General features: G+C 44.1%; 3 protein-coding genes and 2 long non-coding RNA genes across 8 annotated transcripts in view; 1 reads left to right on the top strand and 4 right to left on the bottom strand.

Annotated features, from left to right (window-relative positions):
• The window catches only part of LOC307115634 (Golgi apparatus membrane protein TVP23 homolog B), a 21,711-nt gene extending 5,038 nt beyond the window's left edge, over nucleotides 1-16,673 (bottom strand). The window contains exons 1-6 of one of the 4 annotated variants that reach the window (XM_079798931.1): nucleotides 14,059-16,136; nucleotides 13,918-13,965; nucleotides 13,383-13,465; nucleotides 12,226-12,370; nucleotides 6,718-6,807; nucleotides 5,449-5,580 (exon numbers count right to left, since the gene is read on the bottom strand). In XM_079798931.1, the coding sequence (XP_079655057.1) occupies nucleotides 5,449-5,580; nucleotides 6,718-6,807; nucleotides 12,226-12,370; nucleotides 13,383-13,465; nucleotides 13,918-13,965; nucleotides 14,059-14,073 (513 nt within the window). In that variant the 5' untranslated portion in view covers nucleotides 14,074-16,136. Of the gene's footprint in view, nucleotides 1-5,448; nucleotides 5,581-6,717; nucleotides 6,808-12,225; nucleotides 12,371-13,382; nucleotides 13,466-13,917; nucleotides 13,966-14,058; nucleotides 16,137-16,161; nucleotides 16,484-16,516 lie in introns of those variants that run through there. The other 3 variants (XM_079798934.1, XM_079798932.1, XM_079798933.1) reach the window with 3 other exon arrangements.
• A 2,797-nt stretch (nucleotides 16,674-19,470) lies between these two features.
• On the bottom strand, nucleotides 19,471-65,273 carry FBXW10B (F-box and WD repeat domain containing 10B; the record flags this gene model as incomplete). Its single annotated transcript, XM_079799107.1, has 14 exons — nucleotides 19,471-20,276; nucleotides 22,988-23,149; nucleotides 25,594-25,859; nucleotides 28,973-29,131; nucleotides 42,565-42,707; nucleotides 43,620-43,768; nucleotides 49,142-49,263; nucleotides 53,194-53,394; nucleotides 54,965-55,074; nucleotides 58,417-58,539; nucleotides 59,313-59,440; nucleotides 59,539-59,739; nucleotides 62,621-62,797; nucleotides 64,769-65,273. The coding sequence occupies 14 exons, from the start codon at nucleotides 65,271-65,273 to the stop codon at nucleotides 19,471-19,473; spliced, it is 3,252 nt and encodes a 1,083-aa protein (XP_079655233.1).
• Nucleotides 65,274-72,016: 6,743 nt separating this feature from the next.
• Nucleotides 72,017-85,992, top strand: LOC307115007. The gene is made up of 4 exons (XR_013815060.1): nucleotides 72,017-73,037; nucleotides 80,668-80,824; nucleotides 82,551-83,891; nucleotides 85,604-85,992. It is a non-coding gene; the product is annotated as an uncharacterized lncRNA (long non-coding RNA).
• Nucleotides 85,993-86,138: 146 nt separating this feature from the next.
• TRIM16 (tripartite motif containing 16) lies at nucleotides 86,139-108,776 on the bottom strand. The gene is made up of 6 exons (XM_079797949.1): nucleotides 108,206-108,776; nucleotides 102,450-102,545; nucleotides 98,822-99,055; nucleotides 96,411-96,576; nucleotides 95,848-95,943; nucleotides 86,139-88,999 (listed from the first exon to the last, which is right to left on the bottom strand). The coding sequence occupies exons 1-6, from the start codon at nucleotides 108,689-108,691 to the stop codon at nucleotides 88,416-88,418; spliced, it is 1,662 nt and encodes a 553-aa protein (XP_079654075.1). The 5' UTR covers nucleotides 108,692-108,776; the 3' UTR covers nucleotides 86,139-88,415.
• Nucleotides 96,589-98,800, bottom strand: LOC307115008. The gene is made up of 3 exons (XR_013815061.1): nucleotides 98,601-98,800; nucleotides 98,511-98,570; nucleotides 96,589-98,480 (listed from the first exon to the last, which is right to left on the bottom strand). It is a non-coding gene; the product is annotated as an uncharacterized lncRNA (long non-coding RNA).
• Nucleotides 108,777-144,179: the final 35,403 nt, after the last annotated feature.

Consider the following 144,179-nt stretch of genomic DNA (forward strand, 5'->3'; position numbering starts at 1 on the left):
AGGGCAAACCAGCTGGCCCCCACCCATGCACCAGGTCTCTATCCTATCTAATAAAAGAGTAATATGCAGATTGACCATCACTCCAACACACAATATGGCTGCCCCCAAGTGGTCAAAGATCCTGCCCCATGTGGACACAAGATGGCCACCACAAGATGGCCAGCAGGGGAGGGCAGTTGGGAGGGACCAGGCCTGCAAGGGAGGGCAGTTGGGGGCAATCAAGCCTGCAGGGGAGGGCAGTTAGGGGTGACCAGGCCAGCAGAGGAGGGAAGTTGGGGGTGACGGGGCCTGCAGGGAAGGGCAGTTGGGTGGGACCCAGGCCTGCAGGGGAGAACAGTTGGGGGGGACCAGGCCTGCAGGGGAGGCCAGTTAGGGGCAAACAGGCTGGCAGGGGAGCAGTTAAGCATCAATCAGGCTGGCAGGGGAGTGGTTAGGGGGTGATCAGGCTGGCAGGCAGAAGCGGTTAGGGGCAATCAGAAAGGCTGGCAGGCAAGCAGTTGGGAGCCAGCAGTCCTGGATTGTGAGAGGGATGTCCGACTGCCCGTTTAGGCCCGATCCCACCAGGATCAGGCCTAAACGGGCAGTCAGACATCCCTCGAGGGGTCCCAGATTGGAGAGAGTGCAGGCTGGCCTGAGGGACACCCCCCACCCCTTCCCCCCGTGCACGAATTTCATGCACCGGGCCTCTGGTGGTTTTATAAATAAACTAGAGGCCCGGTGCACAAAATTCAACCAAAGGGCTCAGCCCTCCCAGCCTGTCGCAGCCTCAGCGGCCCTTGACACCCCAGCTGACCCTCACAGACCCTCACAGCCTCAGCCAGCCCTCGCAGCCCCAGCTTCATCAGGAAGGTTGTTCTGCTGTTTGACCTGAGAGTATTATCCTAGCCAAGTAGCCATCCTATCTAATAAAGAGGTAATATGCAAACTGACCATCACTCCAATACACAAGATGGCCACCCCCATGTGGATACAAGATTGTCGCCACAAGATGGCCGGCAGGGGAGGGCAGTTGTGGGCAATCAGGCCAGCAAGGGAGGGCAGTTGGGAGGGACCAGGCCTGCAAGGGAGGGCAGTTGGGGGCGATCAAGCCTGCAGGGGAGGGCAGTTGGGGGTGACCGGGCTGTAAGAGGGCAGTTGGGGATGACCAGGCCTGCAGGGGAGGGCAGTTGGGGGGAACCCAGGCCTGCAGAGGAGGGCAGTTGGGGGCAACCAGGCCTGCAGGGGAGGGCAGTTGGGAGGAACCAGGCCTGCAGGGGAGGGCAGTTGGGGGTGACCAGGTCAGCAAGGGAGGGCAGTTAGGGGTGACCAGGCCGGCAGGGGAGGGCAGTTAGGGGTGACCAACCAGCAGGAGAAGGCAATTAGGGGCAACCAGCCTGGCAGGGGAGGGCAGTTAGGGGTGACCAGGCTGGACAGGGGGGGAAGTTTGGGGTAACCGGGCCAGCAGGGGAGGGCAGTTGGGGGCGGCCAGGCCTGCAGGGGAGGGCAGTTAGGGTCAACCAGGCCTGCAGGGGAGGGCAGTTAGGGTCAACCAGGCCTGCAGGGGAGGGCAGTTGGGGAGGCCCAGCCCTGCAGGGAAGGGCAGCTGGGGGGGACCAGGCCTGCTGGGAAGGGCTGTTAGGGGTGACCAGGCCGGCAGGGGAGGGCAGTTAGGGGCAATCAGGCCAGCAGGGGAGCAGTTAGGCGTCAATCAGGCTGGCAGGGGAGTGGTTAGGGGGTGATCAGGCTGGCAGGCAGAAGCGGTTAGGGGCAATCAAGCAGGCAGGCAGGCGAGCGGTTGGGAGCCAGCAGTCCTGAATTGTGAGGGATGTCCGACTGCCCGTTTAGGCCCGATCCCACCAGGATCGGGCCTAAATGGGCAGTCGGACATCCCTCGAAGGGTCCCAGATTGGAGAGGGTTCAGGCTGGATTGAGGACACAGCCCCTGCACCCCCCCCCCCTGTGCACGAATTTCATGCACCAGGTCTCTAGTTCAAGAATAAAATCAATAGGCTCATATCCTTAAACATGACAGAGCCAAAGGAAAACAACGCCTACAACTTGTTTTTTAAATCACCCAACAATGAAATTTAGCCAACCATCCAGGAGATAAGAGGAATAACTGAAATAAAAAGATTGAATTCATGTATTTTAAAATACTGAAGATCAAAGACTGAACAACTGGTCAGAAATGTCATTCAAAAGGTAATTATTATGAACCTTGACAATAAAAATAATACTGGAACAAACAAAACAGGTGATAGAAAGGGAAGAAACAAAGGAGGGAATTTAGGAGAATTCCATTTCTTTTCTAAACAAAGTCAATAAACAGGTTTAAAGGTATTACTTAAAATAAATAAAATAAGATTATGTAGTAAAGTTTTTGGGAAGTCCAATGTTACACACAGAGTTTTGACAGCATTCATGGGTCAACTGTATATTCAACAAAAATCCAGAGATGGAAGCAGGGAGGAAAGGTAGGAGAAACCATGAGAGTTAACTCTACCATCTCCATAGCAGGAAATCAACATATATTAAATGCATTTCCTAATTCATGAAAGAAGGTATGATACAAACATGTAATAAACATAAAAACTAGAAAAACTAAGTAGACAATAAACCTTCCAACTTGAAAAAGGGAAAGTATTTATGTATACATGCAAAAAAAAAGAGAACCTATATAGCAAAACAGAGACAAGAAAATATAAAAAAATAGGGAAAAACATACCGTATTTTCCGGCGTATAAGACCACTGGGCATATAGAAGATTTTCCTGGGTTAAAAAGTCGTCTTATACACCGGAAAATATGGTAATTAAAAAGCAAATATATCTGATATCAATAATCAAGTGAGACAAACTTTACTATTAAAAGAACAAGACTCATAGTTTGGGTGAAACAACAGATTACATTTTCCAAAGATAGCAACAGTATCTCCTGTTCCACATGCTCTCAGACCCTACTTTAACATGAGATCCCCCCACCCCATCAAGGTGTGAAGCCTAATTCCCACCACCTTGAACAGGTATAGGTAGCAAAGTGATGCTGTGACTTCTGAGGGTAGGTTGTTATTATGGGCTGAATTGTGTCCCTCAAAAGTTCATATGTTGAAATCCTAATCCCAGTACCCACGAATCTATCTATCTATCTATCTATCTATCTATCTATCTATCTATCTATCTATCAATCATCTATACTAGTTGCCCGGTGCACAAAATTTGTTCATGGGGGAGGGGAGGTGTCCCTCAGCCCAGCCTGCACCCGCTCCAATCTGGGACCCTTCAGGGGATGTCCAACTGCCAGTTTAGAGGCCTAAACTGGCAGTCAGACATCCCTCTCGCAATCCGGGACTGCTGGCTCCTAACCGCTCACTTGCCTGCCTTCCTGATCACCCCTAACCACTCTGCATGCCGGCCTGCTTGCCCCCAACTGCCCCCCCAGCCGGACTTCTCGCCAACTGCCCCCACCCTGCCGGCCTGCTCACCCCCAAATGCCCCCCTGCCGGCCTGATCATCCCCCAACTGCCCTCCCTGCCAGCCTGCTCGCCCCCAACTGCCCCCGCCTCTGCTGGCCTGCTCGCCCCCAAATGGCCTCCCCCCGCCAGACTGCTCTCCCCCAACTGCCCCCCCGCCAGCCTGATCACCCCCAACTGCCCTCCCCTCCTGGCCTGATCGCCCCTAACCACCTCTGCCTCTGCCCCGCCACCATGGTTTTGTCCAGAAGGACATCTGAAAGGTCCCCAGGTCTAATTAGAATATTACCCTTTTATTAGTATAGATAGAGGCCTGGTGCACGGGTGGGGGCCGGCTGGTCTGCCCTGAAGGGGGTCCCAGATCAGGGTGTGGGTCTCCTTGGGGGGCGGAGCCAGCCTGGGCAAGGGGCATGGGGCAGTTTGCAGGCTGGCCACTCCCCCATCGGGGTACGGGTCCCCGCTGGGGGGTGTGACTGGCCTGGGCGAGGGGCTGAGGGCTGTTTGGGGGTCATTTGCAGGCCGACCAAGCCCCAGGCTTTGTCCGGAAGGTCTCCGAGTCTAATTAGCATATTACTCTTTTATTAGTATAGATATATACTAGAGGCCTGGTACATGAAATTTGTGCACTGGGGGGGGGGGGTGTCCCTCAGCCCAGCCTGCACCCTCTCCAATCTGGGACCCCTTCGGGGGTGTCTGACTGCCGGTTTCGGGCCTAAACCGGCAGTCGGTCATCCCTCTCACAATCCGGGACTGCTAGCTCCCAACTGCTCGCCTGCTTACCTGCCTGATCACGCCTAACCACTCCCCTGCCAGCCTGATCGACACCTAACTGCTCCCCTGCAGGCCCAATTGTCCTCAACTGCCCTCCCCTGCCAGCCTGGTCGGCTCCAACTGTCCTCCCCTGCTGGCCTGATCGCCACACTGCCCGCCCCTGCTGGTCATCTTGTGGTGGCCATCTTGTGCAAGGGCGTGACAGTCAATTTGCATATTATCGCTCTATTATATAGAATATCTACCTATACTAATAAAAGGGTAATATGCTAATTAGACCGGGAGACCTTCTGGAGTCCTGCTGGACAAAGCCATGGTGGCGGGGCCAAGGCAGAGGCGGTTAGGGGCAATCAGGCTAGGACAGGAGAGCAATTGGGGGTGATCAGGCCAGCAGGGGGCAGTTGGGGGCGATCAGGCCAGCGGGGGGTGGGGGGGGAGCAGTTGGAGGCGAGCAGTGGGGCAGTTGGGGGCAATCATGCCAGTGGGGGTGGCAGTTGGGGGCGAGGAGGCCTGAGCAAACTCGTACAGTTGTAAAAGGTAATTCAGATTGTGAGCTGAAACACTCTTAATTGGAGCTTGACCCTCCAAGTAAGCAATCTAATTGCCATGGGGCCAACAGGCTATGAGGAAGCCCAAGCCACTTGTTCAGGCCATGTGGGAGGCTGTAGGCCTCATGAAGAGGAGATGCCACTCCAGCTCCCAGCCACTCCAGCTACTGTCTGACTGCAACTAAAGAAGCCAGAACTTCCAGACAAGCCCTTCCCAAGCTCATAAACCAGAGAAACCGAGAGAGATCATGAAATGACTGTTGATGTTTTAAGCCACTAAATTTTGGGAAGATTTACTAAATAAGCTATAGCCAAAACAGGTTAGCAACCAATATTTTAAAAAAAGACCACTCTAGTTCCAAACTAAACTAAACATGTTTGTCTGGAGTTTACTGAATATCCTCATCCCACAAGTTAACAATGTGATAAATACAGTAATGTCTGTACCAGGTGGGTTAAATTAAAATTCTGCCAGACACCCGGAGAACTGGTGAAATGGGGTCTTTACTAGGACTCTGCTCGTCAATACTTAAAAAGGAGAGTTGGAAAATCAAACTTGGGAAATTCAGGATCAAGCTGCCCATTCAAGATGGGACCCTGATGTTAACATAAATGGCTGATTACTATGATTACCCATCAGACATCTTAATGGATTATTGAATAGCTATACACTGATACTTACCAACCACTTCAGTCTGAAGGAGAAGAGAGAGCTGAAGGCAAATATCACCCAAAGCACTGGACAGGCAATAAGTCCTAACCAAAAGATTCTTGATTCAGCCTCGGAAACAGTTTTATTCTCTTGAGGGGATGCCTACACAAGAACATGAATTTAATAACCAATGTTTTGTGATATTTATCAGTAAATCTGTTTAACATTTTTTATGAAAAACACCTTATCCTCAAATTCAAATAAATACAGACAACCAAAGTCCTAAGTTAGAACCATCACCCTCCTCCCCCAACCAAAAAACAAAACAAAACAAAACAGTTAGTAGGTCTACCACTATTGTAACTTTAGGAACTGGTTTTAATACACTTGTTTTAAATCAAGAATTTTCAGGACAGAGTAGAGAGTTTGTTTAAGAATGATCTCTGATAGACTTCTATTCAATTCTTCTTGCATTTATAATGTTTATTCATAAGGAAGCTTTAAATGATACCTTCTTAGGTGAGGATCAATGATATCAAGATAATAGTCATCCTAAAAAGTCAAGTCAGGGTCCATAGAAAAAAATGGAATTGAGGGATTCTGGACAATGACCACAATATCTCAGCAGAACCCAGGAATTTAAAAGGGTGGTGGGTTGTTTATAAGGTAGATTTTATAATGTAAAGGAATATGGGCTAAGCATATGCTGCTTTCTGAGAAGTACTTGTCAAGGCCCTTCCAAGCAGAAGGCAAGCAATTTCATTGGTACTATCTCCAAGAATTTTGTCCTCTGCCTCCCAAACAACGTTCATTATAGACAAGCAGGCCAACCCAAAACAGACCAGGGTCCCCTAGGGCTGCTGAAGGGCCAACTTAAAGATGACACTGCGCTGATCAATTCAGATTTTCTATCCAGTCGAAAACCTTCTTTCTTTTTCCTGCCCACGAATGGGAAAGGACCATTGGAGCAAGGACAGAACAAGCTATTAGCAGCAGTGATTCCAGGCCAAGCAACATAAGGAAAGAGACCCTTTGTCATCAGCTCCTAACAGGCAGCTTAGCACACTGTATAAACTCTAACCCAAAGTCCACCCCCCGAGGATTCCTTCCTGTACCATTTACAGTCTGAACTACTCAGAAAAATATAATTAGTTTTAGAAGGCCATCTGATTTAGCATTGACATGACAAATGATTTGGATAGTACTTTTAATCTTGAACACTTCATCCATAAACACTCAAATGTAAACTACACATAATTCATTGAATGATACTAAAAATTGGGGGAGGGAGGAGTTTACCTTCCTGGACTCAAACACCCAATGGCTTTTTCCATCTTCATCAATATGATTCCACCAACGCAGGCCAACCATTAGTCTACCTGTGACATTCTGGTAAAGATTAATATATACAACATATTTTAAAAGCATTATTTAAAGATCTACCATAAGGTCATTATTTCAGTGTAATATTTTACAAACAAAATAGCATTAGCTTTACCTCCATAATGTTCAGTTAAAGATCATTACACACCAGGCCTGGACGAAAGATTAAACAAACGGCAATGGCAGGACCAGCAAGGGTGGAGGAGACAGGGTAAGCATATCCATAAATACCTCCTTTTCCCTCATGAATTATTGTCCTTTCTCCAGTTCAGTAATTTGTTCCTAAACCCTTTGCTCTTTAGCTACTGTGACCTATTTTTCCTATATATTCTGACTGCAGCTACATATCCTATCCTATCCGATCTAATAAAAGAGTAATATGCAAATTAACTATCACTCTGCTACACCCACAAGCCACAACCATCAGCCAATCAGGAGCGAGTATGCAAATTAACCCCCAACCAAGATGGCTGCCGCCATAGAGTGAGCAGGAGGCTTGGGTTTTCCCAGCAATGGAGGAAGCCAAGCTTTCCACACACCCTGGCGGGCCCAGGCCTCCACTCAAGGCTACAAAGTTTCAATTATAGAAGATAAATAAATCCCTACAAAAATGGCAGCAGCCACTGAGCTGGAGAGAGCAGGAGGCTTGAGTTGCCCCCGGCAATGGAGGAAGCCAAGCTTTCTGCACACCCTGGTGGACCCAGGCCTCCACTCAAGGCTACAAAGTTTCAATTATAGAAGATAAATAAATCCCAGATACCAGGGCCTCTGCTTGGGTCGCCGGGGGGCGTGGCCAGCCTGCAAACCACCACAGGCCCCACACCCCAAGGGAACCCCCACCCTGATCCGGGACACCCTTCAGGGCAAACCAGCTGGCCCCCACCCATGCACCAGGCCTCTATCCTATCTAATAAAAGAGTAATATGCAAATTGGCTGTCACTCCAACACACAAGATGGCTGTACCTATGTGGTCAAATATCCTGCCCCCATGTGGACACAAGATGGCCACCACAAGATGGCCAGCAGGGGAGGGCAGTTGGGAGGGACCAGGCCTGCAAGGGAGGGCAGTTGGGGGCAATCAAGCCTGTAGGGGAGGACAGTTAGGGGTGACCAGGCTGGCAGAGGAGGGAAGTTGGGGGCAACTGGGCCTGCAGGGAAGGGCAGTTGGGGGCGACCAGGCCTGCAGGGGAGAGCAGCTGGGGGGGACCAGGCCTGCAGGGGAGGGCAGTTAGGGGCAAACAGGCTGGCAGGAGAGCAGTTAGGCATCAATCAGGCTGGCAGGGGAGTGGTTAGGGGGTGATCAGGCTGGCAGGCAGAAATGGTTAGGGGCAATCAGGAAGGCAGGCAGGCGAGCAGTTGGGAGCCAGAAGTCCTGGATTGTGAGAGGGATGTCCGACTGCCCGTTTAGTCGGACATCCCTCTAGGGGTCCCAGATTGGAGAGGGTGCAGGCTGGGCTGAGGGCCACCCCCCCGCCCGCCCCCCAATGCACAAATTTCATTTACCGCGCCTCTAGTATTTTATAACTATATAACTCTTAAATTGGTTATTATGGATTGAATGTTTACATCCCCCCAAAATTTATATGCTGGCACTCTACCCATATCATGGATTTTAGGAGGTGATTAGGATTAGATTAGGTCATTAGGGTAGAGCCCTCATAGATGGGATTAGTGCCCTTATAAGAATCAAGAGAGAGCTTTTGACCTCTTCTCTGCCCTCTACCATGTGAGGGTACAAGGAGAGATCAGCAGTCTGGAATCCCAAAGAGGGTCCTCAGCCGAAGTCAATGACACTGGCACCCTGACCTTAGATTTCCAGCCTCCAGACCTTGGGAAATAAATCCCTATCTTTTCTATGGCATTCTTTTATAGCTGCTCAAACTAAGACAATGGTTGCAAGCACTGAACTTCACTCAGTACTTCAAATGTACTAAGTTCTTTTCCTCTTATGAACATAACTAATTATTTTGATAGCTTTCCTAATGCTTATTATTCAACAAATATTTATTAAGCATGTAATAAAATTGGGATAACAGACACATTTTCTGTCCTCCTGGAGCTTCAAGTGTTTGTGGGGAAGAGAGGCAGCCAACCAATGGGTGTAACTTCCATTACCAAATGTGGTAAGTACTGAGAGGGAGAGGTGTGGGGTGCCTTAAGAGTCTAACAGGGAAATATTATCTCATCAGGAATCAGAAAATGACTCTCAACATTTGGAATGAAATTTAAAGAATAAGTATAAATCAATAATACAGATTTTTAATTAGTGGCATCCACTAACAGACTCAGAGGTTCTGTGGACTTAGATGGGAAAAATTATCTTTATTTTCACTATCTCCTGGCTAAATTTAATTTACCTTTAAATTATGAATATAGACAATTAACCACAGTACTGGTGGTTTTGCCACAATAAAAACCACAGAATAGTATTTAAAAGCACTATTCATAGCTTCATGGGACTGGAAAAGGAACCCATGGCACAAAAACAATTAGGAATCCCTGTGTTAAGGTAATATGCAGATGAGAACAACATTCTAGGTAGAAAAGCAGACAGTTCTGTTTTCTTTTTAAGCCAAGATATTTTTTAAATTGTCTCTTTTTAAAATTCCAGTTTTGACAACCATTTTTTATTAATTTCTAGTTTTGTTGCACTGGGATAGAAAATGTAGCTGCTCTGAGCACTTTATTTGGATTTCCTTCATAGTGATATTTGATTAATTTTATAAATATTGCACAGGAACTAACTCTTGTTATTAAATTACTAGAGGCCAAGCGCACAAAATTGTGCGCGGGTAGGGTCCCTAGACCTAGCCTGCAATCAGGGCCATCTTCCACCTGCTCTCCAGTCCCGCCCTGCTGCCGCCCAACCCATTCCCCGTGGTTCCCCATTGGCCACCCAGCAATCGGAGCCTGCGGGCTAGGGGGAGGGACCAAGAGGTGGTCAATGCACCTCATAGCGACTGGTTGATCAGTCGTTCTGGTCGTTCTGCCGTTATGGTCGCTGGCTTTTTATTATATAGGATCCTTGCAAGTAAAAAGTTACAAATACCACTATTAAACTGATCTCGTTATTTCATTCAGGTCCTTTCGACCTTACTTATATTCAGCTTTTGTTGCTTTGATTGGTCAAAGCTGTGGCTTGTCAGACTCCTATTATCACAATAATGTTCCTTCCATTTTCTCCGAGTTTCTAAGTTTTTCACTAAACAGTTTGATGTAATGTTATTCTGTGAATGAGCCTTACTGTGATTCATAAAATGATTTTTCTTCCATTGAATGCTATCTTACTCTCATTTCTATTTTGTCTAATAATAATAATGCCATATTTCTTTTTGAATTGGTCTGATGTTATCATTGCATTTTATACTTTTTTCTAATGTCATGATTTTAGTTAGAACTTTTTGGTTGGACTTTTGATTTTTGGCCCAATCTTAGAATTCTTATCTTTAAAAGGTGAGTTTAATCAAATTACATTTACTGTTAGTACTAATTTGCTAGTACTTCCACCACCATGTACTATGCCTTGTGACATTTAAGCTTCCTTGGCATGTGCTTTCTTTCCCTTGCTTTATAAACTGTGTTTTAGTTGCTCCTACCTTTGCCAATGCTGTGAAAGATATACAACCTATTTTACATTTTACTAATAGTTACCACTAAAGTTTTAAAACCATTTAAATTTTTTACTCCATCAGAGTATGGAATAAAGCAAAAGCACCATATAGACTATAACATTTAAAATTTTTAAATAAATGTTTTATTGTTTTAATGATTATAATCTCTTCTTTTGACAACTGTACTGAGATTTATAATAATTATGATAACATCTCTGTTCTAACTAGGTTTGGAACCCTGCCTACCTCCTTTCCCAAGTTCATTCAATAATTTCCCCATCTTGACTTTTTAATTACGCTTCATATAGCAATTGTTTGGATATCTGTAAGTAATTTTGCCAGATAAAGGGTAACATTTTTTAATCCCTCATTAAAAACAAACAAACAAAAAACCCCAAGTTATCAAAAAATATACTTTTGGGGCACATTTTTTAAAACCCTAAACGCAGAAGGTTTTAATTATAAGAATTTGGAAATTATCAGAAAGAAGTGACTGAAGGCCATGTTCCATCTGGCTAAACAGAAATTACATGAACAACAAAAGGGAACAAAATTGTTACCAAGATATAGCAAATACTTTAGAGCATAAAGCAACAGAAGAAATTCAAAGAAAAGCAAGCCAGAGAAGACTGTACAAAAGAAAAGCTTAAATAAAACAGACTTCTGTATTCTTCATTCTCAGCATTTTGTGGCCTATGGAAACTGGCCACCACCAAACCAACCACTGCCGGTATCTGTAAAATCAGAAGGTCTAAAAACTGCTGCGTTGGTGGCGGTGAACAGACTTGTCACATCTTACTCGTCTTTGAATCAATATATGTCTCTGAAATTCCAAAATTAGCTTTTGCTTTTTTCCCCTTCCATCCCAATCATTTTACTATGAAAATTCCAAGCACACAGAAGAGTAGTTTTACAGTTAACACCTATATACCTATCACCTAGAGCAGGCATCCTCAAACTTCGGCCCGCGGGCCACATGCGGGTGTTTTTGCCGTTTTGTATTTTTACTTCAAAATAAGATATGTGCAGTGTGCATAGGAATTTGTTCATAGTTTTTTTTTTTAAACTATAGTCCGACCCTCCAACGGTCTGAGGGACAGTGAACTGGCCCCCTGTTTAAAAAGTTTGAGGACCCCTGACCTAGGGTATACAGTTTCTATTTTAAAAGTTACTTTATCACATGTCCACCTACCTATGTATCTATCCATCATCTCTCTACTCATCACTGCCTTTGAGTTTGAAACCATTTCTTATATTCCTTTCTATCCCCTACAACTTCAGCACTACTGACATTTTGGGCTAGATAATTCTTTGTTTTGGGGAACTATCCAATCTGTGCATTTAAGATGTTTAGCAGTCGCTGGCCCCTACCCACTAGATGCAAAGAGCACTCTTCCCCCACCTATTGTGATAACCAAAAATGTCATCAGTCATTGAGACATACATGCCCTGCAGGGCAAAACGGGTCCTGGTTGAGAAATACTGCACTAGAGCCTTCACAGATGGTGGTACTCCTTAAGTATTTGTGAATAAACTATCCTGAGGTCTTACCTAGACAGCCAGAAGTGACCCAGAAGCAAAACAGGTGAAATGGATTAGAAGCAGTATGTAGTGACATTTATTAGATTTTAAAGCTGATGTAGGCTGACACAAGGCACAGATACACCTGGCACTTTAACACAGAAGAGGCCCAAGGTAACAAAAAGATAAATTAATGCCTACCCAAAATGCTAAGTTTCATTTTTTGTACTGTTTATACACCATTCAATCTCATCATATAAAATGGTTTCAAAATAAAACATTCAAACCTACCTTGACTGCCCAAAAATCACATGACAATAACAAGATAATCGTCACCATACAGGCAATAAAGCTGCTGCTGAACAATTCACAGAGAAGATAGACTACAATTGCACTGACTCGAAAGAATAAATGGAAAAATGATGCCACTGGATGTCTGAAAACCAAAACATAACAAAAGAAATGTGATTACATTTTAGACAGTTACTGCAGATGTAGATGAAAAATGCTTCAGCCATAGCATAATCATGCTGTTTGGTCAAAATAAAAGATGATTTGAGGAAGAAGCAAATCACCAACCTCTCTTTTTTCTTAAGTCCCATTATTTGACTAAGCCCTGTTGTACAACAGCAAATACACTATGTAAACAGGACTTTAACAACTCATTGAATACTTCAGGCATGAAGACAAAGTAACCATCAGGAAGTGTTTTTAACAGCTTTATTGAGATATAGTCCATATACCTTACAATTCACCTATTGGAAGTATATAATTCAATGTTTTTCTTTTAAATATATTCATAGATTGTACAACCATCACCATAATTTCAGAACATTTTCATTACCCCAAAGGAAACCTTTACCCATGGGCACTCACCCCCATTTACACCAACCCCATCACTTCTCCAGCCCTAGGCAACCATTAATGTACCTTTGTAAAGATTTGCCTATTCTGGACATTTCATATAAATGAAATTGTACGATATATGGTCTTTTGTGACTGCCAACTTTCACTTTGTTTTCAAAGTTTAGGTAGAACCTGATTCCATTAAGTGAATTTCTTTAGAGAGAACTAAATTTGGAATAGAAATGTTTGGCTTGATATTTTCATGTTAGTTTATATAAAAGATGCAATTCTGAAATTTGTACAATAAATCAAAATATCATAATGCATCTACAGAAACTACTAGTATTTAAAGGAAAACATAGTAGTGGTCATATAATTGGATTTGCAGATTTAAAAACAGTGTTGAGTAAAATTCCATGTCAGTTATGCACAATGAGAATCTGAAATGTCCCCATTTTTGTCTAAGACTAAAGATCACACTAGTGAGATACAGTATTCACAAGAACATCACAACCACTCTGCTTGAATCACATCAGCCGTCACCAGTTCACAGGCAGAACAGTACTGGACACTAACACAACTCGTAAACGTTATTTTCATACCTGATTTTGGATTTTTGGGGTCGATTAGTTGTTTCCTCTTCTGCATCAAACAGTGCAACATCTTCACTGTCATCATTACTGTCCTAATAAGAAAATTAAATACCCATGAAGCAAAACGAATTCAGCATGTACATGCTGACTACATACAAGGCAAGCATGCTAGTCAAAATGGAAAACAAGGTTAAGGCATGGTCAAAGCCATCTGGATTCAGAACTTAGGAAAGGGCATGTGCAGCCCCTTCACTCCCATCCGAATCGACTGGCAAAACCCCCATTACATTTTAGACAGTTACTGCGGATGGAGATGAAAACTGCTTCAGCCAGAGCATAGTCATGTAGTTTGTAGTAAAAAGTTATTAGAAAATGTAGCTGCTCTGAGCAATTTATTTGGATTTCCTTCGAAGTGAGATTGAAGCAAGGACAGAAAAAGCCCCCCCGCCCCCCCACTCCACCCCATCAAGGTAGTGTGTGTGTGGGGGAGGGGGGGGGCTTGTTTTGCTGTCTCCATCCAAGTATCTGCTGTCTCCATCCGTACCCAAGCTGCTGAGCCTGTGAGAAAGCCACCAGGGTGCAGACGATGGTCCTGCGTTGGGAGAAAGGAGTCTTTTTGGCTCCTCCTTCACAGAATCATCTGACTTGCATTGTTTCCCTGACCCCTTCTCATAACTCTTTTTACCCAAAGCAAAACCATCTGTGCTCTGAATCACTTCTCTTCCTGCCTCCTCGGGGGCTTGTTCCATTAATTTTCTCTTTATTTACACTTTCTTGTATCTTCAAAGCTTTCTATTAGATCTTTCCAATCAGCATGGAAACTTCTTCAGAAGTCCTTTACAGAGTGAAAAGATATTTTAAAAACCTTGATCCTGAATCTCTCCTTCCATCTTCCACTTTCCAAAGGGTTCCTTCCTTTCACAACTTTAGGCTTCTAAGAGTGGTTCACATTTCAACCCACTGCAATTCACCTTCAGCCTCAACCACAATAAATCTGCTCTTTATACCTTTCCTAGTGCCAGCCACTCATCCATCGGCCTCCCTGCTTCTAGTTCCAGTGGCATGCTCAGCTCTACTCCAGCCTCTCATTATCTACTGAGTAATCCTCCCAACATGAAAATCATACCGTGTCACTCCCCTGCCCAAATTGTCTATGGAGCCCCTACATGTATGGAATAAAACTTAACTCCCTCACACATAGCTTAGATCTCATGATCTGATCCCCCCTACTTAACTTCTGCACCCCCTCCCGCTAGACAATACAGCAATAGTTACTACATGTTCTGAAAACACAGGTTCTCTCCCTTCCTTCTGCCTTTCATGTTTACCCAGAAAGCTCTTCCCTTTCCCATCTCCTACGAAGCTCACCATTAGGCAAACATCAAATCATCTTTCAAATTTCTGCTCAAATACTGATTTAACAGAGAAACTTTCCCCAGGCATACCATTTCCGGTTCCCATAGCACTGGAACAAATCTCCATTTGAACCATTATCTCAGGATATTCTTATGCAAGTGTACCCCTCCCTCCCTCCAAACTGTAAGCTACTGGGGGGCAAGGTCTGTCCCTGCACTGCAGTGAGTCCTAGTGTCTAGGAGAGCACGAGGCCAGGCAATACAATCCAACACAAAGGAGGCGATCGCCTATAAAGCATGGCGGACTGATCAGGGCCAGGAAAAATACAAGTGCAAGTGAGAGCACAGGTCAGAGGATCTGGAGAAGCTTCCGGGAGGAGTTTACCAGCGGGGCCTCGACAGAACAAGAGGGCCTCCTGCTCAATCCAGTCCCTTAACCAGGAATATGTTCAAAGGTCTAGAAGTAAGAATACACAAAGTATGCACAGGGAACGGCAGAGCCCTCAGAGTAAGAGAAAGGTGGAAGAAGTGAAGGAGGAACTAAAGCTAGAAAAGTAAAATGGACTCAGGTCAGAGACCAGTTGTTCTCAACCTTGGGTACAGGCTGGAATCAGCTGGGTCCCACCCTGAGGTTCAGGCGTAATTGGTCTGGGGTGTAGTGTGGGCATCTGGATTTTTGAAAACTCTCTAGATGGTAATAAGTGTGCAGCCAAGAGTATGATGCTATGGAATTACTGTCCTAATAAGAACATTAAATACCCATGAAGCCTTCAGCTCTTGATCCAAACAGTCCAATCTCCACCCAGCAGCCAAGGTGACTTTTTCACATGAGGTCTTATCATTCCCCTACTGACAACCCACAGCACTGTGGCTGGAAAACAGACTCCTAGGCTGACATATCACAACCTGGGCCCTGCTCACCTCTAAGCCCTGGCCCAGGCCATGCCCTCCATTAACTGTGGTGGGACCAATAATGCCTCCTCTTACTCCACCAAAGAAGTCCACGTTGTAATCCCTGGATAGTGTGGATATGTAAATTTGCTTGGGAAAAAATATTTGGCAGAAGTGATTAAATGAATGGTCTTGAGATGGGGAGATCATCCAGGTGGCCCCAATGATGCCATTACAATGGTCCTTGAAAGAGAAGCCCAGGAGGGTCAGAGCCAGGGAAGGTGATGAGACAATGAAAGGAGAGGTCACATGACGGAAAGTGGCCACGGCGTTACCCACAGGTCACCAGTGACCTCACTGAAGGCTGTTTCAGGGCCTAGAACAGTGCCTGGGCCGGGGTAATGCCTCCAATAAGAGAAAGCACACCTGTGATCACCCAGTGAAAGTGCACCTCACAGAACTCTCTTTTAAAGAACGGATTACTAAATTATTCATAGTAATCTCTGACTGGAAACTTGTGGGCTGTAATGAAATCCACCAACCACCACCAATTCTGGTTTAGCTGGGCAGCGCTCCCCTCGGGGTCAGGCCGAGCCGCCCGCATTCAGAGCTGAGACTGCAGCCCGGCTCCGACCCGTTCCTGCAGCCGCTCCGCACGCAGCGCCCGCGCCTGTCCGGGGTGCGCGTCCTCGCCGAGCCGCTCTCGCTCGGCACCAGCGGCGCCCCCGAAGCCGCCGCGGCCTGGACAGCGGCCCGCGCCCGCCCCCGCCGCTCCTCCTCCGGCTCGGGCAGCCACCGGGGCGCGGACGCCAAAGCCCGGGACGCTCCGCTCGCGCCCCACCCTCTCCAGGCCGAGGTCGGGCACAGCCGCCCTCCGCTGCCGCGGCAGCCCCTCACCTGATGCAACATGGCGGCCCAGCGCAGCCCACTTCCGGGAGCCACGTCAGCGCCGACCGCTGGGCGGGGACTGGAACTCACGCGACTCGGTCACCAAAGGCCTGGAGGAGCCGAAGAGCAGGCCCCAGCCCGTCCCCACTTCCGCTTTTCAGCGCCTCGCGGGAGGAGCCAGTACGGGGACCGGCGTGGGGGCGGGGCGTGGCGATCGTGGGGGCGTGGCGATCGTGGGGCGGGGCGAGCGTGAGGGCGGGAACGGAGCAAGGGAGTGGGCGGGGCGACCCTGGGGCGGGGCGAGCTGGAGACCCGAGAGTGCGTGGCGGAGGGTCGCGAGAAGCGGGCTGGGGCGGGGCGACCAGGGATGGGTGGGGCTGGGGCGGCTCGGGGGCGGAGCGACCAGGGACTGGGAGGCTCGGGGGCGGGGCAGCCAGGGACGTGGCACGCTGCGCGGGCGGGGGCTAGGTTTGCCGCGTGGAACTATTATTCCTACCAGCGTTGATGTCCGAAGGCGAGCGTATCCTATTTGTACCTTAAATTTTAGAAGCAATTGGAAAAAATGGATGTGCTCCTGCGAAGGGGTAAAAAGTTATTAAGAAGAACAAAGCTGGAGGACTCCACTAAGTAGTGGAGGGTTCAATTGTGAGAGGAAAATACACCCGGAAAGAGTAAGGAACAGAGAGGCTGAGCGCTGGCCCCGGAGTCTGAGCTTCTGGGTTGGAGCTGCTCCAAAGCCCCCCACCTCCGCTCCTCTGCTCACTAGTTATCCAGCCTCTGTACCTTTTTCTTTGTAAAGTGGGGATGACAATGGTAGCATACAGATAAGTACCTCGTAAGCAGAAGATGGTATTCGTATTCCTGTTGTAAGTTCAGCTGCCAATGGTGTGGTCTTGCCCATATGAAGGCTCTGAAACTCGGGGATCGTAAATCATCTTTGGCACTGATCATAACAGCATCCTACCCGGCTGGCCTACAGGTCAAGCTGCTGTTGAAGGCTTGTGGAATAATGTGTATTCGCACATTTTCTTAATTGAGAGAATTCTTTCTAATAAAATCACTATTTTTACATGGCTATTTGACAGTGCTCCTTTAAACCGAATACAATAGTATTCCTGCACTTGAAAGTGAAAAGTTGAGGCAGTGAACAGGTTACCTGTGCATCTAGACAGCCCATGCCATGCAGGTTGTGGGGGGTTATGGGTTGGGGTTTTTGTTGTTTTTGTTTTGCATTCTATTTGAACTCATTACCATCTGTATAGGAAAATCTCAATTCAGTTTATATCCTGTGTAGGAAAAAAAATAGTTCTTCCCTACTGTGTTTCTATCCTGTGTGTCTTCTTTACTACTCATATAAAACACTTCATTTCTTGTCACCAAATATGTCGAGGTTTTTCTCCACATCAAGCAATTCTCTGCAGCACCAGCTAGGTGTCCTACAATTTAATTAAATGTTGACACTATCTACTTGGAGACATCATCAGCTCACACAGGTTAAGGGCTCAGTCCTACAAGACTCTCTCTCTCTCTCTCTCTCTCTCTCTCTCTTTCTCTCTCTCTCTCTCTCTCTCACACACACACACACACACACATTCAGATGCCAGTCACAAGCCCAGGTTCTCACCTGGCTTCTGACCAACCAGCTATAGATCAGAGGTTGCAAGGATCCCTCTCCTTGGGTTCAATTAACTTGCAAGAGCAGCTAACAAAACTCAGGGAAGCACTTACAGTTACCAGTTTATTCAAGGATACAAAACAAACAAACAAACAAAAAAACACCCAGAGCCAGATAGAGACACATAGGGCAAGGTCTGCAAGGGTCCGAGCTCAGGAGCTTCTGTGGAGCTGGGTGTGTCGCCTCCCAGGATGTGGATGTGTTCACCAACCGGGAAGCTCTCCAAACCCCCTGCTACTGGGTTTTTTATGGAGCTTCCTCATGCAGGCATGTCTAATAATTAACTCCATTTCCAGCCTCTCGTTCCAAACCTCATGGCTTATTTTTTCTGGTGACAAGAGCCCATCCAGGAGCCCACCCAGTCACATCATTAGAACACTAAGTGCTGATATCACTTAGGAATTAAAAGGTTTTCAAGATCTCTGTGCCAGGAAGGGGGTCAAAGACAAATATTAGAACAAAAGATATTCCTAGTATTCTTATTGCTTGGGAAATTACAAGGGTTTCAGGAGCTGTGCCAGGAACGAGGGGCAGAGGCCAATATATACTTTCTGTTATCTGACAGCATCCTATGGCCATGCTGAGCCGCTGAGTAGGAGCAGTCCCCTTTGGATGGGGCTTGAACTCTCCAGTGGTGGACTGCACTCTTCTAAATTGCCTGCCTGGACCCTGATACTGTCAGCGGCAGGGAGATCTCCACAGCTCCGTCTGTTGCTGGTGGGAGTGAGCTTCTTGTGATTTCCCGAGAAAAGGAATTTTCTGAGACTTGCACGGGAGGATGAGATAGTGTAGAAAGCTTTATTTCTGTGGAATTAAACCCCTGTGTTTCCAAGTTCCCATGTCCCCTTGTCCCGCCGAGGAAGCCGTGTAGCTGTGGCTTCAGCAGAGCTGGAATCAGAGCCATTGTCCAGAGTTTTCGCTCCACATTGGAGCAGTGTCCAGTCCAGCATCAGGCTAGCTTAGCTTGTGTTCCCATCACTAGTCTATCAGTCCACTGCGTGTGGGGTCCGCAGTGGACTGATAGACATGGCTATGGAGGAAACATGGACAAATGCAAGGAAGCAGGAACAAGAGAGACCCACGAGCCAAGAGAGTGAGTTCCTGGGGATTATGTATTCCCAGATTTTCACAGGCTTGCATTGACCCCACTTATTTCTGTTCCCAGGTTTGCTGGACAGCAAGCACCCTCCCCATGTCATTCCAACTTCACTAAAATAAAATAAGCCAAACACCAGTGTCTACTTTGCTTCCTTTTTATTGCAAGACATTGTAATCTCACAAGGCTGGTTCAGATAAATACGTTTGGACCAAGTTCAGGGGCTGCGGTTTTCCCTTGCTTCATGAAGTTATCTATGGGCAGGCCTTTGATCTTCCTGATCCATGCAGCTTTTCTGGCCTTTTCTGGGTTGGCCACTCCAGTGGGCTTTGTGGCCTGATATTCTTTCAGCTTGGCTTCCTCGTACTCTTTCTCCTCCCTCACAGTCAACAGCATGAAGTCGCTGTTCATTCTAAATGGATCGAGGGCCATGCAGTAGCAAGGCCGTTCTTTCCTGACAGGCTGGGTTGTCTTGCCTACTTGTGGAGCCAGCATGCGGTTTGCCTTAATGACATGCTTGCTGGTTAAGGGTCTGAAGCTGCGTACTGCCTTGTCAATGGAACTGGCGACTGGGTCTTCAACTAAGCTGGAGCGGATAATCATGGGCTGGGGTATGGTAGAACGGACTTGGGAATGGTGCAAAGAGTTCTTCAAGTTGGGTTGCAGTTTCTGGATTTCAAGGGAAATATTGGTTTCTTTCACATCTACTGAAGGGTGGATGACTCTCAAACTGTCAACTGCATGTTGTAATGATTTTCCTTGGAAATTAAGGACCTTCCTTGGGTGTGAAATTGAAGGTTCCCAAACATCAATGACTTGGGACTGGGCCCTATGCGGATAGGCATACTCCCCTGAATGATGGGCTTGCTGCAGGGCATTAACTGTCAGGAGGAACCGGTCGGGCGACATAGAGATTTTCCAGGACTTTTTCTTTGAGTGTTTGGGCAGGTATCCAGAAGTTTCCAGGTGTCCCTTTTTTTGTACTTTCTCTATATCATCTAGTTTTTTTTAAAAAGAAAGAAAAAGAAAAAGAAAAGAAATCAGTGTCACATGAAAAGCATTAAGTATTTAAGCATGAAAATTAAATCCATTCTAACTGGGATGCAAACTGACATATTTGTTGCCCAATGGACATGTCATCCATCATGTGGGCAAAAATCCCCCATGATACCAGAAATTACAACATATTCAACACGACAAGTCTTTAACAAATATGCTAGTACTTTTGTGTACGTGTGCATTAACCTCTAGATATGCATATTTTGGAGGGAACATATGTAATCCCAATGCTCCACACATATTTTGAAATGTCATACCTCATTTATAATCCACACAAAATAGGCCTTATAAATTCATAGTAACATACCTGTTTTGAAAGAAAAATTGAATGACAAAATTGGATTCCCATCTTATTAATCAAATTTGACTCCAAATGATCTTGGGACATTTTCTAAAGTCAAAGCTACCTTCACCCCTGGGAAATGCTAAATATCACAGCATGACCGAAAGGCAGCTCCTGAATAGGAGTTCCTGAAATGTTTTGCACAACAGCAGCAGAACCAAAAGCTGCTGACAAGAACCAGAGATTCATCTTGTCACACTAGATCAGTGGTCGGCAAACTCATTAGTCAACAGAGCCAAATATCAATAGTACAACGATTGAAATTTCTTTTGAGAGCTGAAAAACGACTTCTGCGCATTAGCCACGAAGTTTCAATCGCACTGTACGTGTGTGCCTGCACGTGGTATTTTGTGGAAGAGCCACACTCAAGGGGCCAAAGAGCCGCATGTGGCTCACGAGCCACAGTTTGCAGACCACTGCACTAGATCATGGTCAAGACCAAGGTGCCTAAGATCTGAGTTAAGAATGTCTTCACAGGTGAGCAAATCTATTATATCTCAGTTGGGCCTTTCGACCCCTACAATACCTCATGGATACACTGTAAGTAGTATTCCCATTTTAAGAAAGGAATAACTCAGTCATGAAAAATGGAAGTCATTTGGTTAGTCTGATCCAGCAAGTAAAAGTCTGTACCACCAACTATAGCAATCTATAACTAGCAAATAAAATGTGACCATGTGCTAAGCATATAATCTTCCTTTGACCGTATGGCTTTATCCCAAGATGTTTGTGTATGGACATACTAGGATGGAATAAAACTTCATATTTCTCCCTTTCACTTTGTGAATTAAGTAATACTCTATGAAAACATATAAAACAAAATAAAATTAAGATGTCAAAATCTTCCCCACTCTTGCAATCCCAGAACAAACCATTCCACACCTATGTGTGTACATGTGTGACAAACCACACAATATTTTATCCTCTTATAAAAATTGTGATAACTCTTTGTTCATTGACTTGTCTTTTTTATATAATAATATATTGTTGATTTCTTTCCAAGTCAATATATATAGATCCTCATGATACAATTTTATCTGTTGTGTAATATTGCATAATATATTTTTTTCATTATTAGTCATTGCCCACTGATGAACATTTAGTTTGTTAGTGATCATTCTTGAAGAAATGCAAAGACCATTTTTTCTTATAATCTGAGCAAGTGCAAAACGATAGATAGCCCTAGCCGGTTTGCCTCTGTGGGTAGAGGGTAGGCCTGCCGACGAAAGGGTCCCAAGTTCTGTTCTGGTCAAGGGCATGTACGTCGGTTACAGGCTCAATCCCTGGCTCCAGTCAAGGCATGTTTGGGTGGCAACCAATCTATGTGTTGCTCTCACATTGATGTTTCTCTCTCTCTCTCTCCCCCCCCTCCCTTCTACTCTCTCTAGTAATCAATAGAAAAATATCCCCAGGTGAGGATTAACAAACAAACAAACAAACAAAAAAGAGAGAGGAAATGCTAGATTGTTGGCATGGGTGCAGTGGGAGTCCTCATGCATTCTTGGTTGGATGGTAAATTGATACACCATCTTTAAGGACCACCATGACAGTATCTTTCTGGTTTTTAAATGCAGTTATCCTTTGGCTCACCAAAGCCTCTCCTAGGATTTTGCACTACAGGTATATATCTACATGGGTACACAGACATAGGTACATACAAAGATGCCCACTGTTAGTAGAACCATTCTAAAACTTAATTGTTTTCCCCTCACCTTGAAACTAGTCTCTACAGGGAGTTTGATTCAAAGAGGCACTGTTGTATTAACCAAACTATTTGAAAGGCATTGAAGTTCCTCAAAAACAACAAAGGGACATACTATTTGTGGCTATCCAGTATTTCTTCTTAAAAGCCCTTTCCCCATCTCTCGCTTATCTCCTTATCTCATATACATAGCACTTGTCCCCAAATCTATCTCCTTCCTCATGAAATCCCCTACAACACCCTCTGAAATCAGCCACAACTTCTCCTTTCTTCTGTTCCCCATTGCTCAGACTGATAACATAACCCTCCGAGAACTGAGGAGGCTGAATGGCAGGGAAGGGAGTCAGACTATGAGCCCAAAATTAGCTCTTACAAAGGTTCTCTCTCCGTGGCCTCAAGCTCTTAAGACAATTAAGTAAAACCAATCATTCTTAGGAAAGCCAGGCATTTTATCCATTCTGAAGTCTCAGATAAGCAACGTTAATGATCTGCTGAACAACTAGACTGAGCAAAGGGAGAGAGAGAGAGAGAGAGAGAGAGAGAGAGAGAGCGAGCGAGAGAGTGAGAGAGAGAGTTGGAGTATGCCACTGAGACTAAAGCATCACTGTTCATCTTACCTCCTGGAAGGGATTTTGCTTCCAGACTCTCCTGCCCACCATCCAAGCTAATAACTTCCTTAGAAACAGCACTCACTCTCATTTTGCTGTCTCCATCTCTTCGGGGCGATTTTAGCTTAACTTGACTTTGAGGCCCCTCTAACGACCCTGCTAAATTAAGATTGATGAAAAAACCATAGTAAGTACATAATTCAATTAAGCCTGAATAATGGGGGCATAGCTGATAATTTGATTGGTTTTCACCCAAACCATCATCTTATTGTTTGTCATATGAACCTAGGTAGTTACCAGGAGCCTAAGGATTGATCAACCCACCTACTGATTATTAAGTTCTAAGCATTATCTGAAACTCTCCGTCCTCTTTCCTAGCTGACCATTTGCAGTGCTACATTCTGAGAGGTGATCTAGTGATCTATGGGTCCAACTTCACACACCAAATATAGGTTAATAAAAGGAGTCTGCCTACTCTAGTCCCCCACCCCCCCCACACAATTTATTCATTGTATGTCTTATAAATGGCATGAGCCTTGCCACTCCACTGCACACTTACACACACACACACACACACACACACACACAAAGAGGTACCTGCTTCATAACTAATATTTTCCAAGTATGCATGTTCTCAATCAAGGGTAGAGATAATAGATTCTGCAAAGAAGATTTTTCTTCTGCTTTATAATAATACTAGAGGCCTAGTGCACGAAATTCTTGCATGGGGGGGTGTCCTCAGCCCAGCCTGCACCCTCTCCAATCTGGGACCCCTTGAGGGATATCCAACTGCCCATTTAGGCCTGTTTAGGCCCGTTTATGCTGCTGGCTCTCAACCGCTCACCTGCCTGCCTGCCTGCCTGATTGCCCCTAACCGCTTCTGCCTGCCGAACTGATCACCCCCTAACCACTCCCCTGCCAGCCTGATTGACACCTAAATGCTCCCCTGCTGGCCCGATTGCCCCTAACTGCCCTCCCTTGCTGGCTTGGTTGCCCCTAACTGTCCTCCCCTGCAGGCCTGGTTGCCTCAAGTGCCCTCCCCTGCTGGCCCAGTTACCCGTAACTGACCTCCCTTGCCAGCCTGGTCACCCCCAACTGCCCTCCCCTGCAGGCCTGGTTGCCCCTAACTGTCCTCCCCTGCAGGCCTTGTTGACTCCAACTGTCCTCCCCTGTAGGCATCATCCCCCCAACTTCCCTCCCCTGAAGGCCTGGTCCCCCCAACTGCCCTCCCCTGAAGGCCTGGTCCCCCCAACTGCCCTCTCCTGCAGGCCTGGGTTCCCCTGCAACTGTCTTCCCCTGCAGGCCTGATCACCCCCAACTGCCCTCCCTTGCAGGCCTGGTCCCTCCGAACTGCCCTCCCCTGCTGGCCTGATCACCTACAAATGCCCTCCCCTGCTGGCCATCTTGTGTCCACATGGAGGTGGCCATCTTGTGTGTTGGAGTGATGGTCAATTTGCATATTACCTCTTTATTATATAGGACTAGAGGCCTGGTGCACAAAATTTGTGCACTGGAAGGGTGGTCTCTCAGTCTAGCCTATGCCCTGTCACAGTCCAGGAGCCCTTAAGGGATGTCTGACTGATGGCTTAGGCCCACTCCTGCCATTGCTGCTGCACATGCCAGCCGTGAGCCTGGCTTCTGGCGCACTGACCACCAGGGGGAAGCTCCTGCATTGAGCATCTGTCCCCTGGTGGTCATTGTGCATCATAGCAACTGGTCATTCCACCATTCGGTCAATTTTGCATATTAGCCTTTTATTATATAGGACTAGAGGCCCTGTGCACAAAATTCAGGCATTGGGGGGGTCCCTCATCCCGGCCTGCACCCTCTCCAATCCAGGACCCCTCCAGGGATGTCCGACTGCCCTGCAGAATTGGGCCTAAATCAGCAGTTGAACATCCCTCTCACAATTCGGGACTGCTGGCTCCTAACCGCTCACCTGCCTGCCTGCCTGATCACCCCTAACCTCTCTGCCTGCCTGACTGATGCCCCTAACTGCTCCCCTGCCTGCCTGATTGCCCCTAACTGCCTCTTCCTGCCTTATCGCCCCTAACCTCTTTGCCTGCCTGCCTGATCGCCCCTAACCACCTCTGCCTGCCTGCCTGATTGCCCCTAACAGCTCTCCCCTGCCAGCATAATTGCCCCTAACCACCTCTGCCTTGGCCCCCGCCACCATGGCTTTGTCCAGAAGGATGTCCGGAAGGATGTCCAGAAGACGTCCAGTCTAATTAGCATATTACCCTTTTATTAGTATAGATTTTGTCCTAAGAAAATAATTATGTACCATATGTTTGGCTAGGGGGTGTGGAGGGAGGATGTTGGTTGCTTGCTTTTTGTTTTAATGACAAGTATTAAGGGCTAATGTTAGCTACTGTACAAAGATTCTAATAATCTGAAAACTTAGGCCTTGAAAATCAGGAAGTTCCCTTGAGCTGGCTAACAAATTGGTGAATCAAAGAAAATTGCTCCCACCTTCCTTAAAGGTGGGATTTATATCATCAGAAAACCACTGGACAAAATATCCCACGAAGAAACTAGTCCTGGAAGCCTGGGACCTGCTCCAGTGGGTACCACTCTGATGGCCTGGGGGTCAGTTCTCTTACCTGTTGGTGTCCTGGCTCCCTTCAGGAGAATGCGGGACCTGTTAGGTTTACTTAACAGGGACTCTTGGGCCACCAGGTATTTACTGGATATGGAGCTCCCCAGGTTGGGAATCGGGGTGCTAGTCTTGGAGACGACTTCCAGGAGGTTTTCTTCCCTGTCCTCTTTATCCTTGTTCTTTCTTTGTTTGGCCCGTTCCAGGAAGTACTGCCACTTGATATGCTCAAACTGGAATGTGAGGATATTGCTCTCTGTGTTGATAACCATCCTGGAACGAAAACAAGATTGCCCAGAAAAGGAGCATGAAGGCCACCATGCCCTGCCTCCAGATCTGCATGCCAACTGCTGTCCTGTCCAATTCTCGGCCAAGGAAAATTCCCCAGGAAATTACTGTGCCAGTAGGGGGTGTAGGTTGTTGAATAGTCTAGGATAGCAGGCCATACAGCAGGGCTCATGGGCTCTGTAGCTATTTTGTTGGTGTTGTTGTTGTTGTTATTGTTAATTAAATTTGAATAGGGCACATATGTGTGTTTTTTAAATACATTGACTTTTTTTTAAACATTTTATTTTATTTTATACTAGAGGCTCATGCATGAAATTTGTGCACAGGGGTGTGTGTCCCTCAGCCCAGCCTGCACCCTCTCCAATCTGGAACCCCTCAAGGGATGTCCAACTGCCGGTTTGGGATTGGGCCTAAATGGGCAGTTGGACATCCCTCTCACAATCTAAGACTGCTGGCTCCCAACTGCTTGCCTGTCTGCCTTCCTGATTGCCCCTAACTGCTTCTGCCTGCCAGCCTGATCACCCCCTAACCACTCCCCTGACAGCCTGATTGATGCCTATCTGCTCCCTTGCCAGCCTGTTTGTCCCCAACTGCCCTCCCTTGCAGGCCTAGTTCCTCCCATCTGCCCTTCCCTGCTGGCCTGATCACCCACAACTGCTCTCCCTTGCAGACCTGGTCACTCCCAACTTCCCTCCCCTGCTGGCCATCTTGTGGCAGCCATCTTGTGTCCACATGGGCTCAGTCATCTTTGTCCACATGGGGGCAGCCATCTTGTGTGTTGGAGTGATGGTCAAGTTTCATATTATTCTTTTATTAGATAGGAGGATTAGATAGGATAGAGGCCTGGTGCATGGGTGGGGGCCGGCTTGTTTGCCCTGAAGGGTGTCCCGGATCAGGGTGGGGGTTCCCTTGGGGCAAGGGGCGGCCTGAGCAAGGGGCCTGTGGTGGTTTGCAGGCCGGCCACGCCCACCGGCAATCCAAGTGGAGGCCCTTGTATCTGGGATTTATTTATCTTCTATAATTGAAACTTTGTAGCCTTGAGCAGAGCCAAGCCTCCTGCTTGCTCCCTGGCTGCAGCCATTTTTGTTGGGATTTATTTATCTTCTATAATTGAAACTTTGTAGCCTTAAGCAGAGGCCAAGGCAGGCCAGGGCTGCAGAAACTTGGCTTCCTCCATTGCTGGGAGCAACTCAAGCCTCCTGCTCTCTCCAGCTCCGTGGCTGGCGCCATTTTTGTTGGTATTTATTTATCTTCTATAATTGAAACTTTGTAGCCTTAAGCGGTGGCCAAGGCAGGCCAGGGCAGGTGGAAAGGTTTACTTCCTCCATTGCCAGGGAAACCCAAGCCTCCTACTCTCTCTGTGGCTGCAGCCATCTTGGTTAGGTTAATTTTCATCCTCTCTCCTAATTGACTGGTGGGCGTGGCTTGTGGGTATAGCAGAGGTACGGTCAATTTGCATATTACTCTTTTATTAGATAGGATTTCATTGAGTTTTTACAGAGAGGAAAGGAGAGGGATAGAGAGTTAGAAACATTGATGAGAGAGAAACATCAATCAGCTGCCTCCTGCACACTCCCTACCGGGTATGTGCCCAAAACTAAGGTACATGCCCTTAACCAGAATCGAACTTGGGATCCTTGAGTCCACAGGCCAACACTCTATCCACTGAGCCAAACAGGTTAGGGCCAAGGGCACATATGTTCTAATTACTTTGCTTTTGGAATTAAAATACTTTTAAAAGAATTTCCATTCTTGGAGTGAGTGCCAAGCACCTTGGATGCTTGAGGCAGAAGTCTTAGGTACTTTGTATGAATGTTAGGTCCTGAAATTCACCCTTGTTTTAAGCTCGGCATCCAAATGCCATGTTTCTATTGCTGTGATGGGGATGTAGAAAACTCTTTAATGGGAGAGGTTCCCACCTCAATGATCCTCCAGCCCACCCCCTTTCACTCCATCACTCCAAGGTCTCCGAGCATGCTCTACTTTAGACTGAACATGTAGGATGTTTTAAACCAGGATAGTTTTCATCTTCTCTAATCCCCACTTTAATGACCTGGTGGGAAAGGAGTTCCAAACCAAGCCCCCTCCCACCCCCAAGAACTGCCTCCCACCTGCCCATGGCTTCTGTTATTCTCAGAGCAAGCCACTTTCTCTGCTCTACCTGGACCTCCTCTCACCATAAACAAGAAACAGAGACACTGTGCGAAGGTTCCTTTCTGCTCCAAAGGCTGCAATTTTAAGATTGTAACGTTTGTGTAAATTCTGTAAGAGAGTGACTTGTTTTGGTTGAAAACACGAATAAAATTTGGGGAATCCTTCCAATTAGAAATCTCTTTCAGACTTATTTTTTACTCAAGCCAAAAGGAAATAGTCTCTCTTCAGATGTCAGGGATGAGAAAAATTCAGGGGTGATTTAAAAAAATATATATTATTACCTCCTGACTGAACAGTGTTTATTTATTGAGACTTATTACCAGTCCTCCCTCTTTAAGATGAGAAATGGTGAAGTTTCATTAAAGAGAAGGCAAATGATTCATGGAGATTAACTTGATGTCTAAAGTGAGTCTGTGGTAGAATTTTTAACAACTGAATTCTACGTGGGTATATTTCACATAATAGCACCCTGAACATGGCATATATCAAGCACAGTACTATATACAATTAGTCTAGTCCCAGTTCTGGTTTCTGTAAATTCACTTGTTCAGCACTGTCCCAGGGGACATGGGACCCTTTGCCCCTGCCTTTCCCTGCTTCCCCCACATTTGAGCATCTGAAGTGAGGCTGCAGAGACAGTTGGTGGAGCTCTGGGACAGTGAGTGCAGGCTCAGGGAGCAAGCAGGGGCTGCCCATGTCAGAGCTGTGGTCCCTGCAGCTAAGCCATGCTGCACTCACTGCATGAGTTGCCCAGACGTCCAGGACAAATCAAGAGTGATGTGAACCTTGACTGCTAAGTTTGGTGCAAAGTCCACTTAGTCTCCCATGAGACCATCGATTCTCCTCCAGGCGAAGCCCAGCTTTACTGCCAGAAAGTCCAGGGCTGGTGTCCCAGAGGAGGCAAAATCATCCAAACAGAATTGTTCATAGCTCGGACCACCCACCTGTTGCTGTCAATAAAGAAGGATAGCACGGGATCACCTCTGCCATTGGCTTTCATCACCTTCAGACAGTTCCCATTGAGGAAGTTGTAAATGCGGATCTTGCCATCTGCACAGGCACTGATGACCCGGAGGAAGAGCAGGGCCACGTGGAGAACCTCCCTGGAAGGGGACAGAGCAATAGGCAGGGTCTGTCTTCTGGTAAGCTGCTGGGGACTTTTGTGGTTCAGGGTATTTTGTGAGGAGTTAGTGGTTGTAACTCTCCCTGAAGTGATGTTTGGCATCATTTCATAATTATGGATGTAAATCATGGGCCCTCAAGACATGGCTCTACTCATTCCTTCCATTCTGAGATGATTTTTCCTGCAATTTGGTCACAGTGCCACAAGATAGCAAAGTGCAAACGCCTATGTCAAATTTTTGTGGGGTCTGTTTTATAGATGATCATACTTTTATAATTTGATTCCTAGCTATTGACTTCTACAAAAGTCCTGCCAAGAATTATTTAATTTTTTTTAAATTTTAATCCTCATTCCAGGATATGTTTTCATTGATTTTGAGAGATAGAAAGAGGGGAGGGACATGGATCATCGATTGGCTGCCTCCCATACAGCCCTGACCAGGGATCGAACTGATAACTTTTTGGTGCACTGGATGACATTCCAACCAATTGAGCCACCTGGCCAGACTGAATTATTTAACATTCTGATTCCTTTTCAAATAGTATCTATATACATAAAAGGCTAATATGCTAAGTGTCCAACCGTCTGACCAGTTGCTATGACGTGCACTGACCACCAGGGGGCATACACTCAACGCAGGAGCTGCCGTGATGCACACTGGCCGGCACCACAGACCTGGTGCCAACAAACCAACACTCGGCTTCCCCAAAGTGGGACACAGGAGCTGCCACCACCCCGGAGTGACACCCCACCAAATCGCAGCCAATGCTGCCAAGACCCCATGGCACAAAATGCGGCCCACAGCCCAGCCCAGCCCCAAAATAGTGGCTGTGGGTGCTGGGTAATGACATTGCAATGCCATGTAGCAACACCTGGCTTCCTCTCCCTAGCGACAACCAGCCTCCTTGCAGTTTCTTCATCCCAGGAACATGACTTGCTTTATAGCCAGGTGCAAACATTTCACACTTTAACCAAATGTCTGTGAAGCGTTTTCCCGTGCCTCATCTCATTTGATCCTCACAGAAGTCCTGGAGTAGGTAGATAGAAGACTCGGTAGAATCCTATTTTCTTTTCATTAGCTGGGAAAATGAAGATTTAGAAAGCTTATAAACTTGACCTGACTGAAAAGAAGTAAGAAATGGTGGACCTTGAAAATGACTTCAGGTTTTCTCACTGCACAGAATATCATCAAACACTGCTGCAGTTAAATATTTTACCCTTTGTTCTCCCTGCGTGATCTACAATAATAATCTGCTTCATGTTGATATTTACTGCTGTATTGCTGACAATTACCTAAAAGAGAAGTTGGGATGCTTCACGCTTCACTGGGCTGGAAAAAGTTTAGCTAAATCAGAAAGCAGGTCTAATTAAGCAAGTTTGATATATATATATATATATATATATATATATATATATATATATATATGGCCTGGTGCATGAAATTTGTGCACTGGCAGGGGGGGCGTCCCTCAGTCCAGCCTGCATCCCTCAGGGGATGTCTGACTGCCAGCTCCTAACTGCTCGCTTGCCTGCCTGGCTGATCGCCCCTAACTGCCTCTGCTTGCTGGCCTGGTCACCTAATAACTGGTCCCCTGCTGGCCTGGTTTCCCCCTAACTGCCCCCTGCTGGCCTGGTTGCCCCCTAACTGCCCCCCTGCCAGCCTGGTCGCCCCTTAACTGTCCAGAAGGATGTCGGACATCCAGAAGATGTCTTGTTGACCCGGTCTAATTAGCATATTACCCTTTTATTAGTATAGATAAAAGGCTAAGTTGACGCGTGCATGCATGATACATATAAAGCTCTCGCGGGTGCCAACTGCACGTGTGTATTTTGATCTGTCATTGTTGATTATGAATGTGGTTGACACTTCTATTATAGAGAAAGGGCAAATAGTGATATTAAAATATTTCTTCTAATTAATTTCTTTTCAATGTGCACAAATTCATGCACTGGGCCACTAGTTATTAGATAAAGAAAGGAAAAGAGCAAGCAAAGATGCTCATTTTTATATGAAGCAAAAATCTGGTATTTGAGCAGTTTCTTTTGGGTCTTAAATTGGTAGCTTTCATTTTTCCAGTTAAACATCCTGAAGGAAAACTGTACCCACGTACGAGGTTTATCAGTTCCTTTTTGTGATGACCAGTAAGAAAAGAGACAGGAGCAGGAGATGACTTATATAGATGCCTCCAACAAATCCTCCCTACAATAGCTGGTCCAAGTGGGACTCCAGATATGTGTAGTAATCAGTTCTGAGAGGTGTAATTAACACATTCCTGTTAATGATTCTGAACAGTTGAATTTGATGCCACCAATTTGTTTGATTTTATATGCAAAGCAAGTCCACCCATCCCTGCCATCTCTACCCATCTAAGTCCACCCATGGCTTAGCTCTTAAAACTATCTCTTATCCTCACCCCCCACCCCTGCACGCACTCGCGTGCGCGCGCGCACGTGCGCGCACACACACACACACACACACACACACCTAGGTATATGACGGATTCTTTTGGATACAACCTATGTCTATTCATCTTTTCATGCCCTATATTGGGCCTAGCCCATAGCAGGCCCTCAATAAATATTTGTTGAAAAAGTGGGTGTCAGCTTGTGTTTGAGTATGATTATTGCTACAGTGTGTTTAAAAAATGACATCATACCATTTAGCATGGACCTTGGTCACATCCAAGGGCCAGATTAAGACTTTTCAAAGCCCCAACCACTAGCAAAATAGAAATAACAAAGAACTTGAAAGGCAGGAGCATGTTAGCATATTCAGAGAGCAGCAAAGAGGCCAATGTGGCTTGAATTCTACCTCATGTGATAGATGATAAAAGGATGGGTGGGGATAGATAGATATAGATATAGATAGATAGATAGATAGATAGATAGATAGATAGATAGATAGAATAAGTATAAGAAAGTCCAACAAAGTTCTAGGTTTTTTTTCAACATGGAAATATAGTGACTTTATTGGTGCCCTTAGTCCACCTGTCAGGGAGTCCAGCACTAGGAAAGATGCCTGGTGGTAGAAGTGTTTAGCTCTTTCTATATCTCTTTTGATCTTGCTGAGCTGGGCCTGCACTTTACATAGGTTTCTGTGACATTTGGTAGTTCAGTCTGTACCAGTACAGCCTACTACTAAAAAGCATAGCTTTGGGATCAGAAAACCTGGGATCAAAACCTGATTCTACCCCTTACTGGCTGTGTAACCCTGAGAACGACCTCTCAGTATTCAGTTTACTTCTATGAAGAAGGGATAGTGATTTCTGCCTCAGAAACGCCCCAGGCCAGCGGTAGCCATGAAAATAACAGCCCACATTCCTGGTACTGGAGGAAACAGAACAGCCCTCATACACAATGAATTATTTGGCCTACCTTGTGGTTTCCTGGAAACTAACTGAAAACATTTGTCTTTATTTCATCTTACTAGGAACTCACCCAGTGCTAAGGCTGCTGCCTGAGGGAATTTATTGAAAACATTTATAAGCCAGAGTTTTCATCACTGCTTCCCAGGGCAATATATGTCTGTCGGGGCAAACAATTAATTAATCAAAAAGCTTTGGAGAAAAATCTGGGGGATAAAATACATGGGACTTTAAAAAGTTCATACATATTCCTGGGGCTGTGCTCAGACTTGGGAAAGAACTGAAAAAGGCCGAAGCGCTCACTCTGGGCTGACCATGATGTTCTATACAAATGGGAAGTAAGAGCAAAGGTAGAGTTTTAACATGCGAGGCTGAGTGTTGAAGGCTTCCATCAGTAGGCACACAGGGTACCTTGGCAAAGAATTGGAGATATTTTCTTTTCAGGTGTTCAAGTAAATCTCTTTCTAGTCACTAGTATACCACCAAGACAATAAAGCAGAGACTTCAGTGGCCAAACAAGACAAAGAATACAGATACACTAAACAAACAAGCAAAAATACAACAAGCAACAATAAAAACAAACCCCAGAGATGGGAAAGATTTGACTTCCAGAGTTTTCATATTAAAATACTCAAATTGGAAAAAGAGGGAATACTTCCCAACTCATTTTACAAGGCCAACTTTACCCTGATACCAAAACCAGGAAGGACAACACAAAAAAAGGAAATTACGGGCCTATATCTCTGCTTAACATAGATGTAAAAATCCTAAACAAAATACTAGCAAATTGAATATAAAAGTACATTAAAAGAATAATACATCATGATCAAATAGGAATACACCGATGGTTTATTAGCCACAAAGCAATCAAGATGATACACTGATTTAGCAAAATAAAAGATAAAAATCATATGATCATAGCAATAGAAGCAAAGAGAGCATTTTACAAGATATGACATCCATTTGATTAAAACACTCAATAACATGGATATAGAAGGAAAGTACCTCAACATAATAAAGGCCATATATGACATACCCTCAGCTGATATCATACCAAATGGTGAAAAACTGAAAACTTACTCTAAGGTTAGGAACAAGACAAGGATGCCCACTCTCGCTGTTATTATTCAATATAGTACTGGAAGTCCTAGCAATCAGGCAAGAAAAATAAATCAAAGGCATCCAAACTGGGAAAAAAGAAGTAAAACTGTCACTGTGTGCAGAAGACATGATTCTATATATATAGAAAACCCTAAAGATGTCACAAAAACAACTATTCAAAATAATAAAGAAATACAGTAAAGTTGCAGGGTACAAAATCTATATATAAAAATCTGTTGCATTCTTATGTGAAAGCAATGAAATATGAGAAATGAAGAAAACAATCTCATTTACAGTCCCCATAAAAAGAATCTACCTAGGAATAAATTTAACAAAAGAGGTGAAGGACTTGTACACTGAAAACTACAAAACATTGTTGAAAGAAACATAAGGAAATGGGAAAGATATTCCATGATCATGGATTAGAGAATTAATATTGTTAAAATGGCCATATTATCTAAAGCAGTATATAGATTGAATGCAATCCCTGTCAAAATCCCAACAGCGCCCTAACTGGTTTGGCTCAGTGGATAGAGCATTGGCTCTAGGACTGAAGGCTCCCAGGTTTAATTCCGGTCAAGGGCATGTACCTCAGTTGCAGGCTCTTGGCCCTGGTTGGCGGCATGTGGGAGGCAACCAATCGATGTGTCTCTCTCACATCAGTGTTTCTGTCTCTCCCTCTCTCTTTGACTCTCTCTCTCTAAAAAAAAATAAAAAAATATTTATTTAGAGAGAGTCAAAAAAAATATTTATTTAGAGAGAGTCAAAGAGAGAGGGAGAGACAGAAACACTGATGTGAGAGAAACACATCGATTGGTTGCCTCCCACATGCCGCCAACCAGGGCCAAGAGCCTGCAACTGAGGTACATGCCCTTGACCGGAATTAAACCTGGGAGCCTTCAGTCCTAGAGCCAATGCTCTATCCACTGAGCCAAAGCAGTTAGGGCGCTGTTGGGATTTTGACAGGGATTGCATTCAATCTATATACTGCTTTAGATAATATGGCCATTTTAACACATATATATATCCTTATATATAACATATATATATATCCTTATATATAACATAATATGGCCATTTTAACATATATATATATATATATATATATATATATATATATATATATATATCTTTGAGGGAGGATTAAAAAGAAAAAAATCCCAACAGCATTTCTCACAGAAATAGAACATAAACAAAATCCTCAAATTTGTATGGAACCACAAAAGACCCAAAATAACCAAAGCAATCCCAAAGTGGGGGAGAGGGGGAGTGTAGGGATGGGAGAACAAAGCCAGAGGTATCATACTCCCTGAATTCAAACTATAAAACAAACCTACAGAAATCAAAACAGCATGGCACTGGCAGCAAAACAGACACATAGACCAATGGAACAGAATTGAGAGCCCAGAGATAAACTCACACATATATGGGCAACTAATTTTCAACAAAAGAGCCAAAAACATACAATGAAGAAAGGGAAGTCTTTTCAATAAATGGTGTTGGGAAAACTGCAAAGTCACATGCAAAGAAATGAAACTAGACTGCGCTCTGACACCATACACAAAATTTAACTCAAAGTGAATTACAAACTTGAATATAACAACTGAAACAATAAGATAAGTAGAAAAAAAAAACCCATAGGCACTAAACTTATGAACCTTGGTCTCAGAGGGGTCTTTGTAAACTTCTCTCCAAAGGTAAGGGAAGTAAAAGCAAAAATAAATGAATGGAAGTACATCAAATAAAAAAGCTTCTTCACAGCTGAAGAAACCATCAACAAAACAAAAGGGCAACCAACTGAATGGGAAAAGATATTTGCAAATGACACATCCACTAAGGGGCTAATATCCAAAATGTATAAATAACTCATACAACTCAGCAAGAAAAAAAACAAACAAAAAATAATCCCATTTTTAAAAAATGGGCAGAGAACTGCAATTGATAGTTTTCCAAAGAAGACATACAAATGGCCAATGGATACATGGAAAAATGCTCAACATCTAGTTATACTGAAAATTCAAATTAATACCACAATGAGATATCACCTCACATTCATTAGAATGGCAATCCTACCTAGTAAAATAGTAATATGCAAATTGACCGCACCTTCGTCACACCCAAGCCACGCCCACCAGCCAAAGCCATGCCCACCCGCCAATCAGGGAGAGTATGCAAATTACCCAACAAAGTTGGCGGTTAATTTGCATACGCTGAGGGATGGAGGAGTGAAGACTGAAGACAACTTAGAAGGAAGGGGGAGGAAAAGTGGAAAGCAAGGTGGCTGCCAGAGGGAAAGCCCGGTTGGGGGGTGCGGGGCAGGGCGGGGTGGGGCGGATTGGAGCAGAGTGGGGTGGGCGGCAGTGGCGTGTGGGTGCAGGCGCGGAGGCCGCAACGGCAGCGGCAGCGGCAGTGCACGCGGCCACAGCGGCCACTTGCAGGATTCTTCCTGCAAATGGGCTACTAGTTATCAATAAGACAAGAAATAGCGAATATTGGAGAGGATATGGAGAAAAGGGAACCCTCATACATTGCTGGTGGGATGTAAATTGGTGCAGCCACTATGGAAAATAGTGTGGAGGTTTCTCAAAAACTGAGAGTGGAGCTACCATGTGACCCAGAAATGCCTCTTCTGGGTATTGAAAATATTTATTCATAAAGATAGATGTACCTTGCCCTGACTGGTTTGGCTCAGTGGATAGAGCGTCGGCCTGCGGACTGAAGGGTCCAAGGTTAGATTCCGGTCAAGGGCATGTACCTTGGTTGTGGGCACATCCCCAGTAGGAGGTGTGCAGGAGGAAGCTGATCGATGTTTCTATCTCTCTATCTCTCTCCCTTCCTCTCTGTAAAAAATCAATAAAATATATTTTTAAAAAAGATAGATGTACCTCTATTCTCATTACAGCATTATTTACAACAGCCAAGACATGGAAACTACTCAATTTTTGTTTGATTGAATGAAGAAGACATGATACATCCTCTCTAATAAAAGAAAAACATGCAAATTGACCGTACCTTTGCTACACCCACAAGCCACACCCACCAGCCAATCAGGGTGTGTATGCAAATTAACCCAACCAAGATGGAGGTTAATTTGCATATCCAGGTGCAGAGTGAAGACTGAAGACAGCATAGAAGGAAGCCAAGCTCTGCAGAAGGGAGTGAAGCTGCAGAGAAGGAAGCAGGCGGGGCAGGGGAGAAGGGAGGGAAGCAGGCAGGGCAGTGGAGACCACAGCAGGAAGCCCTATTGCAGGAATCTTCCTGCAACGGGCCTCTAGTATTTATATAATGTTATTAACCAATGTTAGCCCTATACATTTAATAAAAAATAAAATATTCAAGTTGTCCAGTGTTCAACAAAAATTATCTATAATAATAAAAGCATAATATGCTAATTAGACCAGATGTCCTTCTGGACGACCTTCCAGGTGAAGCCGGGGCTGCAAGGGAAGCCTGGGTTCCAGGTGCCAGCGGGAAGCCGATGCTGGAAGCAGGGGGAAGGAAGGCCTACTGTTGCACAAATTTCATGCATCAGGCCTCTAGTATAAACATAAAAATACTAGAAAGTATAGTCCATATATAATGAAAAAAGTAATCAGTAGAAATTGTCCCCAGGAAACCCAGTGGTTTGACTTACTAAACAAAGATTGTAAATCATCTATTTTAAATATGTTCAAATAGCTAATGGTAAACATGTTCAAAACTAAAGAAAATCATTAGAACAGTGTATCACCAAATAGAGAATATCAATAGAGTTAGAAATTATAAAAGGAGCCAAATTGAAATTTTGGAGTTGCAAATGACAATAACTGAAATGAAAATTCACTAGAGGGGTTCAACAGCAGAATGAAGCAGGCAGAAGAAGCAAAATACTTGAAGAGAGGTCAATTGAGATTATCCAGTCTGAAAAACAGAAAAAAGAAAATGAACAAAGCCTCGGAAGCCTTTGTGACATCATCAAACCTCAGCATTTGCAAAACAGGAGCCCCAGAAAGAGAGAAGGGGTAGAAAGTATATTTGAAGAAATAATGGCTCAAAATTTTACAAATATGGTGAAAAAATAATCTACACATCTAAGAAGCTCAGCAAGCTTTAAATAAAATAAACTCAAAGAGATCTATATCTAAACATATCATAATCAACTGTAAAAAGCCGAAGACAAAGAGAGCATGGGAAGCAGCAAGGACAAGCAGCTCATTATATGAAAAGGATCCTTAATTACATTAAATTGTTTCTCATCAGAAACAATGGAGGCCAGAAGAATGAAGTAACATATTCAAAGTGCTGAAACAAAAATGAATAACTATAAACTAAGAATTACAGCCCTGGCTGGTTTGGCTCAGTGGATAGAGCGTTGGCCTGCGGACTCAAGGGTCCCGGGTTCGATTTCGGTCAAGGGCATGTACCTCGGTTGCGGCACATCCCCAGTGGGGGTGTGCAGGAGGCAGCTGATCGATGATTCTCTCTCATCGATGTTTCTAACTCTCTATTCCTCTCTCTTCCTCTCTGTAAAAAAATCAATAAAATATATTTAAAAATAAAAATTAAAAAATAAGCTAAGAATTACATATCCACAAAAACCATCCTAAAAAATCGATAAATTAAGATATTCCCAAATAAACAAAAACTGAGAGTTTGTCACTAGTAGACCTACCTTATATAAAATGCTACATAGAGTCCTTTGGGTTGAAATGAAAGGACACTAAGTAGCAATTCAAATGCACATGAAGAAATAAAGAGCATCAGTAAAGGTAACTATCTAGGTACTAGTATATATAAGAAAACAATATAAAGGTATCTTTTGTTTATAACTCTTTTTTCTATTTCATTTAAAGATAACCACTGATGGATACACAGGACATAAAGCAATTTCTGATAATAAGAGTATAAAGGAGAGGACAGGAGCACACTTTTTGCATACTATTGAAATTAGGTTAATATTAATGTGAATTAGATTATTATAAAGTAAGATGTTAATTATAATCCCCAGGACAAATACTAAGAAGATACATCGAAATAGATAGGGGAAAAAAAGACAAGGGAATTAAAATAACATACTAGGAAATATCCTTTTAAGACCAAAGAAGGCGATAATAGAAAAGCTGAGGAATAAAAAATACATAAGACAAATAGTAAAATGGTAAAATAAGTTATTTTTATATTAAATGTAAAGGGATTAAGCTCTTCAAATAAAAGACAGAGATTGGAAGAAAAGATTAAAAACAGCATGATTCAATTGTATGCTGTCTACAAGAGACTCCTGTTAGAATAAAAATCACAGTGAGGTTAAATGGAAAAGAATGAAAAAAGATAATCCATATGAAACAAGAGCTGAAGTGGCTACCCTAATATCATGCAAAATAGACTTGCAAACAAAATTGTTAATAGAGTAAAAAAGGACATTATATAATGACAAAAGTGTGAATTCATGAAGAAGATGTAACAATTATAAGTGCATATTTACCTAACTACAGTATTCCAAAATACATGAGGCAAAACTCACATAACTAAAGGGAGAAATAGACAACTCAACAATCATAGATGAAGACTTCAATACCACACTTTAAATAATGGCTAGATCAACTAGACTGAAGATAAGCAAGGAAAAAGATCTGAAAAACATTAGGAACCAACTAGACCTAACAGACATATACAAAACATTCCAACAAATACCAGCAGAGTGCACATGAACCTCAAGAGCATATGGAACTTTCTCTAGGATAGGCCTTACGTTAGGTCAAGTAACACATCACAATAGGTTTTGAAAGATTAAATCATATTAAGTTCTTTGACTATAATAAATTAACTTAGAAATGAATAACAGAAGGAAACATGGAAAATTTGCTCATAGGGAAATACATAGCAGTAGATGCCTACATTTCTCTAATCAATAACTTAACTTTCACCTTTAAAAAACTAGAAAAAGAAGGTCAAACTAAATGTGAACCACAGAGAAGGAAAATAAAGCTTGAAGCAGAAATCAATGAATTAGAGAATTGAAAAATCAATGAAACCGAAAGTTGATTCCTTGAAAAGATGAAAAAACCTTTGGCTAGACAACTGACAATTATTTACTTAGACTGACCAAGAAACTAAGAGAGAAAACTGAAATCACTAAAATCAGAAATGAAGCAGAGGACATTCCTATTGACTGATGGAAATGTTCTCTAATTAGATAGCAGTGATGGTTGTACAACATTACGAATATACTAAAAACCACTGAATTGTACACTATGACTTCTATGTTATACAAATTCTATCTTTATTTAAAAATTTAAAAATGTATTATTATAAAACATTAAAGAATAAAGGATGTGTGATTTTTATGATACTACAGAGTACAAAACTTTTCTAGGGATTATCATTTCTATCTCTCCTACTTTGTATCCTCTAATTTTATTTCTCTTATCCCTTGTCTCCCACACTATATATACATAATCTTAATTTTGGCAGAAAAAAATGTTAGGTCAAGAAGACAGATAGCAACTATGTCTGTTTTTACACCTCTGTCATATTCAAAAGATGGATATCAGTCCAATCATGACAACTCTCCAGAAAGGCAATCTATCAAATTAGTCCTTATTAAAAATCAATTAAGAATATTTATTGAGCACTTATCAGTACGTATACACAAGAGATGAGTAGGAGGAGGAGCCCCATAAACAAGAGCATTGACCATGTCCGTCATCTGTCTATAGATTCACTGTAATTATGCAAGGTATCAAGAACCAATGTGAATGGTATGTTGGGGCTCCCATTCAATGGGAGTGATAATGGTTTAAGAATGTCTCATAGCTGAGGTTGGAGTGGGAGGCTCATGGATTGGTGGAATAGTGACTAAACTACTGGGTTTTCTGGGAACAAATTATTTTCCAATACTTAAACTAAATCCTACCGAATTGTGGTTGGGAGGTTTTAAAAACATATAGTTACAAATTTCAGATGACATAATAAGGTTTGACTCCGTCCTTGGGGTCCAGGTTTGACATGCTAGGAGAGTTGCTGTCAGTCACCTAAGGGTTGGATAAATCACCGGACACAGGCCCTTCCCAGCACCCACTCATCAAGAATGCAGTCACACACCACAGACAGAGGATACCTATCTATATAAAAGGCTAATGTGCTAAGTGTTCTTCCCTCTGTCTGACCGGTCGCTCTGATGCACACTGACCACCAGGGGGCAGATGCTCAATGCAGGAGCTGCTGGCTGCAATGACTTGGCAGCAGTGGTTCTCAGTGACGCACCCTGAACCAGAGAGGTGGGAGCACGATTTCTCATGGGGCCGTGCGATTCCACCTTCAGCCGTGGGTTATGTTGTTGCTGGGGCACTGTCGGCCCCGAATCTGGTTTACTGCACACTTGTGTTTGCATTCCACACCCTGTACGACAACAACTTTGCAGAGTGCCCTCTCGCACTCTGGGACCCCTCAGGGGATGTCGGAGAGCCGGTTTCGGCCTGAACCCCACAGGCCAGGCCGAGGGACCCCACCTTCCGGAAGGACCTCCCCCTCACTCCACAGATGCCTTTCAAGCCATGGCACTACCCCAGGTGTGGCCAGCCAGGGAGGGATGGTGGGAGGTTGGCTCCATGGCAGGTCTGGCCCATCTTGCCCAGTCCCACCCACCAGCCACCTTCTAATTAATTTCCTTTCAATGTGTACGAATCCGTGCACCGAGTCACTAGTACACATATATACCCAAATCCCCTTCTACCTGCTATGAAGCCAGTGTGCCTGCCAAGTTCTTTGGAGGGTATAAGGAAATTTAGGGACATATTTTACTAAATAGCTATCCCCTGATAGATCCCCCTGGAAGTTCCATTTACTCTTTTAATCAATTGGGATAGCATTCATTCCCTGGGGTTGTTTATATTGCACTCAGAGGAAAAATAATTATTCACATAGTACTGGAGTGGCACAGAACAGCCTGTAAAACCTTTGTCCATGGCAAACCCATTAAGTGATCACAATACCCTTTCCAAATAAGCCCCAATGTGACCTCAGACTACTTCTCAAATGGCTCTAAGCAGCCACCACCACTAAATTGGGATTGGAATTGTAAAATGAAATCCATTTCTGTCCTGGAATAAAATTGAGCCCACAGACTTTAAGTAAGCTCCTTCTCTAAGCCCTCAGTTAGTATTTTCAATTACAGTTGACATTCAGTGTTATATTAGTTTTAGGGGTACAGCATAGTGATTAGACATTTATATAATTTAAGAAGTGATCCTCCAATAAGTCTAGTATCCACCTGGCATCATACAGTTATTACAGTATTATTGACTATATTCCCTATACTGTAACTTATATCCCCCCCCCCCCCCACAATGACTATTTTGTAACTATCAATTGCAGTTATCACTCCTTTTACATTTTTCACTCAGCTTGCTATTCACACACATCTGGCAACCATCAGTTTCTATCAGTCTGTTTCTGTTTTGTTTGTTCATTTATATTGCTCTTTAGATTCCACATATAAGTTAAGCATATCAAACAGAAGGCCCTCAATTATTTTTAAACCTTTCCACTTGGAACACTTCAAGCTTTTGTGAACACAAGCTTCCTGGGGTAAACACCAATTCCAAACATAATAAGTTTACTGGAATTGGCATTATTTGGGACAGTTCTGCCAAAATCCAGACATTTAGTAGGTAACAGATATCAGTATTCATGTGTGTCATACGTATAACATTTCAAACATTTCTCTAAATCCACATCTAGTATTGTTGTTTCTTAAGAGAAACAAGTGAGGGTGGTAGAGGGACTGGCCAAACAGAGTGGGCGGTAGGTAATAGGTAAAGGAGGAAGAAAAAGAAATGGTTGAGGAGCAAAGGGGACAAAAGGTCAGTAGACAGCAGAAGGGACTGATCTGCCAAAAATCAAGGTCGAGGCTATGACAGGAAAAGGAGAGAGCACTACATGCTTCAGACAGGGCTTTCCCGGCACATACTTGGGATGCTTGTAGGCCATGAGGCATCGCTCATACTTTCCCACCATGCTCCAGGCCATGACTAGGCCATCAACACTTCCCGAGAGGAGATGCCACTGGTCAAAGCACAGGCACTTCACAGCTCCCTCATGGCCGCTGAGAATCTGCAAGAAAAGTTGCTCCTGTTTTCAGCCAATCCTCAACTCAAAGTGTGACTCCTCCAAGGGCCAAAGCTGGAAGCTTCTTTAGGTAAATTACAAAGCCACTCTCCACCAATCTCTGAGTACTACTCACTTGGTCTTTAGCTAGCCAACTTTACTTTTGCTCTAAGGAGGCTCCCTCTCTCCAGAGCTCCCTCCCCAGTGAAGGGCGAATGGATCAGGGAGAAGACTGCTGTTGGGTCTGTGGCTGAGGCAGGCCCATCTCTTTGGAGTACCAGAGAGGGCCGGGATCATTGTCCTCTTCTGCCAGAAGGAGAAGGGCCAGGTGTCCCATCCCCAGCTCCTTACCAGGACCCAGTGGGCACCTGGGGCATCCTTGTGCCTGCAAATGCTGGTTAGACCACAGTGACAACAAGATTAGTGGTAAAAAACTGTGACCCTGTGCTCCTGGCATAAATGATATCTCACCACCACCCACGAGGGCCAGGGGGTTTCAAATCCAGCAAGAACATTTTATGTATTTGAACATTCAGGCACTTTCAATATACAGCCAATGTTCTCATCAGAGAGTAAGGGGAAAAACCATTGGGATTTTGTTCCTTCCCTTACCCATGCCAGAATCAGGGTAGAATATTCTCTATTGCTGTAAAAATATCCTGAGCCCATCCATAATGTCTAATCAGAATGCAGCCTTCCTATACCACCCCCATGACAACATGGGTCACATGGGCCCTGACCCTCCACCAACAGTCAATGGCCCATTTTTTTTGGAGGGGGGCTTCCCCTTCAGTTCTTTAGGACTGCCCTTCTGGTGACTGTAACTCAATTGCTCCCAGGTTGTCTAGGAGCGACCATCAGTCTCCTCCAATCCATCACCGCCAGTGCCCCATTCCCTCCACAGCCTACTGCCCCCACCTTTACCACCTGAGCCAGGACAATGTGCCACACTTTCACTATTCCTCGCTCACAACTGCTCACGATGTAGGTGTCATTGATCCTGGTGGCCAAGATGGGGTCTTTGTGTTTAAACGTCTTCAGGCACTTCCCCGTGTCTACATCCCACTCTGAAAGGGAGGAGAGAGAAAGGTGAGGTCAGACAGAGGGATGAAAGCAGGTTACAGGTTTGTTCAACACCCCATCACAGAAGCTAAGACTAGTGGAGCCCATCAAGTCAGACCCCAAAAGATCTTAGTCTGGCCCAGAACCCCCACAGTTTCACCAACAGCTCCATGTACCTTCAACACAGAGCTCCCTAATCATGGGCCCTTGGGAGATCCAGCAATGCCTAAATCGTGACTCTAACTGAGGAACTTAGCCTTGGGGTGCAAGTGCTGGACAGCTCATCTCCAATGATACTTCTCAAGCCTAAAAAATTCTTGCATGGAGATGTTGGAAAAAATCATGGCACGTGTTTCGTGGCATCATCTTTCGAGATGCTATGCTCCTGACTGACACCTTCCATCCCCAAAAGAAAAGAAAGCTGTCTATTTCCATTTACATTTTTTAATATTTCTGAATCTGATTTGGATTGTACTAATTGAGAGGTTATCACAGCTTGGGGCAGGTTTAGTGCTGCTTCTACATAGATGGTGCTAGAGCTTCTACATAGATGGTGCCCAGTGTACTGTAAGATGGATGGATATGAAAATAAATGGGGGAGTGGGAGAACAGAGCTTAAAGGTAAAAATTGAAAGTGTGCACCATGAATTCAGGGATAAGACTGTTACAGTCAGCTTCATCAGCCCTAAAGTACCTCCCCGGCAGCAGAATGAATGACCTAAGACAAAATGACCACAGCTAATATTTATATAGCACTGCCAACAAGCCCAGCATCATTCAAATTGCTTGATATGTATTAACTCATCTTCACAAGACAAATACTATTATTATTTCCCACTGTACAGAGGGGGAAACTGAGGCATAGAGAGGTTCAGTAACCTGAATCACACAGGCGATTAGCATATTACGCTGGGATTAGAACCCCGGGAGTCTGGATCCAGAGGTTATGCTCTTAACCATGTATACCAGATTAACTTTAAGTATGTTTTTCTTATTTTACATACATACTGGCTCTTTTATTAAATTAGATGTGTGAAACTTGAAATGTTAATTAAAATATTCTTGGGAAGGGGCCCTGATTTAAATAATTTAAAACATGGGGAGTTACCTTTCAGGCCTCCAATTGTCTCTTTCTCCTGGGTCTTGGAGACCCAGGCAGGTTCGAAGAGCCCAGGGGCTGCTGGCAGGGCCAGGCTTAGGGTAAGAGAGATATTTTGATAGTTTTTGCATCATGTGTATTAGTTTTGACTTTTCAATGCTGCATTAAAATATGTAATTTGATTATGAGGTTTTATTGGTGCTCCCTCAAGTTTTATACCTGAGTTAAAGGCCTTAACTCCCTTTGCCCTAGTTCGGCTCTGCCTGTGGTCTCACAGGATTCTCTCAAGCGTAAGGCCTTGTCTACCCTTGCATCTTCAGATCCTCACCCTTTCATCCTTTCTGCTCTACTTCTTAAAGCAATCATGGCAACAAGACACATTCAGATCAAGGAGAGCAAAAAGGTAGGGAGTATCTTAAGCAGGTCTGAGTGTTTTCGTTTTGTCACCACTCTTTCTCCCTTTTCCACATCTTTTTCCTCCACCTCCCCCTAATGTGCTGTGGTTTTTGGGTCCCTTGCTTTTCTTCTTGCCACTTTTTCCTCTGGATTTGCAGGGAACTTCTCACCCATACCTAGAGCTTCCATCTTTCATTATCATTGCTAACCACCAAGACAACATACCTGGAGCTCCAGACTGGTGTAGTCACACCTGCATCTTCCTACTGCAATTCTCACCTGGGTAACTTTGGGAATTTCATACTCAATGTATTAGCTTTCGATTGCTGCTGTAACAAGTTCCCACAAGGTAGATGCTAAAAGCAACACACACTTACTATTTTACAGAAATCTGACATGACTTCAAAAGGCTAAGATCAAAGTGTCAGTAGGGTAGTGTTCCTTTATGGAGACAATGAGGGAGGGGATCCACTTCCTTGCCTTTTCCACCTTCTAGAGTCTCCTACATTCCTTGGCTCATGCCTCCCTTCTTTTATCTGCAAGCCAGCAACATTGCATCTCTCTGGCCATTCTTCCTTTTAGTCACATCTCCTTTTGATCACAGACAAGAAAGTTTGTTTTTAAGGATCCATGTGATTACCCATGGCCCCACATTGAAAACCAAGGATAATTTCTCCATTTTAAAGTCCTTAAATTAATTACATCTGCAAAGTCCCTTTGGCCATACAAAGTTACAGAGTCATAGATTTCGGGAATTAAGACATGAATATCTTTGGTTGGCCATTATTCTGCCCACCTCACTCAACATGTCCAAAATTGAAGCCATTACTGCCTCCTCCATTCCTCACCCTTCCCTATTGTTGCCAGGAGATTGGGTAGGTTGCAATTCCTTGTCACTAGTGGAGGTGGGGTTCTTACAATATCTTTAGTAAGGAATTTTCTAAGACTCACATAGGAGAAAGGATGGTTTTTATTGTCATGGAATTATATTTCTTGGGTTGCACAGTCCCATGTCTCTTAATCCAGACCTGGAAAATACGTAGCTGGGCCTCCAGCAGAACCCAAAGCAGGTTCAGTGTCCAGAGTTTTCATTCCATGATGGAGCTGGGTCTGATATAGTATTAAGCTACCATTAGTCCATTAGTCCATTGTGTGGGTCCCACATGACTGTGGGCCACATGAGTGAATTCCAGGGAGTGTGTCCCCAGCCACAGTAGTTCCAGAGCGCAAGAGCCAAAAGAGAGAACTCCCTTGGTTCTGGAGTTAAGTGTCTCAGATTTCACACCCTTCTGTTCACTGACTTGCTCCCAGTTGTGACTGACAGGTAAGCATCTTCCCAAATCATTCAGACCTTACTGGGCATGCACCTATTGTCCAGTCCCTTCAACCCATTGATCTGTGGGAACAGACTTGGAGAATGTTAAACTGTAGCTTTCTGGCAAAGCTGTATAAATAGCATGCCTATATTATTTAGTCTCCCCTTTATTACATTTCTGTTAATTAATAACCAGACTATTATAATGGTATCACTACTATTCCCCTGTAGTTCCTATTTACATCAATGGCATTTCTATATCCCCAGTGTCCTGAGTTTAAAAGTCTGGCCTCATCATTTGTGCTTCTGTCTTTCTCACTTTTCATATCCAATTGGTGGTAAAGCCCTGCCAATTCCCCCTCTGTAAATATCCTTTCAGGGAGTCTATGCCATTTAATGTAAACTCGCACTGCCGGAAAACAATCATTGTCACTAATAGAGAAATGTGAAAAGGGAATCAGAAGGCTGGTCAACCTTAATTGCTCTGAATGGTCGGAGCTAATCACTCATTGTTTAGTTGAGACATTGGTAGTTAAAGCAGCCTCCACCTGTTAGTCATATGTAAATTCTTGCTGATTGTCTATTATTGGAATTTCCTGCCTAAAGGATATGGGTGTATCTCATAACCTTAATAAAAGGGATAGCAAGGCCAGAGCAGTGGTAGTCCTCCCCTTAGAGGTGGACTCCTGCCTAGCCCCCAATATTCCCAAATTAATACTTTTCTAGTCTCTTTCATTTGTGTGCGGCCTTCTTCAGAACCTGAACCCTGAACCGGAACCCTGAACCACTCGGGATGTGAAAGGGGCTCCAACATCTCACCTTCTGAGTTTCTTTACTTGCCTGCTCTCCAATAATATAAAAACACCACAGTCTCTAAACTGAGTAGTGTCTCACTTTGTCCCCTATCTCCACACGGTCACTGCCCTCCAGATCCTTCTTCCACACCATCACTAGAGTTATCTTTCTCAAAAGCACATCTACACTAATAAAAGAAACATGCAAATAGACCATCACTCCACTACACACACCAGCCAATCAGGAGGGAATATGCAAATTAGAAGGACAAAGATGGCGGCTGCCCAGCTGCTCCAGGTGCAGAGTGGCTGGGTGGGGCAGGATGCCTGCTATGAGAGGGAGGGCGGGGGGCGAAGGGGCACTCTGGCGCAGCGAAGAGGAAAACTTCAGACTTTGGAGTCTGCAGTGAAGACCAAGACACCAGACTCCAGCTGGAGTCTGCAGCAAAGATGGCATACTCTGGCTGGAGTCTTCAACAAAGATGAAGACGGCAGACTCCAGCTGGAGCAAAGGCCTGGGTCCCAGGTGCTGGAGGAAAACCAGTGCTGGAAGCCAAGGGAAGGAAGGCCTATTGCACGAATCTCTTTGTGCAATGGGCCTCTAGTTTGATCATGTCAGTCCTCAGCTTAAGATGCATTTATACTAGTCCAATAGGATAAGGTTCAGTTTCCTTCCATGATGCAGAAGGCCCTTGATAATCTGGCCATAAACAAATTATCTTCAACATCACACCCAGCCATACCAGCAAGGGGAAATTCCCTGAACACATCATTTTATTCAACCTTCTATGGATTTGCCTGTGCTGTTCCTTCTCCTTGGAACGTCCTCCACTCTCTCTCAGGAACTAAATAGCATCCTGTCTGTGCTGTTTTCCCTCCTGCTCTTAGTTCCATGGTCCCACAGAACTCTGCATGTCGGTTTGGGGCGTATAATTTAGAGTCAGACACTACCACTCAGCAGCTTTAATTTAGGGGAAATTGTTTTTCTCTCTGAGTTTGGATCTCTCATCTGTATCTACCTCATAGGGTTCTTATGGGGGTTAAATAAGATAATATATATAAAGCACCTAATAGTCAAAAACTTAGTACTCAGTAAGTGGCTGTTGTTATTAGTCACATATTATATTCCCCCTCATATATTTATATATCTATTTTCATTAGGAAATGATAAGCCTCTGGAGGAAATAAAAAGCTGTATTGAAAGAGCCATATCATACTCATTTTATTTCCTTAACTAGAGGCCTGGTTCACAAAAATTTGTGCACTCAGGGGGTCCCTCAGCCCGGCCTGTGCCTTCTCACAGTTCGGGAGCCCTTGGGGGATGTCCACCTAAGCCACAGTTGGACATCCTTAGTGCTGCCAAGGAGGCGGGAGAGGCTCCCACCACCACCGCTGCACTCGCAGCCTTTAGCCCAGCTTGTGGCTGAGTGGAGCTCCCCCTGTGGAAGCTCCACTGACCACCAGGGGGCAGTTCCTGCATTGAGCATCTGCCCCCTGGTGGTCAGTGTGTGTCATAGCAACAGGTCATTTCTTGTTGTTCTGCTGTTAGGGTCAATTTGCATATTACCCTTTTATTATATAGGATAGCTCACACAGTGTCTAGCATATTGTACATATTCAACCAACAATTGTCAAAGAAATGGTTCAATAGGTATATAGATGGGTGGGTGGATAAAAAAATAAGTGGATGCCTGTAGAAATAAGCAAAATATGTATTTTGGCAACCTATGGATTTGGGGAAACTTCTTAGAAAGTTAAGGGCATTTCTTCTCACCTTTCACCTGGCAATCTTTTGCTCCAGACACGAGCCTTTTCTTATATAAATCAATGCAAGTGATTGTCCCCTGGTGGCCATTGAAGATTCGTATGCAAGTCCCACTTTTCAGATCCCAGTATCTGCAGGAATTAGGCCAAAAAAATGTTTTTCAGATTTTCTTAGGACCCAAGGGCTTTGTAGATCAAAAAGTAGTTGTAAGGCAGAAAAGTTTCCTGGTCAAGTTCAAGGCCTGGAATTTAATCTCAGTTATAGTACCTAGTAGGTGTAACTTTGGGAAAGCTACTTCATTTCTGTGTAGGCTTCATTTCTTGATTGATGAAATGGAAGTGATAATATTAATAGTTACCACATAGGACTTTTGTGAATAATTAAATACACAAATGCAGTGATTGTCAACCCAGAGGGATTTCCACCCTCAGGGAATATTTGACAATGCTTGAAAATAGTTTTGGTTGTCACAAGCGGGGATGGAGGTGCTACTGGTATTTAGTGTATAGAGTTCAAGGATGCTGTTAAACCTTCTACAATGCACAGGAGTGTCTCCACAGAAAGAATTCTCCAGCCCTAAATGTCAATAGTGCTGAAGTTGAGAAATCCCGTGTTAAGGCATGTAACATGAGAATAGTAACCAACGTGTAGAAAATGCTTGATAACTGTTAGTTGGTAATAGGTGGGAGGGTCCCTGGAATGACCACCAGGCCAAAATTCATGGCACTGATTCAATGATAGAGCTGATCTTCTAACTGTCCTATGGCCTTACCTGTTTGTCAGAGCCAACTACGCACCTACGGTGTGTTTAATGATGTCCCAGGAGTCTAAAAAAGCATGCTTTGAATTTCGGTTTCTAGCAACTTGGCCAACCATGTATACAGGTTGTGTTTCTAAATTTATATATAAAATATATTTGATAAACACTTGTTGAATAATAGAAATAGAAAAATTACCACAGCCATGTAGATCCAAAATATTTTATGCATATTTCTGAAGCATATCTAATGGATATGTGGAAACATGTATGTGTCACACTGCTTTTTAATAAACAGGCTTGCCTGAGGTCTCTTAACTACCATTGTTACAGATTTCCACTTCAGCCAGATTATTTCTGTGGCAGGGCACAGGGTAATGCTTAGTTAGTAGACTCTGGAGCCAGGATGCCTGAGGTCCAAGCCAGATCCATCACTTACTAGTGGTGTGATCTTGGATAATTTAATAAACCACCCTCTACCTCAGTTTCCTCATCTGTAAACTGGGGATAATAATGGCACTTGCCTTATACAGTTATTATTAGATTTGCCATAATATATGATTAATGATAAAATATAATAATTATTCTTAATAAGACATTCTTTGAATGTGAAGATTTTCTTCTAATATTCCCAAGTGTCCTATGGCCTTACCTATTTGTCAGAGCCTGCTATGTACCCACAGTGTGTTTAACCATGTCCCAGTAGTCTAAAAAAACACGTTTTGAATTTCCTTCTCTAGCAACATGGCCGACCATGTGTCCAGGTTGCTTTTCTAAATACATAGAGAATATGTATTTGATAAACACTTGTTGAATAGAAATAGAAAATAAATTATTTGATTTTGTAAACTTATAAATATACTTGCTATAAATGTACTCCCTTCAAAAAGGAGATCAAGATAGGATGCCTGTTCTTACTACTACTGTCTAACTGGAAGGCCCATGCACAGTCAGGATGAAAGAAGAAAAAGAGAATACTACAATTATTGGAAAAAAAGATAAAATATTGTCATTATTTCCAGTTGATAAGGTCATCTACATAGACAAACCAAATCAACACACATACTTTTAAAATTAATAAGAAACATTAGCAAAGTTGCTGGATACAAAATTAAACTAGAAAATTTTTTATCATTTCTCCATACCAATAATAATCAATTTAAAAGATAAATGAAAATAAAATACTATTTACAATAGCAACATTATAAAGTTCTTAGTTATGAAATAAAAAGCTTCTGCATAGCAAAATGAAAAGGGAGCCCACTGTATGGGAGAATATATTTGCTAATGATACATCTGATAGGGGGTTCATTTCCAAAATATATAATCAACATATATAACTCGACAACAGAAAGACAGACAATCTAATTAAAACATGGGCAAAGGACCTGAATAGATACTTCTCTAAAGAGGACATAAAGATGGTCAATAAACATATAAAAAATGCTCACTAATCATCAGAGAGATGCAAATTAAAACTACAGTGAGGTATCAAATCACACCTACCAGTAAGGTTACTATCAATAAATCAACTAACTATTGCTGGCAAGGATGTGGGGAAAAGGGAACCCTAGTACACTGCTGGTAGGAATGCAGATTGGTGCAGCCACTGTGGAGAGCAGTATGGAGTTTCCTCAAAAAATTAAAAATGGAACTGCGGTATGACCCAGAGGTCCCATTTCTGGGAATATATCCCAAGAGATCTAAAACACCAATCAGAAAGAATATATGCACCCCTAGGTTCATTGCAGCATTAACAATAGCTAAGATTTGGAAATACCCCAAGTGCCCATCTGTAGATGAGTGGATAAAAAAGCCATAGTACATTTACACCATGGAATACTATGTAGCTACAAAAAGAAGGTACTCTTACTCTTTGTGACAGCATGGATGGACCTAGAGATTACGTCAAGTGAAATAAGCCAGTCAGAGAAAAACAAATATCACATGATTTCACTTATATGTGGAACCTAATGAACAAAATGAACTTGCAAACAGAAGGCATGGCTACATGGGACAGACTGACAGATATCAGAGGAGAGTGGGGTGGGGGGTATTGGAAGAGATCAACCAAAGAACATATATGAATATATGCATAGCCCATAGACACAGACAATAGTGTGAGGAATACCTGAGGTGGCGTGGCAGCTGGGGAGATGGGTGCAAAGTGGGGGGAAATGGAGTACACCTGCAATACTGTTAAAAATAAAGATAGATTCATGCACTACAGTTAACAATACTGTACAATATATTCAAAGTTACTAAGAGAGATCTTAAAAGTTCTCATCATAACAACAAAAAAACTGTAACTATGTGTGGTGATGGGTTTTGTTTATGCCTAAAACAGAAATGTTATATGAGAATTATACCCCAATAAAATTTTTTTCTGAAAACTCATATATACAGGCACCAGGGGACAAATCCAAGAACACCTATGGCAGCACTCCTTGAAAGAATAGAAAACCTAGAAACAATCAAAATATCCATTAACAACAGAATAAATAAATGAGTTAAGATATATTCATCCAATAAAACACTATATCTCAGTAAAAATACGTTAATTACTGCTGCCTACATCATATAGATGAATCTCAAAATCATAGTTCAGTGCAAGAAATCAAATATGGATGAATTTTTAAAACAGTTTCATTTATGTTAAGTTAAAAAATGGACCAAAATAATAAATATATTTGGAGATATATAACTAGGTTGTAAAAGTATAAATAAACCAATAAAAAATACAAGGGAATAATTAGTATAAAATTTAGAATAACATTACCTCTGGTTGGGAAGAAGAAAGAATCAATAAGGGAAAGGCACATAATAGGATTTGGAGACTGACAATGTTTTATTTCTTGGCCTGAGTAATGAGTACAATGGTCCTTCTTATAATTCTTTAAAAATAAATGTATATATACATTTCAAACACTATTTTACTTCCATATCCTATTTCATACCCACAAAAAATACTTTCCCCTGAAGGAATCTATGAAAAGAAATATAAATTGGGCCTTCATCTAGGAATGCTAAAAAGATACTTTCTGATTCACAGTCTTCAACTAGAAAATACTAGTAGATCTAATCATTGTTATAAGCCTATCTCATCCAAAGTTTAAGCAATATACAAGTTTTTGGTTTTTACTTTGCCAAAAAAGCAAAATGCTGAGGGCTATTCTAGAAATTAGTATTATTTAGGATAACGTTTCAATAACAACAAAAAGGAAAAAGTATATGTACTTCTTTGTTCCACAAACTGGACTTAGGCCCTGGGTTGGTGAGAACCACAACTCGTTGGCCCACTCACCTGATACTCAGGTCATAGCTCCCGCTCAGGAGAAAGTTTTCCGCCTCGCACACGAAGAGGGCACGAACACTTCCAGTGTGGCCTCGGAATTGGACGGGGATCTCCTTTGCTTGTAAGACGTCCAGAAGCTGGATCTTCCGATTGGATGACACAGCTACCACATCTCCCCCAGAATAGTGGATGACTCTATTTCTGTCCCACCTGGGTTGCCAGGAAAAAGGATGATCCATGAAAAGAGAGTTAGTGTCTGGCCTGGAACTCACTAGCACGGTGGTTTCACCTGCAAGTATATGAAAAATCAAGGCCTTCCAACAAGGACAGTAGCCGAGATAAAGGCCTAGTATTAATGGGCCCTGATACATCACTACCTCATAGCATAACAGAAAATCCATTTTGGGTAAATTTAAAACCTAAAGACAAAGGGCAAAAACTACAAAAAAATCTGCTAATTAATGTATGATAAATCCCCAAGAGAGAGAATAGGAGAATAGAGTATGCAGTATTTCCCAAACTTAAAATGGGAAACCTCAGAGGAACACAGATGGGAAGCCCTATACCCACTGCATATACCACTATTTCTTTTTTTTAAATTTTTCTTAACCAATATCCAAGTCCTGAGCTAATAGGAGCCATGGGGAATGCAAAAATGAGTAAGATATGGACCTTGACTTCAATGAGCTTGTAGTCTGATAAAACAAGGTGAGTTGAATTAATTTTTCAGTCATAATATTATTAGCAAATAGATAAAATATGATCAGGATGACCAAATAATTTATTATCCGAACATTTTTTATTGTGAAAGGGGACACTATTATTAATTACTCCAGGATCACAGAGTAAAGTGGGATTGCTTCAGTAGAAAGGGATGTATGGTCACTCTAAATATGAGAAGCAATTTTGTCCTCATTGCATTTGTCATACCTTGAGTCCAACCAGGCACCATCTTTTCTAAAGAGTACCTATCACCATACCACTCATAAAAAGTCAACTTTGCCTGTCTCCTATGTGCTCTGTCTTTCCCTTAAGGACTGGTCAATATGCAATTTGTTAGTATGACTCACAGCCAAAAATAAAATAGATATGGCCTTCACAAAACCTTGTGAAAGAAGAGTGAAATCCTAGGCCTAAAGTATGGTAGAAAGTTGATTATTAAAGGGTCTTCTTACAGCATATCCAAATGATGTCATACTATGTAGTTATCGTAAATACTATTTTCATATTTAACATGGAAAGATACCCACAGTATTTTGCTGGAGTGGGTTACAGAAATATGTATAGCATAACCCACTTCTATTTAAAATATATATTTATGCATGCAAAAACAATTCTAGAATAGGCACCAATATTAATGGTGGTTATCTCTAGAAGACAAGATTATAAGAGATCTTTGCTTTTCTCTATACATTTTCTTGCATTTGGTGGATTCCTTCCCCCCGCCCCCCCCCCCCCCCCCCCACACACACATACTAAGCATATTTTACTTCTGATATTAGAATAAAACAATAAAAATCTTTCAAAAAGGAAAGATTTTATGCACATAAATTGTGCATAAGTTTGTTGGTCAGTATACCCAAAATTTATAAGGGGAAAAATTCCCCCACTCACTGCTGATAATAGTGCAAAAAATCAAGCACCTATTCTCATGTTAATTTAGAGCTTGAGGTGAGGAAGGATTGCCTTTCCAAGTGAACAAGGGTCATGGGAATCCTAAGATGCCAGTGTGGGCAATTCAAGGATCTCTGAAGACCTAGATTCAGACCCTAGTACCTACGTGTCAGAAAGAATATGGATGTTGTATGTCCCACAGAAGACATTTCTCTCCTCCATCTGGATCTGCTGGGTTTCCTGGTTCTGGTATGCCGTCCACAAGTTGTTTTCATTCTAACAAGAGAACACTTGGAGTTAAAGTACAGTGTCAACTTTACCCCTGTAACCCCTAGAGCAGGCATCCTCAAACTACGGCCCGTGGGCCACATGCGGGTGTTTTTGCCGTTTTGTTTTTTTACTTCAAAATAAGATATGTGCAGTGTGCATAGGAATTTGTTCATAGTTTTTTTTTTTTAAACTATAGTCTGGCCCTCCAACGGTCTGAGGGACAGTGAACTGGCCCCCTGTTTAAAAAGTGTGAGGACCTCTGCCCTGGAGTCTCCCCCGGCAAGGACACAAGGGCCCTGTTCAGGCTGTGGCTGTTGCTATGTGGTCATGGGGAAGGGCCAAGGAGCAGGCAGAAAGGTAATCTGTAAGTTAGAAAATAATGAGTCCAAGGTCCTAATTCTTCCCCCATTTCTTTGTGTTTCATATGCATTTTGATTCCATGAACTTTCAATATTGCTGATGTTCAACATTTAAAAAAGTGAGCTCACAAAGGGTATACTCACAGATAAAGGCACATGTCCCTTTTGACCAGCCATTTCATGCAAGTAGGGTTTCACATTTACATTACATATACTTGACAGTACAAAGTATATTCATGGGAACTGCAATATGTGAAATTACTGTTACGCACTCTATGCATTCGCGCTTCAAAGTTTTCATACATCTACAACCTTAATTTCTCCTTACAGCTGCCTCGCAAAGTACATCTTTCACCCTACAAAGTGTTCTCATCATTTTACAGATGAGGTATCTGAGCCTCAGAGAGGAGAAATCAATATATCAAATCTCAGCAGAGGTGCTTGCTTTCCCTTTCCCTCCCTCCTTCTCTCCCTCCCTCCCTCCCTCCCTCCTTCTTTTCTTCCCTCCTCCTCCTTTCTTCCCTATTTTTTCTCTCCCTCCCTTAATTAAATACTTTCTGAGCAGCTATAGCCTGCCAGGCATGCTGAATTCTCGCACAGATGACTCAACTGCACTCCTAGTTCCATTCTTCTTCCCAGCCATACTCTTCCCTCTCCAAAAGCAGAAAATAATACACGACCAGGCAACCAAAACACAGGGTGAGTTTGTCATGAAAGCAAGAAGACCAAACCATCATAATTGCATCTGGCAGACCTTCTAGGAACATCGCTTCCTAAGTCTCCTTCCAAACCTTAGGCATCTTCATGCCTGTAGACTCTTCCTCAGGATGGCTGCTTTCCTCAGCTTACTCTCCTTTTTTTTTTTTTTTAATATATTTTATTGCTTTTTTTACAGAGAGGAAGGGAGAGGGATAGAGAGTTAGAAACATTGATGAGAGAGAAACATGGATCACCTCCTATTGGGGATGTGCCTGCAACCAAGGTACATGCCCTTGACCAGAATCAAACCTGGGACCTTTCAGTCTACAGGCTGAAGCTCTATCCCCTGAGCCAAACCGGTTAGGGCAGCTTACTCTCCTTCTTAATCTTAACCAAGTAGTGATATCCACCTATAAGTCTCTCCCCAGAAGAATCTATCAAGCTACCTGCCCTCCAGAGGGCCAGCCCAGAGTCCAAGCAGCTCTGTTATCTGCCTTGAATTAAATGAGGTTTCCCTGGCTTCTCACAGTTATGCTGGAATTCCTTGGCTCTTGCTCAACAATTAAGTTTGGAGAGCTTAGAATCTACATGGTAGAGTCATTGGGAGGAATAAGACCTGAGTTCAAATTCCAGCTCTGCCACTGACCAGCTATGGGAGCTTGGGCAAGTTTTCCAGCAACATGGCCTTCATTTCCACATCTAGAAACTGGGAGCAATGCTATATACCTGGCCTAAGATGAATATCAAGTACATAATGTGTACAAAGCCCTAGGCACCATACCTGGCACACTGTTTGAGCTCAGTATCTATTGCAATCAGCACCCCTCAGCAGCACTCAACCTCCACCTTTTCCTAGCAGACCCCTTAACTGTTTTGTCTCACTGCTTCACATGTCCTCATCTGGCCTCACATTGTCTCTCTGTTCCTAAATTATACATTTCTAAAATATTAAACCCTGTCTGGGTGGTTCTTTTTTGTCAGGCACTTATAGCTCTTTCACCTAAGGAAGAAGCATGTTCGTTTCATTAAACCTAACAGAGCAACAGGCTTGGGAAGAGCAGGTCAGCATTTCACTTGTATTTGTCTCTGTTATTCTGCTGGTTAGGATCCCAAAACTCTCTGTGCCACAGTCTCTTTATCTATAGAATGAGTGAATGGACCAACTCAAAGATTTAAAAAATTGCAAGTCAAATGAGTTAAAAAAGTGTATTTACCTTAGCCCATATTTTTTTAAATGCTTTTAATTAGTTGCCAGCATTTAAAAAAGCAAAGAATGTCACATGATAATTTAGGTTTCTAACTTCTCTCGAAAGTTCAGGTGGTCTAGGAGGTTGAGCTTCACAGTCTCCCATGGCAACAATTAGCTCTAGCTGACTAGCAACAGGCCCCTTCAGAGGGGAAGTGAACCCTCTGTTCACTATTCTTTACTACTTATACCACCACCTCCCTCATTCATGGGACCTGGCTGGCCTCTACAAACATATGAACTAGATGGTCTCTCTGGACACTTCTATTTCTCAAATTATCATTTATAATGCAGTTTTCTTATGGGAAGCTACAGTCTGACCACCCCTCATTAAATATTCTTTTAGGACCCATTGAATAGTTTCAGAATAGAAGGCCCTCGAGCAAAGAGGAGGAAGCAGTAATCTAATGGTTCTAGGAATGAACCATGCCTGGATAGGCAGAACATAGAGCTCAGGGTCTTCCATCTGCTCTTCATTATTGCCTAAGATTTGGTAGGGAGATGAATGGTTAAGTAACTCTCCCCTTCCATCCTAGAATCAGAATGAACTTGGACATGAAAGGTCAGAAAGTTTAATTCATTCTGGACCCTGGACATTCTGGACTGGCCATCCTGTTCTCATTCCAGAGCCACAGACTCCTGCAGCCTCTAGATGCATGGACAGATGGGCGTGGAGGAAAATCCCAGCTATCACTGGCATTGCTCCTGGCTCTGAACTCTGCACCAGATGACTTGGTGCTGGGGACATAGCAATGAGATTTGAAGTAAGGACAAACCTTGAGACGACAACCAAATCAATCCATTTGTTTAACACATGAGGGATTTCAGGCTTAAAGAAAGGAAGTAACTTAAGCTGAAGGACACATGGCACAGAATTCTGGTCTTCCGTAGGGAATATCACTTTCAATATCCTATATCCATATGCTATATCCTATATCCTCCCATTTCCTATACCCTATGTAAGGACTGAGCCTGGACTTCAGCCTTCATTGGCCAATAAGAGATGATTTTCACAGTTATTTGCCCCGTGCCATCAGAACCCACCTTTGTTCTCAGTTTCCATTTCTGATTTTTCACACGTATGCGCTTTATGTCATCTGTCGTTTTAGGAACTGGGACGAAAAGCTTGCAGGCATAGGTGGGATCTATTCCCTTCGTGTAGGAACCCTGGGGGGAAAACAGAAAATGGCTACTCTTGGTTCCTCTCTCCGAGAGGAGGGAAAATCTAGTGCTTGGCAAGATCCGAAACAGGGGTGAGCTCTGACTCAGGGCGGCCTGAGCCTGGCCAGTTAGGCAATAGTGTGTGCAGACTGGCTTAAGGAGGATAATACTAAAGATCTGGAACAAGACCAGAAAGAGATGGTCAGCCATCCCCAGTTTTCCAGAGGACGACCTGCCTCACCATGCCTGCTTCTTCTCCTCTTCTCTCATCTGTCTGCTGGGAAAAATCCTAGCTCCCAAGAATCCTTGATTTGAATTAGGTTTCAGGTAAGAAACAGAAGTAAAAATGCCAGAGAAAATTGCATTTTAACCTACAAATAGACTTTGTGGCCTTGTAGACATCTGTGTACTGTGTCAGGCTGACCTAGAAACATACACATGACTTCCTGATTGCCTAAGCCACAGTGCAGCTCTCGGGGCCGGGGATCAGGAGTTGGGGTAGGGGTGGGAGGTGATTCCCTGCTTCACATGATTTCCCAAGGCTCTGCCTTTCTCTTCCTGATAGGTTTCTACATGTTGTCCCTGCTCAACACACTCACAATGGTATAGATTAATGGGGAGTCCACACAGAAAGAAAGTGACTGTTGAAGCCTGTGAAGCAGCAAAATGGAGCGGGAGGCCATACAAAGGGTCTGCTGAGTGGGCTGAAAGGCTCCTGTCAGCCAGCCTCCACAAGGAAGTGAGGCCAGTCTGCAGACCGCCCCTCCCGACAGGAGTACCTGCAGTAAGGCGATCTGGTTGTGAATAAACGCATGTATGGAGTAGTCCTTCTTGACTTTCTTTGCCAGTACAGCCCAGTGCTGGCTCACAGAGGCACATCTGATCAGGGTGTTTTTATCGAGCATACCTGCGGGGGGTGGGGGGGGAGATAGATAAACCTGGTACCCTTTAAACTGGATTGCAAAGGGAAGACTCTTGAGAAATCCCCAATACATCCCAGCATACTTAGAATATACTTGGAGAGATGGATGGGCAGTTGACGGATGAAGTCCCGGTATTTGCAGGCTCCAAAAGACAAGTCTCTGACAACATCCAGGTCAACCAACAGATTGGAGGGGATGTACCCTGCCTTGAGCGTGTGTGCTTTTCTGGAAGATAGACTATTCATCTCGGAAATGCACTGGAGCGAACTCTTCCATTGTCCCTCTAGAACCAAGCCAGAGAAAGGAACATGGTTTGTCTCTGTGCAACTCCAGGCCAGAATGCATCAGAGTCTGCCCTTAGGCTACTGGAGTTTTGTCATTTCTTCTGCAAAAATGAAATTAGAAGCTCCCTAACCAAATATGCAAGTACTTGCCAAACTTCCCAGCTCAAGAAGATGTCTGTACTTTCAAAGCCTGCCCTGCTCAGGAATGTAATCTGGAATTTTCTTCAAATTAAGGAAGCACTGTAAACAATTTTAAAAGAGGGGAATGAAATAAATTGGTAAGATGTTGCTAATTGTTGAAGTTAGGTGATGGTTATGTGAATGGTTATTATACTATGAGAGGCCCAGTGGATGAATTCATGCATGGGTGGGGTCCGGCCAGCCTGGCTCCAATCATTGGATTGGGACCAGGCCTGTTGGGAGGAGGAGAGACAGCAGAAGGTTAGTCAGCTGGCCCACCAAGATTGGGGCCCAATCAGGGCTGAGCTGGCTGGGGGGAGGGTGAGGGTGATTGGCTGGTGGGCCCCACCCCCAAATGGAGTGGGGGAGACCAATCAGGGGTCAGCTGCCGGAGGAGGGGCTGTAGGAGGTTTGCTGGCCATCACACCCCCCGATTGGTGTGGGGGGCCAATGATCGGGGACAGAACGGGCTATGGGGAGGGGCCATGGGCCCATCGGGGTGATGGGGAGGGGCTGTGGGCAGTGGGCCAGAGAGCTCTGCCCCCAGATTGGGGTAGGGGGACAGATCTGGGGTGGGGCCAGGTGGGGGAGAGACTGAAGGAGGTTGGCTGGCTGGCCTCACCCTCTATTGGGGTAGGGGGGATGATCCAGGGCAGGGCCAGCCAGGGGGAAGGGATGCAGGCCAATTGGGGTGGGGTGGGCCCATCAGGGGCAAGGGTCCCAGCGGGTGAAGGGCTGTGGAGGGTTGGCCAGCTGACCCACCCTCAATTGGGGTTGTAGAGGCTTATCAGGGATGGGGCAGCTGCGGGGAGGGGTTGCGGGAGGTTGGCCACCGGCCCCACCCCCAATCAGGCCAGTTCACTGGCCACAGTGGGAATCATAGCAACTAGTCATTTAGGTCATTATGGCATTCTGGTCACTGGCTTTTTATATATATACTAGAGGCCTGGTGCACAAAATTTGTGCACGGGGGGAGGGGTGTCCCTCAGCCCAGCCTGCACCCTCTCCAATCTGGGATCCCTTTTACAATCCAGAACTGCTGGCTCCCAAATGCTCGCCTGCCTGCCTCCCTAATTGCCCCTAACCACTTCTGCCTGCCAGCCTGATAACCTCCTAACAACTCCCCTGCCAGCCTGATTGATGCCTAACTGTTTCCCTGCCAGCCTGTTTGCCCCTAACTGCCCTCCTCTGTAGGCCTGGTCACCCCTAACTGCCCTCCTCTGCAGGCCTGGTCCCCCCACCCTCAACTGCTCTCCCCTGCAGGCCTGGGTCCCTCCCAAATGCCCTTCCCTGCAGGCCTGGCCGCCCCCAACTTCTCTCCCTTACAGGCCTGGTCCCTCCCAACTGCCCTCCCATGCTGGCCATATTGTGGTGGCCATCTGTATCCACATGGAGGCAGGATCTTTGACCACATGGGGGAAGCCATATTGTGTGTTGGAGTGATGGTCAATCTGCATATTACTCTTTTATTAGATAGGATAGAGGCCTGGTGCATGGGTGGACGCCGGCTGGTTTGCCCTTGAAGGATGTCCCGGATCAGGGTGGGGGTTCCCTTGGGGTGTGGGGTAGCCTGGGCGAGGGGCCTGTGGTGGTTTGCAGTCTGGCCACGCCCCCTAGTGACCCAAGTGGAGGCCCTGGTATCTGGAGTTTATTTATCTTCTACAATTGAAACTTTGTAGCCTGGAGCGGAGCCAAGCCTTCTGCTTGCTCTGTGGTGGCAGCCATTTCTGTTGGGATTTATGTATCTTCTATAATTGAAACTTTGTAGCCTTAAGCGGAGGCCTGGGCCAGCCAGGGTGTACGGAAAGCTTGGCTTCCTCCATCGCCAGGGGCAACCCTAGCCTCCTGCTCTTTCCAGCTCTGTGGCTGCCACCATTTCTGTTTGGATTTATGTATCTTCTATCATTGAAACTTAGTAGCCTTGAATGGAGGCCTAGGCTGGCAAGGGCAGGCGGAAAGCTTGGCTACCTCCATCGCTGGCGAAACCCAAGCCTCCCTCCTGCTCTCTGTGGCCGTAGCCATCTTGGTTGGGTTTATTTGCATATTCACTCCTGATTGGCTGGTGGGTGTGGATGTGGGTGTGATTTTGTGGGGGTAGCGGAGTGATGGTTAATTTGCATATTACTCTTTTATTAGATAGGATATATATATAGATTCTATCTACTTTTGAAATTTTCTATATAAAAATGGTTTAGAACCTATGTGGTATATTTCCTGTCATTGTTTCTTGTATATGTCTTGCTTTGATGTCCAACTTAGAAAGGCCTCGAGGTCAGGCTTCAAATCCCCCACTGCTTCTATTTCCTATTCAAGGAATCCAGTGCTACAAAAACAGTCATTGAGTTTTTCAAAAAGAGTGGGTTGAATTCTAGGGGTGTCAACCATGCCACAGGTCAGGGGCTAAACAAGAGACTTAGCCTGGGACAGAGAGAGGCTTCCAAAGAAGCCCTTGAGAGTTTCCTTTCTGATGTCTAGTCTCAGGTAGCTCTCAAAGGCACCTTGCTGGAGACTTTTGGGTTATAATAACTGATTTTATCCTTGCTTCTCCCCTTCCCAGAGATTCCAACACCATAAGTGAAAAATGAAGGTTGATTCCCCAAATCTGTCATCCCTAGATGCTATTGCCCTCTCAGCCCCTCCAACTCCACTGGGGCTACCCAATCTCATATCTATTGGTTTTCTCACTACAAGCCAACTTACCAGTATTAGATGTTTCCCACCCAACATTTTTAAGCAAGCTTTTTCCCTCTGAATCTTTGGACAAAGGGAAGGATGTGCTCCTGGTTCTGGCTGTCCAGTAGCCAGTTGGAGTATCAAGCTGGGGGTTGTAGTATTTCTCAGGAAATAAAAGCATATGATTGGGGTCTTGACCAAGTTCTGAAAAACAAAAGATCAAGACAAGGTTGTTCTTTAAGCAGGTGTGTGGAAGAAAAATGGCAGTAAATTATTTAATTTCTACTTGTTTATTTTAAATCTACACACAATGGGCCAGGCCAATTATGTCTGTTTTCATTTGGGGCCTCTGAGTTTCTATGCAAAAATCACAGAAGGCCCCTACTTAGATTTTGCCATCCTACCTAGAATGCAAAATTTATCAGAGCTCTTTTACAGAGAGCATGAGAGAGCTGTGGGCAAGAGCTGGAAGAGGGACTGCTTTTCTGGAGCACTAGCTTAATTTTCTTCAATGACATGAATAAGTATCTTTTAGTCAAAATAAAAAAAAAATTAACTTTTTAAGAAAGAAGCTCCCCTAGGACTGTGGTCAGCAAATTGTGGCTCGCGAGGCACTTGCTGCTCTTTGGCCCCTTGAGTGTGGCTGTTCCACAAAATACCACGGCCTGGGCAAGTCTATTTTGAAGAAGTGGCGTTAGAAGAAGTTTAAAAAATTTGGCTCTCAAAAGAAATTTCAATCGTACTGTTGATATTTGGCTCTGTTGATTAATGAATTTGCCGACCACTGCCCTAGGACAAAGAGAAGGTTACTTAACCTTTAACTGGGCTCGACCCTAATATAAGTAGCTAATTGCTGTGGAGGGTGATGAAAACCTTTGAGAGTAAACCACAGAGCAGTGCATGTGGGTGTAAAGGCCAGGCCTTGTGGTGAGGGGTAGCACTGCACAGTGGGAGATGCTCAGGAAGGGAGTTCTGGTTTTCAACCCCCTTTCCTGGGTGACCCAGTTCAAGTCTCTTGAATTACCTGAACTCTGGCTTCCTTATCTATGAAATTCAGGAGCTGGACTAATTTTTTTCATCACTTCTTCCTTTCAGATTATCATTCTTTCACTTCCCTAATGCACCGAAGAAGCCAAGTGGCATATATCGCGATCTAATCGCCCATAGTTCATCTAGTTTAAAAATCCTTTTGGATTCCACTCATCTACAATTATAACCACAAATAAGGTCTCATGGACATTAGGAATTTCCATCATTCAAGACCTCACACTCTGAAACTCCTGCACCTGAGAGCTCCCTCCCAGCCTGCTCTTATCTCCAGTAAATCTGTGCTTCCCCACACTGGACCTTTCACTCCTGGACCCCTGAGAAATCTACCTCTTGCCTCCTTTCTGGTTGTTTTTGCTTCCCTGATTGAGCTGGCCAAACATTTCCAAGATCTTCTCACCAACACACTAGATCAATGGCTCTCAAAATGAAGTCCCAACCAGCAACATCAGCATCAGCTAGGAACTCCTTAGAAATGCAACTTGTCAAACCTGTTGAGTCAGGAGATTTGAGGGAGCCCAGCCAGCTGTGATTTTATAAGCCCTACCTCAGATTCTGATACAAGCTAAATTTAAGAACTGTGCTAGCCTTACTTAGCCCTTTCGCTATCTCCAGCCTTGGATAAACTCCACTTCAAGGCTAGATTTTATGTGCAAGCAAGAAACATAGTGCAATGAGTGAAAAAATAAAGCCCTAGGTTTTGACCTGTTTGCCTGGTTTCTGCAGTGAAGGGTAAAGGACAAAACAATTCAATAGCTTCCCCCTCACATCCCTCCCAAGGCCAGTCCAATCTCTAGCTCACTGATGCAGGAATCACACCAGCCTTAAGTGATAAACACACAGACTAGCCATTTCTGGGCCAAAGGGAGGCAGGAACTCATTTTAAAGGCTTGACAGTTAAAAGTTCCATACACCCTCCTGCATTTGTCATTTAACTATTTTCTAGAAGCAAGTTACATTCAGCAATTTCTCCTTTGGTAAACAGGATCTGGTGTCAGGGCAAAGGACTCTATTCTGCTTTCTGGAAAATCCCAATCTATCTAAGTTTGTCCACAACTCTGGCTCCTTTACCAACTCCAGGAGCCTGACTCTCTGGGCCCTCTGGTCTCTACCTGTAGCCTCGTTTACCTAAAATGGTATCCTGCTCCCTCTGAAACAGGACTCTGATGACGTTGGCAGCAATGAGCAGTAACTTGGGGTCGCACATCTGCAGCAGTAAGAGTGTGTACTTTGCCTTAGTCCGGTGGGTGCTGCTCCCAAACCAGCACAATATCTCCTTCATATTCTGCTCTATTGTCTTATCCAATATCTGGTTCACGGAGAACTTCATGATGTCCCCTTCCTGCTTGCTGAGGTCGATCCGGGACCTGTTATAGATGAAATCCTTCCCCTGTGTGGTCTGAAGGATAGTTTGGAAATAGTGTAACAAATATAAGCTGTCTAACTGTCCCAGAATGCTCACTAGAAACCTCCTCTGAGCTATGTCACCGACCCTTCGGAACCACTCTTTGGTGGTGAAGATCTTCCTAGCCAAGATGCATGTTTCACACCTCTGACACACGGGCACAGTTTCATTTCCCTGCTCACAGCGAAAATAGGGGACAGTCTTGAGCTTTGATTCCATGTTGTTCATGATCCTGAGAGGACCAGCTCATTTTATCCTTGCCCGTGGTCAGCTCCACCAAACAGCAGAGGGACAGGAGAAGCTGATAAATATCCCAAATGACGCTTTTCTATTATAAACATCTCCCAGAGAAAAAGCAAGCCTCTGAGATGGATGGAAAGCTTAGCTCTCCCAGAAACTGCCAGTAGAAGTCTGGCTTTTGGTACTGAACTCCTAGGAAACATGGTTTTACCGTAAATCTCCTAAACCTGGCACTGCTTTTGTGGAGGCAGTTGTAGTATATTCTGAAAGAGCTGGTCATTTCATTTCTAGAACAAGAATAGTGTTAGTCAAATTTAAATAATATATGAACCATTTTTAAAGGGAGAAAATATTGTGTAGCCTGGTGTTGAGCTTCAATTGGTATTGTTATTAATGACTTTTAAATATTTGTGAATATAAAATTAGATGTAACTTCTTATGGTTATAGCTGTTTGATTATAAGGTGGCTATCCCAATGACCGTGAATATATTTACACTCATTTTCTTAACTCATCATCAAAGTAAAAACACAATGTTTAATATAAATTTAAGTTATTTAGCTGCTTGAGAATGCTAACCAGAAACCTCTTTAGGGAAGCACTCCTTAGTGGAAAAATTTTCACTGGGGCAAAGAGCGTACTTGGGGACTTCCAACCTCAATCACATGCCCACCTATGTGTCTAGGAGGCAGCTTCGGAGGGAAAAGTGTGGGGTGTGGGCCAGACTCTTGGGTTTGGATAACAGCCCACCTGCTTACTAGTTCTGTGAACACAGGTACATTGCTTCATCCTCTCCGCTTCAGTTTCCTCAGCTGGGAAATTGAGATAACAGTTCCTATTTCATACTAGTAAAGTCTTTGTGAGGATTAAATGAGCTACCATACACAAAGCACTTAGGAGATTGTCTAGTACATAATTAGCCCCTAATAAATGCTAATATTGTACCCTAGTCACCATAATTATTATTGTCATTGAGATCACTCTTCTGGCAGCTGGGCAATCAATGTTCACTAGGATGTTCATATGTGTGTATGTTCATACATTGAGATGCATGTAAAGAAATAATGCGAATGTGTGTATAGTTTTTAAAAGAAAAATGACATGAAAATAACTTATTTCATGAGATCTTTACCTTTTAACTCTGGCTTATGATCCATTCTGGAGTGACGACTGGGGCCATTAGAGACAACATAAGGGTGTGCATGGCCGTTAGAAATTTTTCAAAATAATAAAGATGTACTGCTGCTAAGTTGGGAAAAATTGCTGTACTAGACTATTACCTAACATAGCTACCCAGCTTGTCCCTGCAGCCAAAATGCCCTTGTGTCAGGAGCCAAGAGTCAATGACAAATTAATTCTAACATTATTTTAGTAAGCTAATGAAACAGAACCTCATGGAAACTTGGTCCTCACCATTGGCTTACTTCCTCATGCCTGAGGACAAAGCATTCTTCGCATAGCTGCCCTTCAACCGCCCCATCCTTTATCTTTAGTCAACACCCTTTACGACCTTAGCCAAATTATCTAAGTCCACATGATCCGCTCAGCCCCTATCCCTCCTAGACATCTCCCCTTCTAGAACTTCCTCATACCCCCTCCCCTGCCTGCAGCCCCTGCTGGCAAGCACTGATAGGTCCACAGTTCACTCCCCGCGCCCCACCTCCCACTCCCTGACTTGGATATAAGGCACCGCTGTAAGAATAAAAATTTGAGGCTTGATCAGAAACCCATTTGTCTTGCCTCCATTCTCCGCGTCCCTTGTTTGTCTCATTTCTCTTAGGTTCGTCTCTAGCGACTGCGTTGTTGCCCCGCGGGTCGGGGCAAAATGGCGCCCAACGTGGTCTAGAGACCCTCCGACGAGAACATCCACTGGAAAGGCCTGGCCAGGCGACCCTCGGATTGAATTCCGCGACCTTCGGATTAAATTCCGCGACCTTCGGATTAAATTCCGCGACCTTCGGATTAAATTCCGCGACCTTCGGATTAAATTCCGCGACCTTCGGATTAAATTCCGCGACCCTCGGATTAAATTCCGCCCTAGATCGCTGCGCACCCGCCGCGAGTCAGATCAGAGTAAGGTAAGTGGATGATTTTACAAACAAGAATTTCCCAAAAAGTTTTTTTGACTTTATTCATGATACCCTTCCCTGGTTCCCCCTAGGAGGAACCATCAATCATAGACGATGGGTTAGAGTAGGAGATGCTTTACAAGATTTTTATCAAGCCTTTGGCCCTGAAAAAATTCCTGTAACGTACTTTTTCCTATTGGAATTTAATTAATGACATGCTAAAAATCCACTCACATGACCCTGACGTTCAAGAAGTTATTAAAACGGGGGAGGAAATTCTTAAAGAAAACTCCCATCCCCCTTCCACACGCCCTTCAGGATTATTATGAGACTTTTGGTCCAGAGAAAATTCCTATTTTAATTGGTGATGGCCTTGATTCAGCACAGGAGAGTTTAAGAATGTCTAAGTGGGGTGCAGCCACGGCCTTACAGCCTGCAATGGAAGGGTGCAAGTCTCTAATAATACCATCTGCACCTCTTCTGCCTCCACGTGTAAACTACTTGTAACCAAGTAAAAAAGAATAAAAGGAACTTCTCAGCAACGGCCAATAATTCTTTATCTTAAAAATCTTTTCTTTCCTTAAAAATAAAAATAAATAAAAATTGAAAAAAGTAAATAAAATAAAAACAGTAGATGCCAGACCAGTACTGAATCTTCCCCCTAAGAAAGAAGGAGGTGGGGGAAGGGAGACACGTGGTGATCCAATATGGACGCCACTCCCCAAGACAGCCAATTTGAAAGGCCTCATCTTTGTCATCTTTATTTATTTTCCAGCTAATGACTTAAAGCTTTTACAAATTCATAAATGCATCCGGGATTTCTGTGCACATGCAAGGGAAAAGGCCAGTTTAAAAACGAGTGCGCATAGTTTTGAGCTGGACTTGACCTTTTTCTGTGTAGAGAATAAAAACCCGAGACTATTTTGGCTTTAAAGATGGTGGAGATGAACCGGGGAGAGAAATAGAGGCTGGTTTCCCAAGGTGATTTAAAGTAACTCTTTTGAAATTACCCACCCTGAGGCAAGTAACCCCCAGGAAGTAGAAAGCAAGTTTACATGTAAATAGCTATGGGTTTGCTTCTTGACTTCTCTAGCAGGAAAATTCTTTTAAAAAAAATTTAGCAGCTGTGCCAGGCCTATTGGCTGGAAATTTACAACTTTTAAGTTCAAATTATCTAAATGTATTGAAATTAATAATACTGAAATGTTGATCTAAGTATGCCTAGTATGAAGTCTAGATGATAGAAGTTAATCTATTAATTGACTATGCCTTATATTTTATTTGAAATGTATCCTTAAAAATGTAAAAGTATTATTGATTTGAGAAATGCTAAGTATTTAATTTTGCTACCTAGGATTTAAAGCTCTGAAAGTTTAAGGTCTCTTTACTCTCCATTAAAAGGTTTTAAAGCTACACCCTTTTTTATGGAGGGAGGGGTGGACACGCCCTTCCCCTAGCATGCAGGTAGGCTGGTTCCCCCCAGCAACCATCTTAGAAGAATGTTAATTTGCATTTCAATGGCTACACCTTTTGCTAGCCGACCTTCCCAGAAAAGGTCAAGTGGCTAGGCCAACCCCAGCCAGAAAAAACATGATTTAAAGTTAACTATTAGATTTTAAAATTTATTCTTAAAAATATAAAGGGTTATTAATAAAGAACTGCTAAATATTTGACTTACAAACTCTGGAAGTTTAAGGTTCAGATTGAATTGGGAAAACTTACATAATTGTGGTAACTAAATGCCTAGAGTGTAGTAAAATGTGTTTTGAGAAAATAAAAAAGGAATTCAAAATATGTTACTTCTTGGTCTGATTTAAAAAAGAGAATTAATTCTGCGATACAGTTTAAATTTAATTGATATTCTTTAAGATAATTTAAGTATATAATCTTTAAATCATATATATACATATATATATATATATTATATGTTTGACCTTTCCAAGGTATTTCAAGGTTTTGAGAATAGCTTTTAAGACATTTCACAGGCCCTTAAATGTATTTCAAAAGTCTATTCTCTCTTCATGGAAAGCTTTATAAAATAATGAAAGTTTTTGCCTGTAAGAAGGGCAAAAACAATATATTTAAATATAGTCAAAATTTTCAACAGCAGTAGAATTTCTAAAAAGACAAAAGCCTCAAGCAGCCTGCATTTTTTAATCGGCTGGAGGTGGGACACTGTTTGTGCTTTTAGATCAGACCAATAAAGTATCAAACCTATAAGTTTACTGAATAAGTTTCTTTGCCTTTTTTTTTAAATTAAAGATACCTACTTAAGTTACCTTATAAATTGGATTTTTAAAATATAATCAATGTCTCATATAAATTAAGTTACATGAGAAGCCAATGTTTTTATAAGTAATTGAATCCTGACTCTTAGCCGCCAGCATTCTTAATTAAGCTAGAGGCGGGGCAACATTTGCCGCTTGTGAGGCAACCGCCATCTTGCCTGCCTCTCTGGCCACGTGGTTACTGCCCACCATCTTGTAATAACAAAGGCCAGTCCCCTTCCTTTAAATAAGCCAATGTCTTTGTAAGCAATTTAAATAAGTTTTCTAAAAGGGTTACTGAAGGCTTCCCATGATTCCTCTGTATATTCAAATAAGCCTAAGAGGATACTTTCAAAATATAATTATAAATTTATAAAAAAGAAATTTTAAGATTTTAAATTCTATTTCACTAACATTTACAGTATAAACTGAAAATTGTTATTAAAATGTTAAATCTGAAAGTAAATTAGTAGTCAGCCTTACTGTAAGAATACTTGTAATATAGCTAGCTAGTCGCCTGAGGCTTGCCTTTCAAGCTGTAACCATACAGGTTGCTTGTTGTAAAAAGAAAGACAAAGATCCTTAAATGAAACTCTCTATAGCCTGCAGATTATTTTGGGAGAAAATAGAGTTTTCCTTCAAACATCAGAGATTGTAATTGATAATCAACGCATCAGACCTCAGAAGGTGTAGACAAGAAAAGATTAAATGACTTTTAGAAATTATTAGGAGACTTTAACTGGTTAAAACCTTTTGTGTACAAAAGAAATTGATAGCCAGTTTGAGATTGAATTGCCATGGCCTAGAACAAAGAATATTCTTACATGATATTCTACAATTTCATTATAATTTTTGATATTTTACAACAGCATATTGTACAATTATCCCCAACTTACAAACTAATTCTTTGAATGTTTGGCAGCAATTTAAAAAGGACATGAAAGAATTTAATCCCTTCCACTGTGTGGAAGGCCCCTTGGGAAAGCATTTGAGCATTCTATATTGACCCTTCTTGCTCTTTTTGCCAAGAGGGACCCTCTTCTCACAATCCAATTGCCCATAGCTGTTGCCTGAGTTTTCTGTTCATGCTGAGGTTAAAGCCTCATAATGGCTGGTACCATGGATCTGTCTCTCGCCCAATGGCGTGAGATGGGCCCTCCCTGGAGAAGAAACCTGGGTTCCCCAAGATCTGTGATCAATGCCAGGGCCCCGCCAGCAGGCGAAGGGATCCCAAGGCAGGTGCTGGGCATGGAATGGAGGCCATGGGGGCATAGGCTACCAAGGAGACAGAACTGAACCTCACATCACCCTGCTTGGCCCCAGAGGATGGCTGGTTAGTCAAAGATGGGTAAGATTCCTCAAGGGAGGAACAACCTAAGACAGGCACAGTCGCAGAGGGGCCATCAGGAGAGAACTTGGGGGTCAACAGAGGTGGGGCACAGAACCTCACCCCCCCAACATTGCAGGGGCTTGAACACTCGCCCCTTCTGAGGGAGTTCTCCTGCCCCATGGCTGCTTCGCGCTTCCCATGCCAGCTTAAATCGGGACCCAGGCAACATACAGAGACTTGGCCCAGCTTGGATTGAATTCCAGGCAACAGAGAGTTGGCTGATGGCAGCTGCCCTATATCAAAATCCAGCCTAAATCCAGAAATGATCAGGGCTTTCTCAAGGATGCAAAATAATCCTTTCCATTAATATTTACAGAGTAAAGTAAGATTGTTGTTAGAGTATTAAATTTGACAGCAAAATAGTCAAGTTTTCAAATTAATTTAAATTAGCTAAATGAAATAAGTCAATATTCAAAAAAATGTAATTGTACAAAAGCTGTTCCTAAAGTATTAACCAAAATATCTATTGATAGTTCATTTCATGGTAAAATTACTTAACATGCAATGAACCTAAAGCAGTCATATTTTGTGCAAAAATTAAAATTTAAAGTTATCAAGACTGCATTATAAAAATCTTCCAAAGCCTCCTAAAAATTAAATAAAAAAGGGAGATAGTGGAAAAATACCATGTAAGAAAAAATATCCTGTAAGTAAATTACATCTAGAAAAAATTTTTTACTTTGAAAATTAATTTTCATACAGCAGGACACCCATGAAAAACATATATGGTGTCAAAATAAGCCAAAGGAAAATTGTTTGGGCAAAAAATAAAGGATCCCAAGTAAAATTTATAGAAAAGATTCCTCTATTAACTTTTGGTCGAGAATGTGTTTGTATATTTTCAGAAAACAACTCCTAGACCATGTGGACTCCTGCAACAGAGAGGAATTAACAGGAATGCTCCAGCCATGAAGACATTTGGCCCTTGGGCATTTAGAAAAATTACCGACCTTGTAAAACAGCAAATAGATTCAGCTTTAGCAAAACCCATCCAGGTTCACTATCAACGCCTAGAAATGGCCGAAAAACCTCCAGACCCAGACTCGCTCCTTCCCTACGGGGACAGCATCCTAACCAGAGGGATGCTTACCTATGCTCTACTTAGAGCCAGAGGTATGGGTATCAAACCGGGTGCAGAGCAAAGCATTGCAAGGGAAGGTTCAAACTTTTTTTAACCTCCTCTGGATTTCCCTGAGAGTATACCTGGTTTGCATAGAGGTTGACATCGATAAAAATAATGGCTCTGCCTCTCCTCCCCAAAAGATGTCAAGAGCCACACACGGTGGGTGTGCAAAGCCCACAGGAGGAACCAGGTCAATGTCTCCCCGGTTGGTTAAGGCCCACTCCCTTCTCTTAAACAGAGAGGGAGGAGATGTCAGGAGCCAAGAGTCAATGACAAATTAATTCTAACATTATTTTAGTAAGCTAATGAAACAGAACCTCATGGAAACTTGGTCCTCACCATTGGCTTACTTCCTCATGCCTGAGGACAAAGCATTCTTCGCATAGCTGCCCTTCAACCGCCCCATCCTTTATCTTTAGTCAACACCCTTTACGACCTTAGCCAAATTATCTAAGTCCACATGATCCGCTCAGCCCCTATCCCTCCTAGACATCTCCCCTTCTAGAACTTCCTCATACCCCCTCCCCTGCCTGCAGCCCCTGCTGGCAAGCACTGATAGGTCCACAGTTCACTCCCCGCGCCCCACCTCCCACTCCCTGACTTGGATATAAGGCACCGCTGTAAGAATAAAAATTTGAGGCTTGATCAGAAACCCATTTGTCTTGCCTCCATTCTCCGCGTCCCTTGTTTGTCTCATTTCTCTTAGGTTCGTCTCTAGCGACTGCGTTGTTGCCCCGCGGGTCGGGGCACCCTTGTAAATGTTGGCAGCCCAGAGAAGAGACTCGAAAGCACACTGAGACCATTCTACTTCAGACAAGACGAGGTTCAAACACTGGTTCTGGTACTTAGGAACTACACGGTCTTGAGTAAGCTACCTGGATGAAGATGGCAAGGATGAAGGCAGGTAATAAAAAGTATAGCTACCTTCTGGGATTAAAGCAAATGTGTGAGACCAATGTCACTGATACTGTTGTTGTTTTTATGGCTATTACTCCAGATTAAAGAGAAGATTTGCAATGCCGTAAGCACTTCCAGTCTAGAGACCTGGCAGTTAAAGATAGGCATTAGAAGTCATTGCCAGAGGTGGTTTGCAATGGCAGTCCCATTCAAGCAAGGGTCGGGTGGGGGACAAGAATCAAGCTGGGGAGGACAGTGCTAATAGCTTAGCCTCTTCTATCTGAAGAGATATTTGAAAGGCAAAAACAAATTAGTATCTAGTAATCTATCCGGAAGGCCAGGCAAAGGAGGGTGGGTAGTAGGCAGGAGGCCCAAGGCAGAGGATTGGGGATATATTATCCCCAGAAGGACTACAAACGAAAATTAAAAGTAGCTTGTTTTTGAAAATCCAAATTAAGATTTTAATCTGTGAGGTTGATATACATGAAGGAAGCAGTTTTACTAACCCAACAGCCTTTACTCCATGCTCAGAGGCTCACCGTGGCCCTGTGGAGGGGAGTCAGAGAGACTAGGTGGAATCCCAGAGGTGCGGCCTTAAACAAGTACCTCCAGCCTCACTGAGGCCAGTATCCTTCCTGTGGATGACACATGATCCTCCCTACCCTGCAGGATGTAATGTGAGGGTTATGTTCATCAAAGTAGGTGATCACACTACTTCTGCTGCCTCTCCATTCCACTCACCACCCTACACGCACATGTGCACACATGGGCTCGCACACACAGCCTCTCACCTGGCTCAGGAGTCATTTGGGATCTGATGGTAGAGTTTAGAAAGTGGCCTTGGTGAAGGACAGGACAGGATGACCAGATGGGATAAACCAAAGGGCTAATAGGCAACCTGGAAACTCAATGATTTCTCTTGGTGGAGAAGTGGCTTGGTGATACCCAAAGAGGTGGGCAGGCAAACAGGTCTCAGCCAGAGTGAGACCCAGGTCAGGAAGCATTTCTCCAAGGAAGGCTTTGGGCTGAGAAATAGGTATTTCTCAGATATCCAGGCTATCAGCACCCTGAAGACCAGTCCCCTAGCTTTCCTCACTGCCCTCTACTGATATATTCATTGTTCCTGATTCTGACTAAGCCCTCCTGCCATCCCACCCCAAATCTACATTCCTCCACCATCCTGCCACATGGTTTAGAGAACCCGGCAAGTCCAGCTGCTGCTTCCTGCCTGGCTCTGTGCCTGCCTAACCCTGCACCTGAGGCTCTTCTCGCCAAAGCTGCCTGCCCAGGTCAGCCAGAGGGAAGTCAGGAAAGGGCTCAGGTCCCAGAGTAGGGGAGTGTGGAATGAAGTCAGGCTGTGCTTCTAGGCAACTATATACCCCCAGATAACTCACTTTCTGCCCTCTGCCTGCTTCCTTTTCAAAAATGGAAATTATAATTCACCCTCGCTCACAGGCAGGTGTCAGGGTCAAATGAATGGACATATGTAAAAGGCACTTTATAATGTGAGATGAACAATACAAACAAAATACCAGTTGTCCCCCCTTATCTGTGGAAGATTTGTTCCAAGACCCCCAGTGGATGCCTAAAACCTTAGGTAGTACTGAACCTTGTATCCACTATGTATTTTCCTATAGGTACATAGCTATGATAAAGTTCAATTTATAAATTAGACACAGTGAGAGATTAACAACAACTAATAAGAAATAGACCAATTGTAACAATATACTGTAAAAAATTTATGTGACTGTGGTCTCTCTCTCTCCAAATATCAGATCACCAAGGTGGCTGCTAGGTCACTAACAGGCAGGTGGTGTATCCAGCGTGGAGATGCGGGACAAAAGGGCGATTCCATCCCAGGCAGGAAGGAGCAGGGCAGCGTGAGATTTCATCACGCTCCTCAAATTGATGCCAAGTTTATAAATTAATGAATTATTCATTTCTGAAAATTTCCATTTAATATTTTCGGACAATAGCTGACTTAAGGCAACTTTAAAAAGCAGCACCGTGGTCCTAGCTGATTTGGCTCAGTGGTTAGAGGGTTGACCTGAGGACTGAAGGGTCTGGGGTTTGATTCTGGTTTGAGCACCTACCTTGGTTGCTGGCTGGATCCCCAGCCCTGATTGGGGCGCATGCAGGAGGCAACCAATTGATGTTTCTCTCTTTGTCTTCCCCTGCTCACTTCCACTGTCTAAAACTCAATGGAAAAAAATATCCTGGGGTGAGGATTAACAACAGCAAAAAGCAGCACCACAGATAAGGGGGTCTACTGTATTGTTATCATGAGGGAAAATGGGGAAACTGTCACGTTTGAACCAACACTTTCCCATCATGTGATGTTACACTTGATGACCAAGTTAAATGATAATGTCTTTGTCCATGAGAAATCATTGAGTTTCCAGGTAGTCAATTTGCCCTTTGGCTGTGAAAGAAGCAGAATGGAAATAAGGGCACCTGCTAGAAATGTTTTCTATCCAGAACGGGGAGAACCAAGAAAGCACAGAAAAGTTCTCAGCCTCACAAAAACAGCTGAATCCCCAAGAAGACAGTGTGTGCTTGGGGCGCCCAAGACTTCTTCCTGTTTGTACTAAAACTCACCAGCACTTGCTATTGGTGGCTGAAGAGCAGACCAGAATGAAGAGGATGGAGGTAACCAGTGGCTCTCAGACCTAAATGTGCGCCAGCTTCCCTGCAGGCACTATGAAAACAGTGCTGGGTCCTGGAACTTCTGCATCAGTACACCAAAGCTAAAGCCCAGAGCGGGCATTACTAATAACTTCTCAGCAGGTGCTGCTGCTGCTGAGGAAACCAGTGGTTTGAGAACCACTGATAGAAGCTGTGTTTCAAGACCTATAAATATGACTTCACTTTAGAAATAAAATAATGCTTAACTCTTTCAAAAGGTATTATTGAGTGCCCTTGCCCGAGTTACTTAACTTATCTGAGCCACCAGTTTCTCACTTCCGTTCCATGAGATAGAGAAAATATTATCTATCTCACAGGGCTGCAAAGATTAAATGAGATAAGAGATGGGAAATGATATTTAAAAATGGTACTCCCAATCTTACAGCCCTTTCTTCTCATTAATCTTTAAACAAGACAAAAAAAAAAATCTAAGCTTTTTGGAGGGTACCTAAGGAACTCAGCAAACCTTCAGCATAGGAACATGTCAGCCAGAGGTAGGTTTGAAGAGAGAAAGAGGATCCGGAACCTCTGATGTATCTGACTAGCTCAATACACTATCATACATTCTTATTCATATTTGAGGAGATATCAGAGACAGTGAGGGTTTCTGTGTGGTAGTTATTTTTTTTTTTTTTTTAAAATCTAGGCCCTAAAAATCATGTCACAGTAGCTTTAATAGCTTTTTATGGGTTCTGCTCTATGTTTATCATTGGTGAACACAAGATGTGTTGGTTAAGGCTACAAAAGTGACTGTGAAAAGGGGCAGGTTTGTGCTCGTTTTGGCAGCACATGTACTATAAAGGGAATGATACAGAGAAGATTGGCATGGCCCCTGTGCAAGGATGACATGCAAATTCTGGAAGCATTCCATATTTTTACATTGACAGCAGTTTGGTGATTGCCAGAGGAAAAGGGGTGGGGTGCGGGAGGTAGAAGAGGGTAAATGGAGGATAAATGGTGACAAAAGAAGACTTGACTTGAAGTAGTGAACACACAATGCAATATACAGATGATGTTTTATAGAATTGTACACCTGAAACCTGTATAATTTTATTAACCAATGTCATACCAATAAATTCAATAATTTTTTAAAAAAAATTAAAGAAAAGGGCCAGCTTTTACACCTGGATGACTCTAGGAGACATGTGGAGACCCGAGTGCTCCCATTTTATATATGGGTAAGCTGAGGCCCGGAATAGTTGAGACAGCCAAATACCACCAGTAGAATGCCTAAGTTGAAGGCTGTAATGATGAAAACTAGAGTGTAAAATAATACATTTCATAGGACTTTGTGGTCTGGGTTGAAGCTGCAGGTTCACTTCTTTGAGATAGGGCCCAGGAAACCCCAAAGTTACAGTAGCCAGTTTGAGGAGCAGGTCAAAAATAGCATAATTGGAATAAATGAGGAAGGAAAGAGAAAAGAGAAAGGACGGTAGAAGAGAAAATGGAGAAAAATAGTAAGAAGAGTAATGTTCACCTGGCAACCTCTCCCCCTTCCATCCAACTGGATACAGAGTTGGGGTCCTGGCCCTGGTCAGTACTAGCCATGGCTACTGAGATAAGCACAGAATTTATGTGATGAAAAGGAAAAGGAAAAGGAAAAGGAAAACTAAACTGAAGAATGAATGAGAACAATGAAATGAATAATATTGCCAAGTGGAAACACTGGTTGTTGGAAGAGTAAGCAAACTTACTAACAAGCAGACTCCATACTTTTTGGGTTATTGTTCCACTCTATGTTGATTTTACCAACTAATAGGACAAATAAGCTCATCGCACAGAACTAGTCATCCTAGTCTTCATCTAAAGCAGTGGTTCTCAACCTTTCTAATGCTGCAACCCTTTAATACAGTTCCTCATGTTCTGGTGACCCCCAACCATAAAATTATTTTCGTTGCTACTTCATAACTGTAATTTTGCTACTGTTAATGAATCATAATGTAAATATCTGTGTTTTCCGATGGTCTTAGGCTCTACAGCAGTGGTTCCCAACCTGTGGGTCCCAGGTTGGGAACTGCTAGCAGGGTCACCTAAGACCATCGGAAAAGATATTTACATTACGAGGGGGAAGTCAGTGCTCAAATTGGAGGAAGCTAGGAGAAGCAGGACATGTGCCCACTACTTTTCCTTGCATCTTCTGTCTAAGGCTAATGGGGCTGGATTGGTGGCCCCTGGAATAGAGGCGGTTGGCATAGAAATGGGAAACAATCAAGGAGTAGGTCAGTCAATGACACAAAACAAAATTCAGTCACTGAAGATGGCCTGAGAAAATGTTAAATTAGAAGGACATAGAAATCAGGAATTCATCTCATATATTGATTTATCTATAATTGTCTTGAATAGTAGATTCCTATTTAGCTCTTCACATATGAACCCTTTTCACTTTAATTTAGACCAACTTTCTTATTATTGTCTTTTTCTAACATCTTTTTTAATTTTATGTTGTTGACAGTATTACAAATGTCCCTCGTTCCCTGCACTCCCCCATTTGCCCACCTCCACCCAACTCCTGCCACCCCTCCCCTTGCCTCCACTACTCTGTTGTCTGTGTCCATAAGCTATGTATATATCTTTTTTGGCTACTCTCTTCACCTTGTTTTACCCAGTTACCCCCACCCACTCCCCTCTAATATCTGTCAGTCTATTCCAAGTATCCATGCCTCTGGTTCTATTTTGTTTGCCAGTTTATTTTGTTTATTAGATCCCACATATAAGTGAGATCATGTGATACATCTTTCTCTGACTGGCTTGTTTTGCTTAGCATATTCCTCTTCAGGTCCAGTCATGCTGTCACAAAGGGTAAGAGTTCCTTCTATTTTTATAGTGTGTAGTATTGTGTAAATATACCACAGTTTTTTTAGCCACTCATCTATTGATCAGCACTTGGGCTGTTTCTAGATCTTGGCTATTATAAATAATTATGCTATAAAATAGGGGTGCATGAATTATTTATGATTGCTATTTTGGATTCTTGGAGTATATTTTTAGAAGTGTGATCTCTAGGTCAGAAGGCAGTTCCATTTTTAACTTTTTGAGGAAACTCCATAGTGTTTTCCATAATGACTGCACCAGTCTGTATTCCCACCAACAGTGCACTAGGGTTCCCTTTTCTCCACAGCCTCACCAGCACTTGTTTGTTGATTTATTGATGGTAGCCATTCTGGCAGGTGTGGGCTGATATATTGTCCTTTAATTTTCATCTCTTTGATGATTAGTGACATTAGCATTTTATCGTATTTCTACTGGCCAAAATCAACTTCTTGTGATCAAAAGACACAGCTAGTTATCTTCTAAGTTACTATATCTTAGCATCTAACACAGTGACTATAATTGAATTGATTTGAAGACAGTCATTCCAAAAACATGCTGAATCAAGTTGAAGAGATAGGGGCTCTAAGATTGAGCAAGTATTCATATCTCATCATTTTATCATGAGTCTTGAAAAAATGTGGGAATTTACTCAGAATTCATAAGATATCTAGAAGAAAATGGCATATGCCTTTGTATTTCAAAAAGTCAAGTCAAGTTGGTTCAGCATGTAAGTGCAATACTAATATCTTCTTGCAACCACATCAAAATTATAACTAAATTACAGAACAACCATCATTGAGAATCACCTGAAATATAGCTAAACAGAGTCTTATAACTGAGGATATGTGGAGACTGGTAGGAGGGGGATAGAGATGTGGACAGGTGGGTCCCACAAGCACATGTGACTGCTAAAATTCCAGAGGGATATTTCAGTTGCACAATCCCCTTTGAGGAGCAAGGCCATTGTTCCTTTGCTGAGCTCTTGCAGAGCTGGCAGGTGGGCACCATATCTAAGTCTCCATCAACCTGGCAAACACTGTTCCCCCCAATCCGGTGATTCCCTGAGACCCTACCCCACTCAAGTTTCAGTGCCACCAAGTGCCATTCCATGCAAACTGCCTATCTTAGCTCATGTTGTGGACTTCGCTAAAATCTCTCAAAACAAGCAGCATTTGGCCTTAAAATGCCCCAAACCACTTGCTAAGAGGCCCCAGGCCTGGCACTAGCAGCAGCCAGCCCTTGATTCACAGCTTGGTCTCTCCTGGGTACCTCTAACCTCAGCACAAGTAGCAGCCATCTACAGATTGCTTTGTAGCTTATGCTGGGTGGCCCCAGGCAAGACACAGGTGTCAGCTGACCTTGGCCTGTACCTCCCAGGGGGCCCCAGAGCCAGTGCACCCAGTGAACAGCTCAGACCACACATAAACACCAACCAACCACCTCCACTAGCAACACACTCCAGGGAAGGACTTAGTGGGTATTGGAGCCTACTGAAGTGTCATGAACCTGCACAGTAGATCCTTCATGGTAGTTGCAGCCAGTCCTCACAGCCAATTTTCTTGAAGGTAAATATCTCCCATAAATGTGCCAGCAGCAATCAACACTCAACTACAATAGGTTGGTGCACTTAGCCCACATGGAGGGAACACCTGAAACACCCAGCTCAGGTGACTGGGGCGGGGGGGGGGGACTATGCCAATGGGATGGACCTACAGAACACCTACTACATAAAGCCATTCTATTAAGTCTGGGAGACCTAGCAGGTGAGAATTAATCAAACAATAAAAATAAATAAAAAACAATGGAAAAAATATCCAGAAAAAGAACTAAACAAAATAGGCCAATCTACCTTTGGTATAGTTCAAAACACTGGTTATGACAATGCTCAATGAACTTAAGGAAAGATTATAAGAACATCAATAAAGAGATAGACATTCTGGAGAAATGGATAGAAATATGGCAGCAGAATAGACAAACGGGTTTGAGCCTTGTCCTGGAGCAGAAAAAAAGAACAGCTGAGGGTTGCATGGGGAGTATTTGTTGGCAAGTTAGGGACAGCTAAACTCCAGGAGAAGGTGGGGGACTGCTGGATGGGGTTCTCCTGACTGGGCAGCCCCCACTGCTGCTGGGTTCCCTTTCAGAGCAACAGGCTTGGACGCGGAGACCGCACCATCTTGAAGGGGGAGTAGATATTATCGGAAGCTTGAAAAGGTACAACTGAGGCAACCACCAGAACACCAGTCCCCACTTGGCACAAACACGTGGATTCAGAGGAGCTCTACACTCCACCATGGAAAGGTCAGATTTCGCCTGGGATAAGGTGAGGTCTCTGGTCCCAGTGGGAGAGAGAAACGTGCGCACTGTGGGAGCTGCAGGACTGGGGAAAGTCTGTGCTCAGAAAAATTCGTGGCTGTTGGGGCTGGAGTGATCCGTGAATGTGAAAGGGGGTTCTCAGAGCTGCTAACAGAAGGGATCTCTAAAAAGCAATGCATTTTGTTCTGATGAAAAAGTCATCCTAAAAATATTAAAAGTGTGCCAGCTGCTTAGACCCAAGGGGGAAAGGAGGACTGTGCAGATTTGCCTGCAGCCCTGTTATTCTCACACTTGGGCTTTTTCCTCTTCAAATCCTTGCTTCTGATTACTAAGCCCAATACACAGGATCACCCAGTTGGGGACACCCTGGGAGACTGCAGGGGAAAGTTGTTTTTCTGGAACCTGGGGATCTGAGCAGGGAGTGACCATCGGAGAGCCAGCTCTGAGGCAGCCCACTCCCACAAACTAGTATTGAGTGCCACAGGGAAAAAAGGCTCTAAACACAGGCTAGAGAGGCCATATATAGACCCGGAAGTCAATCCAGAAACACTGCCACCCAGGGGCTGAATCACAAATTGACTCTTGTGTAATAAAAAAATAAAGGAATACGAGAAATTAAGACACCTGCTTAAAAATCAGGACTGGCTTACAACACTGAGGAGCAGTGGAAAACAGGGATCTGCAACACTGTCCTGACTGGGAAACAAGCGTACCAAACAGAACAATAGAGGAAGTGAATGACCTTCATTACTGCACATTTTATTTTTTTACTTTTTATTTTTTATTTTTTTTAATTTTATTTTCTTCATCTTTTACTTAAAAAAATAATTTTTTTCCTCACTTGATTTTACATTTTTAATTATTACATTTTTATTTTCAATCAGTATTATTACTACTACTATTTTACCTTTTTTTTTAAGTGTCATTTTATTTTCTCTTTATTTTATTTTGGGATTAGTGTTCTACATTCTATTTTCATCTTTCCTTTTGCATCCTTTTACTCTATCTCAACTCTACCTTTATGCCATCACTCTCTTCCTAACTTTTCCCCTTTTGGTGTCCTGTTTCTCTTACCCTTTTCCTGCTTTAGATTTTCCCTATTCTTTCTATTTACACCCTGTTAAAATTTCACCCTACTTATATATCTAATTTCCAATCCCCTGCTCCAAGTCCATACACACCTCTCTCTTCTCTATCTTAACTATCCAAAAAATTGTTTTTCTCTCTGTCATTATGTTGTTGTTTGCTTGAATGTTGACTATATCGATTCTTTATGCTTTTTTGTGAGATTGTTTTGCTTATTCTTTTTTTGTTTGTTTTTTTTTGTTTGCTTTGTTTTTGTTTGTTTTATGCTTCTGTTTTCTCTCGCCTCACTTGATATTAGTTGTTTGTAGTTTGTATTAATTTCCAGGTACTTGTTGCTGGCATTTGCTGGGATTAGTGGCTGTTCTTTTGGAGTTTTATCCCCATATATATAGTTATTTCCCCTTTTCTTTCTTAGTCTCTTTCTTTTCTTTTTCATTTTCCCAATTACATTTTGGCACTCATTTTTTTTTCTTTTTCCTCTTCTACTTTCTCTCAAATCCCCTAATTTGCCTTTCTCTGGTGGTCACCTTTATTGGGGGTTATTAATATTGTGAATACATTTCTGTTCAGTGCCTTGTGTTTTGTACTTAGTTGTGTTGTATTTTGTGCTTTTAAATCAATGCAGGAGAGAGAGAACTACATAACCAGACATCCAGAGAAGAGAGACCATGGGGAGACAAAGAAACAGCCCACATATGAAAGAAAAGCAGGCATCACCAGAAAAGAAAGTAAACAAAATAGAGTCAAGAAACATGTCAGAGAAAGAATTCAGAGAAATGGTCATAAGGTGGCTGAAAAGAATGGAAGACAAATTCGATAATATGAGTAAGAACCAAGAGGAAATGAATAAGAACCAAGAAGAAATGAAAAATGGCATCACTGCTGTAAAGAACTCAAGGGAAAGCATCAAGAGTAGACTAGAAGAAGCAGAGAACCGCATCAGTGAACTAGAGGACAAGGTGGGAAAAATACACAGTTAGAGCAGCTTCTAGAAAAATTAAAAATAAAGAGCAGGAGGAGAGCCTAAGGGAACATTGGGACAACATGAACCAAAACAACAACTGCATAATAGGGGTTCCAGAAGGAGAGGAAACTGAGCAAGGAATAGAAAACGTGTTTGAAGAAATAATGACAGAAAACTTCCCTGATATAGGGAAGAAAAACCCCACACAAACCCAAGAAGCTCACAGAGTCCCAAGCAAAATGAACTCCAAAAGACTGATGCCAAGGTACATTATAATTAAATTGGCAAACACCAACAACAAAGTAAGAATCTTAAAAGTGGCCAGAGAGAGACAGAAAGTTACATACAAAGGAACCCCCATCAGACTAGCAACTGATTTCTCAACAGAAACTCATTAGGCCAGAAGGGCATGGAATGAAATATACAAAGTCATGCAAAGGAAAGGTCTGAATCCAAGAATACTATACCCAGCAAGGCTATCAATCAAAATTGAAGGTGAAATCAGGAGCTTCACAGACAAAAAAGGACTAAGGGAATTTATTACCACCAAACCAGCAATGCAAGAAATGCTAAAGGGTCTGCTATAATAAAGAGATAGAAAAAATAAAGATTCAGATAGAAAACATAAAGAAGAACCAGTCAGAAATGAAGACTACAATAACTGAAATGAATACATTACAGGGAGTCAACCATAGAGTAGATGAAGCACATAATCAAATCAGTGATTTGTAAGATAAGGAAGCAGAAAACACCCAATCAGAGCAACAAAAAGAAAAAAGAATCCAAAAAGTGAGGATATTTACAGAGCTTCTGAGATAACTGCAAGTGTACTAACATTTGCATCATTGGGGCTCCAGAAGGAGATGAGAGAGAAGAAGTAATTAAAAACCTACTTGAAAAAAATGGTGGAAAACTTCCCTAACCTGGTGAAGAAAATAAACTTCAAGTCCAGGAAGCACAAAGAGTCTCAAATGAGATGAACCCAAGGAGGCCCACACCAAGGTATATCATAATTAAAATACAAAAGGTTAAAGACTAAGAGAAAAATCTTAAAAGCAGCAAGAGAAAGACAGGTAGTTACCTACAAGGGAGCTCCCATAAAACTATCAGCTGATTTCTCAACAGAAACATTTCAGGCCAGAAGGGATTTCCAAATAATATTCAAAGTGATGAAAAGCAAAGACCTACATCAAGATTACTCTATCAAAAAATGCTATTATTTAGAATCAAAACACAGATAAAAAGCTTCCTAGACAAAGAAAAAGTTAAAAGATTTCCTCACCACCAAACCAGTATTATAAGAAACTAGAGGCCCGGTACATGAAATTTGTGCATAGGAGGGGGTCCCTCAGCCCGGCCTGCACCCTCTCCAATCTGGGACCCCTCGGGGGATGTCCAACTGCCTCTCGCAATCCAGAACCACTGGCTCCTAACCACTTGTCTGCCGGCCTGATCTCCCCTAACCACCTCTGTCTGCCTGCCTGATCATCCCTAAACTGCTCCCTTACAGGCCTAATCATCCCTAACTGCTCCCTTGCTGGCCTTATTGCTCCTAACCACCTCTGCCTCACCCCGCACCTGGTACTCAGGATACCCTTCTATGGCCTGTCACAGCCACCTGGGACCTGGGATTCCCTCCCTCTGGCCTGCCGAAGGCACCCAGGACCTGGGCTGGCTTTGCCTGGGCTGGCCACAGCCTCAGGGGACTGTGGGGAGCCACTTTGCACAGGCTGCAGCTGTGGGCACCCAGGACCTTGGGGCTGGTAGCTTGTCCCTCTCCCAGGCCGCAGCCTGGATGATCCCCATTCCTCTCTTGAGAGCTCATTTGTGCCTGGCTGGTCCCCATTCCTCTCTCCCCAGTGTTGAGTGTCTAAGCTGTTATGGTGTGATGGCACGAGGGTGTGACAACCATTTGCATATTATCTCTTTATTATATAGGATGTTAAATGAATTTATTTAAGGAGAAAAAAATATGTGAATAATAAAATGGCAATACATATCTATCAACAATTACTTTAAATGCAAATGATTAAATGCTCCAATAAAAAGACATATGGTGGCTGAATAGATAACAAAACAAGATCCTTACATATGCTGTGTACAAGAGACAGACTGAAAAAAGGGATAGTAAAATATATTGGGGGCAATCAGGCCAGCAGGAGAGGGCAGTTGGGGGCAATCGGGGTGGCAGGGGAGCAGTTAGGTGTCAATCAGGCAGGCAGGCAGGCAGGAGAGTGGTTAGGAGCCAGCAATCCCGGATTGTGAGAGGGATGTCCCTGTGGGATTGGACCTAAACCGGCAGTCAGACATCCCCTGAGGGGTCCCAGATTGGAGAGGGTGCATGCCAGGCTGAGGGACACCCCTCACCCCCACTCCCACCCCCGGTGCACCAGGCCACTAGTATAGTCAATAATATTATAATGTATTTTGTCAGATGGGAACTAGATTTATTGGGATGCTCACTTTGTAAGTTATGCAATGTGTAATCACTGGGTTGTGCACCTGAAACTAATATAATATTGTATGGCAACTATAATTAAAAAATAAAAAATATATATATTTAAGAGAAAAAGAGTTGACATAGAATACATTTATGTAGTGGCTAAAATCGCATTCTGACTTTCCAATCAAAAATGATCTGGTAATGGAACCAAATAATCTGGCACCAAAAGGAGCTCTTGATGAATTCAGTTTTTGTTTGTTTTTCTTTCCAGAATGAGTCTACATAATGAGAGGAAATAAAGGTGGGTAAATACAGAAGAATGACACACACAGTTGGGGAAAAGACAGAGAATATAAAATAGGTCTTTATTTTCTTTCAAAAAAATTTGTGTGTTTTAGGCAATTTTCAGTTTGGGGGCCAAGAAAAAGAAAAGAAAAAAGCCTAAGTTGAGGCAATAACAGAAAGAAAGCAAATACCCCCAACTCTCAATTTTGCTTTGATCTTTTATATCAAGAAGAAAAGTCTTGAAACTGAGAACAGATGAAAAGAGCTGACAGGGAACAACGTTCACAACAGGTGAGGAAACACCAAAAGGGTCCCTTTCATCTGAGCCAAGTATTCTGGTCTGAACAGATTACATCTCATGACAGACACACCTTGTCAATGTGACTAAACACTAGGCTTTATTGTTTGAGAAATTAAGGAGAATGGTGGAAGGTGGGAACAGGAATATTGTTTTGATTTTTAAAAAGAAAAATAAGGTAGATTCTGGAAACAACAGACTAGTAAATGATGTTAGCCCGTGGCAGAATTCTTAAATGGTTTATTAAATATTTGGAGAGCATTTAGAAAAGAAAGTGACATGCACCACCAGCCCACAGGAGCTCAGTAAAAGCAAAGCAGGCCAAGTGGATCTCATTTTCTCTTTTGAGAGGATAGTTAGACAGGAGCAGCAAGGACTGCAGACATAGGAATGCAGCAAGGAATGCTTATCTTGATCTCTGCCACTGAAAAGGGGTCTTCTTTGGGTCCAGTGGACAAAGGGGCAAAAGTTCTACCGATGCATAACTTATTGAGTAATTAAACCCAAAGAGTGTTGACCGCGTGCTGCAGGATTCTGTATTTGGCCCTACCCTAAACAATGTAGGTATCAACAAGATCAAGACTTAAGAAGAAAAAGTTAACAATTGTATAGGTGACTCTAGGCTAGGAAGGAGAGCTAATATATTGGAAATAGAATGATTAATCAAAACCATCTCAGCAAGCAGCGATAATATGATGAAATTTAAAATTCAAGTAAAAAAATAATTCAATAGAATTCAAATTTTTAAGAATTCAGTAAAGAGCCCTGACCGGTTTGGCTCAGTGGATAGAGCGTTGGCCTGCGGACTGAAGGGTCTCGAGTTTGATTCCAGTCAAGGGCATGTACCTTGGTTGCAGGCACATCCCCATTAGGGGTGTGCAGGAGGCAGCTGATTGATGTTTCTCTCTCATCGATGTTTCTAACTCTCTATCCTTCTCCCTTCCTCTGTAAAAAATCAATAAAACATACTTAAAAAAAATAATTCAGTAAAGATGCCAAATCCTACGCCACTTATATTCTCAGATACAAATAATAGTTCAGGGTCTCTGGAAACAAGTCAAGTGATGCTGTAACAATGTACTCTTCAGATAGGAACATCAGACTGGTCAACGACAAGACACACAGAACAAGAGATGCTCTTAATGCTCTTATCACTTAGGAAATTACAAGGGTTTCAGGAGCTCTGTGCCAGGAACAGGGGCAGTGGCAGGGGGCAGGGGGCAGAGACCAAGTACATATTTCTTATTATAAATCACAATATCACATTTTTGTTTTCTTTTCTCGCCTACCTCTTTTCCAGGGATCAGCAGCCGGGTGAACAGGTTTTGCTTTGACACAGAACCAGAAGTTATATTTCCTACAGGGGCTTCCAGTTATATCTCAGAAACTCATTTAAAAATAATTTGTCATTTGCCTAAATAAAAAATGTGAATGTTCGCCATAAATCTTAGGGATTTCCACATCTGTGGAAAGGAGGATGAAATACTAGGGGAGTGAAAGACCTGGAAACCACGAAGGAAAATGGGAAATAAAGTGTGAAAACAAGAAAAGTGGGGAATACAGTGGGAAGAACTTCCTGGGAGGCTGTGTTGTGAGAGCCACCCTTAAATACTTGAAGAACTGTCCTTTGAAAGAGAAATCACAAGTTCACACACTCCAGGTGACTTCAAAAGGAATGAGCCCCTTGCCCAGAAGTCATGGGGTCTTAGACTAACACACTTCTGATCATCCTTGCTGTCCCAAAAACGTGCGAGTGAGCCCTCTGCTGCAGCACAGCTACAGAGTCCCGTCAGAGGTGGGGGCTGCAAAGAGATTTGCAAACTCTGAGAGGAGGGTTTAGGATGCTCCGTTGCCATGTAAACAGGTCATCATGTAGTTTACTTCCTTGTACACAACACCCCCAATCTAGTGAGGAAGGCAGCACGGTATAGTGGTTAAAAGTTCAATGTCATCCCTTCAAGTCTGAACCCCAGCTCTGTCACTTACTCAGCATGTGACCGTAGTGACCTTGAGCAAGTGAACTATCCCCCCGGGACCATAGTTTCCCCATCTGCAGATTGCGGCTGATATGAGCATCCACCCATGGGATTGTATGAGGGTCACGGAGTTGATGCACAGGAAGCACTCAAAACAGTGTCTGGGACCTAGGAAATGCATGATAAACTTAGCGATTTATTGTGACTACTCTGTGATTTTTTTTTTTTTTTATCTCCCTGAAGATTCCTGGTTACCAGTTCTAGGTACAATGTGCCGTTCACCTGACAGACAGGAGAATGTCACTCAAAGATGGGAGACTAAAGTATCACTCAAAAGGGACTTTCACCTGAACATGACTCGAAGAACAGCACAGCATAGAGCAAAAGGGAGAAGCCAGGGACTCTTGTCCTCATTTACTGACCCACATGTTTCTAAAGCCAGCTACCCCTGGCAGAGATTTCTGCCCCCAGAGTGCAAGGCGCTGCCCTGCCATTAGCAAAAGTCAGGAATGTGGATGCAGAGTCTAAGGAGCAGCCTCCACTGAGGCCAGTGCAGGCTTCTCAGGCTCCTCTCCCAGATCCACAATGCGGACGGTGTCTTCCTTCTTGGAAAGCCAGAAGGCTGGGTAGACTGGCTCCGAAAAATTGCAGTCAAACCTGTGAACCAGAGTCATGGCATCGGGCTCCACGCCGTAGAAGGAGAGCATCCCTCCCGGGAAGTTGACGTAGATGCCCAGCCTCCGGAAAGGGCTGGCTTTGAGCGGGGTCTCCGTGTCGCTGTGCCAGGCTGAGAACTCCTTCCCGTTCCAGTGCAGGCTCCAGGAGAAGTTGTTTCCTGAAATACAGCTGTTGCGCTCCTCCCCTTTCCGGTCGATGCCTTTGCAGGTCAGGCCAACGTAGGTGCCTGCCCCAGAGATCTCTACCTCGAAATAGTACCTGTGCAGGTACAGGCTCTGCTGGGACAGCACCTGGCGCCAGTGCAGGAACCTGCTGGGGAGGTCCGGGTAGGGATGCTCCCAGGGTGTAGTGTTGGTGACTTTGCGGTTGTCCTCCTGCAGCCGGAGATACCTGTGTGCCGTGTCAGGGTCAAACGCGATGTCACAGGCATCTGAGGAGATACAGAAGTCAGGGAGAGTAGGTCAGAAAGCCAACGGAGCACCTCAAACCTGACCATCCTCCAAAGTGTGAGGATGCACCCATCTCTCTGTTCTGCTTACCCAGGCTGCTCTGTCCCCTGGAAGGAAGTTGCTGCCCTGTGGTTAGCAAACCAGGAAATGGAATACAATGTGATACTGTGATTTATAGTAAGAAGTACATGCTTGGTTCCTGCCCCCACCCCTTCCCGGCACAGAGCTCCTGAAACCCTTGTAGTTTCCTGGGTGATCGGACTGACTTTTGTTCTAATGAAGTGACTGGGGTGGGCCTCTGGATGGCTCCTGGATGGGGCAGAGACTAAGCCATGATTAGGAGGTTGGAGTTTTCAGTCCCACCCCCACTTCTCCAAAGAAGGGAGAGGGGCAGGAAATGGGGTGACTTGATCATGCCTACATGAGGAAGCTCCATTTAAAAATCCCATTAGTAGGGGTTTGGAGAAGCTGCCATGTGGGTAAACACATCCACCCTGGGAGGTGACACACCCCAACTCCATGGGGACAAAAGCTCCTGAGCTCAGGCCACTCCCAGACCTCACCCTCTGTAGCTCTTCACCTGGCTGTACGCCTGTGTCCACTATCATGTCCTGTAATAAACTGGTAAACATGTTTCCGTGAGATCTGGGAAATAAAGTGTATTTATTTATGTGTATCTTTCTCACTCTAGCAAATTAACCCAACCAAGGAGGGGTCATGGGAACATACAATTTGTAGCCAAATTGCATGGAAGTTGTGGGTAACCTGTTATTTGGGAACAGCATCTGAAGTTGGTTGGGAGCAATTTCATGGGACTGAGCCCTTAGCCTGTGGGATCTGACACCATCTCCAGGTAGACAGTGTCAGAATTGAATTAAATTAGAGGCCACCCAGCTGGTGTCTCAGAGAATTGTGTGTTTGAGAAACCCACACACACACACATGTTGAAAGTGGTCCCAGATCCTTTTCAATAAGTCACTCTACTTCCTTTCTTGCTGAAGCTCAAATTGCTTGGCATTTCCTATATTATTTGCTGAACTGAATCAAGAAATAAAATCCATAGATTCACTTACTCATTTTTTCAACAAATATGTGCTGAAAACCAGGCACCGTTCTACCCAGTGTTGGCAAGGATTTGGGGGAACAGGCACTTATACACTGAGTGGCCAGATTATTATGATCTCTGAAAGCATAATAATCTGGCCACTCAGTGTATATCCTATATAATAAAAAGCTAATATGCAAATTGTCCCCTTGACTAGGAATTTGATGGGAAGGCAGGCTGGCCAATCGCCCATATCCCCTCCCCCTGGCCAGGCTGGCCAAACACCACCCATACATGAATTCATGCACCAGGCCTCTAATATATATATTCTGAGTGGCCAGATTATTATGTGTTCAGAGATCATAATAATCTGGCCACTCAGTGTATATCCACATTTAATCCATTACTTGTGAGGGTTTTTAATATCTGACCAATATTTAGCCTGATGAACTCTCAAACAATCCCACACATCTCTTCTCAGTCCCAGTAAATGATAGCACCCCCATGCACCCAGTAGCTCAAATCTCACTAAAGTTATTTTCAATATTTCTTTTGCCCTCATCCTCACCCCCACCTTGCCCCTCCTCACATGCACAGGCATCAGCAAGTGCTGTGGATGCCACCCACTTCTCTCCAGGGCACTGCTTCACCCACCCCCTCCCACAGGTCTCACCCCAACTATGACTACAGGCTCCTTGCTGGTCATGTTGTTCTCCCATAAACCCCCTCCTCCCATACCTTCCTCAGGAAGGAGCCACAGTGTTTGTTTCAGGATGTAAGTAAAGGTGAATCATGTCCCCCAGCTTACAGCCCTTGGGTGGTGCCCCTTGCTCTTAGGATAAAGCAGCGACCGCTCACCCTGGCCTACCTGGCCCTGCATGATGGGTCCTTGCCTGTGTCTCTAGCCTTGTCAACTGCCCTTTCCACTGACCTCAGACTCACCTAACACTGAACCCCCTTAAGGGCTTAAGCACATGCCATTCCTCAGTGATGTCATTGCTGCCCCAGCCAGGTCCGGGGATTCCTACTGATCCTTTCAGGTTGTGTCTGAGATTCCTGTCCTTAAAGAGGCTCCCTGTGACTCCTGACCGAAGCACTCCCATCACTGGGCACTCTGGCTTTTTTAAACTTCATGGTACTCATCACAATGTGTAATAATCTCTTTGTAGTTTGTTTCACGCTTGTCCTCCTTCTTATCTGTAAGAAGCGCATTTTATGTGGGACTCTCTCCTGGGGTTCTAACTCAGAGAAGATGCGCAGCATGTACTTGCCAAATGACTGTGCATGTTAAAGGCTATTTTAAAATCCATTAACTTAAAAAGTCCTTAGTTTAATCTGGAGCTTTCCCAATTCCTTTGGTAAGAGGAATTCTTAGTAGTCAATGAGACTACATCCTGGAATAAAAGGACATAGCAGTGCAGAAAATTAAAAGGGAAAATGAGTGTAAACTGAGGACCATCAAAGGCATATAGTCTACAGCTGTTACTAAAAGTGGCCCCAACAGTATCCCCAGTATCGCTCTTACCCACCACCAACTCCTTGGACAATCCTTGGCATCCAGATATCAAACAAAAGTGTTCCTCTCATTTAAGGGGATGAAGAACTCCCAGGAGGGTAGGTGATTCTATGTTTTGGGACAAGAAAACCAGAATAGGTCTGGAATACCCCTAAAAGCAATGATATTTCTAAGGATATCAAAGGCAGAATGCCAATGTTTAAAAGAGAAAGAGGCCAGCGTACAAGTGGCTCCAATTGGTCAAATTGGCAATTTGAACTCCAGAACTTTGAAAAGTGAAACATCTGAGTCTACAAAGGTTAAAGGTTCATAACAACACTCAAAGAGAAATAGTTACTGTTGGGTGTACAAAAATATATTTGTCATGCAAAAGAAAATAGATTATCCTACCTAATAAAAGAGTAATATGCAAATTGACCCTAACTCCACTACACCCTCAAGCCACACCCACTATCCAATCAGGAGCAAATATGCAAATAAACCCAACCAAGATGGATACAGCCACAGAGAGCAGGAGGGAGGCTTGGGTTTCCCTGGCAACAGGTTTCCCCTGTCCTTGGCGGCCTAAGCCTCCACTCAAGGCTACAAAGTTTCAATTATAGAAGGTAAACAAATCCAAACAGAAATGGTGGCAGCCACAGAGCTGGAAAGAGCGGGAGGCTAGGGTTGCTCCCCCGCAATGGAAGAAGCAAAGCTTTCCACACAACCTGGCTGGCCCAGGCCTCCACTACAGGCTACAAAGTTTCAATGATAAATTCCAACAGAAATGGCTGCCGGCCACGGAGTGAGCAGGAGGCTTGGCTCTCCTTCAGGCTACAAAGTTTCAATTGTAGAAGATACATAAATCCCAGATACCAGGGCCTCTGCTTGGGTCGCCAGGGGCATTGCTGGCCTGAAAACCACCACAGGCCCTTCACCCAGGCCGCCTCACACCCCAAGGGAACCCCCACCCTGATCCGGGACACCCTTCAGGGCAAACCAGCTGGCCCCACCCATGCACCAGGCCTCTATCCTATCTAATAAAAGAGTAGTATGCAGATTAACCATCACTCCAACACACAATATGGCTGCCCCCATGTGGTCAAAGATCCTGCCCCCATGTGGACACAAGATGGCCACCACAAGATGGCCAACAGGGGAGGGCAGTGGGAGGAACCAGGCCTGCAAGGGAGGGCAGTTGGGGGCAATCAAGCCCGCAGAGGAGGGCAGTTAGGGGTGACCAGGCTGGCAGAGGAGGGAAGTTGGGGGTGACCGGGCCTACAGGGAAGGGCAGTTGGGTGGGACCAAGGCCTGCAGGGGAGAGCAGTTGGGGGGGACCAACCCTGCAGGGGAGGGCAGTTAGGGGTGACCAGGCCTGAAGGGAAGGGCAGTTAGGGGCAAACACACTGGCAGGAGAGCAGTTAGGCATCAATCAGGCTGGCAGGGGAGTTCTTAGGGAGTGATCAGGCTGGCAGGCAGAAGCAGTTAGGGGCAATCAGGAAGGCAGGCAGGCAAGCAATTGGGAGCCAGCAGTCCTGGATTGTGAGAGGACTGTCCAACTGCCCGTTTAGGCCCGATCCCACCAGGATCGGGCCTAAACGGGCAGTTGGACATCCCTTGAGGGGTCCCAGATTAGAGAGGGTGCAGGCTGGCCTGAGGGACAAGCCCCACCCCCGCCATGCACGACTTTTGTGCACGGGGCCTCTAGTCTATACTAATAAAAGGGTAATATGCAAATTGGTCACGATGCTCTCACAGTAACAAACGAACAGCAAGCTGCTTGGGACAACAAGGCTGGCATGGGGATTAGCAAGGGATGACCAAACAACTGACCAGCAGGCTGCATGGGGTGACCAGGCCGGCCGAGGGGTTAGCAAGGGATGACCAAATGACTGACCAGCAGGCTGCATGGGGTGACCAGGCCAGCAGGGCGGTTAGCAAGGGATGACAAAATGACTGACCAGCAGGCTGCGTGGGGTGACCAGACCAGCAGGGGGGGCAGTGAGGGGCGACCAGGCTGGCAGAAAGGGGAACTTGGGGGCAACCAGGCCAGCAGGGGGGCACTAAGGGGTGACCAGGCCAGTTGGGGGGGCAGTTAGGGGCAACCAGACCAGCAGAGGGGGGCCTTTGGGGGTGAACAGGCCGGTAGGGGGGGCAGTTAGGGGCGATGAGGCTGACAGGCAGAGGCGGTTAGGGGTGATAAGGCTGACAGGGGTCAGTTAGAGGTGATCAGGCAAGCAGGCAGGTGAGCAGTTAGGAGCCAGAGGTCCTGGATTATGAGAGGGATGTCTGACTGCCGGTTTCAGCCCAATTGGGCTGAAACCGGCAGTCAGACATCTCCCGAGAGGTCCCGTATTGGAGAGGGTCCAGGCTGGGCTGAGGGGACCACCCCCTTCCCACCCCCGGTGCACGAATTTTGTGTACCAGGCCTCTAGTAATAGGATATGTATCATTTTTGTTTTAATGTTAAGAATGAAGGGTATTTGGTTTCTTGTATTAATCATAAATGTTTGTAAAATACAGATGTTCTTCTATCAGGAGAATGAAAGAATAAATCACAAAAACTGTGTGGAAACCAAGAGATCCTTGGAAAAGTCAGAGCTGTAGTAGTAGGAGGAGGCAGGTATCAGAACCTGAAGCTGAATATGATAACTGGAGAAAAAGGGGCCCAGGAGTGGGTCAGCCAGGGGTCACCCCAGAAACAATAAGAAGCAGAGTTCAATGGCGTGTTCCAAAAAGACGAATTAGCCATCTCACAAAAATGAGCCTTAACATGCAGATGCAGTCCTTCCTCTATTAGGAGATGAAACCTCATGGGCTTGTTAATCATAATAAAGTGTTGACTGGCAGCGCAGTGTTATAATATGCTAACAGACCAGGTCAATACCACATAATGACAGGACAGTGTGTTACACAATCCTGGCCAAGCCAGACTTCATGGGGAACCATTTGGTATCTAGCTAGGCTGTACAAAGTGCCAAGGTCACGAAAGACAAAGAAGGACTAAGGGACCAGACCCAGGTTGGGGGAGTCTAAGGAGGCATGGAAACACCTGTGATTCTGGATTGGACTTTAGGTTTTAAAAAAAGGACATTGGTTAGAACACTTGGTGAAATGGAAATACATTTTGTAGATTAGTTAGTATCACTGTAGCAACAATGTTTATGTCCTGGTTTTGATCAATGTATTGCAGTTATGCAAAGTGTTAACATTTGGAAAGGCTGGATAAAAAGTACATGGGAACTCTTTGTCCTATTATTATAATACTAGTAGCCTGTTTGCACGAAGATTCGTGCAATAGACCTTCATTCACCTGGCTGCCTGCACCAGTTTTCTGCCGGCACCGGGGACCCAGGCCTTGGCTGTGGCCACCGCCTTCTGCCTTCTTTCAGGGTCAGGGCTTGGCCCCGGGCGGTGGCCTTGGGCTCGGCCGCACCCAGCATCCCTGCCAAGGATCACAGGAGCCGACCCCCAGTGGTTTCCTGCGATCGGTGCAGGCTCCCCGCTGGTGCCCAAGGCCGGGAAAGCCTCTGCCCGAGGCTTTCCCGGCCTTGGGCTCCGCCACACCCCAACGTCCCTGCAACAGTTTCCTGGTGGGCGTGGTTGGTGGGCGTGGCTTGGGCGTAGCGAAGGTGCGGTCAATTTGAATATTTGTCTATTATAAGGTAAGACTAGAGGCCCGGTGCATGAAAACTCATGCACTGGAGGGGGGGTCCCTCAGCCCAGCCTGCCCCCTCTCACAGTCCAGGAGCCCTCAGGGGCAGGAGGTGACCCAGCAATCAGGGGAAGGTGATGCCCCCATCACCTCTGCTGCTGCCACTGCCGGCAGGGCAAGCCTTGGCCGGCCCTGGTTACTTGAGCCTTGGGCAGCCCTGGGCGGCTGCCATCCAAGGCTTGCCTGCATCTCAGGCTGGCCCTGGGTGGCTGTGGGGCTGAAGGAACTGGGGACTCTGGAGGCAGGTGCATGGCTGAGGGGATTGGGCGCTGCCATCTTTGAGGACGTGGCAGTCATTTAGCATATCCCCTCCTTATTGGCTGTGGGCGCTGCCATCTTTGAGGGCGGGGCAGTCAATTAGCATATTCCCTCTTTATTAGATAGGATTTTTTTAAGTTTCAAATTGTTTCAAAATGAAAAGTTAAAAACAATTGTAATTAAATTTTTCTAAATGTACCATTTAGGGACAGACCACAGATTGCAAGAACCCGAAACCTATGTGAGAGAAGGCATTCTTGCTTCACCAGAGCATTGCACCGACATCAATAACCAGGAGGAGAGCTGTCACACTTACATTGGAGGAACTGTTGCCTGGTGCTGGGCTCAGGTTTTGAGGCCCGATACTTGCGCTCCACCACAGCTGACACTTGAGTTCTGATGTCATATTCCTCTAGAAAGGCAGAGAGTTGTGAATGCACACCTGTCCGGGTGGTCGGAGAACTTAGAAGCAGGTCTTCCCAGCCGCCCTTCCCCAGGTTTCCTGGAGGGAGATGGGACTGGACCCTCGTCACGTCCCAGAGAACCATGCTCACTGGACCACATTTCTCTCATGGATGAAGCAAAATAGTCTGAAAAAGATGTCAGACTGGCCTGTATTTCACTTAAAAGCATAGGTGTTAGCAATCTGAGAGACATAGAAATATCAGCCAATGGCATGGTGTGACGAGCCCACCTTATTATCTGGGTCTCAATTGTAAAATGAAATCAAGACCCGTCCATTAGGAACACAGTCTAGCCAAAGGATGGCTTGGAAAATGAGACATCCCCCTGATTTCGCCTCCTCCCCTGGCTCTCTCTCTCACCTTCCCACCAACCACTCTGAGAGACACACGCCACAGCCCACAGGAAGCTTCTCACCGTCCTTTGCGAACTCCTGGAGCTTTTCCTTGTAGTTGTGCAGCAACTGGACTAGGTGCACGGTGGAGTCCGTGATGACCTTGCGGATGCCCGAGAGCTTGTCCTTGAGTCCTATGTAAACGCTAGGGAAGGCACTGTCCTCGGTGTTCTTAAACTTGCAGTACTCCTGCAGGGAGGGAAGCGTGGCATTGCCCTGGTTTCTGTGTTTAACTGGCTGCTCTCCTCATCCTGTCCCTCTCTGCTGTAAAATGGGTCGATGGCCACGGGCACTTCACAAAGGAAGTATGTCATACGTGCAGCTCCGGGGCTAGCACCATAGAAACCATCTATTTTTTAAGCTGGGAAAGTGGGTTTTTAAAAATCCAGAGATACTAGATGCCCAGGAGCAACTCTAATACACAGCCCAGACTGGCGCCAAGAACACATTTAATGCCAACAGCCAAAGGAGGTGATATTCCTGCGATGCTCAGACCCTCAGGACTTTTTAAAATAATTTAGACATAAGCCAAAGTGGGGAATGGAGGAACCGGTACGGCGCCCAGAGGTGCATGGATAAGACCTCAGACAGGAATGCTGGCTGCTTTCCTCTCATTCTTGTACTGTGATTCGGAGTTTGAAAAGTGCTTCCACAGAGATAATCACATTAAGTCAGTGATGCTTCAAAACAATGTGATGACCGGGAAATGGTTGTTTTTAGACATAACACGTTACCCAAACTCAAATTTAATTGAAGCATTGAAGAGCAGACTGGGTACAGCATAAAACTTAGTGATGAAAACAGTTGTACCAAAACGGTAAGATAGATCAGGGAGAAAAGACGAAACAGTCCAAACCAGAGAGTTGATAGAGAAAGGTAGATGAACATCGTAACACTGTATATAGATTTTGAACCATACACGATAAAAGTAGCCAGCGGGGAAAGGATAGGTTATCCAATAGCTGTTGTCATGTCAGCTGGCTAGCAATTTGGGGAAAAGGAAATTATCTTTCCCCAAAGTAAATATGTTAATTTATTCTAAGATATTTTGTGCATGTTAAAGTTTTTATGCTAAAGCTATAAAACGAAAATGAAAAGAAATTGTGTTTATTCTCTTTGGAGAAACTCTTGACATGAATCAATTTTGAGTCATAGTTTCTTCATGTTTTGATATTGGAAAGCAAGGAACTAACAAAAAAGACATTCTATCCATATTTTTGTCTTTGCTTCTCTTTCTCTCACTCACTATAAGGTGGGGGGAGTATGTGTGATTATTTTCCTTCATATTTTTCTGGTTTTCACAGAGTAAACATTTATATTTGTTATAACTAGAAGGGAAACTTTTCAAAAAATGCAATAGAGAAAAATTATCTGTATTTAGGGATATTGGATCTGAAGGAACTAATTATTTACTCTGCCCTGATCCTTTGATAAATGAGGAATTTGGGACCCAGAGAAGTTAAGTGACTTGCTAAAAACTACACAGCTACTTAGTGATGGATCCAAGATGATAGAATTGAAGTCCAACCAAGTGTTCCTCCTCTGCAATAGTACAGGGGCTCGGTCTAGCTCTAACGGCCGTGCCCTGCATACTGTGCACTGCAATCAAAGTCTCTCTCGCGGGGCCTTCCTCAATCCCCGCACATGTAACAGGCCTCCAGCCTCACCCTGCAGGCAGGCCTCACCACATCACAGTGGTTCTAAAGCACACTCCTCCGAGTTCATCCCCCTCCCCCCCATCTGCAGTCCTCCACCGCTTCTGTGACTCCCTGATGAAGAGCAAAGGTCTCTCACAGCCAGACATCTGCCAGGCCTGGCCAGCCAGCCTCCTCTCCCATCTCTGGGAAAGTACCCAATCCCCCAAATCAGGGTGCTTTCTCAAACCTCCCTGCCTGCATACATGCTTTCTCAAACCTCTCTGCCTGCATACATGCTTTCTCAAACCTCCCTGCCTGCATACATGCTTTCTCAAACCTCCCTGCCTGCATACATGCTTTCTCAGACCCCCGTGCCTGCATACATGCTTTCTCAGACCCCCGTGCCTGCATACATGCTTTCTCAAACCCCCTGCCTTCATACATGCTTTCTCAAACCTCCCTGCCTGCATACATGCTTTCTCAAACCTCCCTGCCTGCATACATGCTTTCTCAGACCTCTCTGCCTGCATACATGCTTTCTCAAACCTCCCTGTCTGCATACATGCTTTCTCAAACCTCTGAAAGGTTCTTCTGAGCAGTACTCATCTGCCCTGACTGGTTCCAGCTGCTGGCTCTACGAAGCCTCCCCTGCCCTTCCTGTTCTCCTGTGCTCTGCTGAATCAAGCCCTGCCTCTCTGTCCCCCTTGCTCCCACTGATCAGAGGGCAGCCCTATCCCCACATCTGCCAGCTCACTCCCTGGTGGTCCAAGGACACCTCCGCCCCCACCCAGCCGCACCTCCAGGAACAGCACGGTGTTGCTGATGGCAGCGATCCTGCCCAGCTCCTGCCTGCTCTTCTCCATCTCCGCGCTGCTGTGCTCCAGGTGCGTCTTGATGCCATTGGCCTGGCTCAGAGCGGCTTGCTCCTTCTCCTCCAGGAAGAGCATCACGTCGGCCTGGGCCTTCCTCACGGCAGCAAGGAGCTCCCCAAACTGCTCCTCAGCCACCATCTTCACCTCTGACACTGACACCTGCCGGGCGGGGTGGGGGGCACAGTGGAGAACCTGTTAGCAAGGTGTCCACTGCTATCAGAGCTAAACACACAGAAACGTAAACCTGATAAACAGATTAAGGAACAAGTTTCTATTGTAAAAGGAAACTTTATTCTCATATGAACCCTGGGTTCTGAAAAGATTTACTCCCCAGCATGTAAAAGTACCGTGTACCCATCCTTCACTTAGGCCTCATCCACTGGATGAGAGTGAATTGTGTGTGCCAGACACCTCCCGGCTCTGACAGTAGGGCTGCTATTCAACGTTCTGAAATCAATTTCTCTACCAGGGTAATTCAAGAATTCATTGTACTTTAGAGTTATATTTATTGTGGTTACCTAATATTTTGGCATCTTTGTACAAACGTGTAGCATGAATTAGCTTCCTTAGCATTTTGTTATATCTGCTTAAACAGCCCACTGAGGCCACATCAGCGCCAAAAGCACAAGTAAGTTTATGGCATCCTGCCAGGCATGGATGTTTCGGGTGTGTTTGGTGCAGAGTGAGTGCCACATTCAAATAACAGGTAAGCAAACTCAGAGTGATAGCGATCACACAGCACTGTGCATGTGGGACTCCGTTCTTCCACAGGTGAAAGCCTTCAGTCAGTCTCACATCTACAATATCAGTCCAAGTGGTGAATGGTTTCTGCTTCTCTTTGGTAGTTCTTAAGTACTGGTGCTTACAGTTCTTCTAGTAAACAGTTCTCTTTTACTATAGTTAAGATTTCTTAAAATATAGCAAAAATATTGCATTCTCATGAACAATGAGCCCTACACTCTTAGCCCTAGAACTGGCTGTTAGGTGGTCTGGATGCTGGATGCCAAGTAAGCTAGGAGATGGGTGTCAGGGGCTCTGGCCACACCCAGTGGTCTGTGTAATGAATGCCACTCCGATGTCAGGTGGCCTGGGCATGTGAGCCCTTCTGGAGGGAATTGGGGTTCCTGGGGGTCTGGTGTATGCAGATGGGTATCCAGGCATTGACACAGGACTGGGAAGTTGAAAAAGCTTAAGTTCCCAGGATAGTTAGGACAAGATTAGAGTCTTGCCTCATGCCTCAGCCTCCATAATGTCAATAATGTCAGCAGCTTGTGAAAGTGACTTCATTTTATATGTTTCCTATTTTCACTCTTTCCTCAGAGGCAATAAGCATTTATTTGGAATTAAAAAGAATTTCAGCTCAGAGAACACCAATTCTGGCAGAAACCCAAACAGTGTCTCAATTACAGGATGAGGGCAAGGGGTTATTATAAGAAAAGAAGTGAATAACTACATGAACAGGAAAAAAATAAATTTCTGTCGGTGCTAACAAGCTGGGTCACTCTTTATCTGTACATGGCTGGTTTATGATTCTTCATCAGGAAGAGAGTCCATAATTTTCAGTCCTTCTGGTCAGATGTTTGCTTTCCTGTTGCCTTAGCAAGACAATGTTGGTTTGGCCTGGGATGTTGTGGGAAAGGAGAGGAATCCACTTACTCCCTATAATGATGGCATGTAGGTTCCTCAGGAAGCATGATTTCATGAAGCTCAGAGGCATAAGACTAAAGACAAACTTCATGGTCCAAATCCCCCCTCCTGATAGGGGTCCTCCTGAGGAAGAGTTGTAGACAGGAGGCCTCAAATGATGCTGGTGGATTTACTCTTCTGCTATTATGTGTAGCCTCTCACTCCTAAACATTCCCATGGAGAAATACTTCTTCCTTGCTTGTAAATGGAATGTGTGAAGGATTTAACTTACTGCCCAAATGATGACAAATAAAGATTATGGAAAGGAGGGGCCACAAACATATCGAAGTACCAAAGGTAATGGTGTAAAGAGTGTGGTGCACATGTACTGAGTCATTCTTAGGTCAAGGGAGGGACAGTCCCAGGTTCACCTGTTCCATCAGTCTGGAGGCCCCAGACAAGTCTTATTATATCTCTGTCTTCATGTCCCTTGTACATGGTGACCTGGTGATAACCACCTCCGCCAGTTACCATGCAGTTATGAAGAGAGCTGGGTAGGGATCTAAGTGTCTGAAATGAAAGAACTGGGAAAAGGCAAGGTGCTCTGTGTGGTTCTCCGATTATGGAGAGCCTGGAAATCAACAATCTCTGGAGGTTTATAAGGCTTCAAATGGGCAATTGTTTTTCTTTTTTCATATGATTATGTGGGTAAGAAAGAGGTGTTTACCCTTTAGCAGCTAGTTAGTTGTAAACACTAAGGAGGAGGAAATTAACTTGAAATGAATACATGCATTACATATGGGTGGGTGGGTGGAGGAAGGGATGGATGGATGAGTGGATGGATGGGTGAGTGGATGGATGAGTGGATGGATGATTGGATGGATGGATGAATGGATGGATGGATGGATTGATGGATGGATGGATGGATGGATGGATGGATAGATGGATGGATGGATGGATGGATGAGTGGATGGATGAGTGGATGGATGAGTGGGTGGATGGATGGGTGAGTGGATGGATGAGTGGATGGATGATTGGATGGATGGATGAATGGATGGATGGATGGATTGATGGATGGATGGATGGATGGATGGATGGATGGATGGATAGATGGATGGATGGATGGATGGATGAGTGGATGGATGAGTGGATGGATGAGTGGGTGGATGGATGGATGGATGGATAAGTGGATGGATGAGTGGATGGATGAATGGATGGATGGATGGATGGATGGATGGATGGATGGATGAGTGGATGGATGAGTGGATGGATGATTGGATGGATGGATGGATGGATGGATGGATGGATGGATGGATGGATGGATGAGTGGATGGATGAGTGGCTGGCTGGCTGGCTGGCTGGATGGGTAGGTATATTGAGTTCTCTTCTGAGTAGTGGTTATTGGTTTGCCACTAATGAGAAACATTTATGGGACTGTTTGGGTCTACATACAGTTTATATGGAAAGTGGTCACAAAACCAGAGACTAACACTAAGTAGCCTGCACACCATTGACCTTAACAACTACCATTCACTAATCTAGCAGTTTCCAATGCTCTTTTCTGGCTGCCAGGATATAGTGACACACATGCAGGTGGAAAAGCAAAGGTTATGTATAGTTCCTGGAGCTCTATCTAAACACCCCCTGCAATCTCCCACACCCTTTTCTCCTGCTCAAGAAAGAATATGCAAATGTAAAAATAATGCTGTTATTACAGGACTAGTCTTGCTTTTACTCTATGTTATGAAAAAGTAACTCACTTGCCAATTTTGAGCCTTAAACTAATTTCATAGAAAATTTGCTGAGAGACCCCAAAGAGCCCCTGGGCCTGCATCCCCATGTTCTACAACCCAGATGAGCCTTGCTGAGCCTGCAGCTGCATCCAGACGTGTACTGAAGCCCGACAGGTGACCCAGACCAGCCTTACCAAAACGGATTTATGATTGGCTTGGAGCCTGGCAATGGCGTTTTCATTCAACTTGAGTTTCCGTTCCAGGTCTAGCTGGGTGCTCCGAAGCTCAGCCTAAGAAAAGAAAAGGATAGCATTAAGTAGGAAGAAGTCCAGTGCACACAGAAGGTCCCAGGAGCAATAGCATTTTCCACTTACTTCCATGGAAAGGAGAGTTTGACCTCAGAAGCTGCTCTCAAAGTCAGCCCAAAGCACCCTAAATGGAGGTGCCCAGGGTCATCTGTGTGCCAGCACCTCCTGGGGCAGAACGCAGCACGAACTGGCTATAATATGGGGAGCACATACATGGTGCATGCTTGTCATTATCTTAAGCAGTTATATAGATTACCTCATATCATCCTGACCACACCCATATTAGGTTAAGGTCATTATCTCCATTTTACAAATGATAACATCAAGCAATCATGGAGTTGAATCCAGGCCATCTGACCCAGGCCAGAATAACCCAACAAGGAGCATGGGCTTGGAGCTTATGGAGGGGATTCCAGGCTTTCTACTCGGCAGCTGAGACTTTGAAAAAAATCTACTTAACACCTCGGGACCTCCATTTCTTCACCTGTGAAGTCCTAATTTGCAGGGTTCCTGAGAGGGTCAAATGAGGTAGCCTGTGTTAATAAGAACTTTGCACAGTAGCCGGAGCATTGTAAATGCTGAATCGATGCCAGGGATGCCGTCACCTTCGTCAGTATCCTTAGTATCGTTGCTGCCGCAGCTGCTTTCCACCACGCCTTCTTGTTCACTCCTGGAGGCAGGCATAGTGAACCAGCAAGGCAAGTGCCCACCTGGGAACCTCAATTTGCCTGCTTTGACCCCGCTGCTCATCTTCACTCTCATCTCCTGGGACACCCTAAGCACTTTCTGCCACAAAATGTGCCAAGGCATGAAACACAAGCCTTTGAAAACTTTCCAGGCACTCTCACTTTCCTGCTTCCACAGAGCATGAGGCAGCAAAAAAGAAAAAGAATAGCTTTAGCTGTCATTGCTTTTAATAGGTTGTCTGCATTCAGAGCTGTGAGTCATTGTGCCTTAATAGAACTCAGAGACTACAGATGAAGTGCCTCTCCTTTCTCCCACTGAAACCTGGGGACGCCCAGGCCTCCCAGTGAGGGAGCCTTGGCAGGCAGGTACTGTTTGCTCAGCTCTGGGGCACTGACTTGGAGCCCAGGGAACCCCAGTGACCGCCCTCCCACTCCTGAGACCTGAGATCTGATGCCCAACAGTGAGGATGGGGGAGGGGGTCTGGCCTATTTGGTGGCAATTGTGGAATCTTGATCTGTCTAAAACAGCGGTCACCAACCTTTCGGACCTCACGGACCACCAGTGGTCCACGGGCCGCCGGTTGGTTGGTCTTAAAGGTTTACACAGTGACCTTTTCCAGAGGAGGGGAAGGAACACCAGCCGCTGTTTAAAAGTGGACGCAGACACAACAGAGCACCCTGGCAATGTGAGAATGTGGTGAAGCAGTGAGCCCCAGCGTGAGCCAGAGCCACAGGGAGACCCCAGAGTCTCCAGGGAGGCACTTCCCTCACTTCTGCAAACCACCATAAAAGGAGAAAAAGACGCCTACGAACCTAATGGTGACCTCTCTGAGTGAGTCACCCCATGTGAAGTCACTCCTACTTACCACAAAAGGTGGGGTCTCTTTGAGAAACCAGTATCTCCAGTTGTTCCTCCTCCTCCAAAATGATGGGGTGGCTCAGACTGGCTTCAGGGTTTCCTACGGTGCCAGCCATACACATCTCAGGCCAGGGCGCCCAACAGGACAGCAGTGTCAATGGCAGGGACAGCCCTATGTTGAAGGGCACAGCGGCCTGCCTACTTCAGCAGGACAATGACAAATGTGCAAAAGGCACCGTATCTGGGGTCTGGAGACCTGGTTGCTGCCTGCACTATCTTCATCAAGTCATTTAGTGTCCCCTCTGGTGCAGGGCCACAGGACTAGGCCACAGATTTGTCCTCGTTTCTATCTACAGGGCAAAGGTGGCCACCCAGAGCTCGTGGCCAGGAACCAGATTACAGATGCAAATAGGAAGAGCAGAGAGCACGAGAAAAGAGCAGAACATTCCGCATGGTGGTCGTTTCTTTGTACTTCCCACCACAAGACGCTGGTCCTTCGGGAGTGTTTGCATTTGGTTCCCACCTGACTTCACTCCTCAATCATTGGTCAGAACCGGCCACGTGCCAGTCCAGTGAAATAAGACATCCTCCCTGCTCTTGAAAGACACATAGGCTGGTGGAATGTTTAAGAAAAACAAGTTACATAAGACTAAGTCCAAGGCATTCCTCAGTTTCTAGAAGAAATTCTTTTCCTGAGAGGCCTTCAATCACTGCCTCCCGGATGCCAGCAAACAGGCTGTGAGCGACGCTGGTTCACTGGTTCCCAGGATGCACTGATACCGAGCTCTCAGAAACTGGGCTCCTGTTCCACCCGGAGACAGTGTCTGCGGGCCGCACACAGTCCTGAGCTCCCGGAACCAGTGCTCATGTGGAGTGCAGTGGCCCGTCACTAATGGAATTCAAGATCTGAGTCAGGGCCCAGATCAGTCTGCCTTCCCTCAAGAACCCTGCCTGCCCTGACCTCAGCGCCATGACCACCCTCTTTGATCATGTGGCAGCTGTGATGCCCAGCCCTTTGGCATTCCAGGGAGCCACAGAATGCGCCTTGGCTTCCTGTCCCTAAGGACAGACAGGGTAAATAGCATGGTCAGCCGTGAGGACACAGCCCATAGGAAACACTCCATAATAAGTGATAAACTTGAGGAAAAACAGGAAAGAACCTTGTGCATTTCGTGGGGCAGAACAAACAGGACAGCAGTCAGAGAGAGTATACACTTTACCATGCATACATGTAGCACAGCCCACAGCAGCGAGCCTGAGATTGGGAGGAGGTAAGACCAGAGGCTCTCAGGAGCAAAGGGGCCTAGGGAAGCTGGTTTGGAGCAAAGGGAAGCGCTGAGGTCCCATTAGGAAGCGTCTAGCAGAATAGAACAAATAATCGAGAACACCCAGAACTCCCAAACTCGTGTTTGTCCCCTGGCATAGCTAAAGGCTGTGGGAGCTTCAGAAAGGGCTCCCCTGGTTAACTGAGACATAAGTTGCTCTGCGCTGATGCGGATTTCGGCTACTGTGTGTCCTCATGGCTGACCATGCTATTTACAGTTTCCTGTGCACAACATGTTTGCTTGAGTAATTAGCCCTTCACACGATCCAAAGTGACTTTCAGCAAGTGATGCCAGCAGGTTTGGGCCAGCTGAAGGGAATGTAATGTTATCTAATAAAACTTTCAAAATAATCCTGGTGGCAGTTGCAGCCTCTTTGAGGTACTGCGTCTCTGGACTAGTTCCTTGGGCTCCTCACAGGCAACCTTTTGGCTCCTAAGATTTGGCAAAGCCATCTAGAGTGTGGCTGCCACTGACAGAGTAAACTGACTATTTGAGCTGAAAACAAGGACCCAGGGTGGGCAGGAAAAAACCTCTTTTAGGCAGACCAGAAAGCAGAGCCTGTGAAATGGGGCCATCACCAAAAATCTGGGGTCTGGGGCTGTCGCACTATATTTATAACCATGATTGCTTTTAAGCACTAAATCCTTCCCTAGAACCCCTACCCAGCTGTCCTTACTTTATCCTACCAGTTCCCTTAGGGCATCTGAATTTGGGGGTCCACACATGCTCTACACAACTTTTTGCTCAGAATTGCAGTTACCCTAAGTCTCTGTAATGCATCAGTATACACTACGTTTAAAATTCATTCTGTGTCTATGCTGCTATAGGCATAGAACATTCCTTCAGGAAAACAGAAGGGCCCTGGCCGGTTGCTCAGTGGTTAGCGTATTGGCCCACACACTGAAGGTCCAGTCAAGGGCACACACCTGGGTTGTAGGTTTGCTCCAAGTCCCCATTGGGGTGCGTGAGGGAGTCAGCCAGTAGCAACCAATGGATGTGTCTCACAATGATGTTTGAGTTCTCTTTCTCTCCCTCTTTCTCTCTCTCCCTCTCTCCATTTCCTTCCTTCACTTCCGCTCTCTCCTAAAAACAAGGAAAAAAAATATCCTCAGGTAAGGATTAAAAAATTTTTTTAATTAAATTTAAAAAAGAAAACAGAAGGAAGTGTAGATGGTGGCGTTTGCCTCCAGGGAGGGCGATGGAGATGCAGGATAATCTATAGCAATATTTGGTGGAGATTGCTTTTCAACATGTGCACACATCACTTTTCCAGTAAAGTGTAAGGAATGCAGACATTACACCCCAAGGAAAAAGCAGTGCACTTTGTCTTAATAGTTCTGCTATGTGTGTGGTAGGCTGTTAGTACAAAAGAAAGTCAGGTTACCACATTGTGATCTTGGGGTCCTTCCCTCGGGTTCCTCCAGTGGGGTGGCTCCCAGGAGCTCTCATTCCTCTCGCCATGACTTAGTCATCTGTGCAAGTTTAGACTAATGTGGAGACAAAAGATCGCCACCTCCTTGAATTACCTAAGGACTGGATGGGAAAATCCACGGAGAGCAGTTCGCACATAGCAGTGCTCAGTAGAGACTAATTTCCTCATTTATATGAGCTTTTCCCTTTGACCTCTCTATCTGTTCATGGGAGCCTGTCCGTGGTTATAAAAGTAGAGAAATGGGTGACATTCCCTGACACTGGAAACTCTAGGAACTATTGGCGAGTGGCTCCCAGAGTTGGAAACGGAGACTCATTGGCATCTGGACTACAGTGCTTTCCAAAACAATTCCCACTAACACTAATGGGATCTATGCCTAAGAAAGCGGGGACGAGGGGGCGGGGGGGGGGGGGGGCGGGCGGGAGAGGCGGGGGGGTGGGGGCTGACAAGTAAACTACCCTTCCCAGAAGCCTGCTGCCTCTGCTGTCCGCTGACAACGATGGGCCTGCCCTGTGAGCAGTGAGTATAGCAGAAATAGCCAGCAACTGCACTGCCTCACTGGGAAGTTCAAGGCGGAGAAACAAAGAATACATAGTTGCTAAATCCATTCCCAAGAACTCCAGGCTCTCAGCTTTAGGGCTAGCTGTTCTAGAAACAGTTTCCCTATCTGACGGGAATAAAATTACAGGTTATGAGCACAGAGTTTTCTGTCGCTCCTGATTCCTCTATCTGATAAGGAACTTGTATTTTCCCTGAGTCAAGTGTCCTTGACTTTGTGCCTGGAGGTAAGTTTCCAATTCTTTGTTATCTTAGCCCTTTTCAAGCTCTTGAATTTCACCCTGGGTACCTCTAAGGGGCACGTTCTACTGGTCTCCTCTTTGGGGGAGAGGGAAGAAGAAAAATTAGGGGAAAGGTTTGATGCTTTTTTCTGGAATTTCTGCCAAGCTTTACATTTCATTGACGGCCACAGAGACCTAGGCAGAGGGGACCAGCACTGCCCCGAGCCCCACAGCTTCTGCACCCCACATCCAAACATGGAACAAGGACGGAAGCTGCGTGAAAAACAGCAGGAAACAAGCCAGCACGAGGAGAGAGACACAGGCAGAGACAGAACAGAGGCAGCAGGACTTCCATGGGGACAGAGTGACCTACTCCAGTTTCCAAAGCCAAATGAAACAGATATTGACACTGGGCGCAGCCGGCTACTGGGGTCAAGTCCTTCTCAGGTAAACACAGAGCTCAGAAGTGAAGTGAGCACCCTGGGAGGTGCAGTATGGCTCAGCCCCTCCCGGGCACAGCGCCTCCCCACTTCCCTCTCCCAAGGGGACCCTGGCACTTGCCTCCTTGTCCCTGCGGGCAACATCCAGGGAGACTGAGGCATGGCCCTTGTGCTGGTCCTGGCCACACTCCTGGCAGATGCACTGCCGATCCGGGCGGCAGAAGGCGACCAGCGGGCTGTGGTGGGCAGGGCAGGTGGGCAGGTCCCGGTCCTTCACCGGCTCTGTCAGCTGGTGGCTATGCAGCTTGCTGTTCTCCTGGTGCGGCCTCAGGTGCTCCTCACAGTAGTTCAGCATGCAGGTCAGGCAGGACTTCACCGCCCTCACCCTCCGGGTCCCCAGGCAGAAGTCACAGGGGATCTCCTCCTCACCACCGCCACCATCCTGAGAGCCAGCGCCCGGCCCCTCTACCTCTCCCTGGGGGCTCTCCAGGGAGCCCTTGTCCTCTTCTGCTGGGCTGGCTGACCCAGAGTCTGGGCTGAGAGTGACCAGGGAGTGAGCTGCGATCCCGGGCAGTGGCCCTGGGGCCATCAGGTCCAACTCGGCCATCCGGAATGCACAGCGACCGGCCGCGGCGCCGGGCCCGAGGTTTCCTGCTTCTGCTCCTAGGCCCAGGATCCTTGAAGCCAAAGTCTGACAAGAGAGCCACGCCCAGGTGATTGCAGCTGCTGCAAGATTTTAACTGTTTCCTCCCTTCCAGAGGAAGCTGGGTTAGTCATTACTCCGCTCAGTGCTTGGACAGCGGCCAGCTGCGGTGACGCCACGGCAGCTAGATTACTCATACTCAGGATAGCCACTCAGGATGCGTTCCCACAGGCACAGGCCCCTCCTTGGGTCTGCTCCAAAACGTCAATTCTCATGTCAATTATTTGTTCCCATAGGCTAAGCCAAAGACCATGTGTGTCTGTGGCTGTTCCGGAAAGGACTAGACATTCCTGAGCTCTGTTGTAAGAAGCCTGTGTTGCTTTACATGGATTTGCAGGCTACATTGTTTGGTTTTTTTATTTTTATTAAAGAAATCCACAATGCAAGGACTTCAGCCTTAAGGCAGCCACATTCATCCATTCTCCTCTCACAGGCAAACAGGAACAAGGTACATGCTTCTGCACTGACAGCGACCTTTCCCACACAACTTCCTGCACATTTCAGTTCAGGTGGGTATTTGGTGTGGATCGGGAAGGTCTGGGAGGAGCTCCATTTAGACAAACCACCCATCCTGCCCTTTGGTCCTGGAGAGGGGTGTATGCCAAGAAATAGCCCTTTTGCCCACTTAATAAGGTGTTCCCAGATACGCTGTATGAGTTTGTTTGGGCTGCCATAACAAAATAAAGGGATTGGCTGGTTTTGTTAACCTGGAAATAAAAGACCACATTGAGAAGCAACAAGTGTTTATCTGAGATAAAAAAAAGGATAGCTATTTGGAAAACACTGATTCAGGCAGAAACCTGTGGGGGAGGAAGAAATTTTCCTCTACCCTTTTAGGTTCTTCCAGCTGGTCTAATATTCAAATAAACACGAGACAGATTAAGAAGAGAAAATAACCAAATTTAATTCCATACATACGTATGGGAACACTGCAGACCTGGGAGAACCAGACACCCCACATACATGAAAGTTTCAGAGACAGAAAGGGAAATTTTCATATTTGGCATTCGGAGCTCAGGATGAGGAAAGGCACCTTGGGGCTTCAGAGAGGAGGAAGGCCATTCACTGAAGAACAATAAGATGAGCATATGTTCAGTAATTAGAGTCTTGCCCCGCCCTACTATCTAGATAGGTCATGAAAAGTTACTTCTGATGGTCACTTATTCTGGGCAAGGATCCACATTTAAATTATGTAAGGGAGAGGTAAACGTTTTTCATGAGATTGTAGGGTCTTGATTGCCTTCAGCTCAAAATAATTTAAATGCCAAAGTGGCACATGTTGGGGACACCTGTACTGAACCCCTTCAAACCCAAATAGTCTTTTGATTAGGGAGTGAAGGCAAGGGGTCTTTATGAGGAAAAGGAAGGGGGATAATTACATGAATAAAGGTGCATTAAGCTTTTATTCTTTAACTATATATGGTGATGCTAATTATAAAGAGTGCCTTCAGTCCAGTACTCAGGATGCCTTCTTCCCTATTAGCTTGCAAACAGTTGTTTGAAACTCAATGTTGGTCTGGCCCAGTCCAAAGAATACTTTTCCAAGTTCAAACATTCCAAAGGTTGGAGGAGTAAGCTATGCAAGGCTTCCCTAGTTCTATTTTTAAATGACTTCAACTATATCAACATTTCACAGTTTGAACAACAGAAATTTATTTTCTCACAATTGTGGAGGCTGGAAGTCCAGGATGAAGGTGTTGTCAGGGTTGGTTTTTCCTGAGTCTTCTCTCCTTGGCTTGGAGAGGCCTCTCCTCCCCACATTCTCACACGGTCTTCCCTCTGTACATGCCTGGGTCCTATTCTCCCCTCCTTATAAGGGTACCAGTTTTATCAGGTGAAGGCCCACCTGAATGACCTCATTTTACTTTAATGACCTCTTAAAAGATCCTGTCTCCAAATACAGTCACATTCAGAGCTACTAGGGGTTAGGACTTTAACTTATGAATTGGGGTGGGGACAGAAACTATTCAGCTCATAACACAATGCCAGGGGATGAGACAGGAAGTATCTAGCCCCTTAGAACAAAGGCATCACCACTGGATGTGGGGGTACACAGCACACTTAGTATTTGCCAGATGAGCACCAGAGAACCCAGGGTACCTGCCCCCAACTCTGTATTCTGAAAAGACTCTGCAGCCTCCCCCAGATTTCTTCAGATAAACTCATATGGATTTAGAAAACAAATGGAATAAAGAGAGAATGGAGGAGGGGGTCCTGGCCCAGCTCACCCGTGAGATCAGGGCTTGGGGTGTCTCTCAAATATCACACTCCCCATGGCTCTCCACCCATGGGATCAGTTCTGCAGGATCTGGATTAAACAGATAAACCAAAAGATGTTTCTTGCCACTGACCAGGACAGTGATCCAGGGGCTTCAGTATTCCAGGAGCAAGGGCATGCTCAGGAGGCTGGCAGAAGACAGCCCGGAGGAGAGGAGGAGGTGGCAATGCCGACTGGGATGAGCATCAGGGGAGCAGATCTGAAAAGATGGCTGGGTGTTTTAGAGGGGTGAGGAGCAAATGCAAAAACCCAGCATCTGCTAATAGCTGGAGGGCATAGACTATTATAACGATCTATCACAGATGTGGCCCAGCAATAGGTATAAAATTTCCCAAGTACCTTGTCCTAACTACCCTCCTCCACTGCTGAAGATCCCCCCAGAGAGATTTCCTTATGTTTCATTTCATGTGTTTGAAATCTCCAACCAAGAGGGAAGAAGCTGGCTTCTGCTGGTTGGCCTTGGGCTTTCTCAGTTATTAGCAGGACAGGGTAGCTTCTCTGTCAGAGTGACCAGGTGCTGGGAACGGAACAGAACCTTTGCTCTTTCTAGGGAGGCAGAGGGAAGGTGGGTGCCTGTGTGACCCGTTCCACAGTTTCAAGTGCCAATCAGAGAGCATGGGTCCGGCCTGGGTTTCCTGTGGACTCTCACTCATCTCCCTTCTTATTCCCACCCTTTCCCTTCCATGAGTTGCTTCCCTGCCACACCTTCTTTACCGCTAACCCTGTAAGGCAGCTCATGGTGCTCAACCTTCTTCAGTACCCCATCGGGGCCCTTGAGCTACGGACATTCCACAGGCAGGTGGAAAACAGGAAATCTGAGTTTTCAGTCCCAGATTGGTTTGAGAAAATTGTCCTCTCTTAACCTCATTTTCCTTGTCCATGAGATGAGCGAGGCAGGGTTGGTAAGCAGGTTCCTGGTTTGGCTCTCTGGGAAACTGTGTTGTGTCTAAGTTCATCTCTGAGCTTAGTGGGAGAGGCACCGCCATCACACACCCTGCTTCCAAGAACTGCAGCGCACCTCCTCATGCCTCAAACCCTACCCACACCTCAGCAGCAGGAGGCTGGGGCTGACGCCTTGCGTGTCTCCTAAACTCAAGTTCCCTGTTGAAACAGTCACTCTGCAACCACCGCCACCTCCCCTTTCCTCCCTGTACGCCCTGGGGTGTCCCATAGTCTGTCTCCTCTAGACAGTTCCCTCTGCCTCCCTGCCTTACCAGGAATGTGGCTTTCCCCCAACACTGTGCTTCTTCTGCTGCTTCTCAACCAGCTCTCTTCCTTCTCTACCATGTGTGTATTGTTGTATCGCCAATCAGCAAGCTGGACAAGACGCCTTAATCAGCCAGTTAGTTAGGAGTCATCTTTATTGCGTGCAGGTTCAGAGCAGATTATCTTTGTCAAATTCTGAACAAACACAGGAGGGAGTATTTCCTTTTTATATTATTCTAGTTCTTTGTGTAAGACAGCTTGTAACCTTGAGTATATTTCATATCTAACAAACAGCTGTCATATCTATACAGACAACTTGTAACTTTGAGTACATATCGTATCGATACAGGCACCTGGCATCAATATCAGCGTATCAGTTAGATGGCTAGCTTGCAAGGTCAGACAATTAAGTTTATCTTTTCTATTCAAGCAAAAAACAAAGTTATTTTACAGTCTAAAAATAACAGAGTTGACCTACAGAATAAGAGACTAAGAATAACAGAGTAGTTCAAACAGCAGTTTCAAACAGCAGTTTTTTATACAAGATGGAGGTTACTATGCTTCAGTATCTCAGAGCCAAGGTGGAGTGGGAGGCTCCTCACCGCTCTAAAACACCCAGCCATCTTGTCAGATCCTCTCCCCTGATGCTCATCCCAGTCGGCATTGCCACCTCCTCCTCTCCTCCGGGCTGTCTTCTGCCAGCCTCCCGAGCATGCCCTTGCTCCTGGAAGACTGAAGCCCCTGGATCGCAGCCTCTCCCTCTCCACCCCAGTTCTCAGAACCTCCACCTCTGAATTTCCCTTCACCACCTCATAGCTGAGGTCCTTCTCCTCAGCCTCCCACCCTGGGGTCACACCTGATTTTTTTTTTAATATAGTAAAATACACATACAAAACTTACCATTAACCATTTGTAAGTGGCATGGAGCATATTCACAACCATTGTCACCACCCACCTCCAGAACTCTTTCATCTTGCAAAACTGAATGTCTGACCCCATTAAATGACTTCCCATTCCCTCTCCCAGCCCTTGGCAAACCACTATTCTACTTTCTGTCTCTGTGAATGTGACTATGCTAAGTACCTCATGTAAGTGGAATCATTCAGCAGTTGTCCTTCTCTGTCTAGTTTATTTCACTCAGCATAATGTCCTCAAGTTCCATGAATGTATCAGAATTTCCGTTCTCGCACATGGATTTTAAATTCACTAGAACTCTGTCTCCAAAACCATGATTTGATAATCTTACTCTCTGACTACACCTGTGGCTCACTTGCTTAAATGCCCTATGGAAAAAAAGAGTCTTGGGTTCAACGGGCCTCTAATGCACTGTTCTCCACCATTTCCTCTTTGTCACCTTTCCCCACCTGTCATCATTTTCTTCTTTGTCCCTTTTAGACTCCATGGTCCACCACAAGCATCCTTCTCTCGCAGCTGGCCTCAGCCCCCTTGCCCTTTCTAACCTCTATCACATTCTCCTGACAACCCCAGACCCCTAAGTAACCCCCACCGTTCACCTTCCCTGAACCTGCATCTAAAAGCAAGGATTTCTGGAGCAAAATCACCAAGAGGAATGCCGCTGAAAGTTCAGGATCAGTACCCTTCAGTGGGACCCTGGCGCTGCACTGTCATCATGCTGCGTTCCTCTCATCCTGCCCCAAGAACCAGGTTCCTCAGTCCTCAACCCTCTTACATCTCCCACTTCCACAAGCAAGAGGACCTTAACTCATGCTTTACTATGAAGGAAAGCCACACATTTGGCACTCCCTGATGTCCCCATGGCCAGTCTACAAAGGCGACAGCATCCGTAGCCTCTCCTCCCCCTTTCCAATGGAAGCAGCATCCCTAGATCTGTGCCTAGTCCCTCCTCCTACACCTTATCAAGGACTCTGCTCCTTCAGTGACAAGCCTTCCTGCACATTTACTCTGCCCTGGTCCACTAGAGAGCTCCTATGAACATGCAAATACATTCTAGTATCTTCCATCTTTAACAAAAATTTCTCCTAACAGTTTCCTCAAAAAAACTAAAAATGGAACTCCCATTTGACCCAGTGATCCCACTTCTAGGAATATATCCAAAGAAACTAGAAACACCAATCAGAAAGGATATATGCACCCCTATGTTCATAGCAGCACAATTTACAATAGCTAAGATTTGGAAACAGCCTAAGTGCCCATCAGCAGATGAGTGGATTAAAAAAACTGTGTTACATCTACATAATGGAATACTATGCTGTGGTAAAAAGGAAGGAGTTCTTACCATTTGCAACAGCATGGATGGAACTGGAGAGCATTATGCTAAGTGAAATAAACCAGTCAGAGAAAGATAAATATCACATGATCTCACTCATTTATGGAATATAATGAACACCATAAACTGATGAACAAAAACAGATCCAGAGACAGAGAAACATCGATCAGACCATCAAACCTCAGAGGGAAGGTAGGGGAGGGTGGGGGTAAGGGAGAGAGATCAACCAAAGGACTTGTATGCATGCATATAAGCCTAACTAATGGACACAGACAGCAGGGGGGGTGAAGGCATGAGTGGGGAGGGTGGGGGGTATTGGGGGAATAAGGACACATATGTAACACCGTAATCAATAAAGAAATTTAAAAATTTTTTTTTCTCCTAACTCCACATGCTGGTCCAACTCAGATCTACAAGTCTCAGCTTTAACGTCCCTCCTCAGGGAGCCCCACCCACCTCCCGACTACTCACCTTGTCATTCCACTTCCCACTGTTTATCTAGCACCTATCATTTGAGCTATAGATTTGCTAAATGAATGAGTGAATGACTACATAGGGTTCATCTGCTCTTATAGACTCCGTTGGTGTGTACAAGATCCCTTATACTAGTAACTGTAAGGTTGACAGTTTCTGACACATGTTCATTTCCTGTTTCATGCTCCTGAGCCACCATGAGGATCTGAAGCTCTTACTGAAACCATTTGCCTTCCACAGTCACTTAGACAGTCTTGCTTGACCACTCAAGGAACAAGAAGTGACACCAAAGGTTTGGCTGCCATTTTCCTCCCATTCCTGGCTCTGTTCAGTTCCGCTCTGATCATTAGTATGGGACATTCTACAATCTTCTAGTTGGTCTCCTCAGCTTCGAATCATTATATGCTAACAATTCACTAAGACCAATTCAGGTAACAGGATGGTCCTGCCAGAGTGAAGGCTTACCCAGTGGTGTTAATCAGACACCACTGACTTCATCTTAACCAGCCATAAACCTTCAGCCTGGTACAAAATGAAGTCTCTCTCTCTCTTCTTCACAAAACAAATGTGATTTCACCTGGATGCCCCTTTCTGAATCAAACATGACACCAGGAATATTAGGGCCAAGTTGTGGTTTGGTCTTCCTTATAGAATTGAGGGAGATTTTTCTACCTAGAATTCTTAGGACTCAAATTCTACCAAGTGGTAGGTAATTTGTAGATAGGAAGATAATTCTTAACCTTTCCTCTTGTTGATTTTGTGCCAAATAATCCCACAAACTAACAAAGCTCATTGTTTATGTACAAGGAATTTAGTACATAAACAATGAATGCTAACAGATCCCCTCCCACTTTGTGAGTGTGAGGCCATCGCCTTGGGGAATCTGGAAGAATTCAAGAAAAGCTTTCTTAACCCAAACACTCTATTTGGCTGTTTCTGGCTCCTCAAGCTTTTCTCCTAAGCAAATAGCTTTCAGTTCGTCTCTTCAATAATCACATTGGATTTTTCATTTGCATCTCTTGCTAAGCCATGCAGTGCTCTGATTCACAAACGTAGGTAACATTTGTCCACAGGTCTGTAGAAACTCAGGAAAATCAGACCATCTGACTGAGAAAATTAAGAATAATATGATAAACTACTCATACAGCTGAATTTAATCAATTCCAAGAGATTGTACTTTAGTAAGACTGTGTCCTTCCCTCTTTTCTGGTATTAAAAGTCTAATCTTTTATGAAACCATGGGAATAATAGTGTGTGTGTGTTGGGGGTGGGGGTGGAGGAGTTATCTGGAAGTTACATCTTAGTCCTCTGAATTCACTGTGCAACTTTTCTGGTAAGATCTCGATGTCTGGGAACCTCAGAACTGGAAGCTGCATTACTCCTTCCGAATCCAACCCGGAATTTTCCTGGTACTCAGAGGGCATTGTCCCAGTGGGGTTTTGAGCCTGGGGTTGCTATCAGCAAATTGGTCCTCAGCCTTGCTTTTTTCATAGAATGCTCTGGTCATTAATTGTTGCTAGCAAAACAAGAGAATTAACTGATGGAAAGGAAAACAGAGATTACCTACTCAAAGGATCACTGCTCCTAGTTTCAGAACACAATGGTTGTACCGTACTCCCCACACATATCTCTTTGTGGGGTAGTGACTGGCCTCTTCGAGAAGAAGGGGCCTTCTTAGGGCATTGCACATGCCCTCTCTTCATAAAGACTGGGACAGATGTTCAGAATTTGAGATTGCAAGCTCTTGTAGGGTCCAGTGTTATGCCCAGAATTCGGGGTTCCCAAGAAAAACCACCAGGGAGCCAGACGAGTCCGATGCAAAAGCAAAGAGCCTGTATTCAAGCTAGCTTGAGCTCAGTCCCACACGCACACACACCGGCGCAGTGGCGAGGTGGGGAGAGAGGGAGCCTTGGGAGAACAAAGGCTTTAAAGGGGGTCCAAAGCAGTGGGCGGGGGGGGGGAGGGGAACGTTCGTGGCCCGTTGATTGGTCAGGGGGCAGGGTCAGGGGTCTGGTTACACGGGGGGTACTGTGCAGCTTGCCTAATTTGGACTGAGTTTACTTCTCTACATTCCTATTGGCAGGTTTATGCAACTGTTACATTCTCGCAGTTTTCTAAGAAAAAGGAGTCATATACATAGTTACACAGGATGGAGGGTACAGTACATTTTGTGCTGTCCTGCTCTGCCCTTTCACCAGCTGCCAGCACCTACCACAATGCCTAATGGACTCCTGCTGGTGGTGGAGAACACTGGCCGGAAGCAGCTCCAACATGCCTTTAGCTATGGATATCCTCCAACTAGGAAAGTGTGCTGGGGTCATTTTCTCCATAAGCCTTAGGAGGGCTAGTTTTGAATTGCTTTCTAGGTTATCTTCTGTTTGCCAGTGAGGTGTGGCCACAGTGCTCTCTTGATCACTTCTCTCTATCCACCCAGGTGTGCCCAGGGCCAGAATGAGCAGCTGGACTACCCAGGAGCCTTTGAAGCCCTGGAAATGGAGAGGTCAGGAATTTGACCACACTCTCCAGACCCAAGGGCAGGACATTTTTATGAGGCAAATAGTTCACACATATCATTGATCTGTGCTCTGTTGAATCACCATATCAACCTCCGTAACAACCCTAAGAACCATAGGTATAATAAAACTCAAAGTAATTTCACAGGTTAAACTCCCGTCATTTTTTTTTGAAGGGTGGAAACTTTTTTTTTAATTGTTTAAAGTATTACAAATAGTAGTACATATGTCTCCCTTTACCCCCCGCCCCATTCACCTTCCCCCCGGGCTCCCCTAACCCCTAGCACATGCCCTCACACCCCGTTGCCAGTGTCTGTGTCCATTGGTTATGCTTATATGCATGCATACAAGCCCTTCAGGTGATCTCTTACCCCACCCTAACCCTCCCCTGGCTTCCTAATGTAGTTTGACAGTCTGTTCAATGCTTCCCTGTCTCTGTATGTATTTTTGTTCATCAGTTTATGATGTTCTTTATATTCCACAAATGAGTGAAATCATGTGATATTTATCTTCCTCAGACTGGCTTATTTCACTTAGCATAATGCTGTCCAGTTCCATCCATGTTGTTGCAAATGGTAAGAATTCCTTCTTTTTTACAGCAGCGTAGTATTCCATTGTGTAGATGTACCACAGTTTTCTAATCCACTCATCTGCTGATGGGCATTTAGGCTGTTTGAAATCTTAGTTCTTGTAAATTGTGCTTCTATGAACATAGGGATGTATATATCCTTTATGATCGGTGTTTCTGTTTTCATGGGATATATTCCTAGAAGTGGTATTATTGAGTCAAATGGCAGTTCCATTTTTAATTTTTTGAGGAAATGCCACACTGTTTTCCACAGTGGCTGCATCAATCTGCATTCCCGCCAGCAGTATACAAGAGTTCCCTTTTCTCCATATCCTCACCAGCACTTATCCTTTGTTGATTTGTTGATGATGGCCATTCTGACAGATGTGAGATGGTACCTCACTGTTGTTTTGATTTGCATCTCTCAGATAATTAGTGACTTTGAGCATGTTTTCATATGTCTCTTGGCCTTCTGCATGTCCTCTTTTGAAAAGTGTCAATTTAGGTCTTTTGCTAATTTTTTGATTGGATTATTTATCTTCCTTTTGTTAAGTTGTATGAGCTCCCTGTAAATTTTGGAGATTAAACCCTTATCAGAGATAACATTGGCAAATATGTTCTCCCATGCAGTGGGCTTTCTTGTTGTTTTGTTGATAATTTCTTTTGCTGTGCAGAAGCTTTTTATTTTGATGTAGACCAATTTTTTTTATTTTCCCCTTAGTTTTCATTGCCCTAGGATCTGTATCAGTAAAGATATTGCTAAGACAAATGTCTTCTATTTTGCTGCCTATGGCTTCTTCTAAGATTTTTATTGTTTCCCATCTTACATTTAAGTCCTTTATCCATTTTGAATTTATTCTTATGTATGGTGTAAGTTGATGGTCTAGTTTCATTTTTTTGTATGTATCTGTCCAATTTTCCCAGTATCACTTATTGAAGACACTGTCTTTACTCCATTGTATGCTCTTGCCTCCTTTGTCAAATATTAATTGAGCATAATGGCTTGTGTCTATTTCTGGGTTCTCTGTTCTGTTCCACTGGTCTATATGTCTGTTCTTGTGCCAGTACCAGGCAGTTTTGAGAACAGTGGCTTTGTAATATAGTATGATATCTGTTATTGTGACCCCTCCAAATTTGTTCTTCTTTCTCAAGATTGCTGCAATTATTCAGGGTCTTTTTTTATTCCATATGAATTTTTGGAGTGTTTGTTCTAGGTCTTTGAAGTATGCCATTGATATTTTAATGGGGGTTGCATTGAATTCATAGATTGCTTTGGGTACTATGGACATTTTAATGATGTTGATTCTACCAATCCAAGAACATGGTATATTCTTCCATTTGTTTATGTCTTCTTCTGTCTCTTTTTTTCAGCATCCTGTAATTTTCTGAGTACAGGTTTTTCTCCTCCTTGGTTAAATTTATTCCTAGGTATCTTACATTTTTTTGTTGCAGTGGTAAATGGGATTTTTTTTTTTTTTAGTTTCTCTTTCTGTAAGTTCATTATTGGTGTATAAAAAAGCCAATTAAGACCTAACTGGTTTGGCTCAGTGGATAGAGCATCGGCCTGCCGACTGAAAGGTCCCAGCTTAGATTCTGGTCAAGGGCATGTACCTTGGTTGTGGGCACATCCCCAGTAGGAGGTGTGCAGGAGGCAGCTGATTGATGTTTCTCTCCCATCAATGTTTCTAACTCTCTATCCCTCTCCCTTCCTCTCTGTAAAAAAAAATCAATAAAATATATTTAAAAAAAATCCAATTAACACCAATGGGTGTTAATTTTGTATCCTGCTATATTGCCAAATTCATTTATTAAGTCTAGTAATTTTTGGATGGAGTCTTTAGGGTTTTCTATGTACAATAACATGTCATCTGCGAATAAAGACAGCTTTACTTGTTCTTTTCCAATTTGGATGCCTTTTATTTCTTCTTCTTGTCTGGTTGCTATGACTAGTACTTCCAGTACTATGTCGCACAGGTGTGGTGAAAGTGGGCATCCCTGTCTTGTTCCTGTTCTTAGGGGAAATGATTTTAGTTTTTTGCCAATTGAGTATGATGTTGGCTATAGGTTTGTCATATATGGCTTTTATTACGTTGAGGTATGATCCTTCTATCTCCACCTTGCTGAGAGTTTTTATCAAGAAAGCGTGTTGGATTTTATCAAATGCTTTTTCTGCATCAATGGATATGATTTTGGTTTTTATATCTCAATTTGTTTATGTGATGTATCACATTTATTGTTTTGCTGATATTGTACTATCCTTGCATCCCTGGAATAAATCCCACTTGGTCATAGTGTATGATCTTTCTAATGTAATGCTGGATCCGATTTGCTAGAATTTTTTTGAGAATTTTGGCGTCTATGTTCATGAGGGATATTGGCCTGTAATTCTCTTTCTTTGTATTGTCCTTATCTGGTTTTGGGATTAGGGTAACGTTGGTTTGGTAGAAAGAGCTTGGAAATGTTCCTTCCTCTTGAATATTTTGGAATATTCTGAGGAGAATAGATTTTATTTCTTCTTTGAATGTTTGATAAAACTCCTCTGTGAAGCTATCTGGTCCAGGGCTTTTGTTTGTTGAAAGTTTTTTCCTATTTGTTTTTTGTTTTATTTTTTATTACTGTTTCAATTTCCTTCATAGTTATTGGCCTATTCAGATTTTTTTATTCTTCCTGGTTGAGTTTTGGAAGGTTATATTTTTCTAGAAATATGTCCATTTCTTCTAGGTTGACCAGTTTGTTGGAATAGAGTTGTTCATAGTAATTTTTTTTACAATTTGTTGTATTTCTGTGGGGTCTGTTGTTATTTCACCTCTTTCATTTCTGATTTTGTTTATATGGGTCTTCTCTCTTTGCTTCTTGTTGATCCTGGCTAGATGTTCATTAAGCTTGTTTATCTTTACAAAGAACCAGCTCTTGGTTTCATTGATTTTTTGTATTTTATTTATTTATTTTTTTGGTCTCTATGTCATTTATTTTTGCTCTGATCTTTATTAATTCCTTTCTTCTGCTCACTCTGGGCTTTTCTTGTTGCTCTCTTTCTAATTCTTCAAGTTTCAGAGTTAGATGGTTTATTACCAGTTGTATTTGTTTTTTGAGGTAAGTCTGTAATGCTATGAACTTCCCTCTGCTTTCACTGTGTCCCATAGATATTAGATTGTTGTGTTTTCATTGTTGTTTGTTTCCAGGCTATTTTTTAATTTCTTCTTTGGTTTCTTTGGTAACCCAATCATTGTTTAACCCTTTGCACTCGCTTGCTTTTTTCTCAATTCCTGCTACCGATGCTAACCGTGTCGAATCACACTCGACATTAGAGTGCAAAAGCATGTTATTCAGCCTCCAAGTGTTTGAATTTTTGTGATTGTGTTTATTGTAGTTTATTTATAATATTATGCCATTTTGATCTGAGAAGATGATTGATATGATTTCAATCTTATTGAATTTGGAGAGATTTGGCCTATGTCCCAATATATGCTCTATCTTTGAAAATGCCCCATGTGTGCTTGAGAAGAATGTATATTCTGTAGCTTTGGGGTGGAATGTTCTGAAGATGTGGATTAAGTATATCTTATATAGTGAGTCATTTGGATTGCTGTTTCTTTGCTAATTTTTTTTTGCCTAGAGGATTTATCCAGTGAGGTCAGTGGGGTATTAAATTCTCCTACTATGATTGTATTGCTGTCAATCTCTCCCTTGATATCTTCCAGAAGTTTTTTATGTATTTGTGTGCCCCTGCGTTGGGTGCATATATGTTTACCAGAGTTATATCCTCTTGTTATATCAATCCCTTTAGAATTGTGAAATGGCCTTCTTTGTATCATGTTATGGTCTTCACTTTGAGGTCTGTTTTTTCAGATATAATTTCTGCTACCCCAGCTTTTTTTTCATTTCCATTTTCCTGAAAGACATTTTCCCATACCTTCACTTTCAGTCTGTGTGAGGCCCTTGTTCTGAGGTGGATCTTCTGTAGACAGCATATAGATGGGTCATGTTTTCTTATCCATTCAGTCACTGGATTTTTTATTAGAACATTTAATCCAATTACATTTAATGTTATTATTGATAGGTACTTGTTTGTAGCCATTTCTATTCTTATTCATGTGTTCCTTCCCTCTTTCTATTTCTTCTTTTTACAGTGTTCCCTTTAGAATTTCATGCATTGCTGGCTTGGTAGTGATAAACTCCTTTAGCCTTTTTTTGTCTGCAAAGCTCATGATTTCCCCTTCAATTTTAATTGACAGCCTTGCTGGATAGAGTATTCTTGGATTCAGTCCTTTGCTTTTCATCACTTTGTATATTTTATCCCATTCCCTTCTGGCCTGATGTGTTTCTGTTGAGAAATCATTCGATAATCTGATGGGTGATCCTTTGTAGCTAACTCTCTATCTCTCTCTTGCAGCCTTTACAATTTTCTCTTTGTAATTAATGTTTGCCATTGTAATTATTATGTGTCTTGGTGTGGTTCTTTTGGGGTTCATTTTCCTTGGGACTCTCTGTACTTATATAAGTTTTTTCTTCCCCATATCAGGGAAGTTTCTGTCATATTTTCAAATAAATTCTCTATTCCTTGCTGTTCTTCTTGTCCTTCTTGCACCCCTATTATACATATGTTATTTCATTTCATATTTTTCCAAACCTCCCTTAGATTCTCCTGCTGCTTTTTAATTTTTTTTTCTTCAGTTGCTATTCATATTGGACTTTTTCTCTACATTATCTCCTAACTCACTAATTTGGTCCTCCACTTCTCCTAGTCTACTATTGAAACTTTCCATTGCCTTTTTGATTGTAGCTATATCACTTTTGATTTCTTCCTGATTTTTGCCTAAGTTGTTGATTTTCTCATCCATCTGATTTATGAACTATATGACCATTACTTTGAATTCGTTTTCTTACATATTGCATGCATCTGTTTCATTTAGTTCCTTTCTTGGTGATTCCTCTTTCTTTCCTTTGGGGGTTGTTTAGTTGTCTCCCCATTCTAACTATCACCAGAAGGTCCAAGCACCAAGTTTCAGGGGCCTGAGCTGTGTGCGGTGGGAGCATCATGCCACTCAAGTATCACTGAAGAGCTCAGACACCGAGATGTCTGGCTGCTGGATTGGCAGGAACTGCACATGCCAAGAACCGATCATGGGTGCTCAGTGCAGCCTCGTGTGTGCACTGAGAATCAGGGTCCCTGTGGCGCTTGGTGTGGCCTCATGTGGGCTCTGAGAATCAGGGTCCTCGTGCACACACAACAAGAAACAGAGTACCCATGTTCATGCACAGAGAATCAAAATCACTGGTGCTCAGTGTGGCCTGTGTGCATGCCTAGAATCAGTTCGTTCATGTGCACTGGTAATAAGAGTCCCTGTTGTGCACATGACAAGAAACAGAGTCCCCGCGTGAGTGCGCTGAGAATCAAAGTCAGTGGTGCTCAGTGTGGCCTCATGTGCACACTGAGAATCAGTTCATGCACGCACGCCAATAATCAGAGTCCCTGGCCTGTTAGGGGGGCCAGTTTTCACAGTTGCCTTGTGTCAGCGGGAGGCCTGTGGGTAGTGCAGGTCTTTTGCTGCTGTGGCGGGCTGGTGGGGAGGGGGATGCACTCTGTGACTCACAGAAATCTGTGACTGGAATGTCTGGAGTCTTGGTGTCCCTGGGTCTGCAGTTGTGGTAGCGGGTCTTTGTCCAAAGTGGCTGTCGGGTCCCAGCTTGTGTCTGAGGCCAGTCTGGGTGGTGGTGAGGCTAGAATCCTAGTCACAGCAATTTTTCCCTTCAAGATCATGTGGTTTCTGTGCCAGTGCTGGCCACCTTGGGGTCTCCAGTCATCTTTATGGGTTAGGCCAAAAATGGCAAAATAATCTGCTCCTAACAAGTTAAAGAAACCTTTTTGTTGTTGTTGTTGTTAATCCACACCAGAAGATATTTTACTCTGATTTTCAGATAGAGTGGAAGGGAAGGAGGAAGAAGGAGAGAAACAGAGAGAAAAATATTGATGTCAGAGACACATCAATTGGTTGCCTCTCACACATGCCTCGACTGGGGCTGGGGATCTGTAACCCAGGTACATGCCCTTGACCTGGAACCGAACCTGTGATGCTTGGGCTGATGCTCTAAACACTGAGCAACACCAGACAGGCACAAATAAAATAAATCTTTTAAAATATGTAATAAATATTATCTCTTGACCTGAGGACAGAAGATGGTCCAAAGTTTGGCTCATCCCAGTGGCCCAAGCCAACTGTTGCTTTGGAACTGCCAGTTTTCTGGAAGTCAGACAGCTGCCCAACCCCCAATCACAATGGGCACCTCTGTGGGGGCCAGGTGAAAGTGAGCAAAACAAAGAAAATGGGAGAGATCTATAATACTGTCAACAGTAAAAATAATTTTTTTAAAAATGGGCACCTCTAATCTAGCTATTTTCTGGTATACCACACATTCCATAGAGCCATAATCACCTCTATAAAGTTACCTTAGGGTAACCTAGGCCAGCCAAGGTGTGGCCACCACCAGCATGCTGAGTGCAGCAGCAACTTAACAACTCATGAGGTAGGGAGGGCAGGCTCATGGGTAGGGCATAGCCAGGTGGGCAGGCAGGGTACAGGGCCAGGGTGAGGGACCTTGTAGATTTATTAGGAGGTATACACCTTCACAGTTGGAAGGAACATTATAAAATCACCCACTCCACCCTCCTCCTTCCCAAAATTTACAAATAAGAAAACTCTAACTCAGCAAGGATTAACATATAACAACAACAACAACATCAAAAAACCACACAAAAAGGATGGAGTAGGGATGGCAACACCCATGGGAGACTCAGCACACTGACTACATGGGTGCATGACACCTGGAGAGCAGAGTGACACAGGAGTGGGCTGCATAGTCCCTGCTGTGGCAAACAGGATAGTAAACAGCAGAAAATGAGGCAAACCTAGCCCGAAGTCTGTGGGTGTGCTCATGTGTGGATTGCTGAAAGAACTGCTGTGACTGACATGGCTGAAAATTACCCAGCAGCTCACAGGAAACATGCAGGACAGCTCAAAGATTGCCAAAGACTTATCTGCTTGCTTTGTAGTCCTAAGTATCCATACAGCAAGGAGAGTGGATCATAAAAGTTATAGTGTTAACACAGAAAGTAAGAAACACAATGGGCTCCATAGCACAATTCTATGTGTATATATAAAACACACAGATGTACAAATATATGAATTCTTCAAGCATAAATATCTATTTTGAAGTGTTTACCTATGTAGAGGGAGAGAAAGGGGATGGAAATTAGAGCTAATAAAAGACAATAAAACCAGGACGATGTCTTATAAGGAATTGAGGTGATGAGGTGTCTATGAATTGAGGCATATGATTTACCGAGCTCTGCACCAAGAAAACAAAAATCAAAGCAACAGCAACCGTCTTTTGAAAAAATGGTAACTGAATAGGCAAATGTGTTGTGCACCTACTCTTGGGGCCAGCCTGTAAAAGCAACTAAATTGAAGATCATCCACCAGAAATTAACAAATTAGACCCAGCTGAGGAAAGAATTGGCAACTGGGAAGGGCAGAGGATGCCTGGAGAATGGTAAGAAAGGGGATCTGGGCTGGAGAGAGACACAGCACCACCGGGCCGAGAGGGTGAGGAGGAAGCTGCACCACACCAAAGCTGTGTCCCTTCGGGACAGGTGTAGCACCTGACTGTGGAAAGGAAAAGTCACAGGCTGTTGGCCTCCAGGGAATCTATATCTAAGATCACAACTTCGAAAGGCTGCATCCAAAAAGGCAGCCAAAGAAAGGCAGCCTGAAAAGTATCCTGAGCAGCTTGGTGCTGCATGGAGAAACCCACAGTTTTGTGGTTGTTTTGCCTTTGCTTTTATTCACTAAACCCAGTTCATAGGACCTTTCAATTGCAAACATTCACCCAAGGCTGTGGTGCAGGTAGAGGCCCAGATTTGTGGAGCCTTAAGGAGAGGCTGTGGAGGGAAGTAGGGCAGGAGGACATGACCAGGAATCTGGCATTGGGACATTTGTAACCTTCCAAACCTCTGCGGCCATTTCTCTCCTGAAGAGCCAGCCCAGTAGCCTCAAGGCATGTAACACAGCCTGGCACGCCCTGCCTGCATTTTGAGATATATAAATGTTTCAAATAGTCACAAAGAGCTCTCAGTGGTGGGTTAGGAGAAGGGTCGGGGGGCCCCACTATTCTGAGAACCAGACTGATTAAAAACTCCAGGTTGCCAGCCAACCCCACTGGTATGCATACAAGGATCTCTGACCAACTAAGGACAGAGTAATATGTTGGGACACTCGTAAAGGAGTAGCTCTGGGTCGGGGAAGAAACATCTATCTGATTATGGGAAAGCAAAACAGCACCAGCCCCACCTAAAGCCCTGTCAAAAACAGAAGCTTGAATGATTAAGATTGACATCTGGCAGACAGGCAACGTGGATAGATTGATCCCGCCTGCTTGCAGTCAATGCCTTTGAGACAGACACAAGCAGAGGATCAGTGGATCACTTGGAGCTTCAACACAGTGCTAAACGCCAAAGACAGTGACTGACAGTGGTCAGCACCTATGTACCTAACAGGAAGCCCAGAATTGGCAGATGGAACAGAAGAGTGGGGTCCTAAAGCAGCCCCCATGAGGCATTAAAACTCTGCTGAAGCAAATGACAATTCACTTTTAAATTTTTTTCAATTCAATTTTTTTAGTATTATTTTCTTTATTCTATTTTTAGTTTTTATTGTTATTTTATTTTAACTCATTTTTTATTCTTTTTCACATTTCTCTTCCTTTCTTCTCCTTTTTTCATCCTGTTTTTTCTTTTCCTGTCCATATTTAGTTTTTCTTTTCTTTCTTTTTACCCTTTGCTAAAAATGGATAGTCTTTATCTGCTGTATTGATGAGTTATTATTATTGTACTCTCTGTTGGCTTATTCATATAGCCAATTTTCTCTTCCCTGCTCCTACTCAATTCCTCCCTTCTCTTTTCTCTTTCTTTGCTAGTCAATTTTTCCCTCTCCTCTTTTCCTCTTTTCTTCTCCTAATTTTTAAAATTAATTTCACTTCCTAAAATCAAGCCTATCTGCTCTCTCCTCTAGTCTCCTTTTCAAAAAAGTAAAAATAAATACTGTTCTAATTTTTTAAAATTTTCCTCCTTATCCACTCATTCTTTCTACCTCCTCTATACTAAATCATGGTTCTTCCTTATCCATCCAATTTCTTAGACTTATTTTCTGTATTTAAGCTCTGCCTCTGCAGATTCTATCCCCCCCCCTTTTTTGGGGGTGTTTTTTTGTTTGTGATTTTTGGTTTATTTGTTTGTTTTGTGATATTTTTTCCCCATATTTTTTTCTTTTCTTTCTTTCCTTTTTTTCTTTGCTCAATATCATTTTCGCTCTCTTTTCTCTCCCCTAATTCTCTTTCCTCTGGTGGTCACGTTTATTGGGGTTATAGGTGTCCTGTGTGCATTTGTGTTCTGTTATTTTATGTTGTGTCTTGCTGTGTTGTATTTTGTGCTTTTCATTCAGCACCTCCAAAATGGTTGGCATGACATGGTAGAGAGCAAGCCACATACATAACCAGACACCCTGAGAGGAGATTTTATTCATGAATGGGACAATAACATTCGAGACCCAAATACATCAAGAGAACCCAAATATCTTCAGTAGGGGGCATCCCTAGAATAACTAGCCTAGAAGACCTGAGAGACTGTGTCACTGGGTCCCTCCAAACATCTACTACATAAGACCAATTCAAACAATCTTGGTGGCATACCTGTTTGTTCTAATTTATAGAAACAATCACAAAGGAATAGAACAAATGGGGAGACAAAGAAACAACCCCCAGGTGAAAGAAAAGGAAGAATTGCCAGAAAAGGAAGTAAATAAAATGGTTATAAGGATGTGCAAAAGGCTGGATTGGAAATTCACCAACATGTGTAAGAATCAAGAGGAAATGAAGAATGACATATCTGCAATAAAGAGAACAATGGAATGTTCCAACATTATAGAAAAGCTGAAGACCTAACCAGAAGTTAGAAGACAAGGTACAAAAAAACACCCATGTAGAGCAGCATCAGGAAAAACAAAAAAACAAATAAACAAACAAACAAAAACAAAACCCACAAAAACTTAAAAAGCAGAAGGAGAGTCTGAGGGAGATTTGGGACAGCATGAAATGAAACAACATTCACATAATAAGGGTGCCAGAAGGAGAGGAATCTGAGCAAGGAATAGAAAACCTGTTTAAAGAAATAATGACTGAAAACTTCCCTGACTTGGGGCAGAAAAAAAGTCACACAAGTCCAAGAAGCACACAGACTCCTAAATAAGATGTACCCAAAAAGACTGACACCAAGACACATTGTAATTAAATGGGCAAGCATCAATGACAAAGTAAGAATCTTAAAGGCTGCCAGAGAGAGACAGAGAGTTACCTACAAGGGATCTCCCATTAGACTATCAGCAGATTTCTCAACAGAAACACATCAGGCCAGAAGGGAATGGAATTAAATATACAAAGTGATGCAAATCAAGGAACTGAATCCAAAAATACTCTATCCAGCAAGGCTATCATTCAAAATTGAAGGGGAAATCAGGAGCTTCACAGACAAAAAAAAAGTCTAAGGGAGTTTATTACCACCAAGCCAGCAATACAAGAAATGCTAAAGGGACTGCTGTAAAAAGAAGATATAGATAGGAAACAAGGAACATAGGCATAAAGAATAAAGATGCAAACAAACAAGTACCTATCAATAATAACCTTAAATGTAAATTGATTAAATGCACAAATCAAAAGACATAGGGTAGCTGAATGGATAAGAAAACATGATCCATCAGAACAAGGGATTCACAGAGACTAAAAGTGAAGGGATGGAAAAATATTTTTCATGCAAATGGAAATGAAAAAAAAAAAAGCTGGGGTAGCAATACTTATATCTGATAAAATAACCTCAAAGTGAAAGCCATAACAAGAGATAAGGAAGGCCATTTTATAATAGTAAAGGGATTGATTAAACAAGAGGTTTTAACTCTGGTAAACATATATCCATCCAATACAGGAGCACCCAAATACATTAAAAAAAAACATGGAAAATATCAGGGGAGAGATTGACAGCAATACAATCATAATAGGAGACTTTAATACCCCAATTGACATCACTGGATAAATACTCTAAACAAAAGAATTCAGCAAAGAAGCAACAATCCTAAATGACTCACTGGATCAGATGGATTTAATTGTCGTCTTCAAAACATTTCACCTCAAAGCCATAGAATACACATTATTCTTAACTTCACATGGGATATTATCAAAGATAGGCCACATTTTAGGGCACAGGCTAAGTCTCTACAAATTCAAGAAGATTGAAATCATATCAAGCTTCTTCTCAGATCACAATGGCGTAAAATTAGAAATCAAGTACAAAAAAAAAAAAAAAAAACCACAACACACACACACAAAAACAATCAAACACATGGAGGCTAAATAGCATGCTATTAAACAATGAATGGGTTACCAAAGAGACCAAATAAGAAATAAAAAAACATCCTGGAAACAAATGAAAATACAATAATCCAAAATCTATCTCATACAATGAAAGCAGTCCTGAGAGGGAAGTTCATAGCACTACAGGCATACCTCAAGAAACAAGAAAAACTGGTAATAAGTTACCTAACCCTACAAGTTAAAGAACTAGAAAGAAAGCATCAAGAAAATCCCAGAGAAAGTAGAAGGAAGGAAATAATTAAGATCAGAACAGAAATAAATGACAGGGGGAGAGAGAGAGAGAGAGAGAGAGAGAGAGAGAGAGAGAGAGAAAGAGAGAAAAACTCAATTCTAAAGATCAATAAAATCAAGAGCTGGTTCTTTGAAAGGATAAACAAGATTGATGAACCTCTAGTCAGGCTCACCAAGAAACAGAGAGGGCCCAAGTAAACAAAATCAGAGATGAAAGAAGGGAAGTAATAGCTGAGCCCACAGAAATACAAAGAATTGTAAAAAAAAAAAAATACTATGGACAACTCTATTCCAACAAATTGGACAACCTAGATGAAATAGACATATTCCTAGAAAAATACAATCTTCCAAAACTCAATCAGGAAGAATCAGAAAATCTGAATAGGCCAATAACTACCAATTAAATTGAAGCAATAAAACAAACAAACTTCCAGCAAACAAAATCTCTGGTTTGGATGGCTTCACAGGGGAGTTTTACCAAACATTCAAAGAAAAAATAAAATCTATCCTCCTCAGATTATTCTAAAAAATTCAAGAGGAAGGCACACTTCTAAGCTATTTCTATGAAGCCAGCATTACCCTAATCCCAAAACCAAATAAAGACACTACAAAGAAAGAGAAATACAGGCCAATATCCCTGATGAACATAGATGCTAAAATCCTCAACAAAATATCAGCAAATCATATCCAGCAATACATTAAAAAGATCATACACCAGGACCAAGTGAGATTTATTCCAGGGATGCAAGGCTGGTATAATATCCACAAATCAATAAGTGTGATATATCACATAAACAAATTGAAAGACAAAAATCACACGATCATATCAACAGATGCAGAAAAAGCACTTGACAACATCCAACACCATTTTTTTGGTAAAAACTTTCAGCAAAGTGGGAATAAAGGGTATTATCTCAACATAATAAAAGAAAAATATGACAAACCTACAGCCAAATCATACTCAATGGGCAAATACTAAAACCATTTCCCCTAAGAACAGGAACAAGACAGGGATGCCCACTTTCACCACATTGCTAGCCATGGCGATCAGATAAGAAGAAATGAAAGGCATCCAAATTGAAAAAGAAGTAAAACTGTCATTATTCGCAGATGACATAATATTGTACATAGAAAACCTTAAAGACTCCATCAAAAACTACTAGATTTAAAAAAAGAATTTGGCAATGTAGCAGGATACAAAATTAGCACCCAGAAATCGATGGCATTTTTATATACCAATAAAGAAATCACAGAAAGAGAAACTAAAAAAAAAAAATCCCATTTACCATTGCAACAAATATATTAAGGAATAAACTTAACTAAGGAGATAAAAGACCTGTACTCAGTAAACTAGAGGACTTTGAAAAAAGAGATAGAAGATATTAACAAGTGGAAAAATATACCGTGTTCATGGATTGGTAGAATGAACGTCGTTAAAATGTCCATACTACCCAAAGCAATCTATAGATTCAATGCAATTCCCATTAAAATACCATTGGCATATTTCACAGATCAAGAACAAACTCTCCAAAAATTTATATGGAATAGAAAAAGACCCCAAATAGCCACAGCAATCCTGAGAAAGAAGAACAAAGTTGGAGGGATCACAATACCAGATATCAAGCTATATGACAAAGCCACTGCTCTCAAAACATCCTGGTCCTGGCACAAGAACAGACATATAGGCCAGTGGAACAGAACAGAGAACCCAGAAATTGACCCAAGCCATTATGGTCAGTTAGTATTTGACAAAGGAGGCAAGAGCATACAATGGAGTAAAGACAGTGTCTTCAATAAATGGTGCTGGGAAACTTGGACAGATACATGCAAAAAAAATGAAACTAGACCATCAACTTATACCATACATAAGAATAAATTCAAAATGGATAAAGGACTTAAATGTAAGACGGGAATCCATAAAAATCTTAGAAGAAGCCAGAGGCAGCAAAATAGAAGACATTTGTCTTAGCAATATCTTTACTGATACAGATCCTAGGGCAATGAAAACTAAGGAGAAAATAAACAAATCGGACTACATCAAAATAAAAAGTTTCTGCACAGCAAAAAAAAACCATCAACAAAACAACAAGAAAACCCACTGCATGGGAGAACATATTTGTCAATGTGGCATCTGATAAGGGTTTAATCTCCAAAATTCATAGGAAACTAATACAATTTAACAAAAGGAAGATAAACAATTTAATCAAAAAATGGGAAAAGGACTTAAATAGACACTTCTCAAAAGTGGACATACAGAAGACCACGAGGCATATGAAAACATGCTCAAAATCACTAATTATCCGAGAAATGCAAATCAAAACAACAGGAGGTGCCATCTCTCACCTGTCAGAATGGCTATCACCAACAAATCAACAAAGGACAAGTGCTGGCCTGGACATGGAGAAAAGGGAACCCTCATGCACTGCTGGTGGGAATGCAGACTGGTGCAGCCACTGTTGAAAAGAGTATGAAGTTTCCTCAAAAAAGTTAAAAATGGAACTGCCATTTGACCCAGTGATCCCAGTTCTAGGAATATATCCCAAGAAATCAGAAACATCAATCAGAAAGAATATATGCACCCTCTATGTTTATAGCAGCACAATTTACAATAGCTAAGATTTAGAAACAGACTTAGTGCCCATCAGCAGATGAATGGATTAGAAAACTGTGGTACATCTACACAATGGAATACCACGCTGCTGTAAAAAAGAAATAATTCTTACCATTCACAAGAGCATTGATGGACCTGGCTCTCCATCAATGGATTATGCTAAGTGAAATAAGCCACTCGGAGAAAGATAAATATCACATGATCTCACTCCTTTGTGAAATATAATGAACAACATAAACTGATGAACAAAAACAGATCCAGAGACATAGAACCATTGAACATTAAACCTCAGAGGGAAGGCAGGGGAGGGTGTGAGTGGGGGTGTTGTAATAAACCAAAGGACTTGTATGCATGCAGAAAGCATAACCATTGGACACAGACACTAGGGGGGCGAGGGCATGTGCTTAGGGGCAGGAGCAGCCGGGGAGAGGTCAATGGGGAAAAAGGAGACATATGTAGTACTTGCAACAATAAAGAATTTAAATTAAAAAAAGATAGCAACCACCCACCTCCCCACCCATTATTTTCCTTCACCTTGTGGAGAACTATGTCTGGGATGGGGAACAGGTTTTCTGAGAGACCTTCCAAATAATCCAACTTTTACCCACTAAGTGGGTTGAACTGCATGGCAGAGACCTTCCCTCGTGGTTAATGCAGCATCTGAGTCAAGGAACCTGGAGGGAGGAGGAAGCAGAACCTCCCTGGAGCCTCATTAGTGAGGACACAGATGGGAGCACTAAGGCAGTCTCATGCCTGACCTGGTGGGCGCTCCTGATGCTCCGTCTCAGCCTAATTCCTCCTTTCCCTGGAAGTTCCATGGAGCCGGGTCTTGTCTCTGGGATCCCATATAATCTGGGTTAAAATGTCTTGTTATTTCTCCTTTGCACAAGTTTATGACCTGGTCTCAGGAGATCTGGGGACCAAACTCCTACCACGTCTGCTAGCTCTGTGCCTTGGTGCCCAGGGCAGGAGCAGACACCCATTGGTATCAATAAATGCTTGTGGGTTAAAAATGATCATTTGAATCCTTGACTGAAGGCAAGGGCCTAGAGATTTTCCTTGGCAGTTTTCTTCAAATGTGCAGAGAAGCACATGGCATGCTCTGCAAATATATTTTTCAATTGGTGTTCAAGGAGTTTGCTGGGGTGGTTCCTTTGTTTCTCTGTCTGGCCCTGAGAGACAAAATCCCAGTGGATAGCATAGAGTGGATGTTGGCTTTGTCCAATAATGAGGTGCTCCAGAGCTACCTTCTGAGACACTGTTCAAGAAAATCAGTGAATTCATCCATCCAGTAGTGGAAGCAGGAACAGGCCAGAAGCCATTTACACTCTCCTATAACAGTGCTTAGGTGGCATTACTCTGCCTCAAATGAGGACTCCAAGCTGAGATGTTTTACAGCTACCAACTATGCAACTGGATGCACTTTGTTTGCAATCTGTTTTAAGGTAGTAAGCTCCCCATCAGAGAGGAGATAGAGACAACACAAGACGTTATCTGGATAGGGATGCTATAAATCTAATTCCTCTGAAGAGAGGATATAAAGGGGTAGGTAGACTTGTTTGAATCTAAAATCCTTTCAGCTTTGAGTCAGTGGTGCTAGGAGTTTGGTCAGAGGCAGGATAGGCTGAGCAATCTATGGTTTGGGAGATCCAACTTCATGCTATTCACCTGAAAGAGGGAGAAGAAAAGAGGAAGAAGGTGGGGGAGGCAAAAGAGTGAGGGTAAGAGAGAAGGAGAATCTGGCATTTTCAAAGATCCTTGTTCATTGGAGCAATTACCCATGTTCCTCTAAAGAAGTTGCCTTGGGATTGCTTCCCTGAGGCCTTTCCCAAAACTGATAAATGGGCCTGACGCAGTCCTTCCGTCCTGAGCATGAGCCACTTCTTTCCTGAACATGAGGCTCTGGCATCAGCTCTCAGGTTCCCTGGAGCATTGTCAGACAGCAGGAGCCCTGCATGGTCACTGCAGCTCTGAGTGGTTCTGATTCCATGCATTTTTCTAAATTCTTCCCGACTACACCAGGGCTGGTCCCTTCACAAACCCTGCCCACTGTACTGACTGTTAGGAACTTAGTCCAAGTTCCTCCTTTATCCTGCTGGCAGTGCCAAGTGTCAGAGACACTAGGTCAATTCTCGGAGGCGGGGCAGGCGGGGCCTATATATAGGCCATATAGACACGCAGCCAGACACAGGCTGGTGAACAGGTACACAAAGCACTTTAGTCTCTGTACCCACAGCTATGATCTGATCAGCCACATGCTGTCACCTAGACTTACCACCTCACACAGTAGAGGCACCTGAGCTCTCTGCCTCAGTCGCTTCTCCTGTCTCCCCTGCACAGCTCACTGGCTGGGTAACATGGTAGTTATATCTGAGCTCTCTGTGCGCTCTTAGTCTTACACTGTAGCAGCACCAGCTCTCAGCTCCGTCTGAGCTCTCCTCTCTCCTGCACCCATAAGAGCTATACCCTCTGTGCCTGCCGTCTGTCTTCTGAACTCTCTAGCCTCTGCTCTGGCCAACACACTCTCTCTAGCAGACTTCTCCACACACAGGTGGCCAGTAACCTGTACATTACTCCAGAGACAAAGAAGACTAGTTGCCATCAGTGACATCAATCGTTTGGGTTACAGAAGGGCACAGTGTACTGTGTGTTCTTGCACGGCTCATGGTATCTTGGCCTGATAGGGATTCCCAGGCTCAGAGTCCTTGGACATCCCAATTAGACTCATGCTCAGAGCGGCCTTTGGCAGTTCCGCTGTCTTGATAACAAGGCCTCTGTGCTCCCATTGGCCTTGACTATCTGGGGACTTGGTTGGTTCCTAGAGGCACCCACAGCCTTAGGTTCTGTCTCCTTTATTACAGGGACCAGAGATCCAGGTACCAGTTCCTCTGCTTTTCCCCTACCCTGTTCCCACCCTGAGTCCCCCAGGAGTCCTTAGGCTCTTTTATGTCCTGACCGTGACTTTTCACTGAATGCAGGAGAAACATGGAGGCAGCAGAACCAGTGAACACTGAAACCAGTACAGAACAGTGCGAGGTCTTGAGGTCTTAGGCTCATTCTCTCTTTTTTCCTTCCCTCTTCTCCATTTTCTATCTCATGCAAACTAACAAACTGGAAAAGTCTTCATACACTCTAATCCCTTAGTATTTACAGGTGATTACCAATCCCTCCTGTCTTTTCGGTGCTCTGCAGGTAATTCTCTAACCTGCTAGAAAGGCTTGCCAGGTGAGATGAGGAGGCTCATGGAGGTTGTGTGCCCTCCTCAAAGTTGTGTCACTAGGAGGCAACAGGCTGGGTACTGAAGGCCAGTTTTCCAATGCCAATCTGGAGCCCTTTTCGTTCACCCTCTTCCGCCCCCCCCCATACACACACTGTGTCCCCTCTCTGCCCAGTCACACTGCAGAAGGGTTTCTGTGACAAAGGCCATCAGCCCACATAAGTGTTCAGAACTCACCAACTCTTACAGGCTCAGAGCAGTGCTACTTAGTGTAGGGGATCGGCATCACCAGGTTATTGCTAAAGAGGACCAGCTTCTCAGAACAGAGATGCTGAGTCATCTCCAGGAAGAGGACCTGAACACCTTCTTAAATGAGTTTTGTATGATCCTGATGTACACTAAAGTGAGGGGGACATTTGCCTTGAGATCCAGAGAGCAGATGGCCAATGACCCTGAGTGTCCTATGGATTTCCAGACCTGCTACCTGCTACCTGGCCAATGGAAGGGGTCCCAGAGGTCCCTGAATCCAGGCACCACGTGGAGTAGGGAAGGGGCTCAGCCAGTGCTGAGCATTTCCTATGCATTTCTTTGTTCTTCCTCACAGTCACCACAGGGCATCAAGTAAGGGGAAACTGCAAGATTTTTGTGTAAGAGTAAATTGGTTTTTTAATTTAACAATCATTATAAACATCTTTCCATACATAAGTTAGAAAAATATTAACATCATTATTTTAGCATAGTCTCAGAGTGTTCTATTGATTTATTGAATTACATAGTTTATTAACAGCTTTATTGAGATACTAGAGGTCCAGTCCACGAAATTCGTGCACTTGGGGGCGGGGGGCGGGGTCCTTGAAGGGGTGGTCGTCCCTCAGCCGGGCCTGTGCCCTCGCACAGTCCAGGAGCCCTCAGGAGATGTCTGACTGACGGCTTAAGCCCATGGGGGAGAAGTTGGACATCTTTAGTGCTGCTGTGGAGGCAGGAGAGGCTCCTCCCACTGCCGCTGTGCTTGCCAGCAGTGAGCCCGCTTCTGGCTGAGCAGTGCTCCCCACTGTGGGAGCACATTGACCACCAGGGGGCAGCTCCTGCATTGAGCTTCTGACCCCTGGTGGTCTGTGCACATCATAATGACTTGTGGTTCTGCCTTCGGTCGATTTGCATATTAGCCTTTTATTATATAGGATAATTTGATATCATAAAATTCACCCATTTAAAGTATACCATTGAATGGCTTTAATATAGTCAGAGAATTGTGCAAATATCTCCACAATGTGCTTTTAGAACATTTTAATCACTGTCACAGAAACCCCATACCCATTCCCAGGTACACCCCGTTTCTCCCTCCCCATAGCTCCTGGCAACATCTAGTCTACTTTCTGTCTCTATGGATTTGCCTTTTCTCTAATTTTTTAAACAAAATATCTAATGTTGAATGTTTATGTTGTTTTCATATTATGATTATTAACAAGACTCTGATAAACAACTAATATGCAGTACATATTTTTACATTTTGTCGGATTATATTCTTTTTTAAAAAATATATTTTATTGATTTTTTACAGAGAAGAAGGGAGAGGGATAAAGAGCTAGAAACATCGATGAGAGAGAAACATCAACCAGCTGCCTCCTGCACACCCCCTACCGGGGATGTGCCCGCAACCAATGTACATGCCCTTGACCGGAATCGAACCTGGGACCTTTCAGTCCGCAGGCCGACGCTCTATCCACTGAGCCAAACCGGTTTCAGCCGGATTATATTCTTAAGATAGATTTCTAGAGCTAGAATATGTCTAATCCAAAGCATGTCCTTTTGTTTGTTTGTTTTTAAAGTCACAAAATGATGGTGTTGAACATACATTTTTCTCCTTTTCCATGTGTATGGAAAAATACTCAGTAATATGAAGACACTATTTTTCAAGAATAAGAGTGAATTGTATGTGTGTGTGTGTGTGTATGTGTGCAAATTGGTTGTGTAGCATAGTTATATGATTTCCAAGAAATATAAAATTAAATTTACAAAAAACTGGAAGAACAATTATAAGCAGTTTGGCATTTGCTTCAGTGTCTAATTCTATCACAATGATTTCTAGCATAAAAGCAAATAGTTTCTGGGTCTCACGTATCTGCAATAATTGTCAGTATAAGTTATGATTGTTATCCTTGCTTCTTGGAGAGATGCCTTTCTCAATATTTGTGATTTAGCTCCAAAAAGTTTCTTTGCCTATTTCTTTAAGGCACTGAGGTAATTAAAAAAAAACCTTCTTCATATTTACGTTGATGTTCTAGTAATGAGTGCTGTGGAACTTAAACATGTTTCACAGATTAAGTTGACAGGGTGGCATGAACCTGACAGTTTGCATTAATTTGGGGAATGCAAGTTGAAACCATCTCCCTGGAGGACACTCTGGCAATATGTATAACAATGAGGTGTGCTTCCCTTTGAATGTACCTAGAAATATATCCAAAGGTGATATACAAAGACATTTACTGATTCATCATCTGTAATAGGGAAAACAGGAAAGAAGCTAAATATCATCAACACAATATTGATTTAAAATATATATGATACAATCACAAAATGTAATAGCATTAAAAATGGTGAAAATATAAACAGAATGTGTTCACCAGCACATTGAGTGAATAAAAACACTTTAGTAAAAAAATAAAATTGAAACATCTTCACCAAAATGTTAAGTGATTTTTAATTCCTTTACATTTTATATTTAAGGGCATTAAAGAAAATTTAACAAAATCCAATAGTAGAAAATAAACATATGTGAATGCAAGTTTAATATGGGAGTTTATTGAACAGATATCATAATAAAAAGTAAGTTTGGCACATACAAAAAAGCAGCTATGCACCAACTTATCCTACCTAATAAAAGAGAAACATGCAAATTGACCGTACCTTCGCTATGCTCACAGCCAATCAGAGCGAACAAGATGGCAGTTAATTTGCATATGAGGGCGCTGAGCAGCCTGGGTCCCAGAAACATCATCCAGACCCAAGCCGCTCCTAGCTTGTAGGCCCGTGCTTAGGTCCTCAGCGGCAGGGGTCCCAGAACGCCCCCTGGCCACTCGAAGCCTATGGGTGCAGGCGCCAAGCCGCCTGGCGGGCGTGAACATCCCCGTGTCTCTATAACAACGTGGGGATGATCCCACCCCGCCCCCAGCAGCTTGCAAAGGCTCGTGCACAAAGTGGCGGTTTGGGGCCACACCCCCAGCCAGGCACGCACAACCTGGGGCTGGCTGCTGGCCTCTGGGGTGTGCCGAGACCCTGGCGGCCACCACTGCATGCTGCCCAGGGTCCCTGCATGCCCCCAGCCTGGGACCCATGGTGGGGCTAGCTGGCCTCCCCCAGCCGCTTGCAAAGGCTCGCACATGAAGCAGCAGTTTGGGGCCACGCCCCCAGCCAGGCGCCCATGACCGGGGGCTGGCTGCTGGCCTCTGGGGTGTGCCGAGACCCTGGCAGCCACTGCTGCATGCTGCCCAGGGTCCCTGCATGCCCCCAGCCTGGGACCCATAGTGGGGCTAGCTGCTGGCGTCGGGGCGTTTGGAGACGGGGATGTTCCTGCCCCACCCCAGAGGCTTTCCAAGCTTCAGCACCAAGTGGCGGTTCATGTCCATGTCCTCAGCCCAGTGCCCTCCACAGGGGGAGAGCTGCTGGCCTCTGGGGTGTGCGGAGACCCTGGCAGCCACCACTGGGTGGCAGGGACATGCCCCTAGCCCAGTGGACACAACCCAGGGGCTGCATGAGCTGCAGAGGATACACCTTTTAAAAAATATATTTTATTGATTTTTTTTACAGAGAAGAGGGGAGAGGGATAGACAGTTGGAAATATTAATGAGAGAGAAACATCGATTAGCTGCCTCCTGCACACTCCCCACTGGGGATGTGCCTCCAACCAAAGTACATGCCCTTAACAGGAATCAAACCTGGGACCCTTCAGTCTGCAGGCCTACGGTCTATCCACTGAGCCAAACCAGTTTGAGAGTAAATACCTTTTCTGACAACTCATTGGCTAAGCTCCCTGTAGGCCGTCACTTGCAGTGTTCTTGGTAATTTGGGTTATAAGAATCCAAGAAGGTGATCTAGGGTTTTTCCACCACACTCCTGGAGGAAAAAATGAAGGTCCCTTGAGGGGTCTCAGATTGAAGAGACTGCAGGCTGGGCTGAGGGACAACACCCCTCTATCCCCCCACTCCCGTGCATGAATTTTGTGCACCGGGCCTCTAGTTAATAAATATAAATACAAAAGCCTAAATAAAACATTAGGATATCTACTTTATTAGTTTATACTGAAACACAAGTATCCTATCTAATAAAGAGGGAATATGCTAATTGACCATCATGCTGTCACAAAGATGGCTGCACCCACAGCTGAGGCCAAGTTCCCATAAGGAGCCTTAACGAGAAATCAGCAAGGACCTGAGGCTACACCCTCCCCTCTCATGGGGCTTGACAGGGGACCTCAGGCCGCACCCCCCCCCAACCCCAGTGCCAGGTCAGGGGACCTGAGGCCATGCCCTCCCCCAGGAGGGCTTGGCGGGGGACCTCAAGGTGTGCTTCCCATCCTGGTGTTGGGCTAGGGGACCTCAGGCTGCTCCCCCTGCCCCAGTGCCAGGCCAGGAGACCTCAGGCTGCGCCCTCCACCAGGTGGGGCTTGAAAGGGGACTTCAGGCCACGCCCCCCACCCAGCACCAGGCCAGGGGACCTCAGACCACACCCCCAGCCTGGCAGGGGTTGACAGGGGACCTCAGGCTGTGCCCCTTGTCCCAGCACCGGGCCAGGGGACCTCAGGCTGTGCCCCCCTGCCTGGCTGGGCTTGACAGGAGACCTCAGGCCATGCCCCCCACCCAGCAGGGTTTGATGGGAGACCTCAAGATGCAACCCCAGTGCTGGGTCAGGGGAACTCAGGCTGTGCCCCTGCCCAGCGGGGCTTGATGTGGGACTTGAGGCTGCACCCCCCTTCTGGTGCTGGGCTGGGGGACCTGAGGCTGCACCCCCCTGCCTGGAGGGGCTTGACGGGGGACCTAAGGCCATGCCCCACACCAGGGGATCTCAAGCTGTGTCCCCGACCTGGCAGGGCTTGATGAAGGACCTCAAGGCACACTCCCTGCCTCAGTCTGGGCTGGGAGACCTCAGGCCACGCCCCCCATCCTGGCACCAGGCCAGGGGACCTGAGGCTATGCCCCCTGCCCAGCAGGGCTTGACAAGTGTGGGACTGGCCTATCTGGATCTAGCCCAGTGGGGGCAGGGCTGGCTGGGTCTGGGTCTCACACAATTTTGAGGTGCATGTGGGTGGGCGAGGACTTGACTCTGGGTCCAGTGGTGTGCCCCAGACTCTGACAGGAGGAAGGCTTTCATATATGTTTTACTAATTTTTATCTCTGACACTTCTATTATAGAGAAAGGGCAAATAGCAATATTAAATTATTTCGTCTAATCCCCTTTTTAATGTGCATGAATTTTGTGCACTGGGTCACTAGTGGTTTAATATTAGGAGAGCTATTAAAAGTGATATGCACTATCCCCTATGTTCATTGCAGCATTATTTTCAATAGCCAAGATATGGAAGTAACCTAGGTGTCCATCAACAGATGAATGGAAGAAGATGATGTGGGGCATATGTACAATGGAATATTACTGGAACATAAAAAAGAAGGAAATGTTACCATTTGCAGCAACATGGGTGGACCTAGAGGGTATTATGCTCAGTGAACTAAGTCAGGCAGAGAAAGACAATTACCATAGAGTTTTATTTATATGTGGAATCAAAACACAAAACAAAAAGAGCAGATTCATTTAAAAAAGAGACAAAAGGTAGTCTGGGGGATGGGTGGAAAGGGGAAGGGAAATAGAGTCAATAATATTGTGATAAGTTTGCATGGTGACAGATGATTATAAGAATTGGTGGGGTGATCACATTTTAAGTAAAAAATTGTCGAATCATTATATCATACACCAGAAACAATATCCTATCTAATAAAAGGCTAATATACAAATAGACCAAATGGCGGAATGACCGGTTGCTATCATGCATACTGACCACCAGGGGGCAGACGCTCAATGCAGGAGCTGCCTCCTGCTGGTCAGTGCGCTCCCATAGGGGGAGCGTTGCTCAGCCAGAAGCCCAGTAGCCGGGCTCACGGCTGGCGAACCAGCAGCAGCAGGAGCCTCTCCTGCCTCTGCGGCAGCGCTAAAGCTGTCTGACTGACAGCGGGGAGTGGGCCTAAGCCATCAGTTGGACAACCCCCCGGGGGCTCCCAGACTCCAAGAGGACACAGGCCAGGCTGAGGGGAACCCCCCAAGTGTACAAATTTCGTGCACTGGGCCTCTAATGACCATATAAGATTGTATATCAACTATACTTAAATTAAGAAGAAATAAAAAATAAAAATAATTAATTTCTCAGATATTGTAGGTTTTTTAGAAAATTAAACCTAGGAATGATTATTCTAAAATTTAAAAAAGTATCTTTATAAAAGTTAATAAAAAGTGATAGGCACTGAAAAAGCATCTGACCCAAAATGCAACAGCCATATCTGATTATTAAAGTACTACTGTAAAATGCAAATGGAAAGATAGTTGCTAAATATCTTTCACTTAAAAATCCTCTAAAACTCCTCATTGCACTTGGAATACATTTTACAACCTGAACAAGACCATGCAGGCTCTGGACCCCTTTGGCCTGCACAACTTCCTGTCTCACACTCTCCTCTTTACTCCAGCCACCCTGGCCCCTATTTCATCCCTTCACCCCAGTGAGCTCTTTCCCACCTCAGGGCCTTTGCACATACATCTCTGTCTGCAAGGCTCTCTGTTCAGGACTTCCTTTATATCTCATCCAAAAAAGACATCAAAATATGGAAAGTGTTATCTATCTCTATATCATGGAATTAAAAAGTTTATATTTTCTTATTTTTTATTTTTAAAATTTTCATTCCACCTGCATTAGATTTTCAAAATGAAAAAGGCACAGTAAAATGTATTAATCTTAAATCCATTTTAAATGTTTTTGGTGAGATCTAAAATATTGATCTAAAGATTTCCCCTAAATAAATAAACAGCTGCCCCAGTGTTATTTATGCCAAAGGGTCCCCATAATGACCCACTCAATCCCAGGTGTGCTCAGCCCTGTTCCTGATGTTGCTGCCCAGCTCCCATGATCTGCTCACTCCAGCGCCAGGGCCACACTGCTTTAGAATCTTTTCTACTTGACAGAGCAAGTCCCCTTCTTTCAATCAACCATTTCCTGATTTGTTTGCATATTTATTTTTAGATAAAATTCAGAATAGTTTTTGTTTCCCTAAAATCCTGTTATGATTTTGACTTCAAATAAGTTAATAAATTTATATTAATTTAGGAGAATGTGTGCCTTTGCAATATTTTATCTTTCTATCTAGAAATTAGTAAGTCCATCCATTTATGATTAGACTAAGGGCTCAGTGCACAAATTCGTGCACCTTGAAAGCAACTGTGGGCCACAAGGCTGTGGTGGGCACAGGGGCGAATCTCGACCCATCCTCCGGGACCCTCCTGCCACAGCTCCTGATCCCCTGTCTGCAGGCAGTTCTGATCCCACTGCCGCAGCTCCCATGCACTGAAGGTGCAGGCCTGCTCACATTGGCTGACAGTGCCGAGCAATCGGGGCCAGCGCCAGCAGCAGGTGTGAGTGCTGAGTGGGACTGTGGCATGCAGGAGCAAAGAATTTTCAGTAACCACCAGAGGATTGCCACATGACAGTGACTGGTGCCCTGCCTTGGTCTGGTGCCTCCGCTCATTTGCTCCACCATCCCACTGTAGCTGACACCCACCATGTTCCACACACTGCTGCCTGCTGCTGATGCCTGCCATGTTCCACATGCACCCCCTGGTGGTCAGCATGCATCATAGCAACCAGTTGTTAGGTAGTTCAATTGTTGGGTTGTTCCACTGTTTAGTCTATTTGCAAAATAAGGTTTTATATATATAGATGGGGAAATGGAGCATTGGAAGGCCCTGCACAATTCCTGTTAACATCTTAATGCTTTAGATTATTTTGTGGATGTTTCACATTGTATTTTCACCTGATGATTGTCTATATATACACATATATATACACATATACATATACATATACATATACATATACATCCTACATAATAAAATGGTAATATGTAAATTACCATCACTCTGCTAGGCCCACGATTGGGCCAGCAGGAGGCGCAGGGGGCGGGACTCAGGGTGGCCGGGGTAGCTGATTGGGCCAGCAGGACGCTGAGCTCGCGGCGCCACTGGCGCCGGGAGCTCAGCGTCTGTGCCATGGCTGCCCCGGAGGCTTTCGGAAGGCCTGGTGCACCTGCGGACAGACAGCCAGCCGGCTCCCCCGCGATCAAAAGCCAAAGCGGGGGAGCTGTCTGTCTGTCTGCTCCGGCGCAAGGCCTTTCGAAAGCCTCCGCCGCGCCGGAGGCTTTCGGAAGGCCTGGGGCACCAGCGGACAGACAGCCAGCTGGTGCACCAGGTGCATGATTAAATCATGCACTGGGCCTCTAGTATATTTATAATAGTAATGGGAAATATTTACTGAGG

This window comes from Cnephaeus nilssonii (genome assembly GCF_951640355.1).
Source record: "Cnephaeus nilssonii genome assembly, chromosome: 19".
In the NCBI taxonomy this organism is placed as follows: Eukaryota; Metazoa; Chordata; class Mammalia; order Chiroptera; family Vespertilionidae; genus Cnephaeus; species Cnephaeus nilssonii.

Bases quoted from the DNA above. Each gene is read 5' to 3' on its own strand.
- TRIM16 (XM_079797949.1), bottom strand. From the start codon at position 108,691: ATGGCCGAGTTGGACCTGATGGCCCCAGGGCCACTGCCCGGGATCGCA. The intron at 95,944-96,410 runs GTGAGAAGCTTC...CTGCCTTTCTAG, and splicing joins CCAGGAGTTCGCAAAGGACG to AGGAATATGACATCAGAACT. The intron at 89,000-95,847 runs GTAAGTGTGACA...GTATCTCCTCAG, and splicing joins CAGGCAACAGTTCCTCCAAT to ATGCCTGTGACATCGCGTTT.